Here is a 144,179-nt window from a genome sequence, read left to right as displayed (position 1 = left end):
GTAGTTTGGAAAGAACGACGCCCAAATTCCCAAATATTGTGTATAAATGTTTGTTTTCATTTAATTGGACTTTGTTATATAAAATTAAATAAAAAATACTCTATATGCATAAAAAAAAAGAATAAAGGGAGGGAGGAAGAGAGGAAGGAAGGGAAGGAAGGATGGGAAGGAGGGAGGGAGGGAGGGAGGGAGGGAAGGGAGAAAAGGCTCCAATAAGTCAGAATTCATCAAGTCAGAAACTTTCTACAAAACCTGACTTTAGTTATTACCGAACATCTCAGTTTCCCAAGGATGTCAAGATATCTCCATCTAGAATTTTCTGAATTTTGTTATCTTTTTAAACTGTAGGAATTCAAGTGGATGATTAGTTTTGGAGCCAGAAAGGCAAAATTACCAAGTCAAAAATAAATAAGTGAAGCCTACTATGGCATGTTTTCATTATTGGGGCAATTGCTCTGTGCTTGGGAAAATCCACTTCGAAGAGCCTTTTCTCTGGAGAGATCAGGTTTCTGTGTTAAGCTGAATGAGCAACAATCCCATGATATGAGAATGAAAAGAAATTTGCATCTGTCTTGGAAGCATCAGAGTCAGGGGTTTGAACTAAAGAAGAAAAGGATCAGTGAGAAATTCCCTTAAAAGGACAGTTACTCTGGGAATATATTACCAGAATCAGAACCAGGAGAGAGCTAGATGTCAGAGAGGGTAAACTGAGAATGAGAAAGAGGGAAGAGGGAAGGAAGAATATGCACTGTAATGGACCTGCTTGTGATAGGGAAGACAAAGAACTCATTTAATAAACCATTTTTAGTAGATGCTCATCTGGGTACCTCTTGGTACACCATCACCACTGACAATTTCACTGTATGGCTGCACCTTAAGTAGCACACATGTGAAGTGGGATGGGGATAAGGATGGGACCTGGATAAAAGAAGCAGGCAAGTGCCAGCAGAGCCCAGGCAGAAGATACCAGAAGAAGATGATTCCTGGAGAAGTAGACTACGAACACAAGTAGAATATGTGACAGGAAGGGGTCTACACTGGCATCTCCAATCCATGCCACTTCCTGCAGGAGGCCTATCTGATTAATAGAGCAACACATGCCAACACTCATGTATCATTGGATTTTTAAATAGCACTTGTCATCGGTCACTTATTTTATGACTTTCTTGTCATGCAGTCTAGTAGGTCTCAAGTGACAATGATTTTGCATGCTGAGGTACATTTTACAAATTCTGGTGACATTTTAGGTGTCCTAACTAACTAAGGGTGTTCTGATCAAAATAGGGCAGTAAACATCAGAGATTCTACTTCCTGGTATACACCAAGCACCCTCTTCCAGAGCAAGAATTACATACCACTAGTTCAAAGACTGAGAAATACAACAAAACAAACTTCATAAAGGAAAGCGATGCTGACATGTGTTGTGTGCATCTGCAACACTTGTAGTAGGACACAGCACATAGTAGGTACTAAGTAATTAAATCAAAATGTTACATGTTAAATCTTTTTTTCAGCTTGAAGTAAGGACCAATATATACTTCCAGCTATATGTCTGTCTTCCAGTTGCATCAGAGAAATAGGAAACATGGACGATGCCCCTCCTATGCATCCTGGCCCAGAGACCTGCCTCCATATAGTTTCCTGCCACTTAATCTATACCTGTGAGTGTGGGATTGAGGCAAATTGAAATGCTGCAGGAGCTATACCAACCATTTGATTTGGGCTCTTCCCATTTTTAGTTTAAGTGATTATTATATGCTTAGAGTCCAAATTATGAGCTCTACTGAGTCTGCAAACCCAAGGAGTCCCAAACCCCTATGACCAAGAACATCCAGCCGATGCTCTACCTTTCCCCACTGGTACCTGACCACTTTTCCAAGAATGCCGTCTCTGTTTTGTTCTACGGACTGTTTTAAATGACATCAGTAGTACTAATGTAGCACAATTCAGCATATCTTTCCAGCATCACAGAAAGCCATAATTAATATTTCAGAATGTAAAGGAAAAGCAAGACATGATATAATGAGCTGGAAGTGAGAATGCATGTTCAGGGACAGAACACTGTTATTTTCAAATGTTCACAGGCATTCTCCTGCTTATAATGTTAATGTTATAAGAAAAGGCAATGGGAATCTTCATTTTCATGTGCATACTTACTTGGAAAAGCCACATGATAGTTAAGAGAAAATGCTTTTAGGTTAACCATTACCTAAATTCAACCTCGACAATTGTGATGCCATCCCAGAATATCACTAATCCATATAAGTGACTAAGACCAAGACTTCATCTGATGCCCGTTTGTGTTACCTGGTTTTCTTGTTGATCCCACAGACATAACTGTAGAACCTGAGCCAGTTCCTGCCGCTGTTGCTGCAAGTACTTGTCCAGCTGCCTTCTCCTGTCTTGTAGAAGTTCAAGGAGGCTGTCAATCTTCAGACAGCTACTTTGAGCTCCTAGAATCAGCTCAGAATTCACATTGGATCCATCACACTTGAATTTTTCTATGAAGTCAGTGAGTTGTTGACTTTTGTTTAAAAGGACTAGAGATCTTTCTAAGAGTTCTAGAAGAAAATTAAAAAGAAAAATTAATGTAATAATCAACATTTATGTACTTGTATTTGCATTCTTCATATAATTTATATTATAACATATTAATAATAAGCCACATCAAAAGGAATTTAAATGTATAAACATTTTAAGTGCTTTGCAATTTGTAGTTTTTAATCCCATGTGATCAAACACATGCATCTGTCAAATTGATCACCAGTTGACAACCTCTGTGATGATTGTACTGTATGTTGTAGAATGGGGATTTAAATCCTAAATAACTGAAGAACCACCAGGGGGAAAGAATATTGAAGGGTAGTAGTTGAGAGCAATGCTTTGAAGATTAATACTTCAGCATCAACTGAACAAACAGTTAAGGGTATGTCCACTCTCCAAAAGCCAGGAATAGAACCAGGAATCATCTGTGGTACACCTCTCCCTTTATCTCATCTTCAGTGACTTGCCTATTTTATAATCCCATCTTACTTTCTCCATCTGTCTACTTCTCTCCATCCCATGATGCAAGTGTCACCTGGTACCTGGACTTGTGCAACCCTCTCTTGATAGCATCCTCTCTAACCTACTCACCCATTCTTCACATTTACCCACGGAGAGCTTTGTAAACATACCTTGTGGTATGTGATATTTTTCCCAAACTGAAACATTCCTTCCTGAAGGGAGGAAAGAAGGCTCCCAAGACTCAGGAAACTAAAATACTTATAAGGTCCAGGAAGCTCTCTAAACTTGTAAGATCCAAGAGCTCTAAAGTTATAAGCCTCCTCTCAATCCAGGATTACATTAGCTGTGGATAACTGTGGAATGAGGGTCTTCTTAGTACATCTTCTTGTAAACTGCAGAAAGTTCTGGGAAGGCAGCTTTTATGAGCTCTCACTCATGCTTGAGTGGGCTCTTAGGTAATACTGCTGCTTTTGAATCATCCATGCTCCTATAAGTAACCCCAGTAGACTTAATATTTCACCAAGCTAAATGGAAGAATGTTTTCATCAGTGTCCTGTCTAAGATGAGTAGGCATTTGTCCGGGTCTTCCAGGAGACAAATGCAGCACTTTGTCTTGTCTCTCCTTCTCCATCTTCCTCTACATGTTTCTACTTCCCTCCCCCGTCCCCCTCTTCCCTTCTCTATATCACCCTCCCATTTCTCCTCTCTTCCTCTCTCATCAATGGCTTCCTTGCCTTAAAATGAAGGACCAGATTCTTTTATCTGGCATGGCCTAATTTCTATCTTCCTTTTGCAAAAGTCTCGACTTTACCTCCGTAAATTCTTCACACACCTATACTTTCTCCTGCATCCCTATTCTCCCTCACTTCCTCTGTCAAGAATGCCATTCACTTCGACTCGACTCCCTTTATCTCTATCTCTATGTACTTACATTTCAACTGTCAGTTTCTTAAAGGATAAACTCAACTAATACTCCTAGCATTTTCATAGTGCAACATTACTTTCATTATGCTTGTTTGGTTAATAACTGCCCTTGCCACTAACCCCAGTGCAATATAATGACATGACCCTGGGTTCCTCACCAGGAACTGTTTCAGAAACATAGTTAGATGTCATTGAATTTAAAAGAATAGATCAGTAAGTAATTAGGAAACGGTTTCCTGGAAAAAGACTAACAAGCCAAGATTAGCTCAAAATGAGAGAAGACAGTTGAGATTATGTTGGTCTTCAGCTATCTAAGGCATTATACTATGGTGGAACATTCTGGAAGGCAGAAAACTCAACCATTGCACTGTTCTTAAGCCATGAGACACAGTGGTCACACAGATGAAGCTAAAAAAGCAAAGGGATAGTTGGAGCTAACCTTTCATAATAGCTTCTAAGTAGATTTTGTAATCATGAGATTCACTTTTGTACCACTCAACTGCTCAACAACTCAGAAATTTATTAGAACTGCTAACTCACATTTTATTCCTCTAAATTTAATGATATGATAGATACAAAGCCCTTGACTAGCAATCAGAAATTTCATCCATTAATATGCACTTCAAATCATATCATCTTAACCACATCCCACTAATTGGCTGATTAGTAAAATTCCCATTTTATAAAAACAAAACTCTTGAAGCTACCATTGGGCATTATTCATTAGGATCCAGTTCTTCTGATCACTGCCCCCTACAATCCTTCAAGTATCACACAAAGGTTTAAAAATATCCCAAGATTCATGCCACCAAAGACAAAGTATGCTTCCTGTATTCAGCTAGCATTTTATCTAGCTTGTCAACCCAAGAGGAGGATTGGTAGACTCTCAAAGATTATAATGGAAAAATAAAGCATGGCTCTGTGGTCAGTTGGGTGCCAGGACAGGATAGCCTCAGGCTTCCTTATAGAAGCATTTTGTACCTGTGTCAGCTGGCTCATTGTGCCACAGATCCTGTTAAATTTTGAAGAAGCCAGAAGAAGCAGAAGGAGGAATATTAAACACCGTCTCCTCTCCCAGCTCCAAATATTGATGGGAAAATCCCCACTGCCACAGGGTAAAACTCCATGAGTGAAGTTGAGTGAGTTGAAATCACAAAACCCATCAAGGCTATATACTCTCTTCTAGCCCCCTACCAGGAATGTTAAGGGATTCAGCTCAGCCTCAGGGGACCCAGCTAGATAACTGTTGCCATGTCAAACAGTCAGCAGATGCTTTAGTGCTGAGTCTACTGTTACAGTGACAGGTGTGACCTACAAGTCATCAGGAAAAAATACATCAATACATTTGGTAGATTGCCATAAAAATTTACACTGGAAAGATTGTTATTAATCACTTTATTTTGGGAAAATTGTAGCAAGCAATTAATAATGAAGAACTATTTTTATAGAGATTTTGGAGAGCAATATAAAGTGTATGAGTGTGTGTGTGTGTGTGTGTGTGTGTGTGTGTGTGTCTTTAATAGTATACTTTAGTACTTTATCCCTGTTCTACTTTCCTAGTTTCCTAGCATGGTCAAACTTTTGGGGGATCAAAGTCAATTTTGAAGTGACAAACAAAGGCTACATAGACAGAGTCTTTGTTAAAATAAATAAATAAATAAAATAAACAGTACCAAAATTTATGACAAATCTATGAAGCCATTTTACTCAGACCAAGTTCAGATTAAAAAATATATTATAAAGAAAAGGCATAACCTTCCCCCCACTCATTTATTAACATCATTTTCATAGATGACACCTTCCATACTCCAGTTGGGTCAGTCCCAGATTCTTGTGGTAAAGATCTGGTATATAAGCTATGCTTTAACAATTCAACTCTGAGAGCATTGGAAATATTCTGCATAACGTTTTACTGGACTTTTATCTAGAAAAAGTTCCCATTCTTTTTCACTGTAACAACAAAAAAGGAGTTTTCCTTACTCCTAGTTGATGTTTAAAGGTCGGTTTGATTTATCTACCTTTAGATGTAACACTGAATTCACCAGTTAGTGAAGCTTAAGGGTCTGTGGTACTGCACACCTTGTGAGATGCTGAATGCTGGGGATGAAGGGGTGAACAGGAGAGAGGCAGCCTCTGTCATCATGGATGAAGAGCTATAACACCACAGCTTAACTTCCCACAGGTTCTCTACTTTCCCCTAGTATATTTACAACTAGTATTTTCTTCAAGTAGGTGGCCAAAAGCAAAGTTTTGTTTATCTTTTTTTTAAACAAAATATAACAGCAGGAAATCTCAAAATACTGTCATTCATAAGAATGTATAACCATTTCTTGCCTTTGGCATGGCGGTCATGAAGCTGAAGAAGGGACTGTAAGGCCTCCACGCACTCAAATTCATGAGGGTTCTGCAGAAAAGCTTCAGCCTGGTCTATTTTTACAGCAAACTACAAAAAATATAGGGAAAGACATGAAAACGATAAAAAAAAAACCAATAGAACACTGTATTATATTTATGGATTTTTCTCATGCATTAACAGCCTAGCTGACTCAATATGAGAGGTGGGAAAATGCATGTTAGCATGTTCTAATCTAGGATAGTGTGCATGTAGTCACATGCCCTAACTTTACATTTCTTTTGCAACTACAAACACATTATGTGCACTAAACTAAACCATCTTGTTTATGTTCAAATATCTAGTAAGTTTTTCAGCTGAAATTACCTTATAAGGATTATATCTTCCCTACAGCCAGAAACTCAGTAACTATCAAAACTCTAAGGTAGTTTCTCAGAGAATAACCAGAAAACTTGCTGACAAAAATCAACAAAAGGTTGGATATACAAAAATCTATAAAATCACAAGTAAATTTAACTTAGAGATCTCAGAAAAAAATCTAAACATAGTGATATTTTCCTATGTGTTTAAACTTAGACATAGTATATTGATGTTTCAGAATAACAGTCTAATAATGTCAACAAAGGAAACACACTCAGGCGTACATGTGCACACACATACATACATACATATATATAAAGGGAAGAGAGTTGGGAGTCTAAAAATAATGTACCAATTTTGTTAATTATATAAGAAATGTGATTTGGGATGAGAGAGAAGAGGCAAGCTTTAGCTTTTGAAACTTTAATTTGCAACCTTATTTTAAATTGTGTCAATAGTATTTGTGCCTCATTTGTATAAATAAAATTACACAATGGAAATGAAAAATGAAATTTCTCCATTTAAAAAGAAGGTGTGTAACAATATGGCACACCAAAGGTAAACAATGTGATCAATTTCATTTTTTAAATTTTTCCTTAAAGTAAATTTGAGATGGAAAGATATCTGAAGTCAGGATAAAATCCTCAGAGGGGGCAAAGCATAGTTAAACATTCTGTAACAGGGTCCCCATAGTGACAGACAGCTGGTGTGTTTTTACATCAAGGTCCAGTGAGGGTAATCATAGCTTATAAAGATCACAGTAAAATGTTCACCTCTGGGTTTGGTTTAGAATAAAGCCATAAAGGCAAAGTATCCATGAAAAAGACAAAGATGTCTCCTACCACACCTGACTTCCTGTTTTGCTTTCTAAAATCTCACCTTTGAACTTGGTGATTGCTAATACTTTCTGAAATCCATTGGCTAAGAGGAGCCATTATATTTTGATTACTACAGCAGCTGCAGAAAATGCAGTTCTAAGTGGTATGGGATGATGAAAAGGGCTGGTGAACATACCCCCTTTGAAAAGCACAGCAGGCTTCTGCCATCTTGTAGGACAAGACAATGGCCACTGGTCACTGTCACTCAGCTGCATTGTTCCCAAATTGCACCAGTGTCTGAGAAGACCCTCATGTGACAGCTATGCCTGGGAGTCTGATGCTACCCTGTGATAACCACCAGCCAGCCCATCATAACTTCTCTCAGAACTCTAAAGAAGCCTGGCAATGGTTAATTACAGACGATTCCATGCATATAAGTGTCTGTGTCTCTCCTTCACTGGGTTCTGATAACTGATTTTTAAAGGTATTATTCCAAAAGAATCTTCAAGAGAAAAACCCCATAGGTTATTTGCTGTTTTCCAGTAGAACATTGCAAAAGTTTACAGCCATGGCATAGTTTATATCTCTGTTTCAGATTCCTACACAAAATTGTTTCAACTGTAAACAAGAACAAGAGGCCCTACATATGGAATTGGGGTGGGGGGATGGGAGGGGAGGGTGGTTAGAGTGCATGTGAGGGGTCAGAGAGGGTAAAAGGGAGGGAAGGAGGAAGAGAGGAAGGGAGGGAGGGAGAGAGGCAGGGTGAGGGAACTGGGATCGACATGTAAAATAATAAATTTAAAAAAAAATGCTTTGACTCCAAAATTTAAGTTCAAGGACAAGTTACTGGGGAAAAGGATTTCTATTTTTGTTTCCACAGAAAATGAAAAGATGTGGATTCCTTCCAGACTAATGTGGTTTGATCAAGCCAGACCGCCTGAAACAGAGTACCAGGTGATCCTACATTCAAAACAGCTGGACAAAGCAGCCTTACAGATTACAGCCAGGATTTCTGAATCTTTTTCAAATCCCCCATGACAGCGCCCCTTACCAGCAGGAAGTAGTTTGGAAAGAACAACGCCCAAATTCCCAAATATTGTCTATAAATGTTTGTTTTCATTTAAATGGACTTGGTTATATAAAATAAATAAATTAAAAAAAATTCCTTGATTTATTAACTCTTATCTCATGGATTTTTTTTTCCCATCTTCCCATCTAAAACTTACACTTTTCTTCATTCTGAAGTTTGTACAGAGTAGAAATAGCAATGGGAATTTAAACAGAGTTAAAGTTAATCTTTTTTTTTTTTTTTTTTTTTTTGTATGTTGAAAACTGCTTTGCCATAGAGAATCAGCCTGCAGATTCTAAAGGACTCTGTTTCCACTCAGTGTGAGTGGTTCACAGAATGGGAAGCAGAATAATACAGACATATTTAGTCATCTCCCTAGATCCAACAAAAGCTCACTTAAGTGTATGGATAAGAGCGCCTCACTGATCTGCTTTGGCTTCGTATTTCCTTCTGCTCCTTGCAATATCTGGAAGTAATTTCTACATTACAGAGAAAATTAGCTAACATTAACACTAAAACCCACCAAGAAACAAATATTGAGCCTAATGTCAGGAAAAGATAACTTGCTGTGCTCGGGAGCACAGAGTTTCAAAGACAGTGACACTTATAAACCTTCTACTAAGATGGGATGAATCGGCTAGGGCTGTAATTCTGCTTCTGTGAGTATATTTCTGCTGTCCTGTTTCTCCTTTCAAGAAAGGTGATCACACATGAAACACCCCACACCCAAGATCATGTGAATCTTGAAAGCTACAGTGAGGGTTTTGTTCCTCTTCTAAACGAGTTCATGGCCCATGAGATTGGCCCCCACAAATTTTATGTTCTGTTACTAATCTTCTTGCCTTCATTATTCTGGATTTAATGCCTGAATTTCCCTTCTGAGAACATCGTGGTGTTCAAAGCTAGTGTTTTAGTGCAGCGAAGTAACGCTTAACATCAGCAAGAGCATGCTGCTGCTGGAGTTAAAATGTGAAATTCCCAGTAAGTGTCTTACACAAAATATACATCTTTTGGAAAAAAAATTGGTGTGTGGTGGGGAGGCCTCACATTTTGAAATCAAAAACCTCCTATACGAAAAAAAAAGGAAAAATAAAGGATGAAAGAAACTAATGAAAAATGATAGAAGGAATTCAATGGCTATCCATCTGTGTCAGAACACAGTCCTAGAATAAAGCTGTGTGAGGGGAGTTCTGAGTCCCTGTGAGAAAACTCCAAGAAAACAGGATATAAGCATGGCAACCTCAGTTTCTTCAGAGTGCAGAACTGTTCCTGGAATGTTTTCTGCTGCTCTCAGGTGTAGCAGAGAGGATGGAGTTTACTTCAGCTGTCATTCATGTGGCTCCGTGGAAAACGTGTAGCTTGTCCCTGTGATTGTACACTTTATTCTGTGACTTGACCCTCAGTATAAACTGATGCTCTGGGTAAAGCTGGCTATTGTGTGAGACCTTAGTCCACCTCATTTTAGGCCCTGCTGCCCCAGGTTCACGCCGCCAACGACAGAAGCAAACAAATGGAGTCCAGGGTCTTTTACTTCCCTTACTTGCATTTCAATAGGCTTAAACTATAGAAATTCAGCTATATTCCTTAGGAAAATAGTCCATGAAATGCTATGTTTACAAGTCAAACACTCTATGCAATGCTTTGTAAATGATTTTCCAGGTGAGCAGGAGAAATGTTATCCTCTGACTTTCAGTCAATAAAATCCTCTTCAGCATGCCCTACTAACTGTGTAGGAAGAGTCGTAAGATCCCGTGACTACATTACTATCTTCTGAAATGGGACCTGGATCAAAGTGACATGAGTAAAGATTCTATGTATTATATGACTGATGATATATATTTAAAATATTAATTTTATTTTTCCCAATATATTACATATACCTTGGTCATCCTGCCACTTTGTACATGTGAGCAACTTGTGTTTTAGGAAGTCAAACATTTTAGAGTATGCTAGTCATTAATACTGATTTGGAGAAGCAAACATTTTTTTGAAACACAAACCTCCAAAGCACTTTCAAAAAACTCAGAAGTCAGCCCAAGGAGCTCCCTTCTTTTTTCAAGCATGGAGACCAGGGTTGCCCACGCTTCACCCAGAGTCTGGGCCATGGCATCGTACACCTGACCTTGAGCCTTGTTAGCTTCTGCTGTCCTGTCTGCTTCCTGTAAGAGTTCCCACACACGATCTTCCAAGGCCTAAGTCCAGGAGAACAAAAGGTACAGTCAGTGTGTCATCCAGTGTAAGAACAAAGCACCCCATTTTAAACAAAAGGTGCCTAAAACTGTGTGTGATCCAGGAAGTCTAGAAGGTAGTTTATAATTCATAAACACAAATCATATTCAATGTGGAGGTTCATTATTCCCTCCTGCTTGCAAGTGAATGTTTCTGCTCTTACACCTACAAACACCTTTTACAGATTTTATTTTTTTCCCGATTTTTAAATTCTTCTACAAATCTTTATCAAAATACCCAGCAACTTCCTCAAACTCAAAAAATCTCAACCTCCTCATATCATCTTCACCAGGTCTACTGCTGGTCCGACTACCTGGAACAGCTTCATAAAGATAACCTTCCTGCAGCCCCCTCCACCCCAACTCCCTTCATTCCAGAGCTAGCCAGTCTCAGCCCACTTCTTCGAAGTCCCTTCTCCCGGCTTCCACCCCCCCCCCCCATCTTGACTTCCTCACTTGTTTGTTGTCATGCTCCTGCTCCAGGCTCTCCATTATCCAAGCCCTTGTGTATGGTAAGGTAATAAATACCATGTAGATCTTTCTAACTCAAAAGTAGGACCCTGCCACCCAGCCACTTGCAAATCTTTCTGACTGATTTGCACATAAAATTCCGTCAGAGCACAGCAAATCAGGCCCCAGGGCATGATTTTACTTCTAGTCTTACCTCTTTGCACTTACTCTGTCATATTCTTCTCTACAGATAAGAATTCTCTCTCTTCTAGTCACACGCCTCTCCTTGTTCCACCCATGGCTCATTTGTCTAAACAGTGTTTCCCCATTGGTCAGGACACTGGCGTTGTGTTTCTTCCTTGACCCTCAGTTCTCTTTCCTGAATGAATTTAGGGCCCTAACCTTTTCAGTCTGCTTTCAAGTATATAGCCATTTAAGTTTCTTCTTGGCTAGAGAGGTGGCTCAGCCATTAAAGGCTAGGCTCACAATCAAAAATATAACTGTTTCTTCTGATTATAAAAGTAACATACAGATATGGCTCAACTTATGACAGTGTAATGCTAGTGCCCAGAATCTGAGAAGACTACTACATGCTGCTCAGTGGACTCAGTAAGTTATAATAAAGAACAAAGCCATGACAGAGGCAGAGGGAAGGGTTGCAGGAGGGAACTTGAGGTAGATATGGCCGAAATACATTGAATTTGTGTATGAAATGACCAAGAATGGTTTTTAAAAGAAGACATTTTAAGATACATTTCAATGTTTTTAAAAATATGCATAGCTGAAAGTTGAATGTCCATGAATTTCTGCTGAAATTCAGCCACACTCACTTCCATATCTATGGCTGTTTCCACATCACAAAAGCAGATCTTAGATAATTGCAATTCATAGGGTAATACCATCTACAAAGCCTAAAAGTATCTGCCATATGACTCTTAACCAGAACAAAAATATAATGTTACTCTCTGACCTTTAACAGAAAACAGTAGGAAAATATTTGTAATGGCAAATACTATATCACATGCAATGTCATGATTTACTTATTATGCTCATATTGTTAGATTCCAAATCTGATTTTCATCTTTAACTACTGCAAATAGTGTTGGGTTAATATAATCTTCACTCTGTGTAATCTCCTATTCCTTGTCTATAACTCTATGGCTTGCTCTTGTTTTATCACAAGCTAAGTTCTTTTTCTTTTTTTATAAATTTAATTTAAATTATAAACAACCTTATTTTACCTATCAATCCCAGTTCCCTCTCCATCCCATCCTCCCATGCCCCCTACTAACCCCACCATCCCATCCCCTATCCACCCCCAGGGAGGGTGAGGCCTTCCATGAGGATCATCAAAGTCTATCAAGTCATTTGGGGCAAGTCCTAGGCCCTCCCCCATGTATCTAGGCTAAGAGAATATCCCTCCATGGGGAATGTGTTCCCAGAGTGCATTTGTGCACTACGTATAAATACTAGTTCCATAACCAAATTAAAAGAAGAAAGAAAAGAAAAGAAAAGAAAAGAAAAATACTGGTTCCACTACCAGAGGCACCATAGACTGCCCAGACCTCCTAGCTGACTCCTATGTTGAGGGGGCCTGATTCGGTCCTATGTTTTTAATTGTGGGTAGATTTAGTGCACATCAACATTTCAAGTCTCTTGATACCAGTACTAAGCTGTTCTCTAGAAGACTTGCAACAATTGATGACAATATATATTTATTTCAATTTGCTCTTAACTCACCTGCTGTGTCTACTAAATTTCCAGGACAGGGACTTTTTGTGCTATACAGTTCCCATCATGGCCACAGTGTGGGAGTCACAGAAAGCAAGTGAAGATCAAGCTGAGCTGTGGGACAGGCTGTTTGTGCAGCCTATCTCCACACTGCAGAGCAGTTTTTTAATCTGGAGAACTCAGAAACTCAGGCTGAAAGCTGTAGACCCTCAGAATGAGAAACCACATTCTAACGAGTCAAGATTTGCTGCTGTTCTATCGCTCTGTTTTGAAACTGAACCACAAATACAAGTGGAAGCATTGAAATGTTTCTTACTCTTATCTTTTGGGCATTTTTGAGGGGCCCATCACCCAGCTCCCAAGTAATTCACACACAAAGGCTTATTCTTATCTATGAATGCTCGGCCTTAGCTTGACTTGTTTCTTGCTAGCTATTTTGTTTTTGTTTTTGTTTTTTTTTTAACTTGCTGCTCTATTTTTTATGTTTTTTTAAATTTAATTTATTAATTTATTTCAGTCACAGTTCTCCCTTCCCTCCTCTACTCCCTCAACTCCCCCATCCCCCACCTTCCATCTGCTCCCCAGAGAGGATCAGGCCTCCCCCAAGAAGTCTACTAAGTCTGTCCCATCATCTCATTGAGGCAGGACCAAGGCACCTCTCTATCTCCCCACCCCTGTGTCTAGGCTGGGCAAGGTTTCTCTCCATATAGAACAGGCTCCACTAAGTCAGTTTGTGCATTAGTGTTAGATCTTGGACCCACTGCTGGTGGACTCAGAGATCACTGATTCTGGTCTAACAAATGGGAAACCTACATAAAACCGAACTAGCCTCCCTTAATATAGGTGACAGTGGTGCAGCCAGCTTTTCTTACTCTCAAATTATCCCCTCTACCTTTTGCTTCTGGGCTTTTATCTTTCTCTTCTTTAAATCTTGCTTTCATTCTTACTCTGTGCTTAGCTGGATGGCTGGCCCCTGACATTCTCATTTCCTCATTCTCCTGCTGCTCCTCTTTTCTCTCCTCTTGTTTCTCCTTCTAGTTATACCCTCTGCCTGCCAGCCCACCTATCCTTGCTCCTAACTCCCTATTGGCCAGCCATTCAGCTCTTGATTAGATCATCAGGTGTTTTAAATAAGCAAAAAAATCACAGCTTCACAGAGTTAAACAAATGCATCATAAACAAAAGTCACACACCTTAAAATAATATTCTACCCAGATTACTGTATATTTAATACAAATGTATTCTCTATGGTGAAGTTATTTCATGTAAGAAATTAATTCTACAGCATATTTTCAGATGGATCGTAAACATACTATGTAAAATTAAAATGCACTAATGTAGCAAATGTCAAGGTGTCATGCAAAGTTAAATCTTCACATTTGGATTTTGGGACAAATCCAACAGCATTGTCAAATTTGGCCTATTACTTTTGGAGCTCTGTGTGTGGCAACAGAGTGCTGTATTTGGCATATGTAGTTCACTTGGGCCGGAGACTGTAGTGATGACTAGAGTGACATGCACACATTCCTTTTTATGCTTGTCTAGGTCATCCCTCACTACGATGGTGAATACAAGGAAGCAGAAGCATACTGTCATTATCAGAACTACACCACGAGTGCTGACAAAAATCTCAAGTTTTTCAGTCATCTTTTGCTTCTTCTTCTCAATGCCAAAATTTTCCTAGTAAGTCTGATTAAAAGCCCATTGTCCATCATTCCATACATGTAAAGGACCACTTGGAGAGAATGCCAGCCCTTTGCTGACAGGTGAATTATCTGTGTCCATCTAAGAAACATCAGCATCAAATTAATAGGCATGTCAGCCCACTGTCACTCTGATTCTAGCTGTGCTGCCAAGCATTTTTGTTATCAATCATGACATTTCAGTGTCAAAATGAAGATGCCATCTGAATTTTCTATTTTTCAGATGTGTCTGAATACAGATTTCCTGAATTTTCTTGAAACCATATCTTCTCTTTTCTGTCAAGTAATTCAAAAGGACTCCTAAAACATCTTTTGACTTGAGAGTTTTTTAATTGTCATACTAATTTGGGAATTTTAGTTCCATTCAAACACATTAGAACAGCATCTTTAACCAATGGTGGTTATTCTAAAATTAGGGTGTTTGCAATAATAAAGTTATTTCTTTTTTTTTTAAAGTAAACAGATCTAATCTATTCTGTAAGATCTTATTCATAGATGTTCTTATGTACATGATTTGGACAATCATTCTAATGGATATAAAAGTGTAGGAAAATATTAGTGCAACAAATTAACATTAAATAAGAAAAAATGTGATGAATATACATAAAATTCAGGAATAAAAGGCAGAGCTGGTAAAACCAAAACTAATATATGTCTAAAGGTCTGCATTTGTAACTTACCTGTGTAAAAATAACAAAAACATAACAGGGCAATGAAAATATATATTGCACGACAAAGAACCTCTATCATATTAATAAATGGGATCTTCTGAAACTGAGAAGCTCCTGTAAGGCAAAGGATAGAGTCAACAAGACAAAACGACAGCCTATACAATGGGAAAAGATCTTCACCAACCCCACATCTGACAGAGGGCTGATTTCAAAATACACAAAGAAGTCAAGAAGCTAGTTACCAAAACACTAAATAATCCAATTTAAAAGTAGGGTCTGTACCTATTTGTAAATAGAGAATTCTCAATAGAGGAATCCAAAATGGCTGAAAGACACTTAAGAAAGTGCTCAACATCCTTAGCTATCAGGGAAATGCAAATCAAAGTAACTTTGAGATACCTCTTGTACCTGTCAGAATATCTAAAATTAAAAACACCAATAATAGTTTATATTGGAGAGAATGTGGAAAAAGGGACACACTCCTCCATTGCTGGTGGGAGTGCAAACTTGTATAGTCACTTTGGAAATCAGTATGGCAGTTCTCAGGAAAATGGGAAGTCTACCACAAGATCCTGAAATTCCATTCTTAGGCATATACCCAAAAGATGCACATTCATACAAGAAGCACATCTGTTCAACTATGTTCATGGCAGCATTATTTGTAATAGCCAAAACCTAGAAGCAATCTAGATGTCCTCACCTGAAGACTGGATGAGAAAATGTGGTAATTTACACAATGGAGTACTACTCAGCAGAAAAGAAACAATGGAATCTTGAAATTTGCAGGCAAATGGATGAAACTAGAAGAAACCAACCTAAGTGAGGTAACCCTGTACTCACTCATATATGGACATTAGACATAGAGCAAAGGATCATCAGCCTATAATCCACACCTCCAGAGAAGCTGGGAAACAAAGAGGACTCTAAGAGAGACATACATCATCCCCTGGAGAAGGGGAAAGGGAAAAGATCTCGTGAGCAAATTGGGAGCATGGGGGAGGGGAGAGGGAATTAGGAGAAAGAGTAGGGGAAGAGGAGGACATGAGGGAGCAGGAAGATTGAGTCAGGGAAGACTAGAGGAGAGCAAGAAAACAGATACCTTAATAGAGGGAGCCATTGTAGGTTTAGAGAGAAATCTAAACTAGGAACTAGGGAAACATTTCAGCCAATGCTATGGTTCAGAGCCACAGATCCATTAATTTAAGAAACACTGAATACTTGCTGAGTACACTTGCAAGGTATAAGGACTAGCCAAATCTAGCTTCCTATGAGGAAGGAATATTTCACACTGAGGTTTAAACTTAGATCTTCACTAGTGAGAAGCCTATGAGAGTCATGATTTTATTAAAAGAGCAGAGAACAACTGTTACTCACACTGTTGATTTTTTCCTCATTTTTAAGGCTTATTAAGGCAATGATTTACTTTTCCATTGAAGACCAATTGTTTTTCCTTCCATAGACATATAAACACTACTGGGAAAAGTAAACCATTAAAGAAGATGTGCCCTACTTTTCTTCTCCTTCCCCGTCCTCTCCTCTTCCTCTTTCTCCTCTACCCATGCCTCCCCATCTTTTAAAAAATATTCTTCTTTCCTGTTAATAGACCCAAACCCTCTAGTATGTGAAAGATGAGTGACAGATAACTAGAGTCACCTCACACCTTTGCCCATCTACAAGAGAAGTTGATGGTGTTGACCTAACATAAACTTGCTGATTAAGCTACAGATGAGATGAGCTATTGGCTCGTGAATGAAAACATAATTAATTCAGGAAACATAATAATAAAATGGAAAATCATAATTTAATAAACTCTGGTAAATCCAAAGCCACAGTCTTTTCTGCTGAGGTTTTCTGTAATGGTCCGTTCACTGCCACTAAATATGTGGTTTGAGTCTGGAACAGACTGACCATTCTGCTAGCCATGAGTAGAGCTCATCCAGAAGTCAAAGACCCAAAGCTTGGCAACAGTATACACCCACAGTATCTACATAAGAGTTGGACTTTAAGATGCTTGAGGGGGGAAAAAACACCAAAAGTCTTGATTATTTTTTTATGCCTAGCAATGATCTTTCTTTGACACCTCTAATGAGATATGAACCAAGAATATGAAATTGTACTATCTCTTTTCTGCCAACTGAGAAGACAGAATATTTAAAAATCCTTTACCTCAATACATCTGATGCAAATACCATGGAATAAATGTCAGGTTGAGCCTCAAATGATTGTACCTATCTTCATCATTTAATACTGGTCTGGTAAACTACAATTATTACCTGCACCTGTCATCACTTTAGACTATCTGTCACTATCACACAGTGCAGATAAATGACAAAGAAGGAGTACCAGGGAATATGTCTCCTTAGTTTAAACTATAATCGCTGAGTGTGACAGTACTACAAAATGACTAACACCACACATTTTATCTTCTTTAGGCAGAGAGTCCCACACAATGGCTAATCCCCAAATTAAAGTTTAAAATCAATGGACCTGCTTAAGTCTGAGTACGCTGTTCAGATTTAGGATGTCTATGTTACATTTTTAGCTAATCAGCATATCTAGACTGCTTGACCATGCCAAAACACACAACTGCACTATTAAACATCTCCTTTGCTAATATCTGGGAGAAGCAATGCTCATTTACTTGTCAGCCCTCTATACATCCCTGCTCTAGCATGTGCCTCTCATTCTGCAGCTTCTCAGAAGCCCTGAATGACCTATGACATTGTGTCTTGCTCAGCACAGGCTGACATGATAAACATATTTTCATAGTATTTGGTTTTGTTCCCTAGACACTATTTCTGAGTCCTTTACCTAGATCTCTGCTGCTGAGTCCTTTCTATAATGATTCTACAGCTCCAAACTCCCCAAATAGGGCAGTAACTGGGTGTACCAACACCCCAATGAGAAGCATTGACAAGTGTGAAGCAAGATAGTCACCTCAGATCTTGAGGATCAGAAGTGGGAACTCCTGCTGGGTTATGGTTCACATTTGACTTTGACATGCAGCTGTGTTCCAAAGGAACTATCCACTCACCATTCTTATAGAAAGAGAAATCAGGGCTGGATAGGAGGAATAGCTTCTAATGTCTTCTAATGTAGTTCAACAACTTCAGCAATGATGGAACATTTTAATGTAGTTAGCAAACAAGATGTTGAATGAGCCTAACACAAAGGAATGGTAACAATGTGAAGTGGTTAAAGCATCAATTACTGTGCATATGAAGTGGTACCTGCCCACCCATGAATATATACAATTACCTTGTGTTAACTAAAAGAATATACTTTTGAGCTTTCTTATGCAACCTTAGCAACCTTGACCTAGACTTCTAAAGGAGAACTCTGTCTTAAAAATCTTTTTATCTTTAGCTCTTGACATGTCAAGTGGCACAATGTAAATTGTAATAGGCACTATTGAACTGGAAATGCAAAAAAACAAACAAACAAACAACATAACAAAAAACACTATTACAATAAAAGAAAGAAAATAGGTCTCCAAATATAAAATAAGTAAAATATTGGGACATTTAAAAGTCCACAAGTTCTCAGAACTACATCTTGCTACTTGTGAATTTCCACCTTTGTAGGTTTTTTGTTTTGTTCTGTTTTATTTTTTAACATGCTACATAATGTTATCCTTAAAGTTCTAGTGACAGAACACAATGAGATCACTCCCTTGCCTCACACTTGACAACGCTTCTTCATCGTCCACAAAATAAGCTAAAGAGAAGCCTCCTTTCCATGTACACCTGGCCTTTCATGCTCTGTCCCAGGAGCCTCCTTTCCATGCACACCTGGTCTTCCATGCTCTGGTCATGGCTTTCCTGTCTTCTTTTTCATGATCTCAACTTCCTTCTCTCATGCCAATGCTGCAACCATGCAGATTCTTTACCACTATCCTCATTTCCTCCACACTGCATAGGTTCTGGAATCCTCATGCATAGCCCAATCTATCTTCTCACCTCTGAGAGATCCGTTGCCAATAAGATCTATTACAATTCCTTCCCCAATCCTTCCTTTCTTCCAACTGTATTTTATAAGGACCCTTATACACTTACTAGACCTGCTTAATTGCCTATTCTCCTGTAGTTTAAAATTTACTTTTAGATAGTACATTTCTCTTCTAAGAATAGTATACACAAATACTCATATTTTAGAGAGATGATAAAGAGAAAGAACATATGGAACAATATTAATATTACTAAGTAGCAAATCTAGATGAAAACTTTCTATAGACTTGAAGATTTTCAAAGGGAAAAAAATGGTAAAGAATGATTGTTTTACATGTGCCTCTAGAATCTAGAAACCATCTCATATTCACTGTTGGGCCGACTCAGTGTAAAGAAGTTCCTCACTCATGGTTACTCTTTTTAACCAAGAGGGATTTAGAAAGTGAGAGAAATGACACTTTAACTTTTTTGTATCTTTTGATCACTGGACAAGAATGAGTTTGCTTCTTACTCCAATGTTTGGGAACTTCGATTCAGTGGAAACAGTTGGGATTCTGGCTCAAGTTCAAAGGAAAGGATTAGCCTCATGATGGAGGGTTAGATGTCAAAAGGACTGGGATTTCCAATCTGCTGATGACTTATCTTTCTAAATTATAGAAGGTGCTAGATATGGTAAAGTTTGAGTAACTGTCCCACCTCTGGTAAACATCAGCTATAAAATTTATTCTTGCCCACAATTCAAGAAAGAATTCATTGTTGTAATTTTAAGTAAGATTTTGTGATCTGTATATTCATAAACATGGTCCTTTCTTTGGAATTTTATTTGCTTTATGGTATAAATGTTTATAACATAATTCTCCATCATTCAATTTTATCTAGTTTATTTTGAACTTTAAAAATGTATTGCATTCGTTTATCGGTGTGGTAGGAGCAAACATACGTGTGCCATGATGTACTTATGGAAGTCAGGAGACAACTTTTGGGAGAAAGTCATTTCTCTTCCTCTACCAACTGGGTTCCAGGTAGAGGAAGAGAATTGAAGTCTTTCCCCGCTGAGCCATCTCACTTGTGGTGAACTTTTTAATAATCACCTGTGACTAAGGTAGGTGCCTATCAATAGCCTACTAGTTGAACTTCTCCCAGCTCCTACTTTCTTGATTTGCATCAGAATAGTTGACTTTCTTAAGAAGTACACAACTCTAGGTGCATGTTTTGGCTGTGATACCCCTGTGAAGGAATGAGAGATCATCCAGCTGTGCACTGAAGACAGCCAAGGACTTCCACTTCATGATTAGGACTTCCCTTGCAAGTGTATCTTCTCTGTGTCACCTCTCCTCTGTCACTTAGGAGTTATATGCCCTGGGTGCCCTCTCTAGAGTCTCTTCTGGAGTCTTCTCAGACCCTCATTCCTTATATGTGCTTTACTAGATAAACTCTTTATTTGCTTTGGTGTTGCCTTTAAGTCAACGAAAGTGGCACTAAGGTCACACAAAATATCATATGGAAAAATTAGACACTGCCTGAGGTGACAACATCTACTCCAGTCTGTTTCAAAATCTAAAGGGGGGAAAAATCTAATTGTGTCCTTACTTTGTAAAAGAAGCCACACCACCATATTCTCAGATATGAAAAATCCATTCGCGAGTCGAAGAAGCCTCAGGGTAGCCACGAAATGAAACACTCAGATTAATTGACAGCAGAGGCTATATGTTTCTTTAAGCTAGTTGTTCCACAGAACAAATGGGGTGTCCGGTTTACAGCGTAAGCAGACTTTGTGTTGACAATGAGCTATGGTGCTTTTAAGAGGAGCAACTCATGAAAAATGAGTTGCCTCAGGACTCAGTCAAGGCCAGCTTAATTTAAGTTTTCCTTTCCCACTTGGCTGGCCATTAAACTCAGGGAAAGTACCTTGGAATTGGATCAGAGAAAAAGACATTCTGGCCAACATCATAACGCTTGTTATTTAAAGAGATGCTAAAAGGAACTACTTTCCCTTTAGGTGGGAGAAGCATGGTAAACCAAGGCTATTCCATGTTTCTCAAAAAATGCACTGTCTTTTTTAAGTGTGGCTTCACAATAGTCAGCTTTAAGTAGAGCATATTTTATGGTCATTGAACCACCTGAGCTGCCATACAGACCACAAAAAAGATTACAGACTCTCTTTTCAGTGGAGCATTAAATGGTGCCCTGAATAGCAATTTACTAAAAGACCAAATATACATGGTACATCTTGAATATGTTAACCTAACACGAAAGTCTGCTGGAACAGACACAGGAATTCTTTTTGTTTATAGAAATCACCTTAGTTTTACCAAGGGAGCTGAAAGTAATTAGTTTAGGACCTTTGGAAGCAAAGAATAATGAACATTCTTAGAACAGTAAGTAGTTAAGCTTAATTATTTTTTGGTCAATCTCTTGCATGTAGCATTGGGGATCCATGGGCTTGCTGTTCTTTTTAACTAGACCATTACCCCTATTTTATTGTTGCTTACCTAACAACCTGTTTGCCTTCCAGTCTCAATGTCAATTCTACCCTTCCAGAAGGCCAAGAGTAATTCCTCTTTCTTGTGGATGCCTTTGTCTCTTTCCACCCTCCTTTTTTGGATGCAGCATTGCACCATAGAAACACCCAGGAGTGACTACCTCACGCTTTCTGGTAGATTGCTCAGTGAAAGCAAGGCCTGCCTTGTTCATTTTGTGCTTCTCATCTGACAGTAAAATCTTTCATCTTCAAGAAAAAGCTGCAGCAAGTGATAAACAGCAAAACAAAGTAAAATCAATGGTTTGAAATCCAGATTTTCAGAAGATAGGTCATCTCAATGTTTTTCAGTTACTAATTCCTTAAAAGGGAAATCTTTAAAATAACAATGTGGTGGAGCTGATGGTGCCACAGGTAAGAGTGCTTGCTTTGCATGCTTGAAGTCCTGAGTTCTGATCCTCAGCACCTACACACAGGCTACATGCATGTGCCTGTAACTCCAGCATGGGGGCAGGGTGGAGGCAGGTGGATCTGGAGAGCCTATTGGCCAGCCAGTCTATAAAAGAGTCAGCTTCTGATTCATTGAAAGACTTTGTCTCATAGCAATAAGTCAGTGCTCTGGCCTTTACATGTGCACACATGGTGTGTGTACTCCACACACACACACACACACACACACACACACACACACGAAGATAATTGTGCCCACCAAGCCAATGCAAAATTATATAACAAAAGTCCCATTTGAGCCAAATGCTTAAAATAAAACCCAATAAAATATTTAATGTATGTCCCAAGTGTTTCTATCTAAATAGTCTGAATATTTGATGAATCACCAAGGGATTCCAGAAGTCAATACAAACTGCTCATGGACCACACTGCTGATAAGCAAAGCATCTTCCATCTTACAAAGTAAATGTCCCTGTATGTAGCCTTTACTTCACATATGCAGAACATAAGATATGAGAGAGAAGCACCTAATCTAAAGGGCTATCAGCTAAGAACTTACTGTTACACGCTGAGGATTTCTGTTTTTCCCAAAAACAATTGCTTCTCCTGCTATAGAAAAAGTTTAGTGGTACACAGGAAAGTAAAGATACTTATAAGCCATTATGTATTTTCTTTCCCATTCTAATCTTATTTATACTTCGCCTCATATCAAAATTGGAATGAATATTATACAGGAGGCAATCATACTTTATTGATTCTAATGAAAACTCAAATAGGACTACTTCAAAGTATTGGGAGGATCATCTAAATAGGAACAATATGAGAAATTGGCTTCATATTGATCAGCAATAGTGACTTTCTTCATCTATCACTTAGAATCCAGAGTGCCTTAGATCACATTTCCACATTACAAATGCAAGTATGTATTAATGTTGAAAGATAAAACTTTTATATAATTTAGTTGTTGAACTTTGTATCAGTTCTGTGACAACCTCACCCATACACAGTTCCCCCTCTGGGTCAATTATACCCTAGGCATAAGGACCTGCACACAAGAATACACCATACTATGGCAGACTTATGGCAAACTTCCATGCTAGAAAACAAGAAGTCCCTATTGCTTGCTGTGATGGGATCAAGGGCCCTATCTAGATAGGACGAGACCGCTAGGTCCACTTTGTGAAGGGAAACTCTGGGACACAGGACAGAGGAAAGAGTCATGACTAATAGGTTGGGTTCCCAGCTCCATTAGTTACTAGAGGCTAGAAAGCCTCTAACTTCTCTGAGATGCAAAAGACCCCACACCATTTTGCTACTTATTATGTAGCCAAAAACGAGACCATGTTCAAGAAAGCAGTCTCGGCAGCAAGTCTGGCTGCCTCATCAGCACCCATCTTCATTACTCGCCAGTATTTTAAGGAAAAGACTTTAGGGGTACTGCCTAGATATGTGCGATGCTTGCTTATTGACCAAGGTTTCAGTGTTCCCAATGGCAGCTTTAAAAGTGTTAACTATTGTAGAATAAATAAGCAAGTGTGTGTGATTCAGGGAGGTGAGGGAGAGCCTGATATTCATGACAAATCCTTTCTAACGTGCTGGTAAAAGGCAACAATGTTACTGAAGAGAGGGTTTTAATTTGAGGGCTTTATATCTTTAAATATTCATGTCACTATCCTCACACTTTAAAAAAAGAATCCACCTTGGGTACAAATAGAACTAAAAGACTTGTGGGTCAGGGAGTGCCCATCCTGTCACAGAAGGGATATTAAAGAGAAGTGTGCACCCCTCCCTTCCACTCCGAGATTGCTGAAACAAAAGACCCAAAAGAATTCAAAGTTCCCCAGAAAGCTCCTGCTCTGGGAGTGAAAATCGAAGGAAGAGATTCCACGGAGTTCAGGAGACACTAGAGTCTAGATAGGAATGAGTCAATGATGTGGGGACCAATGGGGGCTGCTTAGTTATGGATACCTCTGACCCCCTATTCAAACCTAAATCTTATGCCCATGCCCTGAAGACAGACATGGGGTTTCCTGAAGACAGACATGGGGGCCATTAGACCCCTTTAATTGTTCCTCTTCCTAATACGGCCACACTGAATATATCGTCTTTCTCTTCTTTCTCTGATCTTCGCTATTACATTTTTTTTTTTTTTTAAATTTGGATGTTGGGGGTTCTGGCTGAGTCTAGCTTGTTGGGGCTATCAGGGTGACCAAGTTTTTTCCCCCTGAAATCTTGGGTGACAAGAGAGGTAGAGTAAGAGGAGAGCAGGGTAAAATGTAAGAGGGGTGCCTGAACAAAGAGCACTGTCTTGATAACCCAAAAGAATGACACCGATAGTGGAATGTGTGGCTCAGAATGGACCCAGACAGGAAACCCATTAGCAGGTAAGCATAGGAGAGCCTCCAAGCATCATCCCAAATCTGGTATTCACTAACCTTTATATTATATGACCACCATGCCTCGGTTTCTACAGTTAGAAAACAGGCATTAAGATTGCTTTCTTCATAATACCATTAAAACGAGATCATTCACCATCAGTTCCTTGGCACAGGGCCTAGCATAGTTCAGTCTTCCATAAGTCAGCCATGCAGCATTTTCACCGGTACTAACAGTGGTTAAAGTATATTAAAACAGAGTAAACACTGTGGAAATCACAGAGCTCCTTCTATAGGATTTGTATATCTTTCTTTTGCCATCTCTGCTGGTTAGGTCTTCTTTTGTAAGCCATACTGACTCTGAGTGCATGCATTACATCAACATAATTTTCTGGTGAAAGAGAAATAACATACCATCTCTTAACTCTAGTTATGAAAACCTACTATCCATGACTGCTTGCTGATGTCATGCCACACCCTGTTTATAAGGCTGCCCCTCACTGAATTAGCATATGACACAAGAGTCTGACCTTGCTTCCTGTCTCTCTTCCAGTCTGCAAGGGCTGCTGCTCTTATTGTGTTGCCCTGAGAACCCTGAGTGCCAAGCCCTGGGCAGAAGCCTCCAGCAGGGTCCACCTGAAAGCCAAATCATAGCCCAAGGGTAATTAAGAATGTGTGGCCACACTTGGATTTGCAAGCATTCCTGTGCCAACGCCAAGTCTGTAAAATATCAAATTGTTCTGTTGTCAGTAGGAAATGTCAGCCACATAGCAATGGCAGAGAGACAAAAACCTGGAAAATTCTAACACTGTCTGACTATACCAGTCCATTTGGATTTAAAAACAAATAAGGACTTTTTTTGTGTGTTGTTTTCCAAACCAGAATGGCTTAAAGGACCACAAATAGCCCAATTATAATGACAATGCTGCAACTTTTATCTTTCAAAGCTTAGACCTTGTATAATTAAATGTAAATAAAATCAGGTATTTTCCTCTCGATTTACTGCATCATAACTGTTATTCAAAAACATTTCTTTTGTGCAGCAAAGGATGGTATTTTAGAAACATTTCAGATGAACCCCAAACCTCTCCACCATTACTTTCCATAAATGCATTTTCTTAATTTTTTTCTGCCCTGGCATTTGCATATAAATGACTCTCCCCGGTCTGCTCTGTGAATTGAAGTAAATAATGTAATTAGAAATCATCTACAGGTGTATAGCTGAGATTCTTAGTAGTGTTTTTTGTTGTCTGAGAGCTTTCTGTACCCTTGGATTTGTTTAGGTTTTCCTACCTCTCCTCCAGTTCTATTCTCTTTTGTGTGACTGAAAACAACAGACCCCTGGAGACTTATCAAGGATGCCATTGTGCATTATACTGGGTAACTTGAACTCTTCAGGCTTGATCAAAACCAAAAAATAACAATGCAGAGAATGACATATTCTCTGAGACGTGATGAAAGCTAGAACATTAGGAAGTTTTTGTACCGAACAGAAGAATAAATAAACACAAGTAATAAGCTAGCATCTGTTCTTGCGATGAAACACAGCAAAGCGGAAGCAGCCACTTCGGACCTGAGCGCAGCCTTCTTCCCTTCTAAGAAACTTTTCTCTTTTATACACTCACCCTGACAACCCATTGTCTCAAAGCTGTCCTTAAATGCCACCAATCTCCATGAAACCATTCCAGCTAAATTAACTTCTTTTCTCCCTCAAACTTGCCTGTGGTGATTTCACGACCAGCATCTATCATCTGGGGAGTTAATTAATCATCTAGAGAGCCTTGATGTTGTGATTGCAGTTACTTAATTGCTCCATGGGCCTAACAGGGTCATTTTGTCCTTCCATGCATTATACATTATAAACTTCTGGCAGCCAAGAGTGTCTCTTACATTTCTTTCATGTCCTTGGCAGTGCCAAAGCACAGTGCAGACAATCAGAATGGACTCTAGCCTGCTAGAACACAGTCATTCTATTGCTACAGCAACTTGGTTCCTCTAAATCATATGAGACCTATGACTGTAACATTGATATTGAGTCAGGTGAGAAGGAGCTCATGTTGCTGTTACACATTTCTTCAGTGAGTGGGTTCTTTTAATCAAGCCAACGACGGAAGGGCTTGCATCTGAGCATTGTGTGGCACAAAGGCAACTGTGATTGGCTGGGGTTTCAGGAAAAGGGCATACTAACCAGAACCGGACTAATAACCGGTCTGGAGTATGCATGAGGTTTGTGTTTTGTAAAATGAGGATTAAAATACTGATATGGTAGGGACTACAGAGGTGGCTCAGACATTAAGAGCACTGACTGCACTTCCAGAGGATATGTGTTCAATTCCCAGCATGCAATGACAGCTCACAATCATCTGCAACTCATAACTATAGTCTCAGAGGATCTGACATCCTCTTAATTCATCTGTGAGCACATATGGTACACACACATTCATGCAGGCAAAACACTCATAAATATAAAAATTGATGGGACCATGGGGATAACTCCATGGCTAATTTGCTAAAGCAGGCATGAGGACTGAAGATCGGATCCCCAGAACTTTCCTAACCAGGTATACAGCGGCCCGTCTGTAATCCCAGCCTCTGAAAGTTGAGTCAGGGCATCCCTAGCTAGCAAGAGCAGCTGTATCATTGAGCTCTGAATTTGCCTGAGAAGGCTGCCTCACTGAATAAGGTGGAACAGCAATTAATGATCCTGCTCACCATCTTCAGGCCTCCATACACAACTGTACTACACATGTGTGCCCCACACATGCAATGTTCATATACATACATGCACATTCTGTACATACATGCACCACATACACATGAAAATGGAAGAAGAAAATAAATAAAATAGTGATAGTTACAATCATTTAACACCCATTATATGCAACTGTTGTCTTAAACTTCTTCAACTTCTAGGATCCTCACACCTACCTTATGAATGGATGTGAAAACCTACAGTCATAGCAACTTCCCAAAGGTTATATCACAACATAATAACCCCGATCTGTGTCTGGGCAGGAGGATCTAATGGGCCCCATCACTAAGGTGCTGTCTCTTATAGACTTAACCTCAGATGGTTATTTTAAAGATGAAAAAAATGACACATTAAACCCATTTAAATATATTTCATCTTTGAACTTACTTTTAATGTGTAAAAGGCAGTTGACACAGAGCAATCAATAAATGCCCTCTGAGTTATCTTCATTCTACAAGTCATGCTGTAAATTCAAAGTGCATACCACTAATTTAGACAAAAGGTAACCAGATAATAAGTTAGTATTGTCACACAGTCTCTACCCAGAGGAAAGCTTGCAGTATTATGAGAGATATATACATGTATAAAAATTTGAGCAAACTAGTATTAAAAGTAATGTTAAATGTTAGAGCCAAGGGTTCCAACTACACAATCAACATATTTCTTTAGCCATAGTCTTACCCCATATGGGATAAGGAAGTGTGCACAAGGTGATGTGGGTGTACATATTGTATAAGCCAGGCTGGCAACACCTCACTTAGCCCAAGCTTACAGGAGCCCAGCATTCTGGTGAGATGCACTGCGTATAACAAGTGTGTGTTGAGAAGCCTCAGCTGAGCACTGTAGAAAAAGGCAGGGAAAGAGCAGGGCAGAGCTCAGCGAAGACTTCACAAAGGAGGCCTCTTTGGCATTCTAAAATGAGGATATCAATAATTCACTTGGAAATCCATCCTCCAGCTCAGTTAAAAGAATAATGATACAAATCAGAAACACTAATAGTATTAATATTTAATCAGACCCACCATGTGTTTTAGGAACTAGAATGTTCTATACATTAATAATTGATTCTTCAAACCCTCAGACTGGTAAGCTCAAGAAAAGCAGGTCTGTGAATACCACTCCAGTCATCTCTCATGTATTTCTTTACCTGGATTTGTTTCTTTGCGTGTGTTTCTTTTGCCCAGTTATTGAGTGGACATGGGTTCATTCAGTCCTTCATCTATTCTACAAACATTCATTTAACACATAATCCAAACACAGGGCTAAGACTCAGAGATGGAACTGTGTTCACAGTCCAACAACCAAGGCAACATGAAACATGTCTGTCTCTCAAGAAAGAGATACTGGAGTGGATCGTAGGGAGATGACCAATTATAAAAGGTACTCAGAAGAGAATATGGTCAATAGTAGAAGAAAGGAATGTTCTAGAGAGTTCCAAGGAAGTAGTCATTTTCTGGCTGTCAAATCTAACATTAGGTTCCTCCAATGTGCTTCTGTTTCTACTGTTAGTCCATATTTTTGTCTTGGAATTTCCTTTTCCTCATACTCCTATGCTCTATCTCTAAATGCTTTGCCTCTGATTTTCCATAGTCTTGTCTTTTCTTCCTTTTTTTAAATTTACTTTTTAAAGAGGATGAATTTTCCTGTGTTTTCATACATGCTTCACCTTGGCTGACCCTCTCCAACCAAATCCCTGCTCTCCCTATCTCATCTCCACCCCCCCATATTTCCCTTTCCACTTCAAGTCATATGTGTTCTGCACGCCTTCCCCTTCCCCATCCTTGCTATCTCTCTTTCCCCTCTCATGCTTCTATATTTAGTTTCTAGACTTCACAAACTAAGCACATATTTTAAGGAGTTACCAACTGGGGCAAGGGAGATAGCTCCATAGGTAAAGCACTTACTATATAAGCATGAGGACGTGGTTTGATCCCCACAACCGATATAAAACAGCTGAGTATGGGTGGTGTGGTTGTAATCCTTGAGCTGGATATGCAGAAACTAGCATATCTCTGGGTCTTGTGGGTCAGCAGATCTACCCTACTTGGAGACGCTCCAGGCCAATGAGAAACAGTCTTCAAAAATAAGGAGGGCAGCATCTGAGGAATGACACCTGGGTTGATCTCTAACCTCCACAACACACACATTCATATACATGTACACATGTGTGCCCATGTGCACACACACACATGTATACACACACACACACACACACACACACACACACACACACGAAGCTAGGATCTACATATGACAAAGAACATATGCATTTATGTTTCTGAGCCTTGATTATCTCAATATTTTCCAGTTCCATACATTTTTTTTCTATAAATTTCATGGCCGCACCTTTCTTTAGAATGGAATAAAATTCCATCATGCATATGCACCACATTTTCACTATCCATTCATTCACTGATGGACATTTAAATTCTATTTCCTTGCTATTGTGAATAGAGCAGTCAGATATCAGGGAATGGCTTACTCTTGCTACCGTTCGTTCTTTTCACTAAGCACTTGCAAGTTTGTGTTTGGTTACACCAAGACCATCTAACAATTAGTAGCACTGATCTCTAATGCACCACACATACAGGATATTGATATTAAGTGAGCAGTGATGTAATGATGTCAGATGGGTATCTTTTATTCTTACTCTACAGGCCTAAGGTATGGGATAATCTTTGTTGATTCTCTTGCTCTTTGTGTAAAATAGTTGATGCTGAAATATCTTTCTATATTTCACTGGCAAAAATATCATTTCTACTATATAAACATACTGTGCTAACTATCATATCAAAGACTTTTAAAAATTGATCCATATTGCATCTCCCTCAAAACTGCAGTGTAAATCCCAATGCTAAATAGCTTCTATCCACATCTTTAAGTCTAGAAATTTTCCATTCAAGTACACCCTGTAAATAATTCCAAACCAAACTGACATGAAACCTTTGGTCAGATCTACTCCCTGCTTGACTACATCTTCTGTCTTCCATTGTACACTGTCTTCTGGCTCTAACACATCTCTCCTGAACCAATGGAGTCTCATTGCTTGATGCTCGTGACAGGGCTTAGTGTGTCTTGGCTGTATCTATTTCAACAGTGTTGCTGATGCTGATTCCCTAACCTGTAATGTTATTTTGACTCAAAATTATTTTTAATTTTAAAATGTTGAAGAGGTTTTGCCAAGTATTTGCCTTATTTACACATATAATATTCATAAAAACATGCATACAGAGAATTTTGCTTCATTGTGTTTTTTCAAACAAAATTTGTTTTTGATCTTTATCTTCTGCCACTTTCCTCTCCTCTTTTCTGTCTTTCCCACCCCTACTAGCACCTTTCAATTTTCAATATCCTATGTGCCCTTTTGACCTCTCCCACATTTTCCAATATCTCCTGTTTCCCCACTCCACGATCTCCTATGTAGTTAAGTATTCTATGCCTACTCTCACACTTCCTTCTTTACATACATACAAACATTAAAAGTCATGATCTGCACTTGAGAGATAACATGTGAGTTTTGCTTTTCGAGTCTGGGTCACCTAATTTAATATAATACTCCTGAAATTTTCATAATTTTATTGTTTTACCAGTTGCTGACTCTCAACCCTAACATATCACGTCCTTCCATATCCAAATACTATTATATACTCTTCACTCTTGAGTTGCTGTCTCTTCTATGGAGCCATCCTTCAGTACTTTGTAACATACATTTTTTTCATATATTACCTTGCAACCACTACATTTTAGATAGTAATAATACCCCCTTACATAAACAGGGGTAGCAACAGCCTGGTACAACCTATGTAGGCATCTGTGACATATGAATATTTCTTATGTAAGATTGGCTTAAGTATCAAATATTCAGCATAGGATATAGAGGATAATTGGCACACAGTAGATGAACATAGGAAACAGCCATTATTGCCTCTTAAGCTTTTCAAAGAGGAGCTTTTTACTGATTGTTTTACATCCATATACCATGTACACACCGGGTAACTGAAAGGTACACAATGGACTGACACTGGTGGAAATTCTAGCAACTATGGAAAGTTTTTCTTTTCAAGATTAGCTAGGTTTTTTTTTTTGTTGTTGTTGTTGTTGTTTGTTTTAATTATTTGTTTGCTTGCTTTGCTGTGGTTGAACCAAACCTCCTCTATTTGGAAGGAATGGCTTGTGCTGACTAATGAACTAGCATATCATAGGAATAAGAGAGTTGAAAATGTTACGTTCCTCTCTTTGCCAAATTCTTCTGTAGACTAGTTATATCTTAAGTGATGCAGAAAGTGTTTTTTTCTTTTAAGAAAGCACAGAATTAATTCTCTGACTTTCTTATTGGTACTACCCATCACTTTTTTCAGGTACATAGCTTGGGCCTGGATCTGAGGATCAGTTCACTTCTGAAGCATTAGGGTGATGCTATTGCTAGCCAGGTTGGGAAGATTCACTAAATATTTCAACCTTTACCCTGTTTTTTACATGCGATATCCAGAAGGCTCATCTTTTTTGTCCCAAACTCAAAATATTAAATTAAAGTACAGTTGGAACACACCAGTTATTAGACACCATAGTTTACAGTAATATTTGCACTATTATTATTTAGATCATTATCTATCATATGAATGAAAACCAGTCAGATGGGAAATACTTATAAACAAATTAAGTAATACAAAACACTCCAAATACATTCTTACTTGGTATTAAATACTCATCACTCATGTAACAAAATCTTTAATGATCTGTTAACCATCATTAAACATAATATATTTAAGAAATTCTTTCAGTTATTTTTAGTATCTGAATTGCATTTAGTCCCTAATGTTATCATCATTATAGAACATAACCATGAGAAATTCACTGAGCAATTCTTGAGCCACGAATGAAAAACAGACAACAAATTAATTACATGTAAAAGCATTAATGAGATGTGCAGTGATGCTTCCAGAAGCTGGAATCAGACAACCCACCATCCAATTACTGTCTTCTGCTGTTGGCTTTTCAAGCTGTGGTAACACACAGTTTTTGCTTCATTCTTTCAAATTATCATAGTTAACTGCTTTAAATTTTTCATTATAATTATATGTGCATGTGATGAGTTGTGTGGGGTCTCTGCAGGTGAGTGCACGAGCCAACAGAGGCATCGATCCCTGGGATCTAGAGTTAACTGCACTGATGTGAGTGCTAGGGACTTATCCTCTGAAAGAGCAGTGTCACTTAAGCACTGAGCCATCTCTCCCATTGTTTTAAAGAAATTATTCTTTAAAGTGAAATCAGTTCTCAAGTTACCAAAAAAACACACAAAATCATTCACACACATACATGGTATCAAAAATATTACATTAGAAAAGTATTTTTATTCCTCCCATGACCTTATTTAATAACACCGCTTAACTAATTATAAAAAATGACCATTGGAAATAATCTAACACTTTTAAATTAATTTCCCTGGCAGAACTGTCTGGTCACTACTTTCTTTTTCAGGACTTACATGCCCTGACTCATTCATTAAGATCCCCTTGAGCTAGAAACAAGGTGAAGAAACCACCAGATATAGACTCTTTGATTCTCCAAATCTACCACTGTGTAGTAACCATTAATCATTTGCAAGGGGGAATGTTAAAATTCCAGTATCTTGTTGGATTTTGATGCAATATTTCATCTGTAATTTTATAATGATCACTTGCTAAATGGTAATATTTTGTGTATATTGGGGTAAATTAAGCATATTATTAAATTACTTTCACTTGTTTCTTTTTATTTTGCTTTTTGATTAGGTTTGGTAATTTATGCTTTCAGGGACTCGGTTCATTTCATCTAAGCTGCTGGATTCATGTACATACAGATGTTCTTGGCACTTTCTCATTATACATTTAATGACTATGAGATTTACAGTAAGACCTACTTTTCATGTCTAATATTGGTCATTTTTGTCTTCTCTTTTTTTCCTTCTTAGTCTGGCTAGGGGTTCATCAATTTAATTGACCTTTTCAGAGAGCTGGCTTTTGGCTTATTGATTTTTCTATTGTGTTTCTGTTTTCAATTATATCGATCACTGTTCTTTGTAGTTTCTTCCATTCTGCTTGCTTTGGTTTTAATTTGCTCTTTTTTTTTTTTTTTTCTCTAGTCCTTAAGCTTAGTTCAATTTAGAATATTTATTCTTTCCTAGATAAGCATTTAGCTCCCTAAAATTTACACATGCCGCTTCAACATTTTGAATTACAAATGAGGCTTGCCCTTGCAGTTTACATTATATATTCCTATTTATCTCTGCTCTAAGATGTGTGACGTTCTAGCAAAGCATTTTCTTTTCAACACATTAATAAAAGTTTAATGGCTGAAGGGACCACTAGACCAAAAACATTCAGGCACTCAGAAAGCAGTAAGCAATAGCCTTGGGTAGTTTGGATTCCTCTAATTCCAGTTATGGAAAACTCGGTGTGTTTTGAGTTGACTTGAGGAAAAAATATACTCTATGAAACTGAATTTGAAGTCTCCAGTTCTTCAGTCCCCTGTCTAAGGACATGGCATTATGCTTTCATTTGAGATGCTCAGAACGCCATCTGCATGCTATGAGCTGTGGAGTCACTTCTTTGAATCTCACTTTCCTAGCTGGAGTAGTGGGAGAAATATATAGAGGGACTGAAAAGCCAGGGTTTTACTTTTCTCACTGGGCCATGCTTTCCCCACCACTGTCTCCCCCCCCCAAGTAAGTACAAAGGTCACGGGGTGGGGGTGGGGAGGATGTGATAGAACACTTACTTGTTTTTTTACTGGTTTCAAATCCAAGCAAGTTAGAAAGAATACACTCCATATTGTTTCTACTAATGTGTTTATAATTCCCTGATAGAATGAACCTATGCCAAGAATTCTGAGGAGTGAGTGAGCAGGTATCTTTGGGGAAGAGATAAGAATTCCACATGCCATCATGTCACAGTACGGGGATTAGAAGTTTGCATAATTTGGAAGACAGGGCTAACTATGGAGTCACAAGTTCACCTTAGTCTCCTAATGACTAACAACTAGGTAGAGTTGTAATATGAATGAGAAGGCCAAGTCACTTTAAGGAAACTTGAGCAAAGATGCATTTGAGCTAGCACTAATTAGGTGTGCATTGTAATGAACTTAAACAAAATAGAATAAAGAATTTTTTCATTTTCAGTTATGTGAAATACATACGGATGTCTTTTCCTAAACAGAAGGATCTGTCAGCTTCTAGCTAGAGTTAGAAAGGTACATTGCTATCCTACAAGCAATCTAAGCCAGGGTTTTGAAGATGGAGAGTGGAGATGGCAATCATGTTCTACCTCCTGCTCTCTGAGGATTGAAGATGGAGAGTAGAGATGGCATGTCATGTTCTACCCCCTGCTCTCTGCACCATAAATGCATTTCCACTTCCTGAACTGTCAGATCCCATCTTTCTTTCCAAGTCACAGACCAGCAACCTCTTTGTCACTGTCAATAAGAGATATGGCTTTGACTTTCATCAGTTGAAGATTACAGTTTTACAGAGGACTGTCTTTTAAGTAAGTACTTTATAGGTCAGAGGCTATAAGGTTATGACCTCAAGAAAGTTAGTCGTGACTGAGGACATGTATAAGTAGGTGAAGTATTTGTGGGATAAGCCTGACAACTTGCATTGGGCTCCCAGAACCTATGTGGAAGACAGCCAGTTGTAGCAGTGCACAGATCTCTCAGCCCCAAGATCCTACACAAGCATAGGAGGCAGAGAAAGAAAAATCCCCAGTCCATACACCAGCCTACCATACCTTGGCCTACACAGTAGTGGATGACAAGGGATCTGTTCCAAATAAGATAGAAGGCGAGGAACTACACCCAAGATTATTCTCTGATCTCCAGGGCATGCTGTAGCTTGTGTGTGATCACACTCACTCACATGGACAGTCATGCACATATACCATAAATACATGAAGTGCACATGTACATGCACACGTGCGCATATGCGCACACACACACACACACACACCATATACACACAAAGGGCATGTGTGCACACATGTACCTTTAACTGTCATGTCACCTTTAACTGTCATGTACACTGCAAATATGTTTTTTTGCCCACTCCATGGTTTGCCCTTTGAATTTGTCTGCAGTATCTGGACGTCTCATACTTATTTCCTAGGTAGTACACACCACCGTCTCCATCATTCCTGGACAGAATAAATCCTTCTTCTTCATATAGCATATGCGTGTATATCTCTGTGTATAAAGTTACAACTATAAATTTTCCCTTGCTAGTCCAGAAATTGTAGTAGGATGTACACCAAACATCCAAACATCAATGACATATATTATCTTTGGATGCATGCTCATTCATCCATCCTTCAAGAAATGAGTCTCACACATCTCCTCAGAAGTGCCATTTACCCTCACTATTACTTACACCAGCTCCCATTTTAGAGAAATCCAGTCCCATATCTCAACCTTTTCTCCATAAAACTTTTCATTTTCTTCTGCCTACGATTATTCACGCATGAGTGCTACCTTCATTGTCCTTAGAAAATGTGACAGCTGCTGGTGCCCTCTGCCTTCATTCTGTCCTCATTCTCTGTTGCTATGCTGCAAGCCACCCCAAATTTAGGTTGCCTGAAGCAGTAGTTTATTTGCCCAGTGAGGGAAGGAGACATGGAAGGTATTCTGGACTCCATACAGGTATGGTGGTATCTTAACTGAGGCTAGTCAGTCTCCTCTCAAAATGGCTCCCTCACATGGTTGCCAAGTTGCTTACCTGTTAGCTCAGATATCAGCAGATTTGCTGCCCAGGAGCCCAGGGACATCTCCATCTGTGTCTCCAGTGCTGCTGGGCTTTCTCGCCTGTGGAGTAGGTGCTAAGTGTGCCAGTTATAAAACATGGAGCACAAACTTAGCCAGTCTCTTGAAGCTGGGGCACACACATCAACCCAGCTTCATCTATACTACATTCTGTTTGCCAAGGCAGGGTAGAAGTCTGTGTACTCTGGAGAGATGGCACATAGACCTTTATTCTTATCAGAGGCAGGCCAAGTACTTGAAAGTACCTATAATCTGCCAGAATCTTGCTGTGTTCTAGATCTTTCCAGAATCCTCAGCCAGGATGTCAGTATCTGCTGCATGGCAGACCTAGTCTGTTCCCTGCAGAAATGAGGGTGCCTCTCTTTCTTCCTGAATCAGTGCCATTTGATGTCTTAGGATATGCAGGTATAGACATAAACATGGTATGTGACTCATGTTTCCCATAGGGTCTTCAGCTTTTGCCAAGGAGCCCAATATTCTCTCCTGAACCAAGAGTTAAGAATCTTCCAACTCTGTGCCTACACAGTTGTCTCCAACTATAATCTTTGTAGCAATAAAACTGAGCTCACATCAATATTTAATCAGCCATTTTCAGTTTCTGCTTCATAGGAACAAATCACAGACTCTCTAGAATCTACTACATGAGCATTTCTGCTGTGCCTTGAATGTGTTCCCTCAAATTCAAATTCACCTGTTAGAAGCATAAACCCTCATGCAACAGTGTTAGGAAGTGGGCCTTTTTAGAAGAGGTTATGTCATGAGGTCTCTGCTCTAAACATGGATTAATGCCAATGCCAGGAAGGGAGTTTGAAGGGGAGACAGTGTATTGCTGTTTGCCTTCTCCCCCTCTCTCTTTAAGACAACACTCTTGTCCCTTGCACAATGCAGCTATAAGGTACAACATTGGCAACAGAACTCAGACTTTCTTCAAATGTGAAAAATAAATGTCTGCTCTTTATAAATTACTCTTTCTTTTGTATTTTGCTATAGCAGCACACATGGACTAAGATAACCTATTACTTCCACTTGTAAGAATATCATTTTACCATATTATTCATATCATTTTCTAGGTCAAAAGAACACCATTCGAATTTAGCCCCCTGAGTCACTCCATAGCACATACTATTTACTGGAACTGAATATTTAGGAAAGAAAACAACCTTCAAACTAGAATACTGTCAATGACGCACGAAAATTTAAATGTTTCATGATTGCCAGAATTTTTGTTGGCGTTTTTAGTAGAGAAGTTTCTCAATGGCAAAGATGAAGAAAGTTCTGCAGAACTTCTGCTTTGTCCCTACCTTATCTCCATGAATCATTCAAAGTGATCACTGAAAAATGCATCGGATGTTTTCCATGGCTACCACACCAAAGCACAAGTCTACTTTCCATCTCCCTTTAATGTTTCACATTGATTTGGAAATTGACATTAAGATTGGAAATGGATCAAGATATTTACTTTCACTAATGGTAAAGAGGAACCAGGAGTTCTGGAACCATACAAATCAGACTGTTTCAGCTTTCTTCCCCACATCTCCAAAATCTGGTCCCCACCTTGGTTCCTGCCTGAAAGAAAAACTAGACTGGGGACGTGGCTGTCACAGATGGAACTGTCAGGTGGAGATATTTGGTTTGCTCAGCAGAGCATAGAAAAGGGAGAGCTTGTAGCACACATTGGGTACCAAAAAGAACTCTTCATTCCCCAACAGTGGCCACTCTTTTCTCCCAGTGTCACCAGCCAGGCAACACATTCTCCTCACTTCTGCTAGAACAGAACACAGAAAGATGTGCAGAAGCTTCCCTAATGTTAGAAACAGCTTTTCAGAATTTTAGGGTGAATAGAGAACCAGTAGCTCTCCAAGAACCTTCCAGGCCTTTGATATAGGATTGGGACTGCCAAGGTGCTGAGAAGACCGGTTCTAACATTAGCTAAGGAATCAGAAATGCCAGAAACAGGGTAAATAGATTTAAAGAGAGGTAATGTCAACTGAGCAAAACACAAACCATCTTCTTTCTCCCATGTCTTTTTATCTGGGCTGCTACTAGGAGATGCCTTCCACATTTAGGGTGGGTCTTCCTACATCCACATTGATTAAGGCAATCAAGGCAATTTACCACAAACACATCCACAGTCCTTGGGTTGAGGTCCCCTGCTCAGGTGATTCTAAGTTGTGGCAAGCTGACATTAAAAACCAATCACTGCACCACCCAAACTTACCATTTTTCTACTAGGGGAAATATGTTAGTACTTCCTCAAAACCTAAGCATGGGAATGCCATATAACCCTGCAACTGTACTGCTGCTACATATTGACCAGAAATAACTAGAGACAGATGTAGTGATATTTTGTCTGTAATCTAACAAATAAAGCTTGAATGAAGATCAGAGTACAGAGCTAAGCCATTAGTTAGACACACACACACACTAAACCACTAGTTAGCCACACATGTAAGCCACTAGTTGACTATTGACTATAGTGGGCAGGTAGTGGTGGCACTCAGGAGACAGAGGTAGATGGATCTCTGTGAGTTCAAGGCCAACCTGGGCTACACAAAAGTGAATCAGTCTAAAAGAGATACAGAAGCACACCTTTGATCCCAGCACCAGAGAGGAATATCAGGCAGGAGCTCAGGGCAGTCTGAGGTTTTAGGAGAAAGTGTTGTACTCTGCAGTCACTCTGAGGACAGGATCATCCCTCTTTGGTCTGAGCCTTGGTAGAGGTAAGAACTCTCTAGTGGCTTGGCTGCTTTGCTTTTCTGATCTTCAGCTTGAACTCCAATATCAGTCTCCGGGTTTTTACTCTTTGTTCTACAGTTAGATGTCCAAGAAAATACTTGTGTGCCAGTATTGATTGTAGCACAGTTTTTTAAAAGCCCATAGACAGGTGACTAAAGGAACCTCTTACAAGCTGAACATCTTTTATTCAAAAATCAGAAATTAGAAGTACTCCAAAATTTGGGGATGGAGAAAGAGCTTAGTTGGTAAGTTTTAAGGAGTAAGGTTTTTCCGCCCGCCGCCTGGTCTGATCCCGCCGCTGCGCCAGCCCCAATTAACACACAAAGACTCTGTATTAGATATAATTCTGTTGGCCAGGTACTAGTTTCTTATCGGCTAGCTCTGTCTTAAGTATTAACCCATTTCTGCTGATCTATGTATTTCTCTTACCGGGGAGCCGGCCAGCATTCTGCTTTCTCCAGACTCCTGCTTACTACTTCCTATTTCCTCCTTGTCTCCTAGCCCCTCCTATCTTCCTTTCCTATTGGCCAACAATGCTTTATTCATTAACCAGTATGAGAAACATATACAGAATGACATCTCCCATCAGTAAGTGCCTGCTCAACAGGCATGAAAATCTGAGTTTAAAGCTCCAGTATCCATGTAAAACCTGGGCACAGTGATTTGTCTGTAGCTCTAGTGCAGGGAAGCAGACAAGGTGCACCCCTGGACTTGGTCCAACAGCTTAGGCAAATTAATGAGCTCCAGGTTCAGTGAGAGACCCTATGGAAGCCAGAAGTTGACATCAGGTGTCTTCCTCCATTGCTTTCTATGGTGCTTTTTATTTAAGGCAGATCTTAATCTAAGGATTTTGGCTTTACTACTCATATGTGCCATCCATAGCACGTCTGTTTCTAAATCAGTAATCAGAAATAGGATAAATATTAGCCACACTGGACCAGAGATTCCATCTGAAGCAGGAAACCACTAGACTTCTGAGAGTCAAGTATGAGGTAATGTGGTTAGTGGATTGCAATCACTCTGAAGGGTCATTCTTCCGTGGAGGCTAATGTCACATGTCCACAGCAAGGGACTAATGCCTAAGAGTGTCTTGGCACACGCAATTCCTTTGGACACTGGAGATACAGTTAAAAGACAGACCCCAAAGATAGAAACATCTTAAACAACATCCTAAAGGTCCCTTTGCCTCTTCATTTCTGTCTTCAACCACTCTGTGCCTATATAGGGGCACAAAGTTGGTGGCAGCCACAGGCAGGCCTTCACCTGGATTAAGTCCTCTCTCCTCCTTCCTGGATGCCTTCTTTCTCAGTGGAAAGAAGTTATCACAGTGTGGGAATCCAGAAGCCACTGGGACTTAAACCTATTCACACACGATTGCTTTCACCACTGAAAACAGGGAATGATTTTTTCCTCTGGATACTCCAGTGGGACGGCTAAGTACATAGCTGAAGGCAAAATAAAATCCCTAGGGGCACAGACATCACCAACATTAGAAACACTTAGGAAATCATGTGTTCCCAACATTTCCCTCTTATTCTTCATTAGGAGGGTTTGAGATTTTTCGGTGCAAGGCACATAATAGCATTTCTATTAAATGTCCACATTAGTCTGATATATTCACCATTAGCATAATAATTATGCCATTTTCTTCCTTAAAGGCAGCACGTACTTCCTTATGGCATTCCATTTGTCTTCCCAGATACTCTTTTTGGAAGTGTGAAGGTAACTGTTATTACCCTGATTTTTCAAATATATACCTTTTCCCAGAGAGGGTCAGTATTACAATCAACCAGAAAGTACTCGACTCTTGAATCCTATACCCTCCAAGAAAACCTTCCAGAATGTTTCTCTCTGATTGGAACATACAGCAGGGTTCTACACACTGAGAAAAGGACTAGAATGAACACTAAATATTAAATATGATTGGCTTCTTGAACTACTAACATCTTTTTCCTTTGAAACCTCATATTACAATTAGCTTGAAACGAAAATGTTTCTGCCTCAGGTCAAGTTGTGATGACCCTGGCTGTGTAGTAAGTGGCAAAACAGTTGGGATCCAGGTAAGAGATTCAATTGCCATTATTTTTAAGTTGGTACATCTGAAATAGACTTCAAACTCCTTCCTTAATAACTCCTCCTCTCAACTCTATTGTTTTCTACTTATAAACATTAAACAAAACTTTAAATACCAGTACAGTTTGAAAGACAGACCTGATAAGCAAACTACTTGAGGGCTAAGCTGGCTAGGTTATTTATTAGCAAACAGATGGATAAGGGAGGGTATGAGAGTTGGCTATTCAAGAACTATAACTAGAATCATAGGTGAAGCCAGTAAGTACTTTTATCTAAGAGCCTATGTTTTAGAACCGTTTGTAGAGAGGCAGCAAATGAATCCAGACGCCATGGTGCATGATAAAATCCAGTAGATATGCTCTCCTTATCATGCAGATAAAAAGCCTGAGTCCAGAAGACTTAAGTAGCTTGTCACACCCTGAGGTCTGGCTTAAAAGAACAGGGTATTTAGAATCTAGAGTCTTAACTGTCCCGTAAGCAGATAGAACCTGTTAACTGGAAGCTGTTTTTCCAGTTGAGCTCCAGGGTGGACTCAGATGTAGAAGTAAGAGCATGAGCTGGGGAGGGTCACATTGCTCCACCTAAGAAAGAATGCCTTCTAGTGTTTTCTCAAAGATAGGAGAGAAGAAAAGCCATGGCCCCAGAGGCCCAATCTGCTGTAGCCACCATTCGTGATTCATCAGTGAGCCGGAAAATACCAGGCAGCGTGACTTAGTTAGTGGGAACTGAGGAAGGGATATGGTTTTAGGTCCAGATTAGCTTCCACAATGGTTGGCAGGTGTAAAGAAAGGAGAAGGGACCCATGAACCACAAGGAAGCAAACCTCAGGAATGGACAGGGAACAGTATTGGGTTTCTGTGGTTCACAGAACAGCAGGGTCAATAATGAAGCTTTTTTTTTTTTTTTTTTAATAACAGGAAGACTTTGAATTGTTTGTCAAGTTACATTAGTTTGTGACATGACTGAAGCTAAACAAAGGTCTTTTGATTCCTGGTCCAATGTTCTTTCACATTATAATGGTGCTTTGTTTCGGAGTTGTTTCTTTTCAATACACATAAGACTTCCTGATGAACAGGGCTTGCTACCTTGAATGACAACTCAGATCCCAGACACCAGAGCAAGAGTCTGTCAAACAAGGGAGTAAATATCAGAGTCTAAAGGCTGTCTTCTTCAGGACTGATTCATCCTTTATGCTCTCAGTCAGTTTTACCCAAGTAATTATTTTTCCCACAGTCTATATATTAGACACAGGTTAGACCTGCCTCAGAATTAGAAATCAACATGTGTTTCAGCCCAAGAAACACAAAGACACCAGTATTGTTTAAGCCTAACATCACAGAACATCCTGAACATTTCAGGACTCAGAATCTTCTCCAAGCCTCTTCAATCCTAACAAAGGTAGCTATTTGCTTGTGTATGAGGCTCACGATAAGGAGAGTACTTGCATCGTACTGCCCTATTTAGAGGAGGACAGCACAGGATTTCACACTCTGCCTGTCATTGTTCTGGAAATGTTAAGGATGTTTCTGTTTCAGTTTGTGTTCTCTAATGGATTCATTCCCACAGATCATGAAGCAAATGCTGGGATCTGGAACCTCATGGTACATAAAGTCCACCCTCTGGGAGAGGGGCACCATCTGCTCTCTGTCTACTCTCTCACTCTTGCTGAGTTGGCTCCTCATACAGAATGTTGCTTGAGTTAAGATTATGCTCTGCATGTGTGGAACCGCACTCACCCATGTCTGCTACTATGCAAAGCAGACCGCTATTACATAGAGAATGAAAAGCACAATGTCAGCTTGTTGAACATGGGGCTGTTTTCGTTTCACACAGAACCTCACAAATTATTGCCCTTACTTGGCAATCCCAAATCAGTGCTAATTTTATATTCTAAACTAACTACAATGTGTTGGGTTTGATTGTATTAACCATGTCATCTGGTTTCGAGAACTCTTAATACTAAGTATAAAATCAGGTGGTTCTTATGATCTTCCTCTAAATTGTTCTTACCAGAAGTGACATTAGCAACAGAAAGGTTGGCTCCAATGTGTACTGGGAACGTAATGCAAGGAATACAAAGGTGGGGAGTTCATTTTCACTGGGGCAGCCAGTGGAAGGGTATTTCATAAATACTTCACAGTGAAAATACTGTCCCTCCATATTTTCTATTGCATCAGGGCAAGTTAAAAAACCACACTTGTTATTTTATTGTGTCTGTCTGCCTGCCTACCTGCCTGCCTGTGTATATGTGTGTTCTTGTAGAGGCCAGAGAACAACTTGGGTGTCATCCTCAGGACACAGAATCTCTCAGTGGCAGGTAGATCACCAATTGGGCTGGGCCGGCTGGCTGGTCATCAAACTTCGGGGATCTGCCATTTCCTGTGCTACCATGCCTGGCATTTTTCCATGGGTTCCAGGGATCCAACCCAAGTCCTCATGTTTGCAAAGCAAGCACTAGCCCAACTGAGCTGTTTTTCCAGCCCTTGTTATTTCTTTCCTATGCCAATGCTGACCCATAGCAACATCTTCAAATGGCCAAAGCCAGTGGCAGCAATGGGATCCAGCAGAAGGTCAGAAGCAGCAGCATCTTCCTGTGTAGCTTTGCCTTTGCTCCACACCTGAGACTCTTACCTTAAGCTTGGCCAGCAGAAGCTCATGGTCATGGAGCAACTTTTTGGTTTCATCTTGACTGCTCCCAATTTCCAGAAGATTGGGCTGTGATTCGGCCAGTTGAAGTTGTACCCATTTGCCACACTGAAAAATAAAATGAGTGAAATGAATTTCATTCTCCCTTTCTTCTTCTCCCTTTTCTCACTTTTTTCATTTTAAATTCCAGTTACACTAAGAACACTTTCTCCTTCCATAGAGATGGCCTAGTATGGAAATGCAACAGGTTTAACGCAAACCCATGCTTTGTCTTCTTTTATTCTTGGAACAGATTCTCTCACGGATGGAGTGTGGGTTTGCATTCTCTAAATTCTCAAATGAGAAACACGTGCATTAGATGAAGTGTTCTTCACCATCACTAAGTCACTGAATAAATTCACACAGTTCTACCCTCACAAAACAACTCTTACCAGTTGACAATTAGTGACACTTCACAGGGATAAAGTGGGATGGGGACTTCACTACAGATCAGACTCCAGCATTTCTCCCCCATGAAAATAGGCTTTGCTCTCTGAAGAGCCTGAAGCATGTTTCATTTGGAAATGACAGCAGGGTAAGGCAGCCGGAGAGACGACTAAGAGTGGGCCATCTTGAGAAATAAAATCCAATTAAAAAGACTTCCCCATATAATTTTTAAAGTTTGTTGGTTGTACCTCTGACTTTCCTGTAGTGATTCTCTAAGCACTGTGACTCCTCTACTGAAAGAAAGAGCCTCTTAAGTTTGAGGAAAAGTGATGCTAGCTTTCTTTAAAAACATCATACACTTGCCTCCTGTCCCTCCCTGCTGGAATCTGTGAGTTGCCCAAAGCACCATTAAGTCGTGTGCAATCCATCAGTTGTCCCTGGTGCAGCTTTGATGCCTTGACATTCCCCCTCACACCTTTGCAGAGGAAAGGGTGGTGGGGAGCCGTTGAGGTCCTGTTTGTTGTGGGGGAGGCTCCCAGGACTCGTCCTTGAGCAGAGCCCTGCATTCCAATGCTCAATGTCGAGCTCTGTTTCCTCCTACAAATTTTCATACTACAATACAATTTGCAGCAATTAAATTAAACGGGCCTCATTGCCAGCTTTTTTTTGGGGGGGGCACATTTGTAGTCCTTAAATATGAATTCTTTAGGTGGAAAATCCTCTAAAAAGCAAGCTTATATTTCAGAGGAATTTCAATCAAACAGAACAAAATCATGGAAGTTTTTGACAATCCAAAGATGGGTGGCCATCTTTGCAAACAGCTAGACATAAAGCAGACAGTTAAGCCCCAAGTGGCTGCACTTTCCTGTTCTCAAGAGCCAGTTTGATAGACAGAATGTGGCCTGGCCTCCATCCCCTACAGTGAGAGAAGTATTTAGTGCTGCCTGTAGCAGTAGAAGGCAGTTCTGGGAGGCACTGCAGGAATTTCTTAGCATTTCCAGTTCTCCATCATGCTCAAGACAGTGCCCCCCACTGACCTGCCTCTGCCACCACATTCACAGGCGCTGCCCCAACCCATGGGACTCTTCACCTGACATTCCAGAATCTCTGTCACATGTGCCTTGACTTTAAGGACCAAACTGAAAGTACACAGTAAAGTTTGCTTTAAGTTGTCATGGACGCTTTGTAAGATGAAAGCAAACTGGCAACTTGTTGAAACTTAGCAGTCCTCTGTCACTGGTTTGAGTGATTAAGATCACTTACTATTTATCTTCTGTTCTTTGTTGTGTCCTATGAACGTGTGCACTATCCTTTAGGGCTCTCAGCACACCACAAAGAGCACCCCCTCACCCATCCCCAGCCGCACAGAGAAAAGAAAGCTGTGAGCCTACTTACCTTGACAACAGCTATCACGATTTTGGAGTTCCCAGCTTGCACAGCTACAGAGCTGACGGTGGTGGTGGAAACACCCACATGGGAACTTTCTTTGCAGGACATGGCACTTTAGCAGGAGGGTTTAAACCTGGGGCAGCCTTGGTAGAGATGCGTGTCTGCTGGTCATGTCAGAAGGCTACTGGGACTAGTTCGGGGAAAGCTCTCTGCTCACACTCACACTGATTACCCGGCCAAAAGGAAAGAACAGGAAGTTAAAAATAGACAGCCCCATTGAGCTTATCGAGAGGGAGGGGGAGGAGGGAGGGGAGAGTGGGAGAGAGAGAGAGAGAGAGAGAGAGAGAGAGAGAGAGAGAGAGAGAAAGAGAGGAGCCAGCCACACCCCTACTATGGTAATAGTAAGTGCCTGTTATTTTTGCCATTATCTGAAACTCGAGGGACAGCTTTGAGCTCTTTGCCTATCAGCTGATGTCCGATAGCTAATGGAAAAAAAAAAAATGACATCCTGACAACCCAAATTAGTTTGGACATTGAAACTAAACAGTTGTAACTGTGGACTTTGAAACCAGAAAGTCACTGACCTGGATATTAATCTTTTCAAGTCTTCATACAAAGAAAACTACTAAAACAAAACAGAAAAAAACAAGCAAACAAACAAACAAAAACCAAAACCTCTTTATTGTTTGTGGGGATAAGTCACAAAGTCGATCAAAATATTTTTACATTAATCTGTTTTTCTAAAACTTAATGGACTTTGCCAAATGACATCTGTGGAATTATATTACGTTCTCCTCAGAACTTCTTAGGGGTATCTTAAAAAATGTTTCACCCAGCATTTATCAATAAATACACATCTTCCTAGGATTTCTTCCTGGTGGTTTTCTGAGCAGCATTTTCAAAGACAGCAAGCAAACAGCTGTTAGAAAGCTCAGTACTTTGTTGTTACCCTTTAACTGAAGCAGGAGATATATTTTTGTTTGTTTGTTGAACATTTTGTTACTTTTTTTTTTTAAATCCCCATTTCTACCTGGAGCAAGAAAAAAAAAAAAATTGCATCTTCAAATCAGAGTCGGGCTCAGACATTAATCCTTTGCTAGAAGCTCTGCCTGTGTCAGAAGTTGTCTCTGGTATTAAGCAGCAGCTGTTGGATCCCTGTCAAAGAACAGCTGAAAATAACACCGAGGTTTAGGTCAGAGGTTAGAGGCAAGCACATCAGAGACACTAATGCCAAAGCTGCTGCAACCACTGGAGATCTCTGGGATGAAAGACAGAATGGAGGGCAGAGCCACAAACAGCCAAAGGAACCTGCTCCCTGGGCAAGCAAGCCCCTTAACTCTGTGTTAAAGCATGTCAGACTCAGCGCCGATGCTCAGGGGTCTGAGTAAGCGCCGTTCTTTTCTTCTGCTAAGGTTTATGAAAATATTCTCCAGCTGAAATGTGTGGGAATATGCATACACATATACACAGGGTCACCGTTTGTTCCAAGAGCATGTGAAGGCTGCTCTGCAAAATGGGCACCCTTGACCCAGGCTTCTGCTCTCAACATCTGCCTGCTATGCTGATGAAATGGGATCCACACCAAGATCCCAGTACCTAGATGGAACTTCACCTGACCCCATGAAGGGAGTGTCAGGAACAAGCTCTGGAGAGCAGGCAGAAGATACTTGACAGTGTGGGACATATTCACAGTGGTTCCATTTTGTGACAGGGCCTAGGAGGAAAAAAAAAAAAAAAAAAAAAAAAAGCAAAACACTTTGAAATACTAAAGACTGCTCCTTCCACTGAGCCAGTATGTGATTGGTCCGTACACATCAAAACAATTCAATCGAAGCCAGGGTTCAGCCCTAACAACCAAGACCCCACATGACCACATCCTAAAGAAAGTGCACAGTGACTATTGCTTCAGTCCTTAATCATCTTGCCAACCAGAACAGCAAACATCAACCTGCATGCAAACAGTATATTTTCACCCTAAGTTACCCCCGGGGCTGGAAACTGCATGGCTCACAAGTTGCATAAAGGCCCTCAAGAGTGAAAGGGAATTTGGGGCAGCAGGCTACAAAGACCACAGGCTAAATTAGCTGCTCCATTCACAAAGCTCCACTTAGGATGGAAGACTGTGTCAAGGGGAACAGAGGACAGCACAGCACTTTGAAAGTGGCAATGAGCTGGACAGAAAGGAGAGAGATGGAAAGAGGCTAAACGGCTAGTTAAATTCAAGGTTTAAGGGCAAGGGGAATTAGAAATAGAACTTTGTTAAAAGATTAATCCAGCTACTCAGCAACATGCTTTGTGTGTGGATGACCTTTTTCTTAATTAGATGGAGCAGGTCCAGAGTATTGCATGAAAAAAAAAAAATGTTCTCTGCTTTGGTGGACATGAACATTAAGTCAAACTACATGCATGCATGCATTGCTAATTTTTACTTGGATTCTTGGGTTTAAAACTTATAAAAGAGCTGGGTGGTGGTGGCACATGCCTTTAATGCCAGCACTCAGGAACTCAGAAGCCTCTGAGTTCAAGGCCAGCCTTGTCCACAAGGCAAGTTCCAAGATGGTTAGGACTACACAGAGAAACTGTGTCTTGGAAAATCAAATAGACAAACAAAATCTTGCAAAAGGCTTGAATAATTTTTTCCCTTTTTGCTTTCTTTCAACTCCATCCCTGCAGTAATTTAGCAGTCCTCTCCATAGAAACAACATTCTCAGACTATACCATCAATGTTGTCTGTTCTCTGCAAAAGCTTGCTGTAGTCTTCATCTAGAATAATGCTTAGTTAATAGCCTGTCACTAATTCCAGCACATATTTAGAGAAGAGTTAGTAAGAAATACATTGGGCTAAAGAAATTGCTACACTACGCTCAGGTGGATTTTATTAATATTAAAGTGGTAAAAGCCTTTGAGTTAGTTTATTTATACTCCCCATCATTACCAGGAAACAAACACACACACACACACACACACACACACACACAAAGCCAAAACCCAGAGAGAACCTCACAGGCATTCTCCTGCCTTTGAAGTTTATAGGTGGCCTGGCAGAAGTTACTACACCTTCTTTATTCACCCCTTTGGGAAATGGCTGTTTTTATAGAAACTGAATTTCAGTGAAATGTCTCCTACAGGGAATCATAAAGCTATGGCCGAATTTGATAGAGTGTCAAATAGCAGGTTCTTAAAGAAAAATAGAGAGAGCTAGTGTTTGGAAACCTTTCTGTGCAGTTGTTTTGAGCTCTATCTGTGGGCATGCTGTGCAAACACCACTTCTTTCCTGCAGTATAAACACAAAGAGTGGGCCTCTTTTTCTTCCTCATGCCGTTCCAGGCATTTATTTGTCTTGGTACTCTTGTTGGGTTTTGATTTTACCAAGACAAATTACATACAACCAATATAAATATTCCAGAATGAGTCTATTATGATCCTGTCATCTGTAGCCTCCTCATCGGCAACTTATTCTTCCATGCATGTGCTCCTGTCTTCATTCGTCATGGAGGACTCAACACGTGTCTGTCAGTAGGAAGCATGATTCTAGGCATTAGGCACATAGCAAAAGCAGGACAAGACTAATCCGAGATGGAGTTTGCACTCTGGTAGGAGGTGGAGACATAACCAATCATATGGCAAACATACAAGCAGAAAGGCTAGATGATGGATGGATGGATGGACAGATAGATGACAGATGGAGTAACATCTTGTAATGAGAACTACAAAGGAATATACAGACAGGGTGAAGAAAGAGCAAATGGGGAAAGAGGCTACTGCTTTTAGGAGGGTCATTAAAAGTCTAATAGGTGAGCTTAGTAGACACTTGGGTTAAGTAAAAAGAACAAGGCATGCAGCTATCTCAGGGAAAGAATATTCCAGGCAGCTGTGGCACGCCTTTATTCTTGAAAAGCATCCAATGGGTTGCTGAGCTAAGTGAGGGCAGAGAAGGAGGCAGATAGAACATGAGAAGTGGCTGGCTGGTTTTCACAGGCCTTCTGAGTAAGCCCCTAGGTCAGGGCTTGCTGGGTTGCCCCTGGCTTACACCTGTTCCACCATAATTAACTCTTAAGACCCCCTTCATGATCAAAAGAGTCCATCTGAATGACAAATTATGTGTTAACCCTATTGGTAAGCCAATAGTGATGCTTTTGGTTTGATTCTGAGATGGGAAACTATTGCCTGCCTCTTGTCCAAAGAACAGCATCATTTGATTTAGTGTTGCTATAGAAACTCTGTGGAAAAGAGACTGTTGGAGTAAGGCATAAAAGAGGGAGGTCAGATGCCCATGACACCACCTGGTGCACAGAAGTTCATAAAATGTGGTGCTGGAATGCTTCTTTTTGAATACCTAAGTCATGCTGAAGAAGAAAGAGGTATCCAAAAGATAAGGGCTTCTACTGGCGATTTTATTCTCTGTGTGATTTGAACTTAATAGATTTCCTTACAACTAAATATGTTGAATGACATAAGATCAGGAAGAATAATTACAGACAAGCAACTTTTATACCTGACACCTCTCCCATCTATAAGTGACAAGAAAAGCAAAATAAAACTTGGGCAAGTTTAAAGAACACTTAAGTTGGTCGGGAGATCCAGGTGGAACAAGGACTTCTCCCAATCGCTGTGTGCGGTACCATTCACATTTCTCCAGTACTACATGCATACACATTTACAGTCCTTCCCTTGGAGTCTCTAAAGAAAGCATCAGAATAATCTAGAAAAGTTCAAAAGCTAGCAAAGTTAAAGTGAACAAAACCTTAGTTTTTTTTGAGCATGTGAGCAAAATCCTTTCTGAATGAGAAAATCATTTACAATACTTCAAGCCAGAACATCAAAATATTTAAAAATCACCCAAAAGCTTTTCCTGCTTAAATTTTGTGTGTGTCACTTCTCACCTGCCCTGACCTACATACTCAGCATCCAACATAGCTAGATCCTCTCTGATTCCTTGTCTCGTGAGATGATGTGTGAACAATCCAACTCCAGAAGATGGCAATTTAAAATTACAAAAACAAAAAACTCCCCACAAAGCTTGGTGATTTTGGAAAGCTGCATTTCGTTTGTTTTTCCTTACTATTGTTAAATTCCGGTTGAGGCTGAGATTTTCCATCCCAAAGTAATCCCCAGGGTAGTCTCAAGGGCCATAGTCATTCTGGGTGTCAGCAGGGATAGTCTGAGTGAGCTGTCACTTCTGTACTTTTTGCCAAGGGAAGACTAATGACCCAATTCAAAACACAATGGCAGAAAACTCAGACACTCCAAATGGCATAGCTGTTATCTATGGAGTCCGAGAAGGTTGTTAAAAAGAGAAAAAAAAAAGTTTTAAAATATCGTGTTTTTATTAAGAAACACTAAGACATAATAAAGGACATTGGTGTTACGTGTAGACTGTTAAACATGGTGAGACTGGTTTCACCATCCTGGATTTTTCTTCTATGCCGCACTTCACGATTCACTGGTAAGTTACTGGTGTACGTTTAATGACAACGTTACTGGTGTAAGTTTAATGACGCTGTTGTAATAAGATCTACCATAGATTTCTTGTAAATTCCTCTCTTAAAATTTGTGTGGAGGAGGGGGTGGTTTAGGTACTTACAGAGGTCAGCAGAGGAGGTTAGATTCCCAGGAGCTGTAATTACAAAAGGTTTTGAGTCCTCTGACCTTTGTGCTGGGAACCGAACTCAGGTCCTCTGGAAGAGCATCAAGTGCCCTTAACCTCTGAGTCAGCTCTACAGCTTCAACAACTTCAGAATTGTTTTTAAATGTAACTAGTTTTAAAAAAACAAACTTTTTTTTAAAAAGATGCATGTCCTTAGTCCAAGTAAATATGCCTTGCTCCAGTTCACACAGAACTAGCTCTGGGAATGTTTTGTTACTACATCACTGGAGAGTGGTAGCTACCCAGACACCACATGGAGAGGGCTGGCTGTCCCAGACCCACATAAAAGCCAGAGACTGAAGAAGTTACTGACACCTGCAGGAAAAAAGATATTTATATGCACAAGCTTTTAAGAAAAACAGGAAACAAGATGAGAGAACGTCACAGAAAGCTGGAAGTTCAAAATGGAAACAAAGTAGCAGGTCATTGGCGCCTCACCCCACCTGACTCAGGCCACCCAGAGCAAACTGGCTTCCTATCTCAAACCCCACCCTCACCAAAGGAAAGACTTCAAACGCAAATTCAGTCTGTGTTCGCTGGAGTTTAGATTCTGCTTCTGGCAAAGCTGTGTTTGAGCTCCCAGGGAGACCAGATACCAGTGGGGAGCAGAGAGCCCCACCCACTGTGAACAAAGGCCTCCTCTCCCCTTGTCAGCGCTCTGGTTTCCACATACCTTCAGATATGGGGAACACACAGTTTTAATGGAGCAGGGTCTCTTAACACCCCTGAACTCCAGGCTTCTACTGTCAGGAACTGGAAAGCTAAAGCAAGGAAAGTTATGGGGCTCATCCAAATTCATGAAGCAAGTGAGCCAGGAGCCCAGCTGCTTCCCTTGGAATTTCTTCCTTCACTTTCAGCGAGAGTAAATTCTCTGAACTGTTAGATCAGAACTGGCAGTGTCTATGGGTAGATCTCTCTCCACTGCGAACAGTTTCGTGGTGGGACCTTCTGTGTCAGAGCACAACCTGTAAGAAGTCTTATAAGGAGACAGATGCAGTCAGGCGTTGTAGCCTATGCCTGTAGGTCAGCACTGAGGAAATTGTAAGACTGATTCTTGTTCACGCTCTTCACAGAGGCTAACAGAGTTGAACACCCAGGGACAAAAAGTCACATAAAAGGTGAAACCTGGCATTTATTGAGGTAGAAGTCACCCTGCAGGAAAAGTAGACTGGCTGGTGGACCCTGGGCTGGTCTTTTATAGGGTCCTGGGCTCTCTCCTCTTTTAATTTCCTGCTTTCCTTCCTCAATTCTCTCCTCCCCTCTCCCATTGCATCATCCTGGTCAGCCCAGATAGTCCTTGGCACAGGGAGATAATGAAGGCAGGTGAGTCCAGCTGCTATGTGGGAATGTTATTTTTCCCACCCACTTCTTCCCTGATTTCCTATTCCCTATAAACACCCCACAATAGTGAGTTTCGGGCCACACTGGGTTACAAAGTAGGATTCTGTCTAAACAAAGACAAAAGAAGGAAAGAAAGACTGGAAAGGAATAAAGTGACAAAAACCAAAAGCAGCACAGGACTCTACCTCTGTCCTCAGTGGACCCAATCAGATAAGGGTCCAGAGTTCACTGATGACAATAGAGATGCTCGGAGCATATGCCACAGCTCTTTTATCTGCAAATCACTCTGGAGCCTGATGGACAAATGCATGTCCAGTCTATGAGGGTGGCTTGGCTATTGTCCTCAGTCACTCACAAACCCAGACAGATGTGTTAGGCAGATCAGACAGCCAAGGTAAAACAAGGGATGAATCACAGAGCTAGTCATGAAGTAAAAGCCCTACCTATTGGCATCTGCAGACTAAAGTTAGGTCTGAGCAGGTCAGGCTGGTGAAAAGGACTATTTGTATGGTTTTCTTAACCATTTTTCTTCTGTCCCTTAGGAAGGCAGGGAGTGTCATGGCTGGGGCAATGGCCCATTACAGGCAATCCCAAGGATGAATTCAAGCCATTATTATTATTTTCTGGAAATAAAACTTTGAAGTCAAAGAATTATTCCAGAATAGTAACAGTAATTTAATCTCATAACTAGATTTAGATTTTTAAGTTTATAGTTAGTGAACAGAGGTCCCAAGATATATGAATGCTGTCACTAAACTTCACAAAGACGAAAAGAGACACCCCCCAAACAGTGGGGGCTCCCTCCCAGAACCTGGATTAGGCACAAACCACACCCAAACACCTGTGTTCACAGAGAGATCTTTCATTAATTGGGGAAGAAAAATTCAAGTGGCTGTTTTCTGACTCAGGCAGAAAAACCTTGCAAATCACCTTGCAGGTGTCATTTTCAAGAGCAGGAAGAGGAGAATGGACAAGTATACAGTGGTAAACAGGATATGGGACCAGGGAGAAGGGGAAGTAGACAAGACAAAGGATCCAGGGGTAAAGGGTCCAGAGGGACAAAGGACTGCCTCTGGATAGAGGTGAGACAGACTGGCACATAGGCACATGCCAGTTTATAAAGGTAAAGGGGGAACCCCATGTTAGCATGAGGTGTTTAATTTGAATTGGGCATGTTAATAAGGTGAGTCAAAGGGAGTTTCTGATTGCTGGACATTGGTGGTCAGCCTCAAGAGGAAGAAGTGGCCAAATAAGGAAATAGACCTTGGTGGCTGCTTCAGGAATGTAATTAATCTAAGGTTTTCTGTAAGGCAGAGGGGATGGAGAAGGTCAAGGCCTGCTAGAGCCACATGTTCAAGTGGGCTAGGGTCCCTTCACAGGCTAAACAACAAACTGAGGAAAATGAATGCTGTAAATATGAATTATTATTTTATAAAAAAATCTTCAAACAAAAATGCTAGGGCCCCAGAGGAGAAGTACAGGAAAAGGATAGTGAAGTCACCAATGGTGAAGAGCATTTAAAAATGGGAACTCAACTGTTTTTCTCTATGATTTGAAAGGCTAAAAAACAAACAAACAAACAACCTTCTGTACTTAAAAAAATCATGCTGGATGCTCTAGCTATTGAAGGGAATATATATTTGCCCACCTGCTAGAGGGCAATCTGGTATGCCACGTTTCTAAGAATATAAATAACCCTGTGTTAGTGTTTCTACCTACAGAACCCTTAAGATTACATGCTATCAAAATGGTAAGTAATGTCCATTGTTCACTGCAGCATGGCTCAGAACACTGCTAAGAAGGGACGGGAATACAACCAAGTTTCAGAACAGTAGTCTCCATGAATCATCAGATATTTGCATTGGCTTGAGCAGGAGAAAAAAGTTCATAAAGGGAAATGTGAGGTATGAAGACAATCATAGTGAAAAGGCAGGGGTGAAGCTGGGTGGTAGTACACACATGTTATGTACACATGTGTTATGTTACATAACATCTATCTATCATATGTTATATACATACTTGTTATGCAAAACACAAAGAAATGTTCCTTGAGTTGATGGGTTGTGGAAAGTTTTTACTTTCTGTACATCTCTGTAGAAACAGTAAATGCTGCTTTTGGATAGAATTATAAAAGAATAAAGTATAAAGGAACTAGGTTTTTTAAGTTTTCCACAACCATCACCAATTCATGAGATGGTAGCATTCTCTTGTAGATACTGGTAATCTAAAAAATACATCTCATACCCCAAATCCCTAGGAGTATGTGACATAGTTCCCTCAAAATGCCACTAAGCATGAACTGGCCTGGAACTTGCTATGTGGAGTAGGATGGCTTTAAACTCACAGTTCTGCTTGCCTTTCTCCTGGATGCTGGGATTAAAGGTATGTGCCATCATGCTGGGTACATATCTGCATTTATTTATTTGTTTGTTTGTTTTTATTTCTCTCACGAAGGAAGCCCTGGCTTTGGCTGTGAGCAATGGAGGTAGTATATGAAAATCAACATATTTAAGTACTTATAAAAGCTATTCTAGAGCCTTTTAATCAGAAGGGTATAGGCTGAAATGTGGTGGTGCAGACCTGCGATCCCAGCACTTGGGAGGTGGACAGAGGAGGATCACAAACTCAAGGTCTGCTCAGCCATGTATCTGAGAGCAACCAGGGCTGTGTCAGACCTTCTCTCAAAAGCAGGAGCAATACTCATAACTGAGTATGGTTTGCAGGGTGGAAACACAGAACCCCAGATCCTATTCTAGACTTGCTGAATCTCAATCTGCATTTTCATAAGCTCTGCAATTGGTTCGCGAGAACATTGAGGCTTGTCCCCAGTCCAAGACTCTTGTTCTACTTCTAACTCCATGTCTTCATTGTGACTGAACCTTAATCTATTTTTATACCCTAAGATCATAGCCAACCCAAAGGCATCTCTATGGTCTCTGAGTTTTAAACATCGTTTAGGAACACAGCAGTAATGGATGTTTTATGTTCTAAAATCTATAGGCAGATCCACTGTTCAGAATTTGCTATGAACTATAATGAGATACAAGGTCACCCTACAGAAGCTTGCTTAATAGGGCAGAAGAGAAGCAACCTTTTCTTAGTAATTGTTTTAATGGTTGGTTTTGTGCTCCCCACTCCAACAGAACAGTGGAGCAAAGCCTGGTTCTGCCATCCATATAGGACTTCCTCATTGTGGTCATTTGAATAAAAATAACAGCCCATAGGCTCACAAGTTTTAATACTTGCACCCCAATTGGTAGAATTGTTGGGAAGGATTAGGAGGTGTGGACTTGTTGGAGGTCACTAGGGGTAGGTTAAAGAAAACCTGGTGCCATTTTCAGCATGCTGTCTGCTCACCCCCGTTTAAAAGTTAAAGATACCAGCTATCAGCTGAAGCTTGGTCACCTGGGTCTCTGCCATCATGGACTCTAACCTCCTGAAACTGTAACCCCAAATAAACTCTTCCATTCAGCTGCCTTGGCCATCGTGTCTTATCACAGCAACAGAATAGTAACTAATACCTCCATGGGTACAGCTGGTGGGTCTAAGAACACTCTAAAGATAAGGCAGTCAGAAACATCTAAGATTAATATTAAGCTACACATATTTTCTCTCTTTATTGTGAACAAACATAGAACACAAGCAACAGCTCTTACTGTCAGGGGTTTAAAACAACTTTATGGATTTGTCAAGTCTTTAATAAGAAATGGATTTGGACACTGTGATTAAAATGAAAATAACTATTAACATAAATTCTCTGCAGGCTACATTTTGCTTATATCCTTCCTTGGCAAGTTTCCAAAATGTCCAATCAATAATTCATGGCAGCCTTTCTGGCTGCCATTATTTACAGAAAAACACAATTTTAAGGGATTAAAAATGTTGATTTCTAGGGCTGGAGATGTAGATTAGTGTCAGTGTAGGTTCCTAGAACACACAAAGCCCTGGACTCAATCCCCAGTAACACACACACACAAACACACACCCCAATCCTGGTGGGAAGAGGGAAGAGAGGAAATGTAAGCACTATCTACCTATTATGATGTACCTACCCTGGTAATGCAATACTTGGCAAGAGTGTTGCATCCCTATACCAGTTAGGAAAGATGGTTGGGTTGTTAAAGTAGAGAGAAATCCCTATCTTCTAACATTTCAAATTATTTCAGAATAAACAAGCTACACTTTCTTACATTTAAATAAATTTTTTTTTAGAAAATACTGGTCAAAATTTAAAAAAAAATAATTAAAATAGGGTCAATGGTCATCAGATTATGTTGTAGAGACCAGCAATGACTAAATTCTCCCTAGGTTTTTATGAACAATCTTTATTTACAGAAATCAAACTTGGCCAATAACAATATAGCAAAGAAATACATATCAAAATCTGCTGCCATTGTGTTTTATGATTTTTTTATTGCATATTTACAATGTGGGCACATTATAAGGATATACAATAGAAGCCAAATTTCCCAGCCCTTAAAAATCCTATAGGAAAGATAAATCACGCACTGCTGTATTTGAATATGAGTATTGGAAACATATATATGATCATAATCTCACAAGCGAATACTCTGTGTAATGTAACAGGAGGCGGTACACAGTAGAAAAGTCACCCACGCATGAAACAAACAAACCTGGGCTGAAAAGACGGAAACTGTGACCTTTAAAGGTTAAAAGTCTACAAAACCATACCTATCCGCTATGTAAAACTGTGAGGTAGAGTTCTTGCCATCCTAGTTTCTGCTTTCCTGACCACCATTGGGCTTCCTCATTCAGGCGCTGTGGTACCAGGAACTGACTCTTATATACGTTTTTGTTTATTTTTTTCTGGTCCACTCCACTTCCATTATTCAATGATGCCTTACGTTACTTACTGAAAGTGGGTGTCAAATGTAACACGATCAAGCTAGTGTCATTTCTTTTAGCTAATAAATTAGTATGCTTAGAGTCTAACCTTTCACAGAGTGGAACTAATTCTAAAAATTCATGTCTTAGGAACCTCTTGGGGAGCTGTTTTGTAGCAGACAGGCTCCCTTACTTCCCTCAAAGCTAACTACCACAAACATGATATCATTTCTACCCCAACTTTTCTTACTATTTAAACAAGGGAATCAGAAAAATAGTTTACACCTTTTTACACACTCAAAAAAAAAAAAAAAAATCAGAGCACAGAACAATCATACTGGGGAAAAGGATGGTGGTTTCTCTTTTTAAAAACACTCCTACGAGCCAGCAATTTTAAGTATTTACACATGAGAAAACAAATGACTATAGTCACACAGTTGCATGTTAAGAATAGTAATTGCAGTTTTGTTCATAATTGCCACTCCTGTAAATAGTGCAGTTAGCCAATAAGAAACTGGAAAAACAAATGGTAATATACTATAGATGGGGATACTATTCAGCAATACAATAGGGATGAATTAGTAATACCAACTCCATGGACAAATTTCCCAAATATTATGGTAGTGAAGAAGCCTTGTCAAAGAAAGTAGTTGATGTGTGATGCTAATAAAGACAAGTTCTAAAACAGAACAGTCTAACTTACAGTAGGAAAAAGCAGTGCTTGACATGTGGCCAGTGATTGATGAGAAGAACCATGGGAGAACTTTCTAGAATAGTAGGTTTTCCTCTATATAGTACTCCTTGTATTTATGAAAACACAATGCATGTCAATGTTCTGTGCATAGAAATTTTATACCAAAAGAAAGCTATAAACATGTCTGGAACCCTTGCTAGTAAGAGGTATGCTGAAGTATTTAGGTGAAAGCAATATAGAGATTTGCGATTTTAGATGCATCAAAACAGAATCTGGATGGGTGGACACATGGGCAGGCATGTGACAAAGCAAGTGTAACTAACACCTAGGTGGTGAGGATACTATGAAATTGTTTTAAATTTTATAGACTTAATTTTTTATAATAAAATGTTGGGAAACAGGTTTGACATTTATTCCCCCTTCCCCCTGAGAGCACAGCCCTGTCAGAAATGGTGTCCCAAGTGTCTTACCTCACACCCTTCATAGCTCTGCTCTAAAAGCTTGACAGTCACTATTTTTAGCCTATGTTTATAATTCCTCTGTCATGACATATAGGAATTATATACTGCATCTTGCCTCATAAAGAGCTCTCACAAAAATAATCTGGATTCTTTGAAACATTTACTCACCAGCTCTCATAATATTTAGTTTCAGTGCTGGCTTTCCTGTGCTCTTGAAGATCTTCATGTCTGAGCACAGGTTCTGCTTTGTAAGTACACTGACTAGCATTTGTCCTCAAGTTTGCTTTAAACTACTGCTGGGGCATTAAGTCATGCTGAGCATCACCTCCACTGACTGGCGCCATCATGGCACACCCTCACTTCTAAGTGTCTATTACACGGCTGGTCTTTCCCCATTACCATCACTCCCTCTGTCAAATTGCCTCTTCTCTAACCAAGGCCAGCAAATGGTGATCTCAAGCCATGTTTACCTCAGTACTGGGAGATTCTACAAACCTCTGGTTTTGTAGCTCCTTTCCTCCTTAATACACTCCTCCCATAACTTTCTTCAGCTTGTGTTAATTAATGGAGTTTCATGCCCTGTCAAACTCAACATAGATGATAGTTGTGTCGTGTCTTCCATCTTAATGTTTTGTCATCTTCCCACAGCAGAGACTCCGTTGGCTTTAAAGTTTCACTCACTGATGAGGGCACCAGCTCCATCCTCAGTACTTCAAGTTTGTAATCTAAATGCATGTTTCCTTATCCACTGGTGAGATGCGGGTAGGGATGAAGGGGGCAGATAAAGGGGTAGGGAAGAAGGAGGTAGGGGTGAAGGGGCAGAGATGAAGGGGGCAGGGGAGAAGGGAGTATGGAGCAGAGGGGATAAACAGTGTGTCCTCTTTACCAGTCCATGAATTCCAAGATTAAGGAATACTTCTACTCTGAAGGATCATAGCAATGATGCCTTCCACTGTACATGCCCCTTCAGTTTTCAATACTTCTATAGATTGTTATATTTCATTATTGAAATTGATGACATGTGCATTTCATATTTTAGAGTCTCAGGGGTATTCATTGACATCTATTGATTCTGAGAAGTCAAGGAGTGTCAAATGCTATTCATTTTGTTTCATCAAGATATTTGTTGGCTACATATCAGAAAATATTTTCTGCTCTCAATTGAGTCCCTTTACTTTGAGACCTTAAAGTCAGCACTGTCAAGTTTACTAATTCAGTTAACTGTTGGGCTACCTTCACATATCTTTTTAAATCCTAGCATTGTACAAGTCTTGTTGTGGATGTTAGCCTATTTACTGATGCTTATTTCTGCCTGTACCTTCTATACAGACTCAAGATCTATAGAATTACACCATCTATAGTAGCTTTAGTTTTTAGCAGTCATCGTATTTTCCTTATGACTCAGTGTTCTTTGTGTAGGGTGTGAGACATACACAAGAATACCAAATCTTTTCTGGAAAGTTATATATCATATAAAAGAAGGCTGACTGATCTCTTCCAATGTATACTGTACAGTGGGATATATTCACACAACATAACAATCATACCACTGCATACAAAGGGGTTGAGATGAAATAAGATTTGCTTAACACTATCACAAATAGCAACTTGATATGTTCTCAAAGGGAAGAATGACAGTAACAACTGTAAGAACATACCACACATCAACTGAAAGTAATGAAGTGGCAAGCATATGAAGAGCAGGGAACATTCACAAGCCGATGTAAACCCCAATAAAATAAGAGATCCACTCAACTCTGCAGTACTGAATCCCAGTGTTGAGCAGTTTCACTAATGTCACTAAGGAATCACCCTTGTAAAATAAAGTCAAAGCAATGAGAACTGGGAATGAAGCCAAACTGATCTAAAGGAACTGTCGTCTTTGCATCACAGCTCTGCTGAGTCAGACATGCACTAAGAGAAGATATCAAACTGCCATTGTCTACTGAGTTTACCCAGGAACAAAAACATAGGCAAAAAGAAAAGGACAGAAAAAAAGGACAGGACAAAAGGATGGATGGAGAAATGGATGGATGGACAGACAGAAGAAAGGAAGGCAGGCAGGCATGCAAACAGACACAACCTAACAAAAGTTGCCCAGCTAACATGTCAGTCAATGTCTAGGATGGCCTAAAGTAATGCAGGGAGCTATGGCACTGAACTAGCAATGAAAGAAGTATTTATTTTTAATTATATTTATAGGCCAATGTCAGTAGGACATAGAAAAGCCTGAGATTTCAAACAAATTGAAGCCACATCCTTCATGTGTCCTCTCAGTGAACTGTAACCATAGGAGAAAAGTCAATTTGGGTCATTGTTGGCTTTTGATTTGTAACTCTTGCGTATTTGTAAAGACACACATACAGAAACAGGGCAACACATTTGCCAATGAAAAGTGACTATGTATCTAATTTCATGTGCCTATTCAAATCATACATATGGCATTTCCATATTTTGTCTTATTTTACCTTTTATGCAGGAAAGTGAGCTAAAGGTATATGAAAGTTAACTCATTTGGGATTAAGTGCCCATGAGCTGATGTTATAACTATAAAGTCATAATAAAAACACCAATGACTCAGAAACTCAGTAAAAGAAACATATTAAATATAAGGAAAAATAAAACATCTAAAAGGTACATGTCTAAGGATCTAACATACTCCAAAGAAGCACATTTACAAGTCAGCTCTAACTCCAGAAAATACCACTGTTTAAATATACTCCAGACCACAGTCGAAGAGGGATTGCTACTAATGCTTATAGTGGAACACACATGTAGGACTGGGCATGTTATATACAAGAAAAGCTCTAGGTATAAGACATGTGGGATAATAGTAAGCCCCATGAAGGACCTTATGACACACTAGGAAAGGGCTAGCACCTTCATGAAGGCTGAGGAGTCACAGGAGCTCCTATCCACAGGAGGAAAGCCCTGAAGGAGGGTTATCAAGTATAGAAGGAACTTCTGGATGGTCTCAGAGGCAGTGGCAGTGTAAGACATGGGGAGCAGTTGAATTTTGCCCTGAACATTGTGGCACCATTAATCAAAACTACTCCAGGAAGAAGAGGCAAGTATGATACATCCTTCGTTTAGGTGGCAATGACAGGGAGGAAGCTGACAGCCATGCATTTTAACTCAGACATGCAATGCTGGATACTAGGGATGAGTTGCCTAATGAGCCAGAGCCAAGGACAGCAGTAGAGCGTGCATATGCAACAGATCTGTTCTACATGAGTTCACAACTACACTCACAGTGATAGCAGAAGACATCATCTTTGAGGGATGGATTTGGGAGAAATGCTAGAAATGGAGAGAATGGGAGATGATATGACAGAGAACAAAAACATTCAATTCAGTAACTGGAAGACTATGGTTAATTTTCAAAATAACAGTTTTCCTGTAGAATGAGGTGTAATAGCTAACTGAAAGTCTCTATAGAGTGAGTGATGAGGATGAATGGACAAAGAACACAGACTTGTTCAAGACTGGCAGAGACAAGGCTGGAGAAAACTGGCTTTAGCATAGGAGGATATGTGAGTATCTCTGCAGATCACAAAAAATAAACCAGCACACAATTCTTGGCATAATTCTGTACTGACCATAAGCCCAGTTGTTTTCCACCTAAAAAAAAACTTCTAAAATTAACACAATGTTAAATTATGTACATTTTATAACTTAATACAAACATAAAAGCATTACAATTTTATGACAAATTTTATTTCTGTACAGTTTTTGTGACTAGACTTCTTCAGGATGATTTTGCCTCTAGCATCATGAGATATTAAATACTATTAACAATTTCTGCTTTAGTTCCAGAGTAATTACTGTGATACAAAAGATTATATTGAAATAGTTAAACATACTTTCATCCCCAGACCTCTTTGCCCAAAGACAAGCATCTTTAGGGTAGTTAACAATTTGGAAAGCATTTTGCAAGAGAAAAATTAAAAATAGTCTTCTATTATTATGTTCTTAAAGGTCTAATTTTTTCACAGTAAACATGCTTAATTTTTATTATATACACATGCATACATATGAAATTCCTGCCTAAAATACATGCAGCCACCATCAAAAACAAATGATTAGCCCATCCTCACAACCCTAAGAATGCCCTTTTAGTAAGGCACTCATGTTTAGAATTAGGATGTAACTACCAAATTAATAAGATACTTAAAGAAGACTTTTATTAAGCACAGACAACTTTTAATACATTATGAATACAATAGGAAAATGTCTTCCAATGAATATGATATATCAAAGATCTGAAGGGTTTTTTTCATATAGACAATAAAAATAATCAAATGTGAAGGATTACAAAGTAAAATTTTGAGGACACCACTATCCACTAACAGTCTAACTATGGTCTAAATAGTCTACATCACCAGGGGAGGAGGGGCAACCATGTTTTTTTTATAGAGAATTCCTAAACTCCGATTAGCACCATTCAAAAGCTTATTATCAGCTGTTCATCTACAGCCTGACAAGTCAGGTAAAGCGTGAAAGCAAGGACTCAGTGCAGTGTTTACAGTTCCTTCTTTAAGACACCTGGAGTCTAGGGCATCAAAGCATGTTACATGATTATGCCTCAGGAGCTGAGAGGTGTTAGCATTTAGAGACGTGTTGTGGGAACAAAGGAGGCTTATCCTGCTGGGAAATGCATCTTAATGAGCTGTGGTTAACACAGCAGTATGCCAACGGCGAAGATGTATGGGCATATGACCTGCAGATCTGTGGGAGCTGGGGACATTAGCTTTCCGCGGTGACCATTTCGGGATGTCTCAGCTGCTGCCTTTTGAGACTGACCAGTTTCATTCTGTCTCTAATGTGTTCTGCAGTAGAAGCCATGTCACTTGGACTCCCAAAATATTGTTCAGTTCTAAAATCAGAACACACAGAAAACACAGTTCAGTACAAATTTGTTTAACTCTAACAGATGCATAAAAGCAAATGTTATCGTAAAATGTGATATAGCCTATGAGCAGAAACTAGTTCCCCTGGGGCCTTGCACAGTGACTTACACCTGGAAGCTGGGACTGCTCTCTTTCACAGCAGGTAAATCATATGACACTAAGCTACTTTTGATAGTTGAAATCTAGGCATCCCTGGAGAATCTTCTCAGTATAGACTGTAATATTCTTCCAAGGGAGTAAACTGGTAATTTTTTTTTCAATATGAATTCTGAACACTCACTGGAAGTCTGTGACACAGCAGTATATCCTTTGTGTCTCATATCCAAGTTCTTTCTATATATTTGGCTCCAGGAGCTCCCCCCCACCTCATCACTATGATCTGAAAAAGCACAACTACTCTAACCTGTAATCAGGTGTGGGAACCAAGACACAGAGAGCTGCAGTCACAGCTAGGAGGGAAAAAAAGGGGCTGAGACACTGGGCTGCAGCCTCCATCCTCTCCTCCTCCTCCGTCACAGAACCACAACACAAGGGTACCTTACTATTGTTTGATTCAAACTTCCTCTGCACTACCTTTCAGTGGTTCACTGACAAGGTTGAGATCTCCAGGGATGAAACTCTTGATTTTTTTTTTCCTGGCTTGTTGATTTTTATAACAGGTCATTTCACATTTGAATAGAAAAGAAAGTGCACATCAGGGCCTAATGACCTTCCGCAGGAAAAATCTCAGATGCCAAAGGGCCCGTGAGAAGAAGACAGGACTGGGGCTGGACAGACCTGAGATGGTATCCTAACTCTAACACCTGGAAAGTAGGAAACACTGGTCCTCTTATTGAATCGAGCCTCAGTTCCTTCAGTTCTAAGTCAAAAATAACCACACTGGCCAGGATCTATCTGGTACAAGCAATGAAGGTCAAGAACTGAAGCTGCTTGCTTGGCATATCTTATGAGCTCAGTCCCTTGGGTCTCAGGTCCTTTACTGACCCTCCCCATTCTCAATGAGGCCCCAGTCTCACAACTCCCTGTTGTCATAGCTCAGGCTAGAAGTCCATGCCTCAAACTAATCTGCAGTCATCCGCTTACAAGTTGTCAAGAAGCAATTTTGAAGTCAGCAAATACCAACTGTCACTGCTGCCAACAGATGAATTTGGACTTCTTTGCAGTTTAAATTGATTTATTGTAGAAGATGAAAATGTGGACCAAAATTAAGATACTTGGCCTTCTAAAGAATAGATTTCCCTCTCTTAGTGATTTAACTTTTAAATGATAAGAACATGCACCGTACCCATCTGGGTAAACCACAGGGACAGTGAGTCTATCCAAAAGTGATTTCCCAACTGCTTCAATTTCCTCAAACTGCTCCTCATCATTAATCGCTTCAGGCTCTTCTGGGCAGTCTTGCAAAATCTGCAGCAAACAAAAGGGCAGCACCAATCAAAACCATGAGAGAATTAATCCTGCCTGAATTCTGTAAGTTGAGGAATATACTCTGGTTCCATGCGTAGTGTCTTCATAAGCATCTCAGACTGAGTTATGACGGCAACAAGCATCAACTCTATGAGACTGAGCTATGATGATTGGTGAAGAAATTCTGATCACAAATGAAGCATATCTCTAGTAACAATATACAAGATGGAGCACAAAAAAATATGGGGTGACTTCTAAGAAAGAAATAATGGAGTGTTGTTTGGAAAATGAATAGAACTTGTGCTTAAGAAATAGTCTCTTGCTTATTAGACAACCATTTACTAAACACCTGATGGGATGTTTATTTAGCAAAGTGGAGTGTGAATGTCACGCTCTGGTCTTGAGGAGCTTGCAGACTTCAAAACTCAAAACTACAAACTACACCAACATAGTGTGCAAAGGTAACTGACATGAAGATCTTCCTAGATTCTCTGGTCCTGCTGATTTAACTGCTTACAATTCTAATAAAGACATTTCATTCTTTTTTATTTAAAAATTTAAGGTTTGGGTTCCAATTTGGGTATTTTTCAGTTATTGTGTTACCTAATTTGCTTACAGTTATAGCTGAGATTAAGCTTGCTTTATAAAATAAAGTAGTCGAGAAGAGAAATAGTGAATGATGACAAAATAGCTTTACATAGCAAGATAAAGGCCAGGAACAAAATAAACAAAAACAAGCTCCAAAACACCAACTTTCTATTTTAAAATCTCCTAACTATAATTATTTTTTATATACCTTCTAAAGAGTTCTCAATTAAAAGTATTCTCCTATTTAAGAATAGTCTCCTAAAGGCTAGAGAGATGGCTCAGTGGTTAAGAGCAGTGGTTGCTCTTCCACTGGTCCTCATTTCAATTCCCAGCAACCACATGGTGGCTCACAACCACTTGCAATGAGATCTGGTGTCTGTCCTCTTCTGGTGTGCAGGCATGCATGCACACAGAACATTGTATACATATAAATAAATAAATCTTTTTTAAAAAAAAAAGTCTCCTAAAATGTTATCAGTGATGTTAGAAACTTGAATGATTCTCTTTTGATAGAGGCAGGATATGGTGACCCAAGATGGGGTGGGACTTCAGGGCCTGCACTGACATGCTCACTGTACAAGTCCTGTACTAAGCACAACATTTAAGGTCTACACTCTTTCTGGATGAATAGCGTATTTTATAATAAGAAGTTCACCGAAATAATCAGCAGAGGAATAAGTTAAGCTATCTCCTATACTTTCTCCATCCGTATTAGGCCTTTGTCTGTTGTCTGAGGTGGGGTCTCTCTCTATGGCTCAGCCTACCCTTGAACTTGGAATCTTCCTACTTCAGTTTCCAGAGTACTGGGACTACAGGTGTGAGCTAACGTACTCAATGCCATTGGGTCCATTTTAACAAAAAACACTAAACTGCAAAGTTCAGTGAGCAGGTGAGAGAATCAACTAGGTCACTTTCAACAGTGTGTTTCAAACATGAAATCTCTCAATTCCTGAGGTTCTCTGTTATATCTGTTTATTCGGAATTCCTGAGGTTGCTTGTCACATCTGTTTGTCCTGGGGTAAGGCTATAACTTATTGCATATTTAAATTCCCTGCATATAAACTCAAACTGTTAAAGATATCAACACAAAATTAATTACCTAATAAAGCTTCCTTCTTGAATGGGAATGTACTCTGCATCACTACTATGAAGAGAAATGTATTCTAAAAAGAAAAAAAAAATTGCCCAAATAACACTACTAGTACTACTGGCTTCTCTAATTATATATAACTATGAAGAAATAAATTCTAGAATGAATCTTTTAAAATAATCATGAAACAAAGGTTTTGTTTTTAGTTTCATTAGTTTATTTGGCCAACCTATTCCCTGAATTATGAAAACACAAAGTAACTTTAAAAAAACTTTCTGACAACAGACATAGTTGCCAAAATAGTTTACTTCCTGAGCCCAATGAAAGAGGCTGACAAGGTGACAGCAGAGTGCAGAAAGCCTGGGCCTGGACTGCTCTGGGAGGGGCAAGGAGAGGAGAAGCCAGGCCTCCTGTAGCTCTGGAATCCCCTGGCCAAGCACTCTAGTCCTGGGTCAACTCAGGAGACTGAGAGGAGACGCTCTTATGACAACACACATTCAAAACCTTAGCAACAAAATGAATATGAACAGTAACACATGGATTAATCATATAATTACATTATTCCAATTAACACCTTAAACATTTGCAATGAACATCATCAAGGTAACCTGTTGTTTTTTAATTGTTGTTTTTGTTTGATTTTAAAAGAGAACACAATGGAGCTAGAGAGGTCTCAATGGTTAAAAAACACTGGCTGCTTTTCCAAAGGACTTGGGCTCATCTCCTAGCACCCACACGATGATGTGATACTGTCTAAAGCTCCAGTCCCAGGGGGACCTGACATCCTCTCTGGCCTTTTCTGGTACTACATTGCATGTGGTGCACAGACTTAAATTCATGCATGTGTGCATGCACACACACACACATACACACACACAAACACTACAAATAAATAAAACGTCAAAAAAAAAAAAAGTTTTTAAGATCCTACTTACCTTTTCAGCATTTGAGTGAAAGGCAACAGCCATTTCCAACCTGTGCACTCTCTCTTCAGATGCTACTGTAAACTGCTTCCACACTCTGTTCAGCCGAGGAAGCGTGTCCCCTGAGGACCGGGAAGTACAGCGCAAAGATTGGCACAGAACAACCGTTGCCTGCAGCAACTGTCTGCCATAGTCGTACGTACTCTAGGAGGGAAAATAACCACCAAGTCAGAGTCCAAGCAATTCATGAGAAGGGAAGTGGGGAGACTGTGTGGCACCACTGGACATCTATACTACATGCAGCCTGTTAGCGGCCTGCAAACACAATTAACAAATGCAGTAATGTGTCTAGTTAGCTCCCAGGTGTGCTCCCCATCTCAGCCAGCTAAATTCTACTGGTCAAAAGAATGTCAGCTCTCTGATTATCAAAACAGAGTGATGAACTTAGCTCCATACTTTATATTACATAGAGGAAAGTAATACACATACAGGAAATGTGAATTCTGCATGAGGGAAAATATACATACTCTGGGTCCCCAAACAATTCTGTATCACTATGCTAATTCTAGTAAAACTAGGAGTGTGGCTTCTAATCTGCTGTTGCTAACAAGTACCTCATGTTAATTCTGTGAACTATCTGAGAGTCTAAATGGCACAGCATATCATACAAAGCAGAGAGAGCCCAGAGACTTTACACTCAGGAGCCAAACCCTCTTGAGTTCCTGTGGCCCAGTCTTGATGCACCAACTGGAATTTTTTCTCTCTCTTTTTTTTAATTATTACTTTTATTTTATGTCGATCCCAGTTCCCCCTCCCTCCCTTTCCCCCTCTCTCCCTCTTACCCTCTCTGCCCCCTCACATGCACCCTGACCACCCTCCCATCCCATCCCCCCACCCCCATTCCACATGTAGGGCTATGCTATCCAGGTAGAGTCATGTAGATCTGTCAAGTCATTTGAAGTAGGGACTAGGACTTCTCTCCTGTCTCTAGGTTAAGGGAGCATCCCTCCATGGGGGATGTGTCCGCAAGGTCCTTTTGTGCACCAGGAATACATCCTGGTTCCACTGTCTGAGCCAACTGGAATTTTCTTAACTCTGTGTAACAAAACTGACCTTCTTAGACTTAGAAGGTTAAGGCACACCATCATCTTGCAGAAAGCTATTCACACACTGCCCTTGTAGAAAAGAAGACAAGTTCTGTACCTGTGCAACATCAACAAATTTTCTATGTTTTTCCAGTAAAACCTTCGTTTCCTGAGCATCATCGCCCAATCTGATGTGGGTCTTCAGCAGGGCTTCCAGAAGTTCACTTAGCCATTCTACTGCCTAATGAATACACAGAATAAAACTGGTCTCATAATTCTTTCCTTGTAATGAAACATTAAGTCTGTGCAGAAATGACTTCTGTATGATTAGTTAGCTCTTTAATGAATACTGGTTTTAACATTCATTTGACGCCATGCTCTATGAACAAATGATGTCACCTGATCCTCAAACTGGTGTCTCAAATGTCAAGAAAGGACCTACTGAAGAGATGTACTCAATGTACAGCTAGTATCACATGTTAGGCCATAGGTCCCTGTAATACAGTTCTGCTGGGATCTCATTACAGATGTGCATTATGACTTAAAATGATATATTCTCTCTCTATACTTCATGATTAAATTATTTTCTGATACTAAACACATGATTACATCAAGTTGCTTATGGAGCATTGAGAATTTTCTTGTGGGACAGAAAGCAATGCATTTCACCAGCCTTCATTCCAGGATAGAACTAACAACTTCATTGACCACAATAATTAATAAATATTCCCAGTCTCTAACTCAAAAAAACATTTCACTGAGGTGGTGAATGAAACTAGTTAAATTAAAGCTTTATTCTCTACAAGAGAAACAAGAACCTGACATAATAAACTGGCTTTCTTAGCACCACAGGACTCTACTTTGTTCACAGTTAAGAGAACTTAGCTTTCTAAGTTAGCCTGAAGTGAACATAGTCTAGGCTAACCTCCTATGTGGTTGGCCAGGCCTTACCTGGGAAGCATCTTCTTCACATTTAAACAACTGCACCATCTGCAGCATCTTCAACCTCCGCACGTCTACCATGTCCTCACATCTAATGGACCAAACACAAGTTCAGCTTAGTGTTCTGACCTAGAGACCTAGAACATCATCGTCTGATGTGCATGTTTAACAGTATACTAAAATACTTAGTCCTACACTCTATGGATACTGCAACTATTTTGTACTGACTTGTCAGAGGTTTATGAATATCTAATCTATTATCTATGTTACATCAAGACCTCGAAGTACCTGGGATGATACTGAATGACAAACCCTCTCGAGGATAGCATGGATTCTGCAAAATATTGAAGCAAAGCATAAACGCAATGGTCCACCAAAACCCAAATAAACCTCCATCGCCAACTTTATTAAACAAGCTTCAAAGATAAAAGTTCAGAGGATGATGTTTCATGAAAATTTAATACATTTTTTCAAATTATATTATCTAGCATAATACTAAAGTCTGAATTAAAAATGTATACCTATACTCTTTAAGAAAAAAAAAAACCCCACATATCTTCTGTGTTAAGACAAACATAATGCAGAGCATTGTTTATGCTCACTGTGGTCTGCATGGATAATATACAGAGTAAATTCCAACAGTGTCTTGGTGTAACCAAGATATGATTCATTTCCTTCATTTCTATGCAGTTCCATGTACCAGAGGCAGGTAGGGTACTTTTGTAAAGCCCCACATGTCAGAAACAGGTAATCCAACAGGTCCCAGGCCCTACAGTCAGTGTTCCTGAAGAAAGCCTAATGATAACACAGAACTAGCTATTAATGGGCTACTTTTAAAACGAAGATTTCTCAGTCCCAGCCTAATGTTACAATGCAGCTTAAGTCTACATGTGACAGAAGGGAAACAAAAATAATTTCAAAGAACTAAAGCATAATATATGTAAGACACTTTAATGACAAAGATGATTGCCACATGAAGCTCAATACATAGTGTGTGTCATTGGGAAAACAAGACAGTTTAACCCAAGTTTAAAACCATCTAAACACACAGGAGTCAGGTTAGAAAATGTTTATGGTAAAAACTGTTAAGTATACATGTAAAACATTCTGTGGGGGGAGGGGCGGGAAGGGACAAGTGACTCACTTGCCTAGCATAAACATCTACTACACAGAAAGGAAAACACAACTCCATCTCAAAAGACAGGCCCAGTGCAATTTCACCCTACACATCTGTCCTGAGGAGAGTAGTCCATAGTCAGCCATCTCTGGCCAGCATCTGTCCTATGGAAGACATAGTGACACGAGACCTTTGAGGCCCCACAACTATCCTTCTGGTTGTCAACCAAAGGCTGACAAAGATTATTACTTTAAGATGGATAATGGTGAAAATGAGGACCAGTTATCAAGAAGAGGCAGCTTAGACACCAGGGCTAAAGATGCATTACACATGGTTGGAGCAGAAGTGATGAATCACAAGGCAGTCCGATTAAAGCAATAGTGGCAACTGTGGAAAGAACTATACATCCAATCTGTGCTCTTCAGGTTCATGTGTGGCTCAGGGCCTGAACACAGTAGTAGACAGTACCTAGTAGCATGAAGCAAGATACCTAGTCAGAAGATGGAGATAAGGAGCATGTCTGGGAAGGGATCGGCTTCTGGAAGTAGTAACAAGGTTCCACAGAAAAAGTAAAGGTTGGTGAAGATGAGAAGGAAACTGAAGAAGCAGCTCTAATGAAGGAATCTGTATGAGCTCCTACAGCCAAAAATGCAAGAATCAAACCAAAATGGAAAACACAAAACCATCAACACTAAGACCAAATGGTCAGGAATCCAAAGAAAACCACCAGCAACAAAACAAACAAACAAACAAACAAACAAAAACAAAATAAACAAAACAAAACAAAAGCAAGTATAGAAAAGAAGGGTTCACTTCCCAAAGTGGAAGCCAAGTTCCTAAGTTATATGAAGAATTGTTGCCAATGACTAACCAGGAGGTTCTTCAGTGCTCTGGCAATGGAGGAAGTCTCTTTAGGAAAACAGTTGAAACACTTTGAAATATTCCATCTTACTTCACTGCTGTAGCAGCTGATATCTGGCCGTCTTTTTTTATAATGAGAAGGTAGAACTTTTCCCCACCGTGTTTGGTGAATGTTGACCAAATTTCACTGCCAAAAAAGTACTATTTAGATGCCTGTTTCGTTTTCAAGGATGGAAATACACTCTTTACTTGGCTTTAAACATGCAAGGAATGTTGGGGTAGGAAATAGTAATAGTGGTGGTCAGACATGGTGGGGAGACAAAAATAAAGGTGTGAAAAAAACCCCTCACTATTCTAATAATGGAAACAAGAGTCAAGGGCTTCATCCAATCTTTGCCCTTGTAAAGATTACTCTTATCTGCAACAGCATTATCAGCAGCAAGAACTAAGGCAGAAAAAAGAAAATCTTGGGCATCTGAGAGATTTAAACTTAGAGCTAAATTCTAAAATTGGTAATCGACAGCAACTTGAACAGGAAACTAAGAGAGAACAAAGTTTGGGAGAAATGAATCTGATTTAGGCATAGCAGGTTGGAGGAGAATGTGGTACATCTAGCTAGAGATCTTCCGGAAGCAACCCAAGGTCTTTGTACCTAGCAAGCCATGAGCATGTAGGGCAGACTCAGGGAAGTCACTCAGAGAAGAAGATGACACCACAGCCCTGGAACCCCTTAGCAATATAAAGAGAAACCAGGAGGGACAGAGCCAAGAGGGTGTTTTGAAGGAAGACACCATTGTCAGTGACTTTCAAAGACAGAGTACTAACTGTGTCCAGTGCTATTTAGAATCAAGCGCGTTAGGTCTAAAATAACTCCTGATTTTTTTCTGAGAATGAGTTTATTACATACAGCGATTAAAAGTTACTGACACCAGAACAAGCAAACAAAGAGGAATAGGGAGGGCAGAAAGGAGAATAAAGAAGTATAGAAAATTAGCTACAGGAAGTAAGGAATACAGGTTAGAACTGCAAATGTCTGAGCTGTGAGGACAGGAGGTGACATCAGAAGACAGTGGGCTGAAGAGCAAGCCACTCTCCTTCTGGGACAATTCTATATGTACAATAATTTATTATACTTCATATTGGAGAGGTCTGAGCATCCATAGGAGGAACCAGAACCAGGGTGAAGAACAAACTGTATAAGAAGACAGCTGGGCAAAAGAAGCCAGAGCCCATATGAGGACTCACCTAGGAAGCTGACAGAGGTATCACACCCCACAGTAAGGGCACTGCAGGACCAGGGCAGGGTGCAAAAGTCTGCTTTGTGACTTTTCATGGGGTAGAGCAGACATGTCTGGGAAATTCTGTTCATAAGTTTCCAAGTGTGCAAAATTCCATACTCATACCAGATTACACATCTGTACCTATCCTTGTCTCTGTAATTTTAATCTTTTACTTTCTAACATTTTCAGGTCACCATGAGAGACTGAGGCTCCAAAGCCTCAAGTTCCTGTTAGTCTACCAAGTGAAGAAAACTCAATACCATCCCATTATCTAATCCTACAACCAACAGACGTGAGACATAAGATGAGACGAAGAGACAAGTAGGGAAGGTTTAAGTTTAACAGAATGCTTACAGGAAACAAAACAAAACAAAACAAAACAAAAACAAAACAAAAGGACACTTTCCAAAACAGTTGTCTTCTAGTGTGAATATCTGAGTATAACTAAAATCTCTACAACCAGGTAAAAGGGGGATAGGTGCCTCTTTATTGAATTATATATAATAATTATCACATTCACCCCAAACCTACTATGCATACAGCATATAAGAGATAAGAGATTTGCTTTTGTATGCAAAATAGAGTATTTAGCTTCTAACTTAGTATCATGCTTTCTTAGTAAATTTAACATTAATATTCAAACTTTGCCTTTGTTTTCTAAGCTGCATATCTTCCATCACTCCTTGTATGTGGTCCACGTTTTCTTTATTTTCAATAGTTACATCCTTTCCATAGGCCCAGGAAGCCTGATTGGAGATCTGATCCAGGAGACCTTGTCCTTTCTCTCGTAAGCCTTGCAATCCCACATCTAAAACAAATGATACTGGATTTAATATCTTAACAAGGGTGTTTTTTCTTCAGCAGCTAAACATGAGTTCCAAATGTAGACACTTTATATACTGCCATGCCAGCATGCAGACCTCTCACTATCTCAAGCAACAGAACCTTTGAATGGGGCTCAAAGTGGATCACTTGCTTCTGTTGCCAAATTCTCCATAAAGGGGGTCTTCAAAACCAAATCTGCACAAATGGTGACTAATAAAAACTCAAAGTATGGGATTCTTTACTTCAACAAATATGATTTTCTATTCTTTCCCTTTTTCCTTTTATGTTCCAATTTTTAGGGAAATGATGCCATTTTTTTTCTCAAATGCCTAAGATTTTCAAGATTTCAAAAATGTTCTCAATGTATAATCAAAGTAAAGGGATGAACACTGTGAGGAGGGCCACTGGGAAAAGGGCCACTGAAGCTCACAAGCCATGGGAAGCTCCAGACAAGATGTCTGGACATGTGCACAGGAGCTCTCTTTTGAGGAAACTATGGCTCAAGAAAACTTGTGATACTTTAAATCACGGTTGGCATATGACATATTAAGAGGGATTATGCATACCATCCATTAACTTAACAAAGGCTGTAAGCAAGTAAAATGTCAACACAAAAATGCTTTTTAAACTAATTCCCTGAAGTTGTTTTCATAATGAATTAATTTGCTCAATCATGTGTCATCACTTTCTACTAACTCTCCTTAATGTCCTGTATCTTCCCCACTCACTCTTTTTATAAGATGCCCCCTTCTCAGTTTGACTTCCAACTAAGGAACAGCATTGTGTTTCCTGCTGCAAATGCATATAAAGCATCTTGATGTCAAGTGACAGAGCTGGGCCCATGAAACTGGATTGCACTTCCCTGAAGATAATTTTCAGTGTGGGGTTACAATACACAACTATTCTTTCTCGTGGTTAGAATATAGCAACAACAACAACAAAAATCACTGCATAAAACACAGTCTGGGGCACGCAAGGTTTACCATGAAACACTTCACTAATTATGGTTTCTGCGTGCACGATAAATATCTATCACTGGAACATGCAAGACATAGCACTTTAGATTGAGTAACAGGAAGGTGAAAGGCCCAAGGAAAGCAGAACTGATCAATCACAACAGAAAATAAATGTTTTAGCATAAATTATAACCCTTCAAGGGAATAAAAACCTTTCAATATTATGTTCTCTGTGTTTCCTGCAAATAATTAGTTCAGTTATATAAATAACTGTCTAACCATGGTAATACTTTCACAAAGAACCCTTAGGTTTCAGCGTTTTTAAAATCTGCTTACCAACACTTTTCAGCTTCTCTTCAAGCAGTTTTAAAGTTTGCTGAATCGATGCTCCATCAGCTGGTGCTACGTCTACGCACAACATACCTAATAAGCCATCCAACTGCTGAGACAACTAAAGCAGAGGGACAAAGAGACAACCCTGTTGTAACTGGCATCTCAAGTCTTCAGTGATTAATGAGGTCTAGCTAATGAGGTCATCACAAATACACTTGAAGAGACTAGGCAGTTAAAAGATAAGGATGAACAATCAGAATACATGTTATCTAGAAGATGGGACACACAGAAGATCAGGAGAATGCCAGAAGTTAGTGATAGTTTCATTTATGCCTATGTTATAAAACGTATTATTATGAAACCATCAAAGTAAAATACTAGCTTGGAATGCTCTAGTTAGATAGTAGGTTTAATTGCATGCAAAATATCAAATTAATATTTAACTGAGGAATTTCATCTCATTACCTCCACCAGTAAATTACTGTCCCAGAAAGATAATCATGAGACATGCAAACCTACAAAAGTTTTGTACAGATTGTCTGTGTCATTTGGAGACATGGAAAGCAATCAGAACAGGTACTCACATCTTGGGCCACACCATGAAATTCCAACGCTGCCTGTAGGAGATTTTGCCTAAACTCTAGCTGACTGGCCTGTCGGTAACAAACATCGCTAAGCTGCTGCTGCAGAGACTTCAACTCCACCAGATCTTCCTCGTCCCCAGCGTTCAAGAGTGCTGCAATCTGCTGGTTAAGCTCCACATATACTGCAAACCACTCCTGTAACAGGGACATCACAAAGCACACTGAAGTCAGATTAGCCCCAGAGCATTATGTGTGATTTCTCAAAAAGAGAAACAGAAATTTTTGTAAGGCAGAATTATTAAATAGGTGGTAAGTTCCCAATCATCAAATCCTTCCACGGTGATCCCTGGAAGTCACTGCTGGCCAAAACCAGCCTCACCTGTGCCTTTCTAAATGGTCCCTTCGTCCCTGCTCCGAAGGAGGCCTGTTTACACTAAGGGAACACAAAGCCTTGAAGTTTTCCCAAGCCAATTATAGTTCTTGTTACCCAACAGCCCACAAGCCCTGAGTGAGTTCAAACAATAAGGCTTACTCCTTATTGTTAATGCCAGACTGTTTCTTGTCTGTCCCCCCCAAACTTTACCACCATCTCAGTGGCTACTGGTGAATTTCTCCCTGCCAGCTCCAACTCCATCCACAGGGGGTATAGCAAAGGCATGGCTTTCTCTCAGCCATGTTTCCACCATGTAGATACCTACCAACATCAACTTCTTTCTCAACTGTATTATTCTCACTTCATCTCACTGACCCATCTTAGGCACCACAAAAAACAATTGCCTACTATTGCGTAGCTCCCTAAACCTCAGTTTCATGAATCCCATTCTCTGACCTCCAAATACTGACCCCAGTTGTCCTCCTTTAGCAGGCTGGCTCTTACAGTCCCATGGGGTCCACAAATCTGTGACTAACAGGTTTACTGTCCAGATCTTGGCAGCCTCTTGATCTTCCTTTTATCCTAGGTCAAGGGCTATTCCTACCTGATGTACTTACAAGCAGGTTTCTCTGTCTATGGTGACAAGCACGCTCAAGTCACTATGGTACTATAGCCATGTGCTATACAATGATGGTCAGTAGCAGAATACATAATACAATGTAACATAAAGATATATTTTTCAGTGCTTGCTATCCACTGATGGATAATGACTGGTGGGAAGTAGACTTCTTTTTTGGCTTTCCAAACAGGGTATCTGTGTGTAGCTTTGGAGCCAATCCTGGCAATCACTCCATAAACCATGCTGCTTTGAATTTACATAGATCAGCCTGCCTCTGCCTCTCAAGTGCTGGGATTAAAGACGTGTGTCACCACTGCTTGACTTAATAGATAGATTTTGTAAGGTTGTCACTAACCCTCAGACCTTGGCAATGCATCTGTGTCTCTCTAGTCAACCCTTGTCCATTCTCCTGACTACTGGTTCACATGACTAAGAATACATATGAGCGCCTACATAACCAAGACATACAGTCTAAATTGTCAGAAATGTAAAGAGGTCAAGTCACTGTTCTATTAATTGTGGTGATAAGAGCTGCCTTACTATTTTACTGGCTATTTTAGAAACAATTCATTTTTAAACATTTAAACTATTTTTAAAATACAAGATTATAACAATGACTGACAGTGCAGTTGTCAAAATCTTACCCTGTATGTGTACTGTGTGCATGTGGGGAATGTGTGGGCACTAATGAGCAGTATTTGTATTGGGGTCAGAGGACAACTCTCTGACAATAGGTTTGTTTCCTCCCACTATGTAGGGACAAAGGACAAAACTCATCAGGCTTGACAGTGGGCACCTTTTCACCAGCCCAAGAATGTCTGTCTTAATGTGAAAAATACCATAGAGAAAATTGCTGTCGTGTTCCTAAATAGGAAGTGATTTCACTGTGTTATTTATAGCACTTTGAAACTTAGTTAGAATTCTGAAGAAATGTGTCCAGTTCCTGAAAAAGAATAATGTTAAGGAAAGCAGTAAACTAAGGGGCTAGCATTCAGAAACATAATTTCTTATGTTGGCTTGGTGCACATCAAAATGTCTAAACTCTATTTTTAAAACACCTCTTATGTTATGCCCACTAAGATGAAGAATCACCATTGTGTAGGTAATCCTCTTTTTTCCTTTATGAATTCATAAAATACACACAGTTTCTTGCAACCTTGCCAGGGAGGTAAATATAACATAAGAACTGGTATGCCTCAAGAAATCAACACATTGATTAGAGATATGGAGTTTACTGGGTTACATAACTGAGGTTGTCCTAAGACAAATCACCTTGTCTGGGATGAGCGTCAGGGAAGTCCTGGCTTACCTATAATGTATACTTAAAATTAATCAAAGTGTTTCTTACTAGAAAAGAGTGAGCATGGAGTGTATGTGAACTCAGGCAAGCAGACTGCCTTTGATTCACTCTAGTCTATGCAGCCTGTACACCTGTTGTATGGGAAATGATTATGTACAGCAAAATGAAAAAGTACAGGATTTGGGGCCTAAGTTAAGACTTACAGAGCCAATGAGCGTGAATGTCTTATTTACATTAAAACAGGCGGGTCCCAGGTGTGAGTACCAGGGAACAGCATCCTAATGCAGACAAAAGAAACACTGCGAACTTGGGCTACCAAGGTGAGTCCCACACAGTGTGTATCAGGATGAAATGTGATTGAATCCTTAAGCAACCTCGTGTTGCTGGTTCCTATTAGACAGCACATATCAGGTACATGTGCCTCTGTGGCCAGGGTACTGACAGAATGCTAAGAAGGCTTCAGAGACCATAATCCACACTCCTACCTTACAGTTTTCTATTACATTTGCCTCTGCTGAAACATAAAAAACTTTCAGTGAACTAAAATTCTCTTTTTAAGTTTTTCCTGGTCTTTGAGGTAAGTACTGGCTTCCAACTTGTAACTCTCATGTTTGAAAGCTCTGAGATTACAGGAATTCAACACTACATCTAGCGTCCATTAAAACTTTAAAATGTATAACACTATCATGTTTCTTACTATTTATCCTGCTGTATTAAAGGCTAAATTAATTTCTAACCCATAATACCCTGCAAAGAACTGCATGTTGGGAGTCTCATTCTTCTTTACATTAATCCAAAACAGCCAAACACAACTGAGATTTTAGTTTTAATTCTCCATTATGCTTTTACATGAAATTTGAAATGTAATGCTTGGCATATTAATTTGATGAGCATGGTATATTAAAATTTTTCAAATTCCATCTTTGTTAACTATCAGTACTAGAATTTTGTCATTATTTCACAAGACCTGAAAAATGCCAATAAATTCTTTCAACAGTTGCATCTTATTTGCAAAGAATAAAGACAACAAAGAACAAAGTTTCAATTTTGTTGTTGGGTTTTGGGTTGATTTTTTGGTTCTGAGACAGAGTATGTAGCCCTAAATGGTCTAGAACTGGCTATGTTGACCAGATTGGCCTCAAACTTGTGGCAATTCTTTATCCTTTGCTTGGCATTACAGGTATGTGCTATATACCACACCTAGTTAAGGAAGTCTTGAATAAAATACTAAATATTAGAACCTTACATATCATAAGCTAGCCCATTTATTATCAACTAAGCTATTCACAAGTCAACAGTGTAGCGCCACCTATTGGCTAAAATAGTGCAATCCTTCTCCTAACCTTACAATGGGAAATTTCAAACTTGATAAATGTGCAACAGAACAAAATAATGAGACTCCATGTCTATTAAGGTTTAACAGTTATCAACTTGTGGCTGACTCCATTTTGTTCAGACTTCCACCCACTCTTTCCACATCTACCAGTTTTACAATGAATCCCAAATACCATATATAACTTAAAGAAATGAATCTATGATGGCGCACGAATGCTTCTTTTCTTGAAGACTGTGCCTGAAGATGTCAGTCTACCTACACAAGTCCCCAAGTACCAGAAAGAACTAGAAAGTACCCCATATGGGCACTCAGAGGTCTACTTAGAGGCTGTTCAAGCAAGTCTAGTCAGTAACAGAGTCTGTATCTAGAAAACACTATGGTAGCATCTGAAGAATGTATACTTGGATAGCTCCACACTAGCTGGCGGCCCTTTCCACTTCAAAAGTTCTGCATACATTTCAACATCGAAAGTACACTGCAGCACACAGACTCCACAAGCACACTGCTTCTTCAATGACCTTGTAAAGACAATGGCATACAAGCACATCTATGCATTGCACGTGTGTGACCTGCACATTTATCCTTCATGAAACACACAATGTACTTAATTTAATGTGAGCTTATATACGGCATGTGTATAATCCATTTTCTACCTACAAGTGCTTCTCTTGGATTCTTTTTAAAATATCAAAGCACAAACACTTGTCTTCAGGCTCCTCGTGTCACAAACCCTCACTAAAAGACTTTCATTATTAAGTAGTCTCAGATGAAGTCTAGAATGCTCTGTGACAAATACTATTTTCAAGAACTAAGTAGGGGAACAAATTTTACAACCCAGTTATACTATAATACTGTACTCCATAATAATCCACACATTTCTATCAAACCAAATCCATATCAAAAAATAAAACAAAGCCCCAAACCAACTCAATAACATTGTATCATTTAAAAAGGACCAAGAGAATTAAAAAGGTTATAACCAGAGGAGCAGGGCTTATATATAAATCATCCACTACAACTTTGTTTAACCATAAAAGAAACATCCATGTTGGAAACTGTGCAATGTATTAAAACATACATATTTTCAATTATAGGATTTCATTTTTTAAGTTTCTTATGAGTGTGAGTTCAACATTATTATTGCTGGCCAGTTTTTGAAAATAGTCTAAGGAGATGCAAATTAACATTCAATGTTAATTTTTCCAATTCTGTATTCAGCCCATTTAAAATCAATGTAAGTAACACAGCTTGAGAGGAGTGAGACTCTTCCTCGAAGGCCAGGTATGACTTCCTCATTGACGGAAGGCAGGCTGGCTAACCCACAGCAGAAGCTAAGTAATAGTGGACTCTCTACCTACCAAGTTTTACATCTTAGATTCTTTTGAGCTGTCATTATCTATAAACAGTTTAGGGATTAATTGATCACTCAAAATATATCTGACTTTCTGATTGTCATCTTCATAATTACAAGAGTAAATCTTTAAATCAACAGAGACTGCACAGATGTTCTGTATGCCACGTCCTTCAGCTCCATGGCTGTGCTTAATACAGTAGCTGTGGTGTGGCTGTCAGCATTAAATTGTGTTGTATATTCCCAGTAGAGCAGGGAAGGCCCTTCTCTTCAAGGACTACAGAATAGAAATGTCACTTGGAAAAGAAAAGGGATCAAGGGGAAACAACTGAGCTTTGTAAAGGGATGTGAATATGATCAGAGTATTTGATATATATGTATAAAAATACACAATGAAACCCATTATTTTTGTTATTTAGGAGGACTGGGCAGTCTATGGGGCCTCTAGTAATGGATCAGTATTTATCCCTAGTATACAAACGGACTTTGGGAGCCCATCCCACATAGAGGGATACTTTCTCAGCCTAGACACATGGGGGAAGGCCTGGACCATGCTCCAAATGATGACAGACTTTGAAGACTCCCCATGGAAGGCCTCACCCTCCCTGGGGAGCAGAAAGGGGATGGGCTGGGGTTTGGTGGGGGTGATAGGGGAGGATGGGAGGGTGAAGGAACTGGGATTGACATGTAAAACAACCTTGTTTTAAATTTAAATTAAAAAAGGTTTAAAAAAAAAAAGAAACCCATTATTGTATATGATTGATACTCGCTAAAACAACAACTAAACCCAGAAGTTTCTGTCACAGGAACTTCTGATAAAGGCTCTGTATTTTTAGGTCACTTTTTCCCCCGACACTGTATAATCATCTAAATTGTACTTCTAGGACAAAATAATGGAACTGTTTGGGAATCCAGACCAAACTATCATTGATTATGTGCCAAGTCTCCAAGTATACTTTCAGACCTCTAAGCACTCAATACAGGCAGCACGCAGTCCCAGCCAGGTAGCAGTGACACCCACAGAAGACCACACTGTGACTTGCAGAGGGAAAGCTGCTCACACTGTGCTGGCTCTCGATTTCCTCGTGCTTCTGTTGCAGGGCCTGGGAAGCCCTGATCGAGTCACCAATGCCCCACTGTGCTCTCAGCTGTTCAGATCCGGGCCCTTCAAGCCAGTTCACAACCTGCGAACAAAAGGTGAGATGAACAGAATAACCAAAGGTCTTCAAATCTGCATTCTGATTAGTTTTTCCTCCCCCAAATTACTGAATTCCTCAATTGTTTATAACTTAAATTATTTAAATTCTAATGCATACCACTGGCAGTAAATGTTTCATTTGGAATTATGTATTTATACTAGGACATCGCTTCCCAAAACCTGAATTTGGAATGAACACTGTAGCTAATACTTGGCTTTCAGTTGTCTGGGTAAAAAACAACGCAGAGTGCTTCTTTTAAATAAGTTAATTTTTTTATTTATAGTAAGAGAATTGGAATAACAGGACTTAGAGATGAGAGGATATCAGAAATGACATTAGTTAAAGGTTTTAGCTAGAACTTCAGAAAGCTCTGTTTCAGAAGTAGCTTGTCTAAGGTAACAATATATTACTGAAAAACACATGCCATGACTTAGTGGAATGTTCTTGCCAAAGCCCTAGGAACAGAGTTAATCAACAAAGTTAAAATACCACTGATAGAAAATGTCATTCTGTAAATATGTTTCTCTTATTGGTTAATGAATAAAGCACTGTTGGCCAATAGGAAAGCAAGATAGGTGGGGCTAGGAGACAAGGAGGTTTCGGGAAGGAGAGAGGAGATTCAAGATATAGGACCAAGAGAGAAAATGCTGGGATCTCTCTCCAGTAAGATGATACCACGTGGAAATATTTAGATGAATAGGAATGGGTTAATATTTAAGACAGAGCTAGCCGATAAGAAACTAGTAACTGGCCAACAGCTTTATATCTAATACAGCGTCTCTGTGTTACTTGGGGCTAACACGGCTTTGGGTCCAGGCCGGTGGAAAAACTGCTTGTAACATACTACTTTCTCACTTTAGTAACAAACTGCAGACTCAAACTACTTGAGTGCTCTCTAGGCGCCTTCAAAACATAAACTTCTTGGGAGAAGGCCCACAAACTCTGCTCAAAAGAACATTGTGGGTCTCTAGTTTGCCAGGATTACAGGATCCAGTGCTCATCTGTGCAGTTCCAGCAGTAGGTATAAGGAGCTAAGAACCACATGGGATAGACAGAAGAGTCATTCTAGTATCAAAAGTCCACATCCCACAGGGTCAGTTCTATCATGAATCCCTGAATTCAATGATACCCAAAGTTGTAGCTTCCATCAGATTTTAACAGTTCAGACAAGACCCTGGGTGTTTTAGGAGAAGTTCATTACCAAGTAATGCTGGTTACATTCCAGTCACTGTCCAGGCTCTCACTTGGGAGGTTTTGTGAAGGAATTCTAACAGAGCTAAGCAAGGACAGTGCTGCTAAGCTTTACCTATCACTAAGTTAGAACAGGGGATCCAAGACTAGATGGACAGTGATGCCTAAATTTAAACTTAGGGCCGTTCTCTGGAAGTGAGAGCAGATGCCTCTATCACTTGCTGGGATAGCCTCACAACAGCAAACAGTACCTTGTCTCCCATATGTAATTCTGCTAACACATGGCTGACACACACAGAGTTTTAAATGCTTATACATTCTTTTTTTTATAATTATATAAACAAACAACATGAAGAAAATCATGTGCATTTCCTTATGTTAGTTTTCAAAGAAGTTTTTCTGTATCATTTTAGATGTATTCGCTTCAGCCAATTCTTTAAGATCCAAGATCCAAGTGATTTCTATCCTGTAGTTTTCACCTAGTACTAAACTATAATACTGTAGTAATTTTCCATGTAGCAACTACTATAATTTTCAATGAGTTTACAAACCCCCATTTTAAGCAAGCTACCTCTTTGCTTGCCTCTTTCCAACTGCCCAATCAATCAACCCATCCAGCAACCCACTATCCCTAAGATGTACTACTTCACATAACCATTACATCTGTGTTCAAGGTCCTGCTGATGCACGGATTAGTGGTTATACAATGCAATTTACTACCAGTACTAAGTGATTATATGAGGAAAAATACACGGCAGTCATATATAGATTTTTTTTTCTAATTCTCTTTTACTTCCCTGGAAAAATGAATACTGGACCTTTCTTCTTCAATAATGAAATACTAATGGCTAATGGTATATATTATAAAACAAGGCTGTAAAATACTTGCTTCTATCCCGAAACACCTAATGTATTGCCCAATATCATAGCTATATATACATAGCTAGATATGCAAACTACTACTGTGGAAAAATTCCTGCCAACTAGAAATCTATTCGTATACTTATTTGTGGTACTGAATACAATGCAAACGTCTGATTACTGCAGGTTTGGAATCTTCTGTGGTTCCCTTTTGTGTTTTTATCTTATAGTCTACTGCCTTAAAACATTAACTTCTACTTTAACGTTCAATACTAGTATTGCAAAGATCAAAGATAAAACAGTACTGCTGCTGAATTACTGGAATAACCAATGAGCTTCCTTTTGACTGAACTCTGTTGTCAAGTTCATCGTGAACCCTACTGGCAGGTGCTCTTCAGAATATAAAAAAGTCTGTTCCTTAACTTCCTCACTGTTTACCTTTCTTTCACCTGAGCTGTCTCTGAGGAGCAGGATTCCAGGCCCTACTTCACTTCACTAGCCAGTATCACTTTCACAAAGAAGACATGAGCAGGTGTGAGTCTGAATTCTGGCTCTGTTCCTACCAGTTGGAAGATTTTGTTTCCTACCTTGAAGAGAGTGTGCAGAGCTGCTTTCAGGAAATGCCAGTGAGTGTACATAAGGCACTCATTACTGTGCCACATTTTAGTGTTAGAAATAACAGTTAAAGCAGACACTTTCATAAGAAACCTATAAACCTTATGGGAAATGCAGATGAGAGACAAACCAAAGAGCCCGAGAGGACAGACAGAAGGAGCTAGAATGCAGGGGAAGTGGGAAAGCAAAGAGGCACAGAGTGACAAACATCTGCAGCAAGTCTTACATGGTGACTGGCATATCCCCATAGCATCCCTGTATGCCATATTTAAAGTAAAGGCCAAGTCTTTCAAGGGGTGGAGGCAGAGGCAGAAGTCAGTCACACCAGGTGCTGTTAGCCCTTCACTTGCTGACTAACCTGACCTCATGTGTCCCTGTGCTACCGCCCCTTCTCCTTCTGGTTCAAGCTCTTACCCTTTTGCCTTCTACACATCATGAAGACCCTGATCAGACACACACCTCTTGATTCCGGATTTCCCTGCCTGTATAACTATAAAAAGCAAACCTTCGTTCTTCATTATTGGTTCATCTGCTGTATTGGTATAGCACACAAAAGCAAGTAAAAATATAGAACTGTAGAGACACTATAAACTTAAATATGAATTTCATATAAAGGAGAGCCATCTCATCGACACAGAAACCCAATTACATGACCAACAATATACACACAGAAACTGATTTTCCTCAGGATGGAACATCATAGTGTATATGCAGTAAGTATATTACTATTTCTAATAAAATTATTCAAACTGAGGTCAAGGCCCAGTAAACAAGTCCATTTAAATGCATCAATGATGGTAGCTTGCCAAATGGTGTTATAAAATTTTCATTTACACTTTACTCAGTCACATATGAATGTTAACTTACTCCAAAGCAGTTCTGTGTACAACCTGTAACAATCTGACCCCTTAAACAGTTATTAATACATCTAAATGCAAAGTATAACCTTGGGAATATGCTCTTAAAACCTATGGGGACAAATATTTGCACAGGCCAAAAATGTCTATGACAATCGCTATTTTTTTTTTTCACAGTTGGACTGCATAAGGGAATATCGGGACACACACAAGGTCAACCCCAGAAGCAGGGCATGCAAGGAAAGCACCTGACTGCAGGAGGGGCACAGGGGGTGAGAACACAACCTCCAGCTGCACACTGACGCCACTGAGTGCAACCTACTTTGCACCTATGGCCTCTCTCTAGAATGGAGAAAAAGTGCACAGAATGTTCCAAAAATAACGCCCACAGTGCTGGCAGAAAAACCACTGCAATAAGTAACAGGAAAGACTACAGCACTCTCCAGTGAAGTGGTGTTATCTATCCCCTATCCAGGAGAACATAGGACCGAATTTTTAACTTCACAGAAGCAGCAAGGAGAATATTTGCATTCCTCATGAAGCCTTATACTGCCTACCTGAACTGGACTGAAAATCATCACAGGACTACTTAGCACACAGTTTATCAGAGCTATCAAAAAGTATCACGCTACTGTTTGGCTACAGCACTACTGATTGCTCATTCGTCATGTTCTCCGCAATGTGACAGTACAGTTATGTGGACAATTTCATTTTCACTGATTTAACATAAACATATGCAGCTTTCCGATTAGCTTTATATAAATGGATTTCCCCCAGATCTGTAAGACACTGTGGTGAATGCCATGTGTTCAGCATATCATTCATGTTACTATAGCTACATTTAAACAGTCACTTTGGCAAGGGAACTAGATCTTTCTTTAAGTTGTGGTCTATGGGAAGTCTACATGCTGAGAATTGGTACTACCGAATATTTACAAGCTTCATGAAGAAAACAGCTGGGTGTGGCCATGCACCTGAAATCCCAGCATTCAGGAAGCTGAGGCACGAGGCAAGAGAATCATGAGCTCAAGGCCTGCCTGGGCTACAAAGTGAGAGCTTGTCTTTAAAAGGTAAACAAACAAACAAACACTACAATCAAATTTATCTGTTCTTAACAGTGACCAGTTAACTATCACCACAGTCATAAAAATCATCAACATCCTGATCACCATCATATAAGCAACATCACCATCACTACAATCATCATCATCATTTCCACCATCACCTCCCTTCTCTAATCTCTTCACTGACCTTTTTAAAAATGCGTTAGTCAATACATTAACTTATTTGATCTTATTGTTTTATCTTATCTATAGAGCAAAGCATACACAGTGATGAATCTTATCTCTATGCATAAACCCCAAAGCCAAAACTTGTTAAAATCATTACTTTAAATCTTCATTTTAAAGTCTCAGTAAATAGGTGTGTCACAGTCTTTACTGCTATAATTTTTCTGTTTGTGGAGGAAGAAACTAGGGCATAAAACAGTCTTCCAAGGTCAACCAGCTCAGACAAAGAAAAGATCAGATCCAGACAGCCTGGGTTCAGACCTGAGTCTTGTCTCCAACACTGTGTCATTTCAACTCTGTGGTTGTCAAAGACAATTCCAACATAAAGGCTAGAACACTCATTGGGCTTAATACAGACTGTCTTAACTTACTAATGAGTACAAAGAAATAGTCACAATTAAACACATGCTCTGACATTTTTAGTTTACATGTGATTAAAGTAAATAAAATCCCCAGTTTTCTGCTTGGAATTCAACATCGTTCTTTCACATCTTGCTTTCCAGGACATCTTACTGATTTACTCACAGGTCAGCAAGCCTCAGCCTGCATGGCAAATCTGGTCCATCCCTAGCTTTGAAAACAAAGTTTTCGCCAGGCATTGGTGGTTCATGCCTTTAATTTCAGCCCTTGGAAGGCAGTGGCAGGCGGATCTCTGTGAGTTTGAGACCAGCCTGGTGAACAAGAGCTAGCTCTAGGACAGCCTCCAAAGCTACACAGGGAAATTCTGTCTTGAAAAACCAACCAACAAATCAATCAATCAATAAATACAATTTAAAAATTAAGTTTTACTGGAAATAGGCCACATACATTCATAGACAAATACTATTATTTATATATTCCTTATACTACAAAGGAAGGCTAAGTAGCTATAACTACAACACTATGTGATCTATAAAGCCTAAATATTTAAATTTAGCCTTTCAGAGAATGTCAGTTAATGGTTTCTAGCATCCAACATTTTGACTTCTCTATGCCACATTAGATAAAGAATTACCAAAGTGTCCAAACTATTACCCATTGGTTATGAAACAACTGGTGAGTTTATTCTGTGTGACACTGCTGTCCTGGACCACAATGAGGCTGGTCTCTCCTGTGTAAAGTCTAGTTTAGTAAATATACACTACCATTAGAGTGCTGTGTTCTGTCCAAACACTAGCCTTTCAAAAGTAGTACATGGTTCAATTTAAGAGGATGCTCTGGAGAATCCAGTGCAACCCAAGACCCCAAATTCCCACTTCCTCATCAAGCTATTCTCTAACCACCACGAAATGCCAAGTCTCCTGTAAACCTTTCTTCTGTGCAGTGAAATAGTCCATATCTGAGAGAATAAAGTCAACTGCTACTTCCTCCCACTAGGCCTTCCCAGACTATAGCAGCCACAGAAATGATCCCTTTGCAAATGCCAGGAGTGCTCTGGTTCTTTCTTTATTAGCAAAACCAAATCTACTTTTATAACTTGTAGAAACTCTAGCACCACACCTGACACATAGGAAGCACTTAATATTTACTTAGAGAATTAATGAATGTAGATTTAAAAACAACACTGCAGCATTCCAGGTTGCTTGTACTTATAGTTATTTACTTGTTTTTAGAGGTTTGTTTTATTTTCCATTACATGAACATGTATGTAAGCGTAGGTACCCTTGGTGAAAAGAAAAGCACACAGCATTGGATTTCCTGGAGCTGGAGTTACAAGTAACTGTGAGCCCCTGAAGTGGGTATTAAATACAAGGTCCTCTGCAAAAACAGTACACTCTTACTGCTGAGTCAGCTCTCCCAGCTGCTACAGCTTGTATCTTTAATTAAATCATTTAAGACTTATTTTCTGAATTGTTCAATAGATAAGAATCCACCATAATCTAAAGAATAGAAATGTCTAGCATTTGTTTTTTTGGTATTTTCAGCCACGTTCCTTATGAAAATAAATTCTAAAAACAACTAAAATTAATAATTAAGTGCATTTAACATCTTGTTAATATCAGAAATAATAGATTTTGTGTTAGAATTACCCATATCATATGTATTACTTTGCTGGGATAGAATACTTTACAGTGATAATAAACAGTCTACAAAGTTTCAGAAATTAAGAATTAATCAAGCAACCATATTCAAGTGTTAAGAATTAAATGAGGATAGAGACCATTTATGTTTCAAACCAGCTGTTTTTGAAGTTCATTCTGTTAGTGAGCTCAGCGATCAATTCCACCACTGCAGAGATAATGTAAGTTTGCTGTAGATAGTCTCTATGACCATTATGAATTCAGTTTTAAATCTGTAAAGTTCCCTATGCAGTCAGACACGTAACAGACATTATCAGGCAATTTTCAAGGATGAGGCACCCCGGCCTGACACCCACCTGTATCACCTTCTGCTGGATCTCCTCTAACTGTGTACGCTTACTGCGCTGCCTGCAGACTTCTTGGTAGCGTGTGTACTGCTCCCGGAGTGAATCTAACAACTTCATAACCTGTGGCTGTGCGAGCAGTTCATCATCCATAGGAGACCACGAGACCCCTCCATCAGAGCCGTTAAATCGACGCTGCTGTAATTCAGATAACAACTCATGCCCTTTACAAACGAAAGATACTTGTAATTAATGCCCACAAAAAAATACAATCCCTACATGTTGATCTTGTACATTACAGTCCCTGCTTTAAAAACTATTCCTTTGCCTTCTAATAAAGAATGAAATACAAGTTAAAACTTCATGTATCACACTGAGTAGGAAAACTGCCTATGTGCATACAGACAAGAACATAATCATTTTACATATATTAGAAAAAATTTTGAAACAAATGGCCAAATGTGTAACTATTTACACCCTATATGCCATACTCAATGTAGAATAGAGTGGTAATCTATATTTATCAGATTCCTGATGGAATAATTACTCAAGATATTGTGTCTATAAATCATCTTTCTCTGTGGAGCAAAATTATACCTGGAATTTCAATTAATAACTGAGGAAATGTGTGACAGTATTTCAGTATCCTGCTCTCAAGCACAGTACTTAAGAAAAAAGTTGCTGTGAAACAAACACATTATCAAAGTAACTGGAGAAAAGTTGTATGACCAAAATAATAGTAAAATAATCTCTACAGAATGTCTAGAACATACACTTACTGATGCATGAACATGCCATAGTAGTAGAATTATGTGTAGTAAGCTCACTCAGGAATCCATTCACACATGAGAAATTAACACAGAAGAATACATAACAAGCTAAAAGCACATTCACAATTTTAAAAATAAAAAGACTGTCTGCTCAGGATAAAGCTATTCTGATTATTACACAGGTATGAAAAATACATACACATTATAAATTTTCTTCTCCTCATCTTTATTTTGGAAGTATCCTATATTTAAATAGCTTCTAAAGTACAGAAAGCATTTTTATTATAGCTTTCAGATATAACCAATTTGAAAACAAATTAAGTTGTTCTAAATCTCCATTATATACTTTCAATGCCTACTTTAAGTATCCATAGCATAAAAAACAAAACTTAGTGCACACATATAAATATTTAAAATGTTCTTAAATTGGTGGCTTAAAATAAAATGCTTTCAAAAATGTTAAGTCATTCATGGAATTAAGTACTCATATAAAACAGTGCTTTTACTGACCAACAATTACAATTCCTAAATATAATCTATAGATTGTTAGTGTTTATTTTTTTCCCTAAGGGACTAAAACCTGTATCAAATTAAAAACTGAAATACAGCTGAATAAATAAGCCAAACCTATTCAGATTTTAAAAAGTTATTCCTAGAATTTTATAATTGGAAAAACATTTGTTTTAAAAGTCTGTGCAAATACTTAAAACACCTATGGATGTTTGCATAGGCTCCCTATATATCTTTTATATCAGAATACATCATTTTCCCCCCACCCTGACAACTGTTATCTTAGCTTTTCTACCAGAGAACACTTACGATAGTTATTTGAGAGAACAATCTGATACCTCATTGCCTGGGCTCAGGTTTTGACTGTATACATGCATAAATAACTCTGTCCACAAAGGATTGAACTGAAGCCCCATGGCTGCTAGGAAAGTACCACTCCTGGGCCACATCTGCAGCCCTTCTTTACATTCTTGATTCTGAAGATGAGGTCTCCACAACTACCTCAAGTCTTCATTGAACTCACTCTGGATCAGGCAGCCTTGAACTTGTTATCCTCCTGACCCTGCCTCCTAGGAACTGTGCCACCAGACCCAGAGGAACTGTTCATGCTTCAGTTTCACACTTCTTGAAAATGATGTAGGAACAAGACCTACCTCATGGACTGTGCTGCAGGGTAAGCAACACATAGAGTACTTAAATCTGTGCCTGGAACCCAGTAAGACTAGAAGTATGAGCTAGTATTTTTCTAGATTAGAAACAAAGCTACAGTATTTCATTAAAAGAATTCCAATTCATTCTCCTAGAATTGATGGATCTCTACTGCAGACATGGGGCAGGCACACACACAGCATGAAGCATGGGGCATCAGTACACAAGGCCACTGCCGAGGGCTGAGTGCCTCACTCAGATGATTACAAACTGCTGTAAATGGTGCCTCTCTGTACTTGGACCTGCTTCGAGCTGTGGTGATAAATTTTCTTAACTGACTCTGAACCACTTATTTACTTAGGTTATTTTTTAATCTCTAAGCCTTGAGTTCTTAAAATATAAAATAGAGACAATAATAGTAATTATCTCCAACATTGTTGAGAGAATACAGTACATAGCAAGCATTCAATAATCCTCATAACAACACAATGAGATAGAATTAAATGTACTTTGTAAAATCCATTTTATAAAACAGGAAATAAATCCAGTATTTCTAGGAAGAGATAATTTGTCATTAATAATTTTTAAATATTATACCAACATCACCAGGTTAATCCTAAAGCAGTTTGAAAACTTCCCTTTAAATTCCACACACATTAACCATATACATGCTGAAGAATTTTTTAAGGAGACTAATACTCTTTACTAGATTCTTACTATTATCAATAATAAATTTTTTTTTTTTTTCACTTTACCTGTCTGAAGAACTGTCTCAGGATCAACAGACGGAAGGAAGTTTAAATCCACAGACCTGGCAGGTACCCAAAAAAAAAAAAAAAAAAAAAAAAAAAAAAAAATGCTGTAATATTCCTATAAATCCACTTCAGAAATTGTTTTGCACATAATACAAGTATTCCAGAAGGATCGAAGGATCGATGCTAACTTCTACCAGATCATTAAAGAGGCAACATCAATGTTCTTCAAACTGCTCTATAACTTAAGGAGTGATTACTATCAAACATATCTGATGAAGTCAAAACCAGAGAGGAACACAGCAAAAAGAGAACAATTTCCCTGAATGAAAATAAATGCAAAAAAACTTTGATATAATATTTGCAAACCAAATTCAACAACACATTAAGAGGATTATATACTTAACTGCCAAGCTAGGCTGGCTTCAGAGCAAATATAAGAATTGTTCAACATACATAATTAATTAATTAAGTGTAATATAGAACACACAGACTTCAGGACAAAAACCTCTACAGACACAAGGAGACAAGGGTTTCTACTCTCTCCATTCTTAATCAAAATAGTGTCTGCAGTCCTAGCTAGAGCAATGACAGAAGAGAAATAAAGGACACAAAAAAGGAGATGAAAAAGTCAAATTGTCCCTTAATGAAGATGACATGATCCATGATCATATAACTAAAACACCCTACAGAGCCAACCAGAAAAGTTTTAGACCTGCTAGACCACCTTCAGCAAAGGAGCAGGAGGCAAAAATCAACATGCAAAGATGACTAACATACATATATACATATATGCATTCATGAGTGGTGTACTAGCAGTTACACTTCATGCCTTCCCTACTGTGGTCCCATTTCTTGGGCAGCTGGACTTCTACCTTCACTTTCTAAACATGTAAGAAAGAGAAAAATTCAAGAAAGATAGAGGAGATAGCAAATCACAGCCAAAGACCATATTGCTATCCGTTAAACTAAACCCTGTAATTTGTTAACTGGTCCATGCCCTCACCTCTCGGGTAGCCAAGATGCTCCCTGAGGGCTAACACAATGAAGGTTGATCAAAATTTGCAAGAGATGGATGGGAATCTATTACCTGAGTATTGAAAAAACCAAATAATAGCATTTGAGTGTGCAAAGAGACAGGCAGACACAAGATTTTATGAATACTTCATGTAGACACACAAGTCAGCACTTCCCAAAGTCTTTCTCAAAACATTAAAATCACTTTAGTAGAGAAAGGGAATGGAGCCATGAGCTATCATCATAAAAGCATGGGGAGATCTAAAGAAGCAGTGCAACAGGCTTTGAGGCTGTGCTTCCTCGGAGCCCTTAAGCCAGGCTCACAGCCATCAGTAGGGCTAGAATGCAGCATTAAACTCTGTCCATCAATTCATTTTCTATGGGTACCTTCTCCGTCTTTCCTGAGAAATAAAAGTGTGTATGACAGCTATATACAAAACACACACTTAGCCATGTATGTATGTATGGATATACTTAGCCATGTATGTATTACATTTTTATATGGTGTTGTGGAACTCTGTTCCCCAGGCAGGAGATGCCAATTGCTGTCATTTACCATCAAAAGACTGTCATAAGACTGGCCCACTAACATACTCTTGTAAGAGGAGAAGGGTGTGTCAGACAGTCCCAGACAGTCTCTTCACCTGCAAGATATACAAGGGGCTGACACATGCTAGATACAGAATCTCTTCTTTGTGATATACCTGCCTATAAGTTGCCTACTGTCTTGTAGGGGCTATCTCACTCATGCTCCCCTAAGTAACCTAAATAAAATTATTGGTTCACCAAGCTATACCTGTGTGGAACCATGACTCTAGTGGGTCATTGGTGCTCTGTCTGGGACGAAAAGGCATTGTCTGTGCTTCCATGGGAGAATCCACACAATACAGGCTGTGTACAAGACATTAACATTTGTGACTATTTTATGGTTTCCTTACTTAGACTGAAATCCAAATTATTTGTTTTTACATTCTGAACTCATTTTAATCAACATCTGGTAAAATTATCATCCTCTTAGTTCCATGTAACCATGCAGTTTCAGCTGACACATGACCATATCTACATTCATAGGTTCCAATGTAGGTTCAAGGTCAGATTTAAAGGAGATAGATGAAAATGCCTGTTGATTTCTGCAAACTTCCTAAGAAGAAAGTGTGTAGTGAGATATTTGCTGTGTCTGCACCTGTGGCACTGACCATGCCCACATGCTCCATGGGGACAGGAGCAGACATGACCTGGGGGACCTAGGTCTGGGGAAGGGGCATGGGAGCGCTCTCTTGCTTGCTGGATGGAGACAGAGAGCATCCGGAGGCATCCTTGGGACTAGGAACTTGCTGGTATTCATCCCTCTCTGTTGTAAGTTATTTCTCCCTGAATAAACTTCTATTCAGCCTATTTGTTTCCACTGATCCTTAATAAAACACAATAAAAGTGCAACTCTAGTAACCATTGACAATCAAAAGCTCAGGGGTAACTTGTATCTTAATGTGCCTTAGCTTTAGGTAGAAAGACAATTGGTCTACCAACCAAAAAGTGAAAACTAGCTGAACCGTAAAGGGCAGTGAACAGTCTGGTAAGGCAGTAAGATAGTAAAGCTACAGACTGATGATACAACTCAACTACACGTCAAGTATGATGAAATACCAAACTCCTTACGTTAAACTTAACAACTATCACCTTTTAGAACAAGAATTCTATATGCCAGACATTTTGGTACTAATAAATTTCAATAACATTATAAGAAATTTATTTCAAGCTGCAGGTGTTTTCAGGAAAAAGCAAAAACCAAGAAGAACAGAAAATGGCTTCATTTTCAAAGAACACTCTTATAACACAACATTTCCCAGTGCAAGGAAAAAAGAATGCAGCCAGGCTCATCAGAAAGTAGCTTTTAGAAGCCAATTTAAGTCAAATGAATGTTATATGAGCAAAGCAAATGCTCATTAGCTGTGTGCAGCAGTTTTGAGTAGAGCTTTCTTCACTATGGGCCTCTTAACTTGAGCCAGCAGCACCCGTAGCCTGCACCATTTGGCCCCCACCTACCTCTCTTTCTCCTGCTCATTCCCCTTATCACTTCCATTGTTAATCAGAGCAAGTTCATCTAGTAATGATGTGGACTCCTTTGTAAACTTCTCAAACACCTGCAACAGGAGATTATATAGAGATACCATGAATAATCTCAAAATCAATACATAATAAGGACTTCAGTTAACAGCAACAGCATTAGTCAGTGGGATTTCTTTTCCTTTACAGAATGTCACATGGTTCAATTCAACCACCAGAAAGCACAACAGTGCAGAGAGCCTGGAACAAAATCACATAGCAAGTAATAAAGAGTTTTAATGGCAACAGAATTTTCAAATACATTGTTCAAACTTTATTTTTAAAATTATAATTTATAAATATAACATATATAATGAATAACATAATTTATTCAAACTTATTTCCATTCTTATCCTTCTTTGAGAAACATCTATATCAGTAACAAATTTTGTAATTTCACAAATGTTGCTGCGACCAGTTGTAACCATCAATTCTAGTTACAGGCCATTCTCTCACCTTACTCTATCACCAGTAATACTGGTCATATTTAATAGTCAAGAGTTTTGCAGAAAAATATATAGTATAAAGATACATTACTTATAATTTTAACATGATTCCATAGTATTTCTGAGAAGATATTTGGGCACATCTGAACACCTGGCAATAAAGTAGACATACAATTGTCTGACAGACGTGTCACTGCTTAGACAGGGCAAGAATGACTATTCATTCAGGGATAACCAAAGTTCCCTGAAGGTAGCACACAACCTCAAGAAACTACTTTAGAGCCCATTCTCTCCACAATTCAATAAAACAATGCTGTGTGACACAGAGCAGCATGTCTCAGAAATCTGGACAAGCAGAAGCTTCCAAAAATGACAAGTTTAGTCTGTCATACTGTGCTGCAGGCTGATAACTCATATGATGAGTATCTTCTGAAATGGTTGTGTCATCGAGATCACCTCTCAAGACATTGTGCTACTGTCAATATACTTTAAGGACAATCTTACCAATCCTGATCCAACGGTAGCAGCTAACACAGAATGTTACTGTACCCTGCCGGGTGGATCTAAATGTTTCAGCTCCATATTCATTTTGTCTTGCTCACAACTGCACAGGCTAGTATTATTACTATTACAGTCTTACAGATACAAATACTAAAACTTGGAGAAATTAAATACATCAATGAAAGCCAGTTTCTGGTATCAGGACTCAACCAAGTGACCCTGACTACAGAGTGTGGGCTCCAAACAATACACTACTACGACACAAACAATGTGCTATGTTTTTATAAAAACAACCTACATCTTAGTTGATTAAAATTAGAAAAGCATTCAATCATATTCATATGTAAAGACATTTGATTATCTTGTTTTATAATAATATACCAACCAGCCTCTTATTTAACCAGTCCATGTGATCGTAGGTAAGACTCCCACCAAAGTCTTCTGTTAACTGGCATGGCTCTATGTAACGAGTCAACTTATTGGCAGACACTAAAATAACCTACAAAGGAAAAGCAAAAATACTAAGTAAATTATTAAAGTCTCTCAAGGTAAAAAGGGGGATAATAGAATTAGGGTGAAACATGCAAACACTGCTTCAAAAATTATAGCAAATTATCATTTATTTAGTTAATGCAACAACATTTCAAATCAATTCAATAAATTATGCTTTTCTAAAAAATCTACCAAAAAATTCTGATGCTGCCAACACTTTAAAAAATACTAGCAGATAATCTATTTTAACCTTTATCAATATTAAAAATCTATTGGTAATGAAACCTTTTCCTTAAAAAAATCATATGAAAAAGAATTTTTGTATCAGTTTAAAAATTAGCTGGCTACACTTAAAATGAGAATGAAGTATTTTCTCAGTAAACCCTGTAGAAATATATACTCCTAACGTCCAGACTATGACATCCAAACACCACTTCTCAGTGAAAGGAACCAGACTAGTCAGGGCACTGACAAAGTAAGCATAAGAAAACTAGCTCACTAAACACTGACAGAGACCACTATGGTAGCACAAAGGGGCCTGAAAAGACCTTCAGTGATTAAAGGTGTCAGTAAAAATACACTGGACTGAAACATTGGCTGGTTTAAAATGTGAGAACTTAAATGATAGTCTTCAGGCTAAGCCAAGGGAGAAAGTCATTGTGCTGGAGACCAGCAGCAGAGTGAGGTAAATATAGGCAGCACCTTTCATAAGAGGGACCCATGGCAGGCACATACCAAGAGAGGGCAAGTCTCTCACTCTGCAAACACCCCAGGAAGGACTTGGAAAAAATACAGTAGAACTAAGAGATTGAGACACTGAATGACACAACATTAACAAAAAGATGGTGGTCAATGACTGAGTCTCGTTATCAAGGAATACATAGCTAGGAGAGGAGCCTTTGGGGAGAAAAATCAAATCTGAATGTGACTGTGGCAATCCAAGTGTTGATATCTGGAAATAAAGGCTGAAGATGGTAAAAGTGTGTTCAGTATACTGCAGGATGCTCATTGCAATGTGCTCACAATGGGAAATGCTGCATCTCTCCAAGATGCAAAAGATGAAATCTGGTCTGTCCAAGAATGACAACAAAGAAACAGGAAATTAAGGTTAAAATGCTTCACATAATGGAAAAGCCCATAATCCTATGACCAGCAACAGGAAAATTATATATTCATTTCCATGGAGCAGACACCATTCAAAAACCTTCTGTGTGTGCACCAGTCCTCAAAGAAAACCTTGACAGATGAAAACAAAACAACAATCGAACCGAATAAAACGAATTTCCAAAAACATAAAACACTGCTAACAACACTTCCAAAAGAGTATAAATTAATTTATTCTGGGCTGTACTTGAACTATGAGTGACTACAGCCTGAAGCACAGATTCAGGTTGCCCCAAATAATGTATGCCGGCATATAAGCAGTTACTCAGATTTTATAGACACAGAAGGAAAGAAAGTGATTAATTTAAGGCCTTTGCCAATCAGCTATCGATTATGTTTTTAGCTTTCAGGTTGGTGGAAGCTAGTGGTCTGGTGTTAATATATTCTGAAGGTTTTTGGCTGTAATTGAAATGACAGTAGATCAGACACAGAGGTAAGCTAGTCAGGGGGCTAAAGATAGTCCAAAGTAATTTGGCTCTAGATCTACAACATTCCAGCATTCCACAAAGTTCCAATAAACATTTATAAAAACTGAAAAGATGAAATGCCGCCAGGGGTGTTCTTGACACAGAAACATAAAGGAAGCTTTTGGTGCTGGGTCTCACCACGGCAAACTTCAGGAAAGGTAATAAGAACAGAGAAGAACATAGATTGGAATAAATATACTTCTATTATTAGGAATGTTTACAGATATAAAGGGGTGGAGGCAGCATTCTGATTTTTAGCGTCTCTGTTTGAGGATAATTAACACCAGTTCTAGTCTTGTCATTAATACACAGACATTGTCCTCTGACCAGTGACATCTGTCGATCATTGGTGAGATGAGGGGCAGAAGGAACTTGAACACACCACTAGTGAAAAGGGAGCTTAACAAAAGTGGGTATGGATTTCACACAGAATGGATACACAGAGAATACTGAGGTTAGCAATGAAAGGAACATTCAGAGAGCAATAAAGGGCACCACAAAGTGAATAGGAGATAGACCACTAGAAGGGAAAAATCACACAGGTGGGAAGGAAAATGAGAAACCAAGTGGGAACAATGGATAGGACCACTAGGTGTTCAGCTGATTAACACTATAGAAAGCTGATAAAAAAAACTTTACTATATTATATATAAAATTCTAAATAATAAAGCACTTAGTCATGCTACAAGAACATCAGTATTTATCACAGAATTATACTATTAAAAATAAGAATATCTACAAAGACATAGGAGATATACATATATATATATATATATATATATATATATATATCCACATTATCAGAAATGACTCCAAGAAAAATAATTTCAATTATATAAGAATCAATGTTGAATTTAATAGCTGGTGCTAAACTTCCTTTTAAAGTTGAATATGTTTAGTGGCAAAATAACCAGTATTTAAAATTAACCTCATCTCTTTAGGACATGCAGATATTAATATGTACAAACTGAATCTCTTCACTGTCTAAGAGGAAATATACTGATACAAGAAGTTTCACTCATTAGACACTTCTATTTTAAGTCAAACATCTATGACATCTGACCAAAGCTGTTCTTTCTTTTATCCCTCAGGATGCTCGGAACTATTCATTCACACAGGAGCAAACACCTATGCCTATGTAGGATGTGACAGGCTTTCATAAAAGGCACTGGATTTTCCTTATTCTGCTCCCCACTGAGTTTGAACAGCTGGTACCTGTTCACTTTTCATTCTCCCAGAGTAATGTTTTCTGCAGGTCCCTCACTAGGAACTACAGTCTGAAGTGCTCACTCTGGTGACAACTGCAGCATTCGGCTTTCTTGGCCTCAGCTTCTTGGGATGTGGTTTCCCACACAAACTGTTAGGACAATACTCTGGACTGGCCATCTTCCTTTAGTTGGCTAGCACACATCTCTCCACTAAGGCCAAGTAACAGTCAAATCTACTATTGACAAAGGCACAAGAACAAGTGGGGAAATAGCTGGCTTCCGCTTAGTATCTAGAAAGCTAGAAAGAGCGCCACTCCAACCAAAGGTACTACAGAGAAATCTGAAGCCTGTCATACATTGGGGAAAATAATAAAACAAAGCCAAGAGCCAAACAACTCATGGCTACTACAACTCAATACTTTCCCTACCTGCTAAAAACCAAAGAAAAGATACTTCGGTTAATATGCAGATACAAATGCTATTTATCTCAATTTTTACTATCTTAAAAGCATACAAGAAACATCACAGTCAAAAGTCAAAGCAAACAATATAAGGGAAAGAAAAGACACAATAATGATATGTCAGGTAGCTGGAACTATGCAAATAGCTATGATGCAGAGACCAAAAGGTCATGGGCACAGATGGATGAGAGTTCACCACAAACAAAAAACAGGCTCCTCGCTTAGAGCCTAATGGGGCTGGATTTTTGGGATATTGCTCCAAGTACCAAAATCTAACGATATTCAAGTTTTATGAGTACAGTGTTGCTGTATTTGCATATAGCCCACATAAAACTCCTGCATACTTTAAATCAAACTTATATTACTTATGATACATAATAAAATGCAAATGGAGGATAAAAAGTTGTTAAAATGTATGGTTTAGGGACAAAGGCTATATTCAGTAAAGAAAGAAGTGTGTCTGTGTATCTGTTCATCTGGAGGGGGGGTGGGTGTTGTTATTATTATTTTTGTTTGTCTGTTCCAAATGCAAATGCCAAAATATAAGTGGAAGCCAGAGGACAACCTTGGATGCCATTTCCTCAGGATCTCATGTGCCATTTACCTCTTTTTTTTTTTTTTTTTTTTTTTTTGTTTTGTTTTGTTTTGTTTTGTTTAAACATAGGGTCCCTCACTGACATCAAGGTCAAAAAGCAGGCTAGGCTGGCTGACTAGTCAGGCCCAGGGACTGGGATTCTCCCCTCCCCAGGACTGGGATTACAATTATGGCCATATGTCTGTCTTTTTCACTTGTGTCCCACCCTTATGCTTGCTCAGAAAGGGTGTTAGCATTGGAGGCATCTCCTGATCCCAGAACTTTTTCAAATATTTTCATATGTGATTTGAATCATCCATGAATGTGAATACTTGGATGGAAGGCTGGGTATGCAAGAATCAAATAGATGCTACACAGCCAAACCATGGCAACAGATAAGGAAACTTCCCAGTGGTCTTGTCAATAAACTTAGCACAACCAAAAACAGAGCCTGAAAATAGATCAAAATTGAGAAAAACTCAAAAAGAGTAAACACCCAAACTGGGCTGGGAACATAGATCCATAACAGAGCATTTGTCCACCATTCACAAGACCGGAGTTCAATCCCCAGAACTTAAATTAAAAAATAAATAAAGGACTAAGAAGAGGCTTATATGGGGTTTAAAATACAACAGAAGACCAAATAAGAAAAGTGAGAAAATTCAAAATCATCTAACTTGGATATAGTTAAAATCCTAGAATTACAGAAAGCGGGGGTACCTATATTTCAAATCAAAATGTCAGAGAATTTTCAAAATTAATGGTGGACACAGTCCAGAGATACAAGAACTAAAGAGACTATCGAGTATAATAAATATCGAATGAAAGATCTACACATGTGGAATAAAAGTGCTGAGAACCAAAATCAAAATGAAATCTTGAAGGTGGCCAAAAGGAAAGAGTGACTTAAACATAAAGGATCAAAGACTAACACAGCTGACTCCGTGTAAGAAAACCCTGAAAATAAACGTGGCACATCACAGACAATACATTCTTACACCCACTCTCTGGTCTAGAGTGGGCTAATATTTGCTACATTTCCTCTTCATAACCATTGTAAACTTTACATACAAAGGCTCTAGCTATCTCAGAGTGTACAGATAGAAATAAAGCTTTTATGGTTTATAAAAAAGGCACAGTCATACAACAAGTGTGTGAGTGCATGGTATACACACTAGTTAAGGTACCGCAGGCACAAAGCAAGCACTTCCAAGCTTGCTTGGAACAATATAACATACACAGTAATATCAGGAAAATCTACTTTCAAAGATACAACACAACTCTTTTTATAAAGATTATGTTTACCTCAAAGCCAAGTCTATCCTTTTCTTTCCAAAAACAAAAATGTGTTACTTTCTTATCCCAGAATTCATCTGGCTTCACTACACATACAAGGGATACTTCAGCTGGAACAACATTCTGCAAAATACAGAAAAATAAGTACAAATTATACATGCAAATGACTTACTAAATGTGCAAGCTACTAGACACTTGTGATTATGCTACAATACTTGAAAAAAGAAATCAAATAATAAAGTAGAAGGAACTCTCCAAACTTCAAAACCTAAATGGCAATAAAGACAGCTACTTAGAAGTTTTCAAACAGTTCTAAACAGATCATACATGTCAATTACATTTGTTATACATAGCATCCCTGCTGGAAGTATAGCTTAGATTAAACCACAAGACGTACATTTTAGCTGAGAAACTATTAAAATTGGTTTTTCTATGGTATGGAACAAATGTTTTCTAACACAACCACCATGAAGAATTTCTTGAGGAAACGAGAAATCCATTTTCTCACAAGGTTAGATCCTTATCTACTATTACATAAAAAGTCAGGATTATTTGTGATTATTAACTGGAAGAAGGGAACAAAACTACCTTTTTACACAACACAATTTCACATTTTCTAAAATGACCAAGAGTGGTAGTTAACATTAGTAACTTGGTAAGTACTTCTCGGGAAGCTGCACAGAAGTATAACTTGGAAATACACCTGCACTCTAACCATTTCTACCAGCATCACAAACTAACTTCCTAAAATGCCCTGTAGAGGCTGCACCACCTAACACTGTCTGGGGTCAGAATGCCTCGCCAGAGCTGCTAATGTGTTCCAAGCTGGATCCCTGCTGAATCAGACCTGACTGGGCACCTCTTCCTCCTCGAATCACTCCTCTACTATCATGCTGAGCTCAAAGCTCCTAGAATGCAAGTCTGAGCCACCCTCCACTTCCTCTGCACAGGATCTTTTTCATTCTGTGTTCTGTACTGAGAGCTCCCTCCTTGAAGGGCTTTTCCTACCATCTTGTGTATGTGTGTTCATGTTGAGTAGATCTGTGTGTCTCTGTGTGTGAGTGTATCTGTCTGTATGTTATCTGTGTGTATCTGTATGTGTGGATATGTGTCTGTGTGTATCTATGTGTATCTGTGTCTGCCTGTGTGTGTATCTGTGTCTCTGTGTCTGTGTGTATCTATGTGTGTGTCTACATCAGTCCTCACAGCTCTCATCACCAGTTAATGCCGCTCATTAATTTCCTTAACTGCTCACAAACTGACTTTTCTTTCATTGGCTCATAAGCTTCCCAATGGCAGGTATCTTATCTATGAATGTCATTCTATATTCTCAGTCTGACATACAGAAGCCATCTCACTCAGGTAACTGTAGCTTAGAGTTTGAGGTAATGAAGCAAGAACAGAAGCTAGGGATGCCTGACTCAGTCTCACCAAAATTTTAACATGCTCTAGACCAGGTCAACATAATACTTCTGAAAGGTCCAGATGAAAAACATATTAGACTGAGGGCCAGAGAATCTCTGTTCCAAATATTCAATTCTGTGGTGGAGTGTAAGCAATAAATGGCTTATACAAATAATGCAAATGATATGCATGGCCAGCTTCTGATATTTATTTAAACCCAAGAGTCCAACCAATACTCTAGGCTATCAAGGGCCACATCAAGTTATAATTTTTGGGAAAGCGATGGAAAATCAACAGCAGCATGTCAATGGGCACAGCAGAAATCCAGTGCTCCTATAATGACTAGGATGCAGCTAAAGTAAGCAAGATAAATGCAACTGTGTCAAACCCTCATCAGAAGGCTGGGAAGTTTAGGGTGCAGTTTATTCACTTACTGACCTATGGAAAAACCAGTGTTTCAAAGTCACTGGACAGGAAAGCTATGAGATGCACGAGAAACAGGGTCCCTCTTTCAGAACATCAGTGACAGGCAGAGCTGCTCTAGGAGACCAGGGGGAGCTCCAAATAGCTGCCCCCCAGCCCCTGAGTCACTTCCTGGGTAGAGATAGTTAATTGGGAGAAAATGGCCAAGGGAATTCTGAAAAAGTTAGATATGAGTCAATCCAAATGTCTAAAACATTAGCTACCAGGGAAGAAGAAATCGCAGTAGGAATTAAGTCCACTGGTTTTTCTACAGGACTGCCACAGATTAGAGTGCAGTTAGTTCACAGCAGGTCCCAAGGGCTCACCTGTGACAGGCAAGTGTCACAAAGAAAGGAAGAGCAAAGGGCCATCAGCAATGGCCTGCCCACCTGAGTGGAATTTAACAACTTCAGGGAAGTCAGGCCAGTCTCTGGGGTTGGGAAAGAAGGTGCTACCACACCTTTGGCAGAGAGGCTGCTATGAGTCACCAATCTTAGAAACTGGTCCTCTGAGGACACCGTTTTAACTCATGACAGAGCATAACGGGGAAGCTTTTAAGTCACATACTTAAGAAGGAAGAATGGGGGATGGAGAGCTGGCTCACGGTGAAGAGCACTGGCTGCTCTCCCAAAGAACCTAGGTTCAATTCCCAGCACCCACATGGCAGCTCACACTGTCTATAGCCCTAATCCCAGAGGATCTGACACCTACTTCTGGTCTCCTTGGTCACCAGGCATAGACATGTATGCAGGTACAACACCCATACAGTTAAAAAAAAATTAAAAAGAATGGAGCAATGGGTAGATAAGTTGTGCTCACTTCAGACAGGTGGGAAAAGCCAAGACCCAACACTTGGGCTATGCCAACTTCCAGTATTCTAGCTACACAAAGCTCTAACACTAAAGCTAAAACCTAAAATTATCTCTCTTTGTTGCCACCCCTCAAATCCTTTCAACACATCCATCCTAAATAAAAGATGAAACATTACACAGGACAAGACTCTCCTAATTGAGGATTTAAAAGTGCAGCCAGTCACTGCTCATGTTCACTGTCCGCCCCCTTCACCCCCCACCCCCGCCTCTGATGCTCACTGATCTGAACAAATTAATTATTTTTATCCCCAAATTAATCTACCAACTCCTTTTATTGAATTTGCTTCATTTGGGGGTATCGCTAAATGACAGTCCCTGCCTAAAGTGGCTTTTCATTTTCTTCCATTTATTCAGGTAACTTATTTTATGTTGCTCAAATGTTGCCTTTTCTGGAAACTTCTAGGGCAGACCAGGTGCCTGAAAGCAATCCACCCCTTTGGGTGCTTCCATGTCACATGACAGCATTTTCAGTAGCCTTAAAGCAAGCAGATAACAAGGGTTTGGTGAGTCTCTGCTACATGCCAGAGACTGACAGAACAATGTGAGGGACACAAAGAAACGCAAGACAAGATGCCCTGGCCCCCACTCTGCAGACTCAGTAACTGTTTACTAAATGTGAATTTGCAAGCTGTTAATGTCCTAAAGAAATAGCCACGAAACAAATTTCTGGGCTATAAATTCTTAGTATGATCATCACAAATCCTTAATTTTCATTGTTGTTTCTTTGTGGGGTTTTTGGTTTGCTTTGTTCTTTGGGGATTTTGTTTGTTTGTTTGTTTGCTTGTTTTGTTTTTTGTTTGTTTTTTTGTTTTTTTTTAAAGAAGCTATAAGCATATAAGGCTCACCTGCAAAACTTTTCACACTTGACTTGTCCAGAAGTGCTTCCTGTGTAACCAATAAGAAGGAGCCATGGGAGGGAGTGTGACCCAGAAAGCACAGCACACAGAGTACCCTGTGAGTCCTGTGTCCTCAGTCTTCACACATGACAACCACAGGTGTTCTTGCACACTCTATTTCAACATGGCATACTATTTTCAGCCTTTAACCTGTGCAGCAAGGTGGGGCTCAACTCTACTACATAGATTTAAACATATTAAAGCTGAATTTAAGCAATCAAATAGTAGTCCGTGAAATCTTTTTTCAGAACTGTCAATGCTGAGAAGCCTGGGTATGGGCTGATAAATAGTATGTACTTGCTTTTTCATCATGGTACCCTGCTTTAAAACAAAAGACATTTCCTGGTTGTCAGACGAAAGGAAAAAGAATCACCTGCAGCATTAAGACTACTGTCTTCACCACATTCCACTGGGACTTCCTGCCATCCACGATCACAGTAAATCCTCTGGCCTTACATTTCTCACTGAAACAAAACACAATTATGGGTGTTAAACAAGGTCCACACTCTCCCCACAACCCTGATGGAAGAGGGCAAAAGCTCTAACAGCAGGTGGGATACAAATCACCTCGCTTGGCCTGACCTACCATATGAACCAATGAAATTCTCCAGAGTACTCTTTCCACTTTCTAACATTGTTTTTCTCATTTCTGGAAGCATTAATCCCAAACTAACTTGGAAGGAAAATAATCCAAAACCATGGTAAGATAAGGTCTTAAAAAATGATGAAAATTGAAGTACCAATCCAACAGTACCAGCAGCTTCTCAATTTCTCCATCTGTAAAATGGGATCAAACAGAGCCAGGTAACTTCTATCTGCCACACACTTAATGCACTTCTGCACAGAATTTAGGATTTATGAGGAAACAGATTAAAACAGGTGGGAAATAACAAGGTTTATTAAATCACTGGAGATTGGCTTCTTTGTGCACAGGAAATCTAACACGATGAGGTCATATAACTTGCTTTACAAACTGACTAGAAGCTTCAATGCTTCACCTCTAACCCATCACTGCTTTGATTTTCTTGGTCATCTGGCCAAAAAAAAGCTATCTTCAATAGTGCAAAATGTGTGGTGCTGTATTTAATTATTTAAGTATTTACTAAATATAATGGTTGTTACATGGAAAAGTTCCATCCTAAAGAAAAAACTACATAGCTATACTTATGTTATTATTATGTACTTACAATCGTAATGCAAGACCCTCAACTACCCTCAATACAGTGGAAGAAACTTCAGCCTTGCTTACCAGAGCAAGGATGTAGGAGTGAAGGCAGTCTGGCCCAGAGTGCTTTCAATTATACCCATTATCAGGAAGGTAAATAGCTAGACTTCCCTGCGATTCCAATCTGGCAGTCTATTAGATTTCAGGGACCCTTTCCTGTTTCCTCCTCCACATTAGCCATAGGAGTTAGTTTAAATGCACATTAACTCTAGCATATATCTATGAATTTTAGCCATAGAGCAAAGGATTATTAGCCTACAATCCATACCAGAGAAGCTTGGAAACAAGGAGGACCCTAAGAGAGACATACATGGTTCCTCCCTCAGAGAAGGGGAAAGGGACAAGATCTCCTGAGCAAATTGGGAGCCTGGGGGAGGGGGGAAGGAGAGAGGGAGTTAGAATAAAGAGAAGGAGAGAAGAGGAGGGGAGAGGAGGGCATGAGGTAGCAAGGAGATTGAGTCAGGGAAAGAAGAGAGGAAAGCAAGAGAAGAGATACCATAATAGAGAGAGCCATTATAAGTTTGAAGAGAAATCTGGCATTAGGGAAATGCCCAGAGACCTACAAGAAGTGACCCCAATTAACAATCTAAGCACTAGTGGAGAGGCTACCTTAAATGCCCTTCCCTGATAATGAGATTGATGACTACCTTATATGCCATCCTAGAGCCTTCACCCAGTAGCTGATTGAAGCAGAAGCAGACACCCACAGCTAAGCACTGAGCCAAACTCCTGGAATCCAGTTGCAGAAAGGGAGGAATGATGAGCAAAGGGGTCAAGACCAGGCTGAAGAAATCCACAGAAGCAGCTGACCTGAACAAGGGGAAGCTCATGGACCCCAGTCTGATAGCTGGGAAACCAATATAGGACTGACCTAGACACCCTTAATGCGAGTGTCAGGAGGCCTAAGCAGTCTATGGGGCCTTTGGTAGTGGATTAGTATTTATCCCTAGCATACAAATGGACTTTGGGAGACCATTCTACATAGAGCCTCAGCCTAGACACATGGAGGAGGGCCTAGGCCCTGATCTAAATGATATGACATTTAGGCCTCACCCTCCCTGGGGAGCAGAAAGGGGATAGATAGGGAATTGGGGGGGGGGGGCAAGGGAGGATAGGAGGGAGAAGAAATGGGATTAACATGTAAAACAAGCGTGTTTTTAATTTAAATTTAAAAAAATTATATATGAAACAAAAAAACCTCTAGCATACATCTAACTAGACAAGCAAAGTTCTCCTGAGAAGCAGTGAGAACTCCAAGGAGGAGGAGACAGAGTTCAATATTTGGAAGAGGAACAGGATCCTTGGTAGGCAAAGGCAGAAAGTGGACTAAATAAACTGAGATGCATCCCAAAGATAATGCCAATTAATGCACATGACCATAAAAGAATGTGAACACAAATATTACAATATCACAAGGTCTGATAGTAAAAAAGTAGAAATCCCATGTCCACCACTAAACAGGAAACCAAACAGATCAGTCACATCAAACATTATTGTTTAGCAGTCGACACACACTGATAGAGATAACCTCCAAATATTATGCCAAAAAGCCAGACTTGAGCACCAGAAGTTGTTTAATTTTCTGTACATCCCAGGCAAAGCAAGCTCAAGCGGCTTAGTGGCTGACTGAAGCAGGTGGTGAGAGAGAAATGGGGAGGGACTAATAACGTAGAGATTCTTTTGGACAGGTGAAAACTATTTGGAGTTAGTGTGATCACAGAACCCTGTGGCTATACTGCATACCTTATTAAAATGATATTTTATGACCAGTGAGATTTGACTTAAAAATTTAAGTATTCAATGTCAGGATCTAAACTGGGAGAAAAAAAAAAATCTTTTCAACATTTCTGTGGGACAGAAGAGGAATCCAATACACGCCTGTGCCTAGGCTTACAACAGCACATAAATGCTTGCAGGAGGGAACAAACCAGACACCCATTTAGCACTCATAGGTACAAGTAAAGAAAAAAAATTCCTAGAGGACCCACCAACAAGACCTATATGAAGGTCACTATACCTCAGTCTGGCTACAAGCCCAGAAAGGCCAGCTGAGACAGGGGAGCCGGATGCTAAGTGACCTCTGAAGAAAGGCAAGAACTTGGGGTTTCCTAATGCTTAGAAGTTTGTAATGATATATTATTTATGACTTATTAAAGCTTGACTGAGGATTCAGAAAAGCAAAGTTAGTCTGAAGCTATAGAGATCAGGCAGTGGTGATATACACCTTTAATCCCAACAATCAGAAGCTAGGTGGTAGTGGTTCACACCTTTAATCCCAGGTCTCAGGGTTAAGAGATAGACAGACCTCTGTGAGTACAAGGCTAGCCAAACCCACACAAGACTGAATCTCTAAAAGAGAATTATAGCTCCACCTTTAATCCCAACACTAGAGGGTATACAAGACAGGAGCAAGGAGTCAGTAGGAGGCATTCAGTCTCCAGCTACACTGAGAAGAGGTTATAGTCTAAGGCTTGGTGAGAGCTTGTGGAGACAGGATCAGCCCCTTCAGCTTGAGGTAAGACGCTAATGGCCAGCCGCTTTGCTTTCCTGATATTTAGCTTGAAGTTTGAACCCCAATATCAGTCTCTGGGTCATTTACTTTTTGTGTTACGGAAGTCTGCAAGAAATGGAGCCAAGACAAAGGGTTCCAGTGTGGGCCTGCCACTCAAAGACACACACCATTTCCAATACTTGGTGTTTTCATATTAGCATCCATAGCCCTGAGATGTAAGTCACACAATCATTTTTTAAATGTTTTTTAAAAATAACACTTTTCTATTTCAATGCATATTATAAATTAACCTGCAGGTTAATACTGTGAAAGTAATGAAGCTTGCAAATGCCATCTGCAACGATCTTAAAGGATAAAACACTAAATCTTCTAGTGTACTTAAAAAGACCCTTAATTTTAATTTTCTTACATTTTTCACTAAGATAGAAAATGAAAATATACACAACCCAGAGATACTATTTCAAAACTGCCAACCAGTGGTATTTCACATGCTTTACAAAGGGCGTGTCCATAGGTCTAGGGAGCCCCCGACTCCTCAGAGCCTTTCAGGGCAACATGGCTTGGCAAAACAGCTCTATAAAAGAAATGTGAATATGAAATGCCCTCACTTGTTACCCATGAAGGCCCTTGGAGGGATGTCTAGGGCCTGTGCCCTGATGCTCATAACTATTTCTTGATTTTATCTAAGGGCTCTTCTTTTGCTCAAAGTTCTTCTGCCTCATATCAGCACTGGCTTGAGTATGCTTTTATTATAATGCTGTGTGTAGAATCCATCTTCTTCAGAAAACATGTCTGCAGAATATCAGAATGTTCATCTTCTAAGACTGTTAACTCCTAGACCAATGCTTAGAAGACCTTTTAAAATGTGTGAGAACATGTCTGATAATGCCTGAGTCAGAATACTGTATTCCTATGTTGAGATGAAGCCTAGACCATGATCTCCATGGATACCAGCCTCTTCTCCAGCCAGCATCCAAGCACTGTGCTCCTCCTTCAAAGTGCACCTGCCACATTTACCTGGCTGCTGTATCCCCTCCAACCACCCCCCCACCCCAATGCTGAACTACTCCTGCTGCAGGGCCTTTGCCCTTGGCTGTGTTCTTTGGTTGGGTATTTCAGGGCCAGACACTTACTTTCTTCATCATGGTAAAGCATTTCCTCACTGTTCTGTAGGCTCTCACTGGCTTTCTTGGGGCTTTATGTCTGCTTTTCTCAGCATGCAAATGCCTCACACATGAGTATGTGTCTGTGACATTGGTGTGCCTGGCCCTTAGGAATTCTGGCCACTGGTCAGCTTTATTCCCTACTTGTTCGACTCCTACAAAACCGAGGGGACCCCACAGACTCTCAAATGGCCAGCAAGCAACAGAGATTTGCAGGCTGTGCCCCTGAAGCCCCGCCCTTTGGAAGTTTCTTCTGCAACACTACTGCTTCCACAGCTAGAAAAAAAACTGATTTAAATATCAAAACTTGGATTTCTTAACTACCAACATTTGAGAACTGTAGCAAGATAACTTGTGAGTTTCTATCAGGAATGATGTGAGGAATCCCCCTGGTGGGCATTCTATCAGAGACCTGGGCTGTGAAGCCAGCGGACAGCTTCTGCGGCTTCTAACCCTGGCATCCTCAGCCACAGTCAGTAAGTTCCTTTTGAACTAGAAAATAGCATGATTTTCATGTACTGTTGAAAGAAAAATTCTGTCCTTTTTTACAAGATAGCCAGAATATCTTTTAGAATATGATATTCAGTTATTTTCATGCCAATTATCAGTCATGGCAGGTCCAAGTTTTAGGAGAATTTGCTAGGAATCATGAAGACATGACTGTGATCCTAACAGAGGTAGCTCCCACACAGCAAGAAGAGACACAGCTGTGGAACACTGGCAAGCAGGAGCCCACCTGCTGGGCTCCGACTCACTCTAATTCTGGTTTGCCACAGGGTTCTGGCCAAGCTGCCTGTGCTAACCCTTTCTGTTTCCGTTCCTTCATAAGATGGGGGAGAGGGACCAGAGCTCCTCTCAGAGCAGCAGAATTAAATGGTTGAACATTACCTAATGTTTCCTTAGATGTGGGGTATTCTTTCCATATCTACCATGCAATCCCCAGCCACAGGTCAGATCTGGGGTCTGCTATGATTAAAGTTTTAAAACAAGGTTCAAAAAAACCACAAGCTTGCTCCAAACAATTACTGTGCTCACAACTTTTACATTTACTTAGTTTTTGGACAAATGTAAGTCCCTGAGGATAGTCAGTTAGCAGGTCCTACAAGCCCACACAGGTGCACTCAGAGCTCTGAAGAAATACAGCCACTAGGAAGACAAAGGCAGAAACAGGTGCTGACCACTGAGTAAGGATGACATATTACATAGCACAGAGCTGTGAAAAATGCAAATTATAACAGTCTCCCCCTCCAGAGTTTACATCTTAGAATGTGGGAAGATGGAAACAAAGTTCTTTAGTGTCTATTTTATATTCATAGACATGAATCTATTTATTATTAGTGAAGAGCGTAAACCTTGGAAAACTTAAAAAGAACTAAATAATACTTGTAAAAATTGAAGAATTACCTTTAAGCACATCACTGAATTTGTAAGATGTATGCATAAGAGAGACAAGAGAGAGAGACTAAGCAGGTTAACTTTTCAGCTATTTTGCAGTCTCCTGAGTGAACACAAGTCAGAAGACATGAATTGACTGGCTGTGCCTTCCTCAGCCTTAGCTACTCTTGCAGGGCAACTTTGCAGTGTGCTCAATGTGACTGCACAGGTCTATGGTTTGTCACAGCAGCCTCATCACAGGTGAATATATGCCCACATGGCATATTCACCGAGTATCGAACTCAGGTAGCAAGGCTTGCTAGCAGGCTCCTTTATGCACTGAGCCATGGCACCAGCCCACTCACCTGTGAATACTTTTTGCATTTCATCAGAACCTTCAGAAATTGCAGCTATGTTGGTTTCTACTAATTTGAAGAAACAAAGAAAAATAACAAAAGAGAAAAGCCCCTTTTGGATCAGTGTGAGAAATAGCAGGGCTAGAATCTTCATGAAAGCTAAAGGCCCCCAGGGCCCGGCAGAGAAGCCAAGGCTTAGCAGTGTGAGAGGTCAAGAGAGACCACTGATGAAGGTACAGCCTCTACCGCAGTGGAGGCCCCAGAACCTTGGAATAACCAGCAGAGGACAGCGGCGGGGGTGGTGTGGAACCGGCCTTGGCATGAACCAACCAGACAAGCGATGCATGCTATGGATGGCAGAGCAGGAGAGGTGGGCACCTGTCTTTGCAGGCCAGAAGAGGAAGTCATATCCCCTAGAATGACATGTGTTTATAAGACACTTACTGTGGGTGCTGCCAGCTGAGATCAGTGAAGAGCAGAAAATACTCCCAACTGCCAAGCCATCTCTCCAGCCCCTGCTTTTGATTCTCAAGTGACAAATAGATGTGAGCAAACAGAAACATTTGAGAATGTTTCTTTATTCAATAACTATGAAAATTAAAAACCCAGGGACCTATAACTTATGTGTGTATTTTTGTATTTTCAAAATAAAAACATTTAAAGACTAATAGCCTTCATTCATTTTCGAGACTATAACCAAATTAGTAAAAGGTGAGTTCATGTAGATAAGTCCACCCCCTCAACTCCCGTGTATGTAGGGCAGTAAACATTTTTGCAGATGTGTATACTCTGTGCACACTGAGGCCAGAGGGGGGACGTCCTGCTCTATCACTCACTCACTGAGTCTGGACCTTGGCTGGCAGCCACCAAGCCTTAGCAATCTTCCTGCCTCTGCCATTCACAATAACTGGGTTTTAGGTGGACTTGCAAGGGGCTATGCCCAACTTCTTATGAGTGCGCTGAGCACTGGCACACAAATCTTAACACTCTTAGCCACTGAGCCCTCTCCCCAGCCCCTAATTTTTCTTCTTTCTGAAGCTTCTTGGTAAGCAGATGCTTAACCTCACTTAGCTGTTCTTGAAAGGTTGAAAATATATATTTAGAAATCTGTGTGCTATGAAGTACACCGAACAGTAAAGCATTTTATCTGTGTACTGCCATTAGTACCTACTTTGAGTCTTTAACTATAATTTCACTGCTGAGCAAGTAAATGAAACTTCAACAGCAAGAATCAATAGGAAACAATATTGAAATGGAAGAAAAAGACACCTTTAGAGTCACCTTGGAATGCTGAGTAGATAGTCCAAAGTGACACTCAGCTCATCCATGTTTGTCTGCTCAAGGCATAAGGGGATTGTCAAGATGAGTCCACTGCGCCTGTCCTTTCCTCCTACAAAAAAAAGATGCATTTAAGATTTACCAGATATTAAGATGTCACATGAATAACATTTTAATCCAATGTTACTAAAACAATTACAAGTTTGGGACACAGTTCGCGAAATATCTAATGGCTATCTGTAGTTTATAAATGCTTATAATAGTAAAGGCAAAAAAAAAAAAACATAAAAATTCAGAAGAAAATGCATCTATGAAATCTTCATCAAAACCATCTTCCATTTAGGCTGCCTCCTAATTGAATCAACTCATCAAACATTTCCTGTGTGCCTAGTACAATCAGTGTCTGCAACAAATTTGCATCTGGAAAGAAAAGCTTTAATTCGTAATAACAGTATGAATTACAGTCACTAATTTACTACACTGTGTCTTCATATAAAATCCATTAAAATGCTATAAAAAGGGATTGAGATGATAGAGAAAATGATTTTTTAAAAGTATAACAAAAGTGAAGACGAGGGAAAACTTTCATTAGTTTTAAAACTAAGTTAAAGGAACATTCCATGATGACAGATGGCCTGAGTTCACTCACAGAAGAAACATGGATCTGTGTGTAATATGGAAAGCAATGGAAGACTCATCTCCTATGTAATAAATTGATTAACATCAAATAGCATACTCAGTTACTGCAGTGTACAGGCAGGACAGCCAGATGTACTGTTCAGATGGCAGACACACAGCCCTGTCCAGCTGAGAACGCGGAGCAGGACGTGGGGATTCCAGCAGAAAGCTAGGGAGTGAAACACACTGAAATAGCAAGTAGTTTAAGTCCTTGTCCTGTTTACCCCAAGTATAAAAAGAAACTTTTGAAGGCAGTCTGACGGCACACACCTGCAATCTAAAGAGGAAAAGGCAGGAAGACAGCAAGTTCAACGCCAGTCTGAAGTACAAAGTGAGATCCTCACATAGCCAAGAACCATATTCACAGCACAGTAAAAGCACTGAGTTCAATTCCCAGCAATGTGAATGAAATAAGCAAACTTTTGGAATTTCTATTCCAACCTACCTTCTTTCAAAATTCCTCTTGATTCACACTGAAGCCTACTGTCAGAACCAAGTGACATTTATAATAGTTTTAGAAGCTTATAAAAACCAGCAAATCCTGAAGAAAACAATTCTGTAAAATCTCTAGCAATTCATCACTGAAAAGCCTGAGGTGAAAAAGACTTCCATTAGTGACAGAAATGCGATTCATGGCATGACAGTCATAAAGGGCTATTTTCTATGCAACTGTTGATATTGAACTACTTTGTCTAACATCAATAAACTACAATTTCATAGGGTTTGACCTAATACACATCGACTCAATAGCATTTTTGTCAATTAGAATGAATACAGGCTTTACTTTTTTTTTTAAATAGATTACACAGTAGCCCTTGAGTAATTCTGTTGGTTTGAGACTACTTTTATTATTTTTCTTAAAATGTTTGACAATAGCTGGTTTTCACTATTAATGGTCAAGAGATAAAACTTTAAAGTGTGGCAAGGCAACTTTCTGTTTTTCTTTGTTCAGACAGGATCTCTCTATGTAGCCCTGACTGTCCTGGAATTCTCTATGCAGACCTGGCCTCGAACTCACAGAGACCCACTTCCTCTCTTTCCAGAACACTGGAATTAAAAGTGTAGGGCACCATGTCTGGCTTGGGCAAGGGAACTCTCACTTGCTCATCAAAACTACAAAGCTTCACTTAATGCATTTAAACTAAATGCACAAGAGTTTGCACCTAGACTATAGATGACATCTAAACCACTTTGAAATTTTCCTTTAGGGTTCAAGCTCAATCCTCAAGACTATACTACCTTGAACTGCACATCCTCAGCTTTTACTGGGGTAAGAGACTAACAGCTGATGTACAAGTGGGAGAGTCGGAAGCCAGGAGAAACAAAGGCCTTCATGATAGCTATGGAGAATGGGTCAAATGATGCACACGGACAAGTGCTGTAAGACAGATGTTATTGGTGTAAAGAAAAAAAGCAGCATCCACAACTGACAACAGTGTAGGAAGACAGGCAGAAATTAAAGCACATCAAGGCAGTTAGTATGTTTGGCTGGTTGTTTTTTGCTATTGTTTGAGACAGAATCTCCTATAGCACAGACTGGCCTCAAGCTTTTGATCTTCCTGCCTCACTCAGCCTTCTGAGTGCTGGGATTACACAGATGTGTGCCAATTTACCAATCCTATAGTCTGCTCAACACTTTCAGTTGTAAGAACGTACATTATCGAACAAGCATTATGAAATTCACAAGGCTACAAATACAAATGTTAATAATATCATTCATATTAGAACACCACAGAGACAATAGAAATGCCAATTGATAGCACAAGTTTAAAAAAGAAAATACATAATAAGTTAGGAATAACAACAGCAGTAGAATTCAGCTTCTTTTGTCAACTTTACAATCTTCATCAGGAAAACATGTCAACTTAAAAAGACACATCAGATGTTTGGGTTTAAAAAAGAAATCAGAATTATCAAGACAATGACAAGAGCTCAGGGAAATAGGAAAGAAAAAAGAAAGATACTATAGTCCGAGTAACCCTAAACTGGCAGGGGCCACGGAGTCTACAGTCTCCCTAGATATATTGTTATTCAGATTCCAAAGACATTGGCCAGAATGAACCGCACCACAGCTCTCAGAGGAGCAGACTGTCCTCCAGCTTCATCTTAAATCATCTGAGTGTATGCACACTTCTTGTTAACAACTTTAAGGAAATTTAGGTCAGTAAAGAGAACAGCAGAAGTGCCATTCTGTGACTCTCCCAGCACAGTGAAAGCTTCCCTGAGAACAAGGGAGGCCAGAAGCTGAGGGAGAAGGAATCAGAACTGGTCACTCCAGCAACATCTGCTGAAATGCTAGCCTGTCATCGTTAATCACTCAATTTTTACTTCAGAAGTGACAAGGAGTGATTTCATTAGTGTAGTGGTCAGGCTAGTCAAATCACGGAACAGAATAAAAACCAGATCATGAGGAACCAGCAGCAATGGATCACAGCAACCCATTAAAGAAATACCTAAAAAACAAACAAAAAAAAAAAAACAAAAACAAAACAAACAAACAAACAAAAAAAAAAACCTAAGAAATTTTATAGCCTCTTTGTTTGTTAAACTAACCAAAGAAAGCCTACACACCAGAGAGTTCAGGGACAGCATACATACCTGAGAGGAAGGCCAGCTTTTTCTTTAGGATGGGCAGTATCACCGAGGCCTCCATTTTGCTCCAGAAGTCCTTGCTTCTGAAAATCGCAACATAACAATTAGTCTAACTCATATTCATGATGGTTTATCAAGGTAAGTCTTTTCCTCCTTCTTCTCCTCCTGCTCCTCTTCCTCCTCTTCCACTGGGAGCTGTAGTGGCATCTCTGCTCTTTACCCACAAAATACCAGCAACATCCCCACCCCCATCTGTGACAACCAATCTAAGTCTAGACATTGCCAAACATTTTTTAGTAGGCAAAGCTGCAGCTGGCTGAAAACCAATGGCTTAAGTGTTTTTCAGAGCAATACTCCTGGGCCAGCATACTGACTGCAGACAGCAACAGCTCAAAACCTACTTCAATTATTTTATTAATCCATCAAGTAGGCAGTCAACCTTCCATTGTTTTCCACATTACAAAGCTGGTTCAAATAGCTGATTCCCTCTGCAGCAGTATTAACAGCATTCTCTAATTTCCCATGTTCCCCCTCCTCCACAATACCTCAGAAAAGGCTGGAACCTCTGTTTACTTCAAGGTGCTTCTCAACTAAGTCTCAGTTACTAGCTTCATCTTTCCACATTTCACAATTTTAAATCCTCCTGGCGGGAAAATCTATTTATTAGCTAACTTCATTTCTTTTGCTTTGTAGTGACAATTGTTGTTTTTGTTTGAGCCAGGGTCTCTCTCTGTAACTCTGGAACTCATTATATAGCCCAGGCTGGTCTTGACCTATGCCATTCCTCCTGTCAGCCTCCTGAGTGCTGGGCTGAGTTTCTCCTTTAAGGTAAGCCATAAGTTACTGTTTGATTTTCCAGAGTCCACTCAGTCACAGCCAGGGTTTGTGGATACCTACAAAACGGGAATGCTCACCAGTCAGCGCTGGGAGCAAGACAATTCTCCTTAAATGGAGGCTTTGGCATGGCAGGCATTCTGAGACCTGGCCAACCCTCTATACTACTAAGCAGAAGCTGAAGAGAGCAGGATCTTTTAAAAACAAAACAAAACAAAACAAAACAAAAAAAAAAAAAAAAAAAAAAAAAAAAAGCTAAAGCTCAACTATACTGCCCTCTCACACTGAACCACATGTCTGAGAGAGAATTCCCCATCACTCCATCCTTCCCTCCTCCAAGGCAGCTCAGCCCATTCAGCACGGGATAGGCAAGTCCTGGAGTACTGTGAGAACCCAGTGAAAGATGTTCTCTCCAAAGCAAGTTTCCAGAGTAGAAAACATGACTCTGGATAATGTGTCCAATAACTGCCATGAGGCTAACCCATTTCAGCCACTGTGCTGTCAGCTGGAACAAAATATCCAAGCTGTAGCCCTGCCCTGCTAAAACACACTTTTTAAAAAAATTGCATATTTGAAAAAAAAACATATATATAGTCATCAGATAATGGCTAATTCGGCAAGGCTAATTAAGCCAGTGAAATACTTTATAGTACTTTATAGGCTTTGTGGTAAAGAGAAAAACAAAAACTACCACCAGTATTCCCACCTGCCTACAAAGAAAACAGCCTGTCAAACTAATTGATGTATCCTTAAACAGTTGTTTTCAATTTGTTCTTTCCTTGTTATTCTATAATAGCCCAGCTGACAGAAAGGAGTTCACACAAGCTCACAGTTTTACATTCTGATAGAAAACCTGCAGCTTTTCATGTTTCTAAATCAATACTGTGGTTTGATCAGTTGTTATCAACTGAACACAACCCAGAAAATTTGTGTTCACATCTTAGAGCCTACCCTGTGATCACCTTGCTGGGGCTCTAACCTGACATTGACAATATCACTAATAATGATTATGTTAATTAACATTGACCTTACACTCAAGTGTTTCTTACAAACTTTGTCCTGTAATGACTTCTAGTATTGACTTCATGTTCCCAATATTTCTGAGGTAAGAGCTAGCTGCTCCAACACCACACAGCTAGTGAGTGTGGGACATGGGACGCAGAAGCAGGCACTCTGGTTCCATCAAGTCCACATTCATAACATGCTATTAGCTTACCAATCAACAGCTCTGACACTATAGTGACACTTAGGCAATTAAACACCAAACCTGTCTAGACTGGATGCAAATAACAGATGTGCAGCAAAACAGAACACCTATCTTTGCCCTTGGGACTTCCTGAGTGTCAGAAGGGAGTGTCCTGCCACTGCTGAAGTGCCCCTTCCTATCAATCCCATGCTAACAGAGAAAATCATGGTGGAGCCTCCACGAGTTCAAGGGGAAGCCTGAACTGTCATCATACTCCCCAAAGTTCTGAGGAGGGAAGGGGAAACACAAACTCAGTCAGTCACCAGCATCCCATAATTTAATGAATCATGACTACACAGTAAGACATCTGCTGGCACTGTAAGACATGGCGAGGCACTGGACACACAAGGGTACACACACGCTGGACAGGGCTGCAGTTCTGGAACCTCTCCATACTTCACCACATGTGTGTCATCTATTTGGCTATTCCTGGGCTATGTTGTTCCTTAGACATCGAGGAAATGGCTGTCCTGGGTCCTGAGTTCTTCTAGTGAATTACTAAACCTAGGGAAGCCTTGATCTAGGCCTACAAGCTGAAATAGCTTGAGACCCAGTACCTGCTCTGGCATCCAAATTGAGGTCAGTCTAGTGAGAGTCAGCCTTTAAACTTAAGAGTTTGACACTAACTCCAGAACTTAGTGTGAAATTGAAGCAAAGTGGACAGCAGACAGTGCTTACGAGAACTGATTATAAGAAAAGATCCCTCATTATTTAGTGTCAGAAGTACCTGGTAAAGACAGTTTTGTGTACAGGCATGATACAGAACTGTAAGGGGAAAATAACACCTCCTACAAGAAGTAAGTTTGATCTCTCTGAAAGCTAGAAATAAAGAGCTGCAGAGACAGGCCACCTGTAAGAGGCTCCCACGGGACAAGGGCAGCTTTAAGGTCCCTGCGACACACAGTAAAACAGGTTTCCTAACCAGGTTGCTCCTATCTGGTTGGAAACACAGGTTCTGGGCCACCTTCAATTCCTTCTGGTTCTGAAGTCTGTTTTTCCATCTTTCTCGTCAGTTCCACACTGTACAAATTGACCGCTTAGGTCAACAAGAGTAGGGAATTCTCTTTCAGTGATGGGAACTGTGACTGGACTAGGGAACACTTGACAGACAGAGTCTTTCATCACTTCCTGCTTTATTTACACACACTGTTGTCAGGCTGGAGAGACGGCTCAGTGGTTAAGAGTATTGGCTGCTCTTCCAGAGGACTGTGTTTAGTTCCCGGCACCCACATGGCAGCGCACAATGCTGTAACTCCAATCCAGGACAGGTGCCCTCTTCTGCTTCCATAAGCACCAGGCACACAAGGGGTGCAAAGATAAATATTGCAGGCAAAACACTCACGTACATAAAATAAAAAAAATATTAAAAAAGACCAGTCAATACATGGAGGCTTTGACCTTGCCATGGCAAGGCTCTTGGAGTTATAGTTACAGGGAGCTATCAGCTGCCTGATGTGGGTGCTAGGAACCAAACCTGAGTCTTCCAGGAGACAAGAATATTTGGGCTCCTGGGACCCCACTAGGCATAAGAAACAATGGCTACAGGAAACCCTGAGTGTACAGACTGTGCTGCTAGAGCTTTGCAAGCCAGGTTATGGATTTTACACCAATTAGTACCAAAGTTGAGTTGTTTAGTACTGAGTTTTCCTGCACTCAAAGAAGCAAGTGTGAATTCCCATCTTGTGTTCTAGGCTCACCCTGGCAGGCTGGCCTGAGGTAGTCCTCTCTTTTCTCCCTATCTCCTCAGGGGCAGCTGAATCTCCTTTACAGTGCGACAAAGTACGAGTGGTTTTTTTACCCAACAGCTTTTTTGTTAGTTTTGGATTATGTTAAAAATGACAAAGAGCAATGAGAAATACACATTTGAGAGCACATGGCCATATTCAGATAAGCAAAGTATAAAATGTGAAGCCATGAAGAAAGCCTCCTCCCTACCCATCTCTTCCACTGCCGCCACCAACGAAACGAATGAGCAACAAAAATGGTGGTGACTGTACCACGACTTTAGCTCTTCAAGTTATGGCTTAGGGGCCTGAGAGATGGTTCGGCCCTCAAAAAGACCCAGGTTCAGTTCCCAGCACCCACGTTAGGCAGCTGATAGCTCCCTATAACTGTAGCTCCAAGGAATCTGATCCCCTCTTCTGGCCTGTAGCATGAATTCTAGTTGGTCTTAATTATAAAATCCCAGAAGCATATACTGGGGTGAAAGCTGAAGATCAGATAAGCAAAGCCACTTGATAGTTCTCACCTCTACCAAGGCTCAGACCAAAGGGGTGATCCTGTCCTCAGACTGCACTGCTCTCCACCAAACCTCAGAATGCGCCAGAGTGCATTGAGCGCCTGAGTCCTCCCACCTTATGTTCCTTTCTAGTGCTGGGATTAAAGGCGTGGGATCCCAAGTACTGAGATCACCTTTGTGTTCGCTCTGATTCTCTTTTAGACTGGATCAATTTCATGTAGATCAGGGTAACCTTGAACTAACAGAGATCCATCTGTCTCCGTCTCTCAAGTGCTGGAATTAAAAGTGTATGCCACCACTGTCTATGACTAACTAGTGTGGCTAGGCTTTACACTCTGATATCCAGGCAAGCCTTATTTGTTATAGCATAAACAAAATATCACCACACTAGCCTTCATGGTATTCACTGGTGCACACACACGTATAACATATAAATCTCTTTTTTAAATTGTTATGGCTTAGCTTTCCAAGTGTTTACAGAACAAGTTTTTTAATTGCTTCTCTGGGTTATGTTAATGCCTTGTAGAAGAGTTCAATTATGTATAAAGTACAGAAAACAAGGAAAAGCTCTTATAAACATTAAGAAACCCAGCCATGCAGTGGTGGCGCACACCTTTAGTCCCAGCACTCAGGAGACAGAGGCATGTGGATCTCTGTGAGTTCCAGGCCAGCCTGGTCTACAGAACAAGTGCCAGAATAGGCTCCAAAGCTACACAGAGAAATTCTGTCTTGAAAGACAAAACAAAATAAAAATATGAGAAACATCCAGAGTGAAATATCAGACAAAGCAAGGGCACCAGTTCTTCTCTCTCCACAGGGGCAAACACGAGCACTGCTTTTCACAAGAAAGGTTACTTACTTCAAACATATGAGTTATATTCTCAATCCAAGAGTAAAGCCAGCAAGAGACAGTCTAACAATGAAAACTAGCTAGGAAGATATACTTTCTAAAATTTGCCAAGTAGGACATGGTTGGAAAAACATAATATGTGAAACATATGACTGTGCTTTCAATATTTCATATGTAGTCATTTAAAGCAGGCTTCTTAACACAATTTATTAGACAAAAATAAAAGGTTATTACATAAGTAAAGAGGGATAGAAGGCCTTGAAGGCTGGTGAGGGTAAAAAGAAATCCATTCCTGGCTGCAAGTTAACTTCAACCCAGGAGATGGTGGACCTAGAAGTACACTGTATTTGTACTATTTTGGTTCTCAATGTCTTAAGTAATGAGGTCATATCCTAGTATATTATTTCTTGACAGAAAATTTTTATTGCCACTGTATTCCTTCTAAGCAACAAGTCACAAAATCTGAGAAGCAGAAATGTACGGGAATGATAATTTCTTAATATCTGCACCCACTCTGGCTTGGTCGGCTTTTCCAAGGTCTCTGATGATAGCCATGTAGCTATGCTAACTCCATGTCTTTGCCAAGAGCAGAGAAAAGCATCTTTACCTCCACATCTCTGCACCCACTCCATGCACGAATCTATGTTAACAACTAACCAGGTGGAGGCATGGCTAGTTTACTGGATACCGTTGGCAGTCTGAAATACTAGAAGCAGCAATGGACTAATGAACAAAAGGATGTAAACTATTGCAGCCAAACACTCAACCCAGAGCCCACAAATCAACCTAACTACTCAATGCCCCATCCTCATGGAAGTCACACCCACACCCCACCAAGCTGTCCTTTCCCCTGAGAAAGACTCCCACAGACCTAGCAGCCCTCAGGAGTCACTGGATGCCTAGAGGCTAATTCTGAAGGTGACCAGAGAAGTCAATAACTGCCATCAATGGGCAGCCATTAGAGGGCAGCAGAGCATGTCCCGAGCAGCAGGACAGGACAATTACAGGCCTTTTAATCAAGACTCAGCAAATTACACTTCAAAAGAGATTATAATTGATGATATGTGCGGGGGCGGGGGGGGGGTACTGGAACTCTTCTTTCAATAAGAATAAATCAACCAGTCTGCTTGGAAAATTCAGTTAGGTTCTATGAAGAGTGTTTTTTAACAACCAGAGAAAACCCATTAGGATTGCCTGAGGCTAACTAAATCATCTCTAATAAATCTACATCATGTAGACACATAATGGTGATGAACAAAACCAGAACAGGCTCCTTAGCCTTTTATTTCCAGTAAAACACTGAAACATAGCTCTCCTTAAAAGCAGGTTAGGAATAGTTTTGACTGTCATTGAAACTGGAAGAAACACAAGCACAGGCTCCCTGCTCCCTGCTCCCTGCTCCCTGCCTGGCTCAACATACCCACACACACAGCCTGGTGTATATACAAGCTCCACTCAGCATCACAGTGACCCAGGGGAAATTTCATATGAACTCTGTGTTATTGCAGGTGCTGGTATGATTAGTAACCTAGTTTTAAAACAATGGTGACAGCTTCAAGGAAATGAATCCTCTGGAAAGACTTTAAATGAACATGTTAAAACAATGGCTGGCTTTCAACATATGTCAACATATGGCCCTACGAAGATCCTCCCCCACCCTCTGATTTCCAGATCCCAACCCCCTTCACCTGCTGTAGGTAGTCCTGGCCTGGCCTGGTCAGAACTTTTATGGGCTATGATCATCTCTCTTCTCCCCTGACCTTCTTTTTAGAAAGAAGTGTTTGGTTTGTTGTTGTTTTGTTTTGTTTTCCTAGCCTCAACAAAGATGTACACAAATTCCATTAGGCTGAACTCAAACTAAATCCCATTCCCCAGGCACTGATGATCCTAATGCATTTCAAGGGAGGTTTGCTCAGATCTGTTTCAAGGCCCCAGGTTACAAACAGTAAGAAAATAAATTAGCTTTAATTCTGTTACTTATATGCCAGATACTACAAAAGAGTGCTTTTGTTCCAATAAAATATAACCTATAATATGCACTAAAATTTTGGAGTGTTTATTTACATAAGGCAAAAAGGGTTAACCTAATCTTCAAAGTTGCCCCCTCATCAAAACTATTTTTATTTTTTGTATATGACTGTTTTGTCTACATGTATGTGTAGACAGTACGTGCAAGCCTGTGGCCAGAAGAGTGTACCCAAAATCCTGGAACTAGGGCTACAGGTAAACTGTGAGCCACCACATGGATGCTGAGACTAATTCAGATCCTCTGCAAAAGCAGCAGGGGCCCTAAACCTCTGAGCCACATCTCTAGCCCCAGAAAATGTTCTACTTTCATATACATAATCACTGAAAGTAGCTCATGGGACTGAATATCAGGTGAGTTTATTCATCTGTGTATACAGAATCTGGCATATGAGATAGTAATTGCTCAATGAACACTGCTTACTACTATAGCTAAAGTCTCCTCCTTCCCCTCATGGCTAGCTGCCAGCACTGATCCCACAGAGGCCACAGTCCCAGCATTCCCATTTAAACCTTCTTGGTCAACAGTCCCAGCCATGTTATAAATAACATGTCCAGATATAATCTGTAGTGGCTCAAGAATCCTCTGCCTGTGATTCTGTCAGTATCTACATAGTATCTCATTTTATTGGGGGTGGGGAGAATAAATGCCAGAGGAATGGTTTGTTTAGGTCACACAAATGAACAGATCGCAACTCCCAGACGTGGAACCACGGGATCATCTCTGACCACCTTCCCATCATCTCACTAAAGTCTGTGTAACTAAAACGGGTACATTTCATAGGACATACATTTTACCTTGCTAAAGCTGTCAAGAAATTGAGACTAACAACAGAAGTGTCCATTGTAAGTCAGGGAAAATCTAATACAAATGAAGCGCATTAAGGAGTAAAAAACAAAAACTAAAAATATGTAAACAACATGCTTCCAGAAGTCTGCTCCCTGCATTGCACTGCTTAGTGATTCATCCCAACTCCACTGTGATCAGAGCAGGAGGTTGCCAAGAGCTTCAGCAACAAAGACAAAGTCCTTTAAATACTGCACATGCTTTGGATGATACTAAGGTCATGTTTTCCGAAGAGTCCTTTATCTGTTCTGGAGACTGGGAAATCAGCTGAGAAGTTGGAGAAGGTGCTCACAGACAGCACTGTTTGGGATCCTCCCAGGATAGAAGGGCCAAGGGAGAAACACTGAATCTTCATGAGGCAGGAAGAGGAGCAAAAAGGAGTGTTTGTTCCTTGTGAGTCCCATCCGTGAGGCCAGCAGCCTCTGCACTCATCATCTACCAAGCATACTGCCTACCACCTCACAACAGGGACTAAGTCCACCATGGTGGACAATGAGTCTCCACAGCACTGGGATCTGGAAGGGGACATATACTTGGAATGGACTCAAAATTGTTAATAATTGTTCTAAGTGCATGATGGGGAAAACTCCTTTCTCTTTTCCCTGTTTCTTTATATTTAACACTGTCCCTGAAAAATGCCCAATCCAAATCTTTAAACACAGGAACACTGTGAAAAAGGAGCCCACATCCTTTAAACAGCATTTTCCAGTTAGCATTTTATTTTTAATTTCAAAATCAACAGAGAAAGCCAGATATGGCAGCACATGGCTATAATCCCAGCATTCAGAGGCGGGAGGGCTGAGTTTGAGGACAGCCTGTGCTATATACCAAAACTGTCTCAAACAAACAAAAATATTAAGAGAATTCAGGAAACAGACTATATGTGCCCTTAAAGTGTTCTCACATTCAGCATGGGCATCTAAAAAAATCTTTGTCAGTAAACACTCAGTATGTGAACCCCATTTAGGATCACTGAGAAGGGAAGAGGAAAGAGACCTTATCTGATAAACTCCAGAGCAGAGAGTAATAAGACACAGTTGGCAGGCAGCTCTGCCATTTTCTTGGCACTCAAATTTCTCAGATCAAGCTCCTTAAGCCTTCCTCACTTTGCAGCTAGTCATCTTCTCGGCAGCCACCCTCTCTCTCACCACCACCTTCTTCTCAGGTGATTAATTACTAAGAAAAGCAAAATAGTATGTCCATAGCACATATTCACTCTGATAGGTGGACAGGAAGTAGCCGCTGGTCAGGTGGATCTGCTAGGTGAAGTATCAATAAATATCATAAATGTTATAGTTTGAGTCAGACAAGTAAGGCTTCAAAACTATGCACGGTGCATGCATGGTACATAATAATGCTTAAGGACTTGTTCTGAATGATGTAACAATCTATCCTGCCTATGTGGTCAATAAAGACAAAACAGTTACTCTTTCTAAAATAAAAGCAGGTGTGGTTTCTACTGTCTGGATCTTCCAACCTGCTGGCCTAGAAGAACTCCCACACTTAGCTAATGGCCAGTAAGTACTTGTTGACTAAACACCCTCCTCCTAATCACAGCAGCTTTCTCAATTAGGTGCCATTCAGCAAAATAATTAGGAAGTAAAGGAAAATAAGCTTAGATAACTTTAAACTAGCCCAAGCAGGATGAGTAGAGCGTGTACTTGCTTTGAACAGAATATTAGATTACATAGTTCAGGGACATTTGCTGAAACAGCTTGGGCCCTGGCCCATTAGGATCATGAATGGAGAGAGATTTCATAAAGCCTTCTTTATGCTGAGCCAACTCCAACTTCAGGCTTTTAGAAATGGCTAACTTGACTTCACTGTGTACACAGTAAGTGAGTTTTCATTATCTATATTTCAACACATTTTCCATTTCCTGAAATTATACCTCAGCTTTTATTACAATAATCACCGTAACCACATCTCACTTTTTTACTTTAATACCTATGAATGCTCTTCAACTTGTAGCTTTTCCTAGTCACATTTAGATGGCTTCTGATTTTGTCACCCCATTGTCACTTGGAAAAATACTTTGATCTATTATCCATGAGAGGACTGCAGAGGGATATCTAAGGTCCCTCTAGATAGTTAAAGAGAAAACCTTTTACCAGCAAGTATCTCCCAATATTTGACACAATAGAGCTCACTTTGGTTATCAAGCATCGTAATTGCTATAACTATACATACAAGATGGTGACAACAGAAATTACAACAACATCTATTAAAGGGCCATGCAACATACAAAATATTTTTAAATGAAAACCATAGCAATTATTTACTTATAAAAACTAATCTAAGGTTTCTGGACCTCTCTCTCTCTGTGTGTGTGTGTGTGTGTGTGTGTGTGTGTGCGCGCGCACGCGCGAGTGCGTGCGTGCGTGCGTGCGTGCGTGTGTGTGTGTGTGTGTGTGTGTGTGTGTGTGTGTGTGAAGTAAAGGACAGGGGATGTAGCTCAATTAGAATGCATGAGACCCTGGATTCAAACCACATTGCCTAGAAGTACAGTAAGACTTAAATGACTCTTTCCAAGTAGTCATTGCTTCCAATACAAAAAATACCAGTTCAGTAGGTGGTACCAAAACAGTAATTCCGGATTTAGTGACTGCATTGCCAGTTGAGCCCTAACTGCTGCATCCTGTTCCTGAACAGAGCTACAACTAGATTACATGTGGAGCCAACCGACAGGAGTCAAATCCTGACTGTGCCTCCCACTTAGCATTAGTACCACAGTGTGACAGAATTCTTCTATTAAATCCCCCTTTTAGCTCAAACTCACACAGACTTCAAAGCTTAAATAATGAAGAAGACCAAAGCTCAAACAATTACTCTTCCTGACCCCCTCCCCTGTGGTCTCCTCTGTGTTCAGGAATCTACCACTAAGGCAGCAAGCAGTCCATTCATGGTACCCAAACCCTCCCACTGGAAAAGTGTAGCTACATCATGTGCTGTTAGGCAATCTATTTGCATAAAAGATTGTGTGTGTGTGTGTGTGTGTGTGTGTGTGTACTGCAGATGTGAAAAGCCTTATTCCTATTCTGACCTAGACTAGACATCATACTTCTTCCATGCTTCTGTGCTGAGGGGTTATACTGCATTTTTAACTAAGATATCCCTCTGTGTATTGGGGGTTGAGAAGTTCTATTTAGGGTTTGTAGGGAAAAAAATGGCAAAAATAAGAGAAAATGTTATGATGGTTCTATGTTAAGACAAAGGGTGAGCAGTAAAATTGGGCTGACTTTATCTTCACTTTATTAAAGGGGAAGGCTGAAATTCCTGAGGATTAGTCTTCATAAGAAATAGCACACAAAGTCCACTGTGAATACTAACTTGTACTATACACTATACAGATGCATACTCTGTTCTCAGTAGGAGGAAGAGTATCATGTGACAGTTTCACAATTCATAAATTAAGCAAGATATTGGCGATCATGCAAATCTACATCTCCCAATGTGTCTTTCAAAGTCTGAACAGACTAACAAGAAAAAATAAAGTCACACTAAGTCTGTACCTTCAATACAACTTCAGGACAACTACTAACTTTAATTGAGGTAGAAAATACAAACCATGTTTTTGTGTAGATATTTCTAAGGATTTAACCTTAGTCCCTAGAGAACAAAAGTGAATACAATAAAACAGAAGTTGTGCAGAAGAAAGAAGATAGTAACAGAAGATCTGATGCTACTAACCAAAATCATACAGAATGGCAAGGCCACCATAGGTGAAAACTCCCTGAAGGAGAGCTGTGACAGCCAGCATCATTATCAAGACTTGCCAGCAACAGACTCGGGAGGACAGACTTGGTGGGCAAAGCTTCAAAGGTGTGTAATAGTGTCAATGCCCACTAAGCATATCTTACGTGCTCAAAGTGTCTGTTTCTCAAGACACTAACATCTGTGCTGAGGACTAGGCAAAACATGCTACCTTCTCCTTCCTAAGAAGAGCACTCAATAGACTAAAGGCCCAGACAGTACCCAAAAGGAGGGAAAAGCTGAACTGTCTGCATGAAGGACTGGGTGGGACCTGTCTTGTACCCTTGACCGAAAACTTACAACACTGCTGATCTCAGTTCTCATGCTTTAGTCTCAGGCCAGAAGGCACAGAACAGGCTTTCCTGAGTCTCCAGCCTGCAGAAAGCAGACCCTGAGGCAGTTCAGCATCCATAATTGTGTGATTCCATTTCCTGAGACAGCAAGAACGAGTATGTGCTGGCTCCCTCCCTTCTTTGGCTCTACTGCTCTATTTCTATGTGCTTCCACTTACTATAGGGAGGGAGGGAGAGAGGGAGGAAGGGAGGGAAGGAGGGAGGGAAAGGGAACTAGGATCGACATGTAAAATAATAAATTAAATTTAAAAAAAAATTATTTGACTCCAAAATTTAAGTGTAAGGACAAGTTACTGGGGAAAAGGATTTCTGTTTTTGTTTCCACAGAAAATAAAAAGCTGTGGATTCCTTCCAGACTAATGTGGTTTGATCAAGCCAGACCCCTGAAACAGAGTACCAGGTGATCCTACATTCAAAACAGCTGGACAAAGCAACCTTACAGACTACAGCCAGGATTTCTGCATCTTCTTAGAATCCCCATGACAGCGCCCCTTACCAGTAGGAAGTAGTTTGGAAAGAACGACGCCCAAATTCCCAAATATTGTCTATAAATGTTTGCTTTCATTTAAATGGACTTGGTTATATAAAATAAAAAATAAATAAAAAACAAAAGGCTAGCATAAAAATAACAAGCAAGCTGCTAAAAAATTAACAAGAACAGAGTAAATGGTCTTAATAATCATGTCAAATTGAATTATTTCTTTTTAAACAAACATTTTTGGGTGAAAAGACACACCTTATATCAGAAATTTTAAGTCTAAAAGCAAGGGACAAAAGCAGAAAGAAATAACTGGCCACAGCAAGAAATAAGGTAAAATGCAAAGGTCTTATTGGCACTGAAGGCAGACTAAGTTACTAAACATACTCAAATAAAGACTAAATAAAAGGCAACCTGGTGGTCACACAGATGGCCTGCTTAAACTAAGTGGGTCACAAAACAAAACCAAAATCATGTTCCATGACAGGAACTGGGGCGCTGACAGGATGAGACGGGAAGAAGAGAGCAGTCAGAATACATTATGTGCATGTGTGAAACTGTCAGATAGCAAGTCAATAAAAAGAAAAATACACAAACAAGCTAAGGCTTTTTAATTCTTTCAACAATGGAACTTCCAGCGCCAACAAAAGTATCTATACAGCTGTTATTAAGGCATAATTGTCCCGAGCTGCACACTCACTTTTGGCATGTACTGCTGTCCTCTTGCATGTCTCCCCCATCTTACTAACCACATTTAAAAGGTCTATTTTTACTTTTTATTGGTGCTTTTCCCCGAATTGATGTATGTGCACATGTGACAGCCTGATGCCTGCGAAAGGTGTCAGACTCTCAGGGCTACAAAGGTGGTAAGACACTGTGTGCATGCCCGAATGCTAAGAACTGAACCCCAGGCCTCTGCATGAGCAGAGCTCTTAATCACTAAGCACCTCATCTTTAAATCACTAAGCACCTCATCTTTCAATCACTAAGCACCTCATCTTTCAATCACTAAGCACCTCATCTTTAACTCTGTATTGAAAACATGTTGTGGGGCTTTAAAGATGGAGCGAGGTCAAGGGCATGTACTACTGTTCAGAGAGTGGAGTTCTATTCCCAGCACCTATGTCTGGCAACTCACAGCTGCCTCTACCTCCTGCCCCAGGTGATCAGACCCCCCTCTTCTGGCCTCAGAGAGCACTGTAGTCATGTACATACATACATAATACATACATACATACATACACACACACACACACACACACACACACACACACACAACTCTCTCTCTCACTAAAAGTAAATAAATAAAATATTAGAACATGTCTTAAAACTCCAGACTGGCTTCATAGAAAGAAAGGAAGGGAGGGAGGGAGGGAGGGAAGAAGGGAGGGAGGGAGGGAGGGTGGGAGGAAGAGGAAATGTGCAAGGTGTATATAGGAAAGACAAAAGGACAAAGTACATTAGAGGACATATTATGTAAGATTCTGTTTCGGCACCATTCATGATTGGAAGCCCAACTGGAAATTGCCTATGTTCATAGAGACAGAAGATTGGCTGAATTAAGATTGAACAAAATTACACAATGGAGCCAGGCTTGATGGCACCTGCCTTTATTTAATCCTAAAAGTAGAGGAAGAAGTAGGCAGATCCCTAAACATTCAAAGCCACCCGGGCCTACAAAATGAGTTCCAAGTCATTGAGAACCACAGTGAGACCCTGTCCCCAAAAAGATAAGTCAATAAAAAGTAAATAAAAACTTCACAATAGACTGTCACATAGGTCTAACCATGCAGCTCTCTTTGTGTTACTAGGGAATATTATGCTAGCCAAAAAAGCACCATACAGCAGGGAAAACCTAAGTATGTTTAGTAAATAAAAGGAAAGAGTGTGTCTCTGATGCTTATTTGCTTGTCTTCTCCAACCCCTCTGTGATGGTTTTTGTTTTATCTTACTATATTTTATTTTGTTATGCTTTACCCCTTAGAAGCCTGTTCTTTCTAATGAGAGACAGAAGGGGAGTGGATGTGGGCGGTAGGAGAGGTGGGAAGAAATTGATAGTAGTAGAGGGGGAAACTGTAATCAGGATATGTTAAATGAGAAAAGAACCTGCTTTCAATAAAAGGAAAAATAAACAATAAAAACATATTTCATCTAAAAAGCAAAAAACACTGGCTTTATTTAAAAACAAAACGAAAGAAGGAACAATGATACATACCTATCTGCTCAATCTGTGCAAAGAGAACAGATACCAAGGAGCAACTAGAGAAAACGGCTAAGGAAGCAGGGAGGGCAGTGTAGGGTGGGCAGCTCAAAGCAGCAGGAGAGGCGGAGGGTGGCGAATACCACAGTGCCCAGCACTCTGTATCTGCCTTTTAAAACGCATCAATTTTCACACAGTAAAAACAGGAGGGGCTGTAGCGATGCTACAACGGTGAAGAACACTGGCTGCTCTTGAAGAGGACCTGGGTTCAATTCCCAGCACCCACACGGTGGCTCACAACTGTCTGAAACTCCAGATCCAGGGGTTCTGACAAGTGCTTCTGGCCTCCATGGACAATGCATGTATTGTAGGGACATAAATGGAGGCCAAACACATACTCACATGAAATAAAAATAAAAACTATGGCTATCCTGTAGGCATTGCACAGGAGGAAAAAAACCTAAGTATTTGTAGTAAATTAAAGGAAAGATGATATTTATCTGTAACATCTGTGCAAAGAGAAACATTTTAAAGGAGAAACTGACAAGAAAGTGCAGAAAATAGGAAAGGAAAAGTGGTATGAACTTCTGAGATGGAAATCAGACAGAAACAGTAGTGGAATTTTAGAAGACTGATGAACTACAATGAGGCGGGTGGTCACTAAACCAAGCAACTCTTAAGCTCATTTTCAGTACATATTCTCAGGCTGTAAACATGAAAATTACAAGATAACACTGGGTTCCAATACATGGGTGCAGCATACATTGCCTGCTGTGTGTCCTACAAGTGAGTCCATGAAGAGATCATGGATGAGAGGAGCCAGGTATATTACTGTCAAAGAGGGAAGCTATAAGGATGGGAAGGAGGTGGAGACTACCAGGATCCACAGAGATGGCTGGATTAGGAAAAAACAGATTCTATGCACAGAGGTAGACTGGGGGAGCAGGGATGCCCCAGCCCTTTCCACTGAGAGCACTGATGGTTACTTTATGTGCCAATTTGACCCAGAAACTGAGCGCCATGTGCTTGATTAAACATTATTCTGGGTTTCTGCATGGGTATTTTGGGATAACATTAACAATCTAATTTGTACAGTAAATGAGTTTGCTTTCCATAATGAGCGGGCCTCATGTAACCAGTTGAAATCGTTGAATATTAATAGGCAAAAAAAAAAAAAAAAAAAAAACCCTAAACCCAGCTAGGAGCCCCTTTCAGCAGCTTTACAGCCTTCATGCTTGCTCTAAGAGCAAGGCCACCACTGAAGTCCATCGGCACACCCCGAGAGCTGGCCCACACTCTCCATAAATACAGATACAGATGATGAAATTAACATAGGCACACACATAGACACAGACACACACATGTTCTATTGGTTTGCTTTCTCAGAGAGCCCTGATTAATAAAAGGACCTAAAAAGCAATTCTCTCTCAGTAACAATAATGCAAGTACCCATGTCCTGATTTCTAAATAGCATTTCCTTGAAATGACATGAAACAGGGTTCCTTAAAACTTTAGCAAATTCCAAAAGTGGATAGGGGGCATATGGAAATTGGTAGCATGCTTGCCAGAATGTAAATGCTAAAAGATTTATGAGCCCTTGTCAAAAGGACACTGAACAATTCAGGTAAGAATCATGACTGTGTGTTCAAACTCATAAGTGAAAGTATGAGAACTCAGATATTTGCAGATTCAAAGTATCCTCCCACGAGGTAGGATTATTAATTATGAAGGGACAGTCATCTGACAGTGGGGAAACCTGGCAGGCATCACCAGAACCAAGTGCACATGACCAGTAATGGAACAAACCAACAGCACAGGCCTTCTGATAAGACATAGGGCGTCATTACTGCAGAAATACAGCCAAAATGCACAGTCCAAATCTAACAATGAGGAAGCACCCACCCACCCCAGTATTAAAAGTGAGCTGGTGAGCACTCTCCCAAAATGCCTGTGAAACAAAGACTAAGTGTATTCTGATTAAAAAAGGAAGAGAGTGTGACACCAAAATATACTGAACATAAAACAGTACCAGGAAAACAGTACCAGGAAAGTAAGGTTTGTCTCTGACGCAAAAGAAAAAAGTGAATAAAACCTTTACACTATCCATAATAATTCTCCAACTTTAAATTATATTGTCCAAGTTTGTATTTCTGGAAAGGTACTTACTAAAATATTTAGGAGTAAAGGAATATAATATATACAAATTGATTTCAAGTGGCACAGAGAGAAATAATATCCCTTTATTGCTTAATGAAGAGTAAATATCATGCTGCACAAGCCTGTGACCCCACCACAGGCAAGGGACTTGAATGTTTGATGCTAGCCTTGGCTACGCAATTAAGACCCTTTCTCAATACACCAAGGCCTGGTGTCTGGGAAGTGGCTCAGTCAGGAAAGACTTGCCCTGTCAGCATGAGGTCCTGAGTTCCGATCTTTGTGGGGGGCCAAGTTGAGCAATGAAGTGACAAGTGACATGGTACCTCCAGGTCCCCAATTCTAGTTCCATTTGAGTCCTACAATTTCCTCTCAGATATATTCTCCACAGTTGGAACACATTAGATTTCCAAATTTGTGGGGTGAAGCTTGGCCTGATAATATCACCATGCAATTTTTTAATCATTAAAAAAGCAAATTTAAATTTAAAAAAAATCAGGCTCATGGAACACATCTGTAATCCCAGCACTGAGGAGAAAGAGACAGGAGGAATCCTGGGATTTGCTGTCCAGCCAATCTAGCTCAATCAATGAGCTCCAGGTTCAATGGGAGAACATGTTTTAAAAATAAGTGGGGAGTGAATGAGGAGCACACCCAATGTTGACCTCTGGGCTCCACACACATGCACATGTGCCAGTACATGAATGTACGCGAGCATGTACTTGCCCACATACACGTACAGATACCAATGAGCTAAACAGACAAATCTCAAAAGAAGAAATAATGATGGCCAATAAATATTTTTAAAGTGTTCAACATCCTTAGCAATTAGAGAAATGCAAATTAAGACTACTTTGAGCTTCTCTCTTCCTCTTGACAAGGAAGGGCTCTGAGGATGTGGCAACGAGGAGCCCTTGGCCACTGCTAGTGGGTGTGTACACTGGGGTGACCATCATGGAAATCAGCCTGGAGGTTTCTACAAAACTAAAAATATAACTACTAAATGACCCTATGACACCATTCCCAGGCATACTCAAAGGAGTCTATACCCTACCACAAGGATACCTGAACATCCCCGTTCCTTGCTGTCTATGCACAACAGCAAGGTAACTAGAGCTGTTCATCAACAGATGAGATGACTAACAAGGATATGACACAGACACACAATGGAATCTTATTTGCTATAATGAAAAATGAAATCCACAGTAACATGAATGGAACTGGAAACATTACATGAGGTGAACCATATTGCATTTTCTCTCTCATATATAAACCCTAGCTTCTAGTGAGTGTGTATGTGTGTGCATGTGTGTATATACATATGTATGTGGGTGTGGGTATGTGTATGTTAGTAGGTGTTAGTGTGAGTGGAGGAGGCCAGGTAACTTAGAAATGGCCCCATGAAAGGTCAAAGGGGGTGCTTTATGGAAAGTTATAGGAAAGGTAACAGAACACGTATGACATAAAAGCAGAATTCTGGGAACTGAAGGATGCAAGTAGAGAAAGGGGAAATGGGGGGAGGAGGGAAAGAGGGGAGAAAGAATTAACCAAAACTAAACATGCATGAAAATGTCATAAGGAAATCTGTTACATTATATGCTAATGTAAAACTAAAATGGAAAAAAGAAGACCAAACGATACAGTTCAGTGGTAGAGCCCTGGGTTTGAGTCCAAGCACGGAAAAAACTAAACGCAGAAGTAGAGCTGATATTAGGAGACCATAAGGTAAAGACTATATATGGGAATTCTTTAGATTCTTTTTGGTTACTGTTCTGTTAAACCTTAAATTATTTCAAGATGAAGGCAATTTATGTAGAACTCCAGTATTCAGAAGTTTTTCCATACCATTCCACAGCGCACACACACACACACACACACATCATAAACCTAAGGGAAAAGTCCACATTATTGTTTGCCGTGCCTTCCACACAATCAAGGCTGCCCAGGCTAATATTCCACTTTCTCAACAGCACCACTGCCTCCTGACAGAACAGCATCTGGCAGACTTCCTGACTGTACACTCCTTTCAATGAAGCATCACACAGCTGCAAAACAATCTGTCCCCTTACTGATGTAACTAGTGTGAGGTGGTCAAACCTGCACTGGACCATCCCGGGCAGTCCTGCACAATCATGACCCTGTCACATCACCAGCAATACACAGATCACACATCTGCAACACTTGCTTCTACATGGTTAGGATGGTCTGAGGAAACCCTACCTGCCTCTAAAGGCTTGCTGAGCTCTGCCCTGGCAGTGTAGCATCCCCGGACAAGCATGCAAGCAGATAGGTGGCCTCCTCTAAAGTGAGCTAACTGAGAGAACAGACCACACCAGCCACTAGTTGAATTACTCAGAATATAAAGTCTTCAAATAGTGTTCAATAATATGAATAATTGTATACACACACGCACACGCAGAGGGCACACAGTAAAGGATAAAGACACTAAGAAGTCCCTATAATGTTTTACTGAAAAAATGAAGAAAGCTAAAAAAAATTTTTAAAATTGTAACTCAAATAAGCGTCATTCCAAGAGAAGTAACACGTGCTTCTGCTTACTAAGTAATGTAAGACAGAACAAGTCCTACACTTAATTTTCTATCAATGCAAATTTTAATGTCCATAGTTTTATGGTAAAGGACACTGTCTTGGGGTTTCTATTGTTGTGGAAACTCTTGGGTCAGACTCCATTACTGAGGGAAGTCAGGGCAGGAACTCAAGGCAGGAAACTGAAGGCAGGAGTTGATGCAGAGGCCATGAAGGAGTGCTGCTTACTGGCTTGCTCCTTGTGGCTTGCTCAACTTGTTTTCTTAAGGAACCCAGGATCACCTGCCTAGAGGTGGCACCACCCACAAGTGTCTGGTCCCTCCCCCATCAACCATTAGTTAAGAAAATGCATCATAGGCTTTCCCATGGACCAGTCTGGTAGGGATATTTTCTCAATTGAGGGTCCTCTTCCCAAATGTCACTAGCTGTGTCAAGGTGACACAAAACTAGCCAGCACAGACACTGTTGCTCATGGGCTTTTAAAGCATGAACTTAGGTGGAAATTAGTACTGTACATAAAATGACAAAAAACCAAAGGTAGTTCTCCTTTATACTTAAGAACAACAACCATCTTTCTGTCAAAGTGCTTAAAAGCTGTGACTCCCAACTTTAAGTTCAATTCTGTTATAAATCCAGTCCTAAATCATATGTTCTTGTGTTGTGTGATTTATTTTGCTATGCTAAGGTTAAAGCCCTTTTTTTTTTATTTTAGACAGAAAAGAGGAAATGATGGGAGATGTCATTCTGTAAATATGTTTCTTATATTGATTAATGAATAAAGCACTGTTGCCCAACAGGAAAGCAAGATAGGTGGGACTAGGAGATGAGATGGAGAGAGGAAGTAGTAGAGAGGAGATTCAAAATGGAGGATGACGAGAGAACGCCAGCCCCTCTCTCTGGTAAGATAAGACCACGTGGAAGTACTTAGATTAATAAATATAGGTTAATATTCAAGACAGCTAGCTAGCTGGTAAGAAACTAGTAACAGGCCAACAGCTTTATATCAAATACAGAGTCTCAGTGTGTTATTTGGGGCTGGTGCTGCAGAGGGACAAGACCGGCAAGCAGGAAAACATACTCTAACAGTCTTGGTTCTAAAACCAAAGCCATTATCTTGTATCAGAAAAGCAGTCAAAGAGAGCTTTATCAATGTTAGCTGCCCTTCTTTCCACTGCTTATAATACAGGAGAAAATAGATTACTTCAGTCTTAAAGCAGCCATTCTTAAGTTATTAGTGACACAATGATCCAAATTCAAACTAATCTGAAAAAAAAAATCCTGTAATATATAACTATGTAACTATGTATAGAAATTAGCCCTGTCATGGGAGATTTCATCTTGCTGACATTTCTCAAGCTTGCAGATGATTAGTTTGCACTGATTCTTCTGTGACTTGAGGGATTCATCTTGAACCACCTTGTCCTTCCCATGTGTTCCTATCAGAGCTGTCACAACATTGAACATACACTAAATATCTTTGCTTGAGCAGGGAAGAGGCTAAGCCAATCTCACTTATCACTGTGACTGCCTCTCCCCAAGTCCTCAGTTTTTACAACATAGAACACAATGGGTATAAGGCAAATAGTGAATTAGTTTGGAGAGACTTTATTACATATATTTATTTGGGGGAAGAAGAGGGCATATGCCACAGTGCACATGCAGAAGCCAAAGGACAGCCCATGGGAGTCAGCTCTCCTTCCACCATGTGGATCTCATGGATGGAACACATGTCCCCAGGCTTATCTACTGAGCCTTATTTGGGTCCCTAGAGAATTTTTTTAATGGCAGGTGTTTATAAGGCTTTACTTTGCTTTCTGTAGGAATCATGGCAGTGTTTATAGTCTAGGACAAGTGTGGATAATTAGACCACATATGCTTAATACAACATAGGCCTACTTCCAGTACCATGAAATTTCAGACACCCCCACCCAGTGTTTGGAGGTAGATACTGTCCAGCCTCCACACACCAAGACAAGAGTCCATGAAGCTCCCACCACAAAGATGGATATCCAATCATGGCACAGAAATTTTGAAATGATATTGTAGACAGTATGTAATTATACCATGTAACACATGTGAAGAAAAGGCTTCGATTGAATAAAAATATAGGCTAAAGAAAACACACAGTATCTACCAATGTTAGAAAAACAGAAGCTGGCAAGAATATGACACCAATCTAGCAATGTCTCCCATCATCTAAACAAAGCACCAGCTCCTTGGTAGCAGGCCCTCAGCCTTGGCTTCTCTAAGAAACTAGAAACCTCACGTTTGATAGAAGACTAATTAGAAGCAAGTTAAAGTATCATTTTATAATCCTGCATGCATCTTACTTATAGAGGTCATACACAAAGACCTGAGCTAAATGTGTGTGCCCAAAATAGAGAACTGGAACGACAAACGTCTTCCTCAAAGGAAAGGCACTGTCACGGAAGTTAATTGAATTCTTACCTGTCCTCCTATTTTTATCTCCATGTTCTCTATTAACTGGCCTCTTTTCTCTATCTTCCTCTGACTTTTCCTTCTTTCCTTAGGCTGAACCGCCTTTACTACTAGAAGCTGAAGCCAACTACCTACAGTACTAGCACAAGATCTTGCAGAGGGCCACTTATCAACCCTTACCACTGTCAACTGTCAATTCCTTGTCTGCAACTAGAGAGTCTTAGTTTTGGTAGCTACACATGTTATCGTTTGGACCAAAAAGAAATTCTAAGTAGATTAAGATCGCCTTGGGGTTGGACATGGTGTCACACATCTATAATCCTAGCACTTGGGGGCAGGGATAGGAGAATCAAGAGCTAAAGGCCTCTGGGCCACAGAATGCAAAGAGGGCTAGTCATGAGAAAAAGTCTTTAAAGAAAATAAAGGACTATGAATTTCAATTGTACATGGTGATGTAGCCTGTGATCCAAGCAACCAGGTGGGTGAGGCAGGACGAGTCCAAGTAGAGGCTTAGCTTGGGCTAACTGCAAGTTCCAAGACAGCATGGTCTACAGGGCAAGCCCTGTCTCAAAATAAATAGCTAAAAAGCAAAAAGATAGTTGACTTCACTTAAAAAAGTATATCTAGAATTTATAGTGTCTGCTCTATTCTTATAAGTACCTTTTTTAAAAACTCAAAAGAATTAAAACAAATCTTTGAATGCTTAATATAGGATTTTATCATTTTTGAGCTGCCTAAAAACATTTACTGATTGGCCACTTGATGAAATTCAGAATCACTACGGAAGCATATCTCGGGCATGTCTATGAGGGAAAGCTTAGATCAGGTTAAATGGAAAGGAAGAGCCCACCCAAATGTGGGCAGTGTCATTCCCTGGGCGTAGGCCCCAGACTGCAGGGACGGGGCAAGTGGGCTGGGCAGCAGCAGGCTTCACTCTGCTTCTGACCAAAAGCAGCCTGGCCTCCCTGGAACAAGAGAAATAATTAATACAATATCTAATTTCACAGATTGCTGTTTTATCTTTGCAAAACAAGTACTATTTCATAGGATGCTTTCTGCAAGGTAAGAAAGCAATTTGCAGGATGTGTGTCTTGGTTTCCTTTCCTGTTTCTGGGATAAAAATACTCTGATCAAAGCAACTTAACAAAGAGTTTATTTTAGCTCACAGTTCGAGGTCTGACATCATGGCAGGGATGTCAAGGGGCAGAGCTGGAGGCAGCTGCTCACACTGAGGTCTCAAGGGAAAACAGCTTGGGGCCAATGCACCCTGCTCCCTTCTCCACTTTCACAGTCAGGGATCTAAGCCAGGGAATGCTGCCATCCACAGGGTGCAGTGCTTCCCATCTCATTTTTGTAATCAACACAACCCCTCTATAGGCTTGCTGTCTCCTAGGTAACCAGATTTTACCAGTCTGACAATACTAACCATCACAAAGCACAAGAAAATTTTCACAGCAAAAAAATTTTAAGGCAACGACTTTAAAAGACAAAATTTAAGGCTGCAAATGGAAGCATTCCAAGACTGAAGTTCTGAGCAGCAAAAGCCACAGGTGTTCTCTTATACTGTAGCCAGACTCCACATTAGGGTTATAGAGGAAGTTTTCAACAACTGTCAAAGCCAAGGACCCCTTTACACCAACTGAACCAGAATCCTGGGTTTTGAGCCCAAGTATAGCAATTAATCCAAGGCTCCAGAGCTGGTCATAATGTATGTATTCAAAATTATTGACCAATTCTAAGAATTAATACATTAAAATATTAAGGTATTAACTGGTACTGATATATTATTTAACAAGGATTATCATTCAATCAAATGCCAATCTTTATCTAGTATTTCAGTATTTAAATCCAATTCTCAAAAAACTAGACCCTCAGATTGATGATGCCATGAAGATGAACAGGAGACTCTGAAGTGTAGAGGAAATGGAAGGTCAAGGAGACTGTCAAGGGGTAAACATCAGACTGAGGAACTCTGACAATGCTAGTCTACATGGAAAGAAAGTGTCACTGCATGGGTTTTTAAAAAGAGTGGCATGATGGTCCTTCCCAGATAGTATGGAAGTATTTTTTCCTATTCCTCTTCCTGGGTACAACCAAAACAAAAGACATCTGCCTAAACAGGCCAAAGGAGTCAGTAAAAGGAACAGACAACAGCCCATGTGGGGGCCATGAGATCTAAAGAACCTAGTATGAGTTTTATAGAGAACCTGTTCCTGTCACTGCCTCTCAGACTCAAAGGCGAAAGGCTATCTACCTGAAAACACCAACAGAAGGGCTACCGACACAACTAAAGCCTTTGGCTACACACAAGGAAAGACAGTGTAGCAGGGCAACAAACTTTTAGACAATAATTATGCTATACACTAGGATAGGAAACACTGCAATTCAGCCTTACCCTACCTGCAAGGTTATATATCACAAAAGGCCACAAAGATCCAAGAGTCTCATCTCCCCCATGTCCCACTATCTGTACCCCTATGTATAGGTGAAACCAGCATGAGGACCACATTAAAATTCCATCAAAGACTTTAATGCAACCTTAGTCATGGTTGTAGTGATATATTATTTATGATTTATTAAAAACTTACCTGAGGATTCAGAAAGCAAAGCCAGCCTCAAGCTATAGATATCAAGCAGTGGTGATACACCTTTAATCCCAGGACTCAGGATAAAGAGGTAGATGGATCTCTGAGTACAAGACCACTCTGGGCTACTAGAGAGTGAATCAGAGCTCATGCCTTCAATCCCAGGATTTGACAGATATAAAAAGTAGAGGCATTCATTCCGAGATTAGTCACTAACTATGTTGAGGAGATATAGCAGTATGAGTAAATCTGAGGAGCAGTGAAGTCAGAAACAGTCTGAGGATCGCCCCTTTGGTCTGAGCTGAGGTAGAGGTAAGAGCCAGTGGCCAGCTGCTTTGCTTTTCTAATCTTCAGCTTGAAGCTTGAAACCCAGTATCAGTCTCTGGGTCTTTTATTTATTGTGCTACACCTGGTGGTACACAGCTGTGGTGTCACCAATTGGAAGTCTGAGGCAAAGAGATCACCTGGATTCAGGAGTAGGATGACTAACCTGGCAGCACAGTGAGAGCCTGTGGTGATTTGAGAGAAAATGGCCACCAAAGGGAGTGGCACTATTAGGGGGTGTGGCTTTGTTGGAATAGGTGTGGACTTGTTGGAGGAAGTGTGCCACTGTGGGGGGTAGGCTTTGAAGTCTCCCATGCTCAGGCTACTCACAATGAGACAGACCACTTCCTGTTGCCTGCAAACCAAGATGTAGGACACTTGGCTACTTCTCCAGCACCATGTCTGACTGCAAGCCATCGTGTCACACCATGATGATAATGGACTAAACCTCAGAAAATGTTATACCACCCCAATTAATGTTTTGCCTGTATAAGAGTTGCCATGGTCATGGTGTCTCTTCACATAAATAGAAACCGTAACTAAGACAGACCTGATCTCAAAAAACAGACAAAACTCCAACCCTGAATTTTGAGTATAGCTAGGGCACAGTGGCACATACCTGTAGTGGCTATAATCCACAAATTCTGGAGGGTCAGGAGCTTGAGGCCAACTGGGATACACAGCAAGTTAAATAGACTAAATAGTAATGTCTTATTCCAAAAAAAAAAAAAAAAGAGTGAAAAATCATGAAAACAAGAGAAATTAATGGAATGACAGACTCTACTGAAGAGTAATAGCTGAAAATCAAGGCTGGCCCATCATTCGGTGTTGTAGTACTTGGGCAGGTGAGACATCTCAGTAAAGTAGTAGCGCACTGCATACAATTCTAATTGGGAGAAAACAAGAGACCAGATCTCCAAGGATCCAAGGGGCCAAAACAAAAACCTCCCATGTCAACCTAGTCCCAGAAGTGAGGGAAGAGAGGAGGTAGGTAAAAATGCACTAGGCAAAAATCACAATGCTTTTGATTTGGCAAGAGATAGACACACACACACACACACACACACACACACACACACACACACACACGTTCAAGAAGTTAAGTGAAACCTAGAGAGGACAGAACCCATAACATCTGCCTCATGCCACAGCATAATAAATCTTCTGAAACCAAGGACAAAGAACACATTCAGAGAAAATGGGATCTTACCCGGTGTTCTGAAAAACAATTCAAATGACAGCAGGCCTCTCTTCAGACACCACAGTAGGCAGAAGGAGGCAGCACAATATTTTTCAAATGCTGAAGGAAAAAAAAAAATAGGTTGTCAACCCCAAAATCTACATTCAACAAAAATATGTTGAGCTCAAGGAAAAAGATTAAGAGATTCACAGATGAAGGGAAGCTGAAAACAATTTGTCAATAACGGACACAGTTTAAAAGAATGGGTCAAAGAAATCCATGTTAACAAAAAGAGGGAACGATACCTTATGAGGAAAACGATGTGATTAAAAAAAAAAAAAAAAAATTGGTGAATACACTTATCTTGCCCTTGTATTTGACAATTAAAGCAGAGTGGTTTGCGTATAGGAAATATTTTAAAGCATGGAGTGCTATTGATGGGGGAAGGATCTGCAAAATCTTTAGGAGGCAGACTTCTTCAGTTCCTGCCACTGTCTCCTGGTCTGCATGACATGAGGAGCTGATGTGGGATGTCCCTGCTGCCTGGAACTCCTCCAAGCTGCCAGCCACAAAGGACCAGAAATCTGAAACCATGAGCATGAATGGATCTTCCCTCCCCCTAAGTCATTCTGCCAGGAGTTCGGTCAGAAGACAGCAAAGGCTGAGAGTGGACACAGGAGGTGAGGCTTCCATATCTCTCCACATTGGTAAAATAGTTACATCTTGTAACATTGAACACTGACAACATCTACAATTACCTGAGAGATAAATCTCTGAGCATGTCTGTGAGGATTAGGTTTACTGTGACAGAAAACACACCCTAAATGTAGGCCATCATCATTCGGTGGGCTGGGGTCCAGGCCTGAATGAAAAGACATGAGCTGAGCACCAGCCTTAGGCTCTCTGCTTCCTGACTGCTGATGCAATTTGACCAGTGAGGAACAGAAAACTAGATAAACAAACAAAAATACAGACTTCAGCCTTAGCACACACACAGCACATACTTTAAGTGCAAATAATCCAAGTATATTGAGAGAGAGCCAACAGAGTATTTCTGCCTATAACAAATATAACAAACTATTTATGGTACTGGGGATTGAATTCATGGCTTCAAGCACACTAGGCAATCAGGCTATCACTGACCTATAAGCAAGCCTCATTTCTTTCTTTCTTTTTAGTTTGTAATAGGATCTAAATTGGCCTTGAACTTAGTCTGTAGCTCAGGCACACCTCAAAGTTATGATTCTGTCTCAGCCTCCTGAATAAATGAGATTATAACACACACCACCTACCCCAACTTAAGCTTACTACAGAGTTAACTACAGAGTCAGGCTGAAAGTAAGACTGTAAAATGATTAATTATGTAAATAGTAGCCAAAGGAATACAGGATGACCTCTAGTCATATATAAAGCAGACTTCAAAGCGATGACAATATCAGAGGAAGAAGTAAATTACATAATAAGGGCTAATCCATCAATACACAGCACACCTGAATGTGTGTCCCACAAAAAGCAACAATGGAAAACAGGAGGCAAAAACAGGACTGAGAATGTAACCTGGTTACAACTGGAGACACAGCAGCCTCCCTCCTACATCCCACTTCTTATTCTTTCTCCCCCTGCTACTCTCTGTCACCCTGCTCCTGGTCCCTCAAAAGTTCATAAAACAGAAAATCAACAACAAAACAATTCAGAACCCAATAGCCCCAGATCAACCAACAATCCATACATTTATGGAACAGTGTATCAAATAGCAGAATGCACCTTTCTTCACATCTTTCAAAATGCCCATGGACCACATCCCAAGATGACCCCAGGCAATAGAGCAAAAGCCTCACTAAAATTCTCTGGTCACAGCGTAACCACACTAGAAATCAGTAATAAAGATGAAAGGCAAATTCATTTTCAACCATTTCAAAACCAAGGAACAGTTTTTAAATAATTTTCAGGAAGATGGAGACCAAAGGAAAAGGGTATAGGTAAAATTCACAAGGAACCTACACCACAGTTGGCCTCGATCCAACTCTGAGCTTATATATGATGTAAGAACTGGGCTCCCATTAGCAAATTTCATTTGAGCACATATTTCTCACTGGTAAGGTAGGCATTATTAATAATTGAATAGAATAAGATGAGGGTTTTTTGTCCGTCCGTTCCCCCACCCCCAGGTTTGGTTGTGGTGTTAGGAATGCCATTAAGTGGCAGAACACAGATTTTCATGTACAAGGCCCCAAGTTGAATTCTCAGCACTGTCATTTCAGTTTTTCAATTACTGAATCACTGAATCACATGATACAATAATGGATA

At 39.9% G+C, this 144,179-nt stretch overlaps 2 protein-coding genes across 3 annotated transcripts in view; both read right to left on the bottom strand.

The window, feature by feature from the left end:
• Ccdc141 (coiled-coil domain containing 141) overlaps nucleotides 1–45,588 on the bottom strand; it is a 163,331-nt gene extending 117,743 nt beyond the window's left edge. The window contains exons 1-5 of the mRNA XM_051184408.1: nucleotides 45,380–45,588; nucleotides 43,544–43,666; nucleotides 10,531–10,722; nucleotides 6,265–6,373; nucleotides 2,308–2,561 (exon numbers count right to left, since the gene is read on the bottom strand). Coding sequence (XP_051040365.1) covers nucleotides 2,308–2,561; nucleotides 6,265–6,373; nucleotides 10,531–10,722; nucleotides 43,544–43,666; nucleotides 45,380–45,481 — 780 coding nt within the window. The 5' untranslated portion in view covers nucleotides 45,482–45,588. The remainder of the gene's footprint in view (nucleotides 1–2,307; nucleotides 2,562–6,264; nucleotides 6,374–10,530; nucleotides 10,723–43,543; nucleotides 43,667–45,379) is intronic.
• Nucleotides 45,589–61,936: 16,348 nt separating this feature from the next.
• Nucleotides 61,937–115,893, bottom strand: Sestd1 (SEC14 and spectrin domain containing 1). 2 transcript variants are annotated; one of them, XM_051184406.1, is made up of 17 exons: nucleotides 115,825–115,893; nucleotides 112,552–112,660; nucleotides 105,014–105,104; nucleotides 101,016–101,129; nucleotides 95,730–95,843; nucleotides 94,338–94,435; nucleotides 91,281–91,336; nucleotides 88,610–88,821; nucleotides 81,303–81,425; nucleotides 75,263–75,457; nucleotides 74,682–74,796; nucleotides 73,213–73,372; nucleotides 69,316–69,397; nucleotides 68,483–68,605; nucleotides 67,292–67,483; nucleotides 64,557–64,678; nucleotides 61,937–63,237 (listed from the first exon to the last, which is right to left on the bottom strand). In XM_051184406.1, exons 1-17 carry the CDS (start codon nucleotides 115,877–115,879, stop codon nucleotides 63,108–63,110), a joined length of 2,091 nt encoding a protein of 696 aa, XP_051040363.1. In that variant the 5' UTR covers nucleotides 115,880–115,893; the 3' UTR covers nucleotides 61,937–63,107. The 2 variants fall into 2 exon arrangements, with proteins under 2 accessions (XP_051040363.1, XP_051040364.1); XM_051184407.1 differs by lacking the exon at nucleotides 115,825–115,893 and having other exon boundaries at nucleotides 112,540–112,660.
• Nucleotides 115,894–144,179: the final 28,286 nt, after the last annotated feature.

Source organism: Phodopus roborovskii, unplaced genomic scaffold, assembly GCF_943737965.1.
Source record: "Phodopus roborovskii unplaced genomic scaffold, PHOROB, whole genome shotgun sequence".
NCBI classification, from domain to species: domain Eukaryota; kingdom Metazoa; phylum Chordata; class Mammalia; order Rodentia; family Cricetidae; genus Phodopus; species Phodopus roborovskii.
The sequence above is the reverse complement of the archived record's forward strand: the minus strand, read 5'-3'. Positions and strand labels throughout refer to the sequence as shown.

What these genes read in the sequence shown, in the direction of transcription:
- Sestd1 (XM_051184406.1), bottom strand. Translation starts at nt 115,879, where the DNA reads ATGGAGGCCTCGGTGATACTGCCCATCCTAAAGAAAAAGCTGGCCTTC. An exon ending in TCCAGCAGAAGGTGATACAG is followed by an intron (nt 81,426 to 88,609) that starts GTGGGTGTCAGG and finishes TTTTGTTCGCAG; the next exon opens with GTTGTGAACTGGCTTGAAGG. An exon ending in TTCATGGTGTGGCCCAAGAT is followed by an intron (nt 74,797 to 75,262) that starts GTGAGTACCTGT and finishes CCTCTGCTTTAG; the next exon opens with TTGTCTCAGCAGTTGGATGG.